This window comes from Coccinella septempunctata, chromosome 2, assembly GCF_907165205.1.
Source record: "Coccinella septempunctata chromosome 2, icCocSept1.1, whole genome shotgun sequence".
NCBI lineage: Eukaryota > Metazoa > Arthropoda > Insecta > Coleoptera > Coccinellidae > Coccinella > Coccinella septempunctata.
In genome coordinates, this window is record NC_058190.1 from 11,974,095 (window position 1) to 12,118,273 (window position 144,179).

At 37.8% G+C, this 144,179-nt stretch overlaps 6 protein-coding genes and 2 long non-coding RNA genes across 9 annotated transcripts; 1 reads left to right on the forward strand and 7 right to left on the reverse strand.

Annotated features, from left to right (window-relative positions):
• Positions 1 to 23,005: 23,005 nt before the first annotated feature.
• LOC123308403 lies at positions 23,006 to 23,537 on the reverse strand. The gene is made up of 2 exons (XM_044891031.1): positions 23,456 to 23,537; positions 23,006 to 23,425 (listed from the first exon to the last, which is right to left on the reverse strand). Exons 1-2 carry the CDS (start codon positions 23,471 to 23,473, stop codon positions 23,069 to 23,071), a joined length of 375 nt encoding a protein of 124 aa, XP_044746966.1. The 5' UTR covers positions 23,474 to 23,537; the 3' UTR covers positions 23,006 to 23,068.
• A 45,624-nt stretch (positions 23,538 to 69,161) lies between these two features.
• Positions 69,162 to 71,231, reverse strand: LOC123306980 (piggyBac transposable element-derived protein 4). The gene has a single exon (XM_044889180.1). The coding sequence runs from the start codon at positions 71,229 to 71,231 to the stop codon at positions 69,471 to 69,473; it is 1,761 nt and encodes a 586-aa protein (XP_044745115.1). The 3' UTR covers positions 69,162 to 69,470.
• Positions 71,232 to 75,676: 4,445 nt separating this feature from the next.
• LOC123306981 lies at positions 75,677 to 78,757 on the reverse strand. The gene has a single exon (XM_044889181.1). The coding sequence runs from the start codon at positions 78,755 to 78,757 to the stop codon at positions 75,677 to 75,679; it is 3,081 nt and encodes a 1,026-aa protein (XP_044745116.1).
• A 2-nt stretch (positions 78,758 to 78,759) lies between these two features.
• On the reverse strand, positions 78,760 to 79,533 carry LOC123306982 (vicilin-like seed storage protein At2g18540). Its single transcript, XM_044889183.1, has one exon. The coding sequence runs from the start codon at positions 79,531 to 79,533 to the stop codon at positions 78,760 to 78,762; it is 774 nt and encodes a 257-aa protein (XP_044745118.1).
• Positions 79,534 to 91,024: 11,491 nt separating this feature from the next.
• Positions 91,025 to 92,049, forward strand: LOC123308797. The gene is made up of 3 exons (XM_044891650.1): positions 91,025 to 91,125; positions 91,350 to 91,433; positions 91,643 to 92,049. The coding sequence occupies exons 1-3, from the start codon at positions 91,068 to 91,070 to the stop codon at positions 91,894 to 91,896; spliced, it is 396 nt and encodes a 131-aa protein (XP_044747585.1). The 5' UTR covers positions 91,025 to 91,067; the 3' UTR covers positions 91,897 to 92,049.
• An 8,026-nt stretch (positions 92,050 to 100,075) lies between these two features.
• On the reverse strand, positions 100,076 to 101,494 carry LOC123308305. 2 transcript variants are annotated; one of them, XR_006537085.1, is made up of 3 exons: positions 101,249 to 101,494; positions 100,910 to 101,183; positions 100,076 to 100,847 (listed from the first exon to the last, which is right to left on the reverse strand). It is a non-coding gene; the product is annotated as an uncharacterized LOC123308305 (long non-coding RNA). The 2 variants fall into 2 exon arrangements; XR_006537086.1 differs by having other exon boundaries at positions 101,298 to 101,493.
• Positions 101,495 to 103,330: 1,836 nt separating this feature from the next.
• On the reverse strand, positions 103,331 to 104,091 carry LOC123308306. Its single transcript, XR_006537087.1, has 3 exons — positions 103,782 to 104,091; positions 103,691 to 103,719; positions 103,331 to 103,647 (listed from the first exon to the last, which is right to left on the reverse strand). It is a non-coding gene; the product is annotated as an uncharacterized LOC123308306 (long non-coding RNA).
• Positions 104,092 to 128,727: 24,636 nt separating this feature from the next.
• LOC123308101 lies at positions 128,728 to 134,358 on the reverse strand. Its single transcript, XM_044890644.1, has 4 exons — positions 134,229 to 134,358; positions 133,109 to 133,357; positions 129,199 to 129,383; positions 128,728 to 129,015 (listed from the first exon to the last, which is right to left on the reverse strand). The coding sequence occupies exons 3-4, from the start codon at positions 129,341 to 129,343 to the stop codon at positions 128,729 to 128,731; spliced, it is 432 nt and encodes a 143-aa protein (XP_044746579.1). The 5' UTR covers positions 129,344 to 129,383; positions 133,109 to 133,357; positions 134,229 to 134,358; the 3' UTR covers position 128,728.
• Between the last annotated feature and the right edge of the window lie 9,821 nt (positions 134,359 to 144,179).

Below are 144,179 nucleotides of genomic sequence, written 5' to 3' on the forward strand. Positions count from 1 at the left end.
AATAAAATATGAAACAATAATTATATAGGGTGACTCTAAACAAATGCGAAAGACTTAGGGAGATTTGGATGATAGTTTAATGTCTGAATTATAATAATATGAAAATATCTTCAATTCCTGTCTGCATGCCGTTACATATTTCCATACGTAGAGATAATTCCTCGATGAAAATAAGCAGGGGTAGTTCCTCTAAATTTTTTCGAAATCGACCTCCCTTCCAAGATACAACCTTTGGAATGCAATGACGAGTTGACAGTTTTTAATTTTTTCACGGGTTTCAAAAATCACTGAGTCATAAAACAATACATAATATGAAGCACTAAGTAGAAGTTACTCACACAATCTTTGTATATCTCATAACTTTAATATTAGGGGTTGAAAATAACAACCGCTTATGATTTTCCTTCAAAAATTGTGTTCGTGGAGTAGATTTTCGGAAACTAAAATTCTCTTATGGTTTCCCATTCAATTCTGGAGGAAGAAAGTCCCTTGCAAAATTTCGATACAGTCGATATTTTTCTCGGAATAAATAAAAACTTACTGATCGCTGTTATTTCATTCCATTTCATCGTATAAGTATTCCCATATAATGACTACCTCCCGCTTAAATACATGCACAACTCTCTGCCTCATAGATCTTCGTATACTTCTTGTAAGTTTTATCTATTCCGAGAAGAGTATCGACTGTATCGAAATTCTGCAAGAGACTTTTTTTCTCCAGAATTGAATTTGAAACAATAAGAGAATTTTATTTTTCGAAAAATCCATTTCACGAAAACAATTTTTCAATGAAAATCATAGGGGGTTGTTATTTTCAACCCTTAATAATGAAGTTATAAAATCTAAAAAAATTGTGTGAGTAACATCTACTTAGTGCAGGGAAACTACCCCTGCTTATTTTCATTGAGGAATCATCTCCCTAAGTCCTTCGCATTTGTTTACAGACATCCTGAATAAATTACCATGTCAAAGCTTGAATATTCATTAATACATTTGCTTCTTCAACAAAACTCAAAGATTATTCAAATTTTCAAAAGGAGTGGAAAATAAAATTACCTATATTTTATGCTTGTCTTTTATTCAAAAACTCAAATATAACAGAACAATTAAAATTGATAAGGAAATAATTCTACACTTACTTTAGATATATACAATTATTTACAAGGATTTTCGTGAACACTTAAAATTGAGAAAGAAATAATTCTTCACTTACTTTGATATATACAATTATTCACAAGAATTTTCGTGAACACTTAAAAATTAAAAAGGAAATAATTCTACACTTACTCTAGATATATACAATTATTTACAAGGAATATCATGAATAATTGGAATTATTCATTTCTTTTTCTCTTGATTCCTTGGTGCAAATGTGTATTTGCGTGAACGGCAAGGGGTGATAGGGGTTGTTTGAATTTGCAATATCTGTTATTCTGTTTCAGTCTGTTAATTCCATATAACTTAGCTATTTCCATGTCTGCTGATTCTCTACTTTTGGTCCCCTGGGCGGTGTTTTCCAAAATTTGATTTATTCGTCTGGCCTCATTCAATTTTTGCATTAGAATCGCCAATTTTTCGTTTGAATCGATTATGTTTTTCGATTCACTACTCGCATAAAATCTTATGTCTTCTACACGTTTCTGAACATTCTCATTTTGTTTGATGAGGTTTTCCATGACCACCAATTATTGCAGGTTATCCTCTTGGCAATATTCAAGTTTTTCAACGGTGGAGAGTGCTATCTTCGTTGGTAGGATGAATGTTTCCCAGCACGACATTTTCGAAATTTTCAAAGACTGAAACAAACAAAGTGAAATTATTATTTTCCCATCATTCACATATTTGATAGACTGAAAATTCTAGAAATGAACGTTTGAAATTATAACGGAAAGAGTTGAGAGAAATGTATTTTTCTGTATTCCAAGAATGAAAAGATGAAATTAATCAAATGAATTCAACTCACCAAATTTGTTTTCACGGAACACAAAAGTTCAATTTCAGCTTCAACTTCAAGAAAAATATTTTCAACTTCACTCTTCGAACCATACAAATAGAATGAAATATGTACCTGAATTTTTCCCTTTAAGTACCTCTCTGTCATTTGGCAGTTTACGCACAATCTCCCACTCTCCTGCAATGTTGTAGTAAATGGCGGAGTTCATCATTTTTGTTACATTAAAAAATTTTTCCTAGAATTACAATGATAAATAGTTTCCAGAATTGCAAAAAGGATTCGAAATTTTAAAGGACTGATTGTATCACTCTAGAAGGAAATTATTCTGATGAATGACAAAAATAACTCCTTAGCCGATGTGTTAACTCTAATAAGACTCCACTATTTACTATAGTAAACTATATGTGCGATCATTTTGAAAGAAGCATACGGTGGAACAGATTGATGTATTTTGTTGTGATGAGTCGATTCCTGTGCAATCATTAATCCTTGATAAAGGTCCGATTTGAGACCGAAACGTCGATGTTCTTGATATAAAAAGGAATAAGTATATAGTTAATGACCTCTGTTGATTATTTGAATTGATGATGGGCTTAAAGGTCTAGAAGGGTTTGAAGAAAACCAACTCAATAAAATGCCGACAGTTTCGGTCTATATTTAGACCATCTTCAGGGCTCTGGAACGAACAATACAGAATATCACAAACATAGAGCGTGACTTAAAATTACGTGACATACAGACGTATATAAAACAACTTTCTAGAACTTACATTATTTTCTGGTTTTCCGTGTTTTCACTTTCAAATTCGAAGAAAAACACAGTGCGGTGGAATTGAACATACCAGCAGTAGGAGAGCATCGATCACGACTGAAAACATGTAAATAAACGGTCGGTGATAGGAATTCCCCATGTGTTGAGAATAAAAAGGTAAAATATTGGTGGCATGTCACAGTGTGGAAATAATATAAACTCCTCCGTAATGACTATGAAACCAACAAAGCTGTCTGAATTTCCATATTTCAATGTCCCAAATTTTGCATCTGGTCGATCAGGCCGAAGTAGCATGAATTGAGATTGTCGATGTCGGACCTTTTGTTGATGGAGTTTTCGTTTCCTTTGATGCATATCATCTAGTGTAGCAGTCTTTTCTTAAGGATTCTTTGATATCCTGTTATCGTGGGGTTTTCGAAATCGAACCGGTGGAGTTTTTCGAGTACGTGGTCGGCCAGGGCTGTGTTGTTCTCTTTTCGTTTTAGGGGATTCAAAATATTTTTTGCATCTCTCATGTGTTCGGAGATTCTCGTTTTAAGATATCTTCCTGTCTGGCCGATGTAAATGCCATTACAATCTAGACAAGATATCTTGTAAATTATATTGGACAATATCCACCCCCTGGGGGTGGACGACTTAAGCTTGGAAAAAACGCCTTATTTGTATTTTCCGGTCTCATTGCGATGGATATGTTATCTTTGTTCTTTTTCAGATCCTGACTTACTCTCTCGGAGAGAGAATTGATGTAGATGATCTTATAGTGTTTTATTTCTTCAGTGTTAGGTTTATTTTCCGTTGGTGGGCTTGCTTCGAAAATTCTCTTGATCATCGATTTTGGGTAGTTATTTTCCATTAGAATATTGTTGATCTTTTTTAGTACCTTGCTCTGGAAACTTTCGTGAGAGAGTTGAAGGGCTCTACTTTTCATATTGTTTATAATGTTCACTTTGTGGGAGAAAGGATGGTGAGAGTAAAAGTTAAGTACTCTTCCGGAGAAAGTTGGTTTGTTATACCATCGGGTTATAAGAGAGACCCCGTCCCTAATTAGACCACGTCCAGGGAAGCCAAGCTCCCATTAGATTCTATTTCCACGGTGAATTGCAATCTTGGATGGAAATTATTGAATACACCCAGGGTATCATTTATTTTGTCATGGGGTAAAATTGTAAATATATCATCGACATATCTTTTAAAGAGAGGGACACGGAAAGATAACCCACTTAGTGCTTGTTCCTGTAATTCGGACATAACGATATTGATGCCAGGCAGTTGCCCATGCCTAAACCAAAGATCTGCCTAAAATACTCATTATTAAAAACAAAATAGCTGTTGTCGACACAAAATTTGAAAAGCTCTATGTTGGAGAAAACACTTAGATTTCAGAATACGCGTTATTCCATGTGGTATCAGGAATCTAATTCGTTACTCCCACCTCATCAAAAAGACAATTAGTCAGTAATGAATGACATTCCGCACAATCGACATATATACTGCTGCTTAACCGCTTTTCGCTACGTTTTTAGTATTTCTTCGCTATTTTTCAAAACTACTTATTTTCACTGTGACTATAGTGAAAGTGCTGTGTACACTAAGAATTCAACAGTGCTGTATTGCTGACTTCAAGAAGAGCTCAATCGATCGTTGGCACTGGCAAAATTGGAGCTACAACATCCAGGTGAGGTTTCTGATACCGCCGCTTTTTCGTTAATACAGTCCATTTTATCTCAACAACTTAAGAGCTATCATTTTCGCCAACATTTTGATCCTTCTGTAGCCGGATATAAACCATGTTTTCATCTTAAAATTCAAAATTTTCATTGCAGTTTCAAATTGATCGCATGTGCGTGGAGATCGCCAATCGCTCGTGTTCGGAAGGGTTACCGCTTTCAATAGAAGCTCGTCAGATTTTCCAATTATTTGATGCGGTTATTATAGTTCTAAGGGATATATTATCAATTTTATTGATTTTTAAATACAAACTGTGTAATTGAAATCGAACACCTGTTCCGCCATTTTCATAAGTTCTTCAGCATTTTGAAAACGCAGTGACCTTGATCCTGAAAATTCATCTCGCGCATCAACGCATGTCTGTTGACATCATTTTCCGATCAGCTGATTTCACTGTATTTCGTCTGAATAACGGAGCGCGATGGATAAATTAAAAAAGTCCAAAACATTTCGAAACAATTCGATTTCCGATATGAAGTCGCTTCATGTTCTAGCCCAGAAGGTTAAAACCGATAGAACTCAACACGTCTCATTCAAGGTACGCTATCAAGATATACAGACGATTCACGACGCATTTTTTGAACATCACAACAAGGTAATTTCCACACTTTTGAATGATCCTGACTCCGATTTGGAACCGGAAAATTTGGTTCGAGAGAGTTTTCTTTCCGATTACTACGATGTGAAGACATGCTTCACCGAATTATTCGATGATTACGTAAGTTCGCCATCAGGACCAAGCCATAATAGTACTATGTTGGGTCCATCCACTAATCATGGAAATGTTCGATTACCTAAAATATCATTGATGAAATTTAGCGGTGATTACAAAGATTTCACATCGTTTCGAGATCAGTTTGATGCACTTGTGCACAACAATCCATTCTTAACTCCAATAGAAAAATTCACTTATTTGGTTAGTTCTGTTCAAGGCTCTGCACTTTCTTTAGTTAAAACGTTGCCTTTAACGTCGCCTAATTACGTCATCGCTTATAAAAGTATTGTTGATCGTTTTTCAAATCGCCGCTTACAATCTCAGAGTCTGTGGACCGAAATAGAGAACGCTCCTAAGATCACAAGTCCTTCTACGGAATCTTATAGAAAATTGATAGATACCTTCACCGAAAACATTGCTGCTTTAAAAACCCTCAAATTTCCCACCGATCATTGGGATTTTATTTTGGTCATGATGATTATAAAACGTCTTGACAAGAATACGCTTACACGCTTTGAAATGGAACATCAATCCACCGAAGTTCCAACATTCAGTGAAGTAGTTGATTTCATTAATAGACATTGTCTTGTGTTAGAAACGCTGGGATCTTCAACTTCGCAAACAATTAATGATAAACAAAATGCACTGCGAAAATCTGCTTCTTTTATACGTCCCATTTCATCTCGTACAACTGCATTGTTTGTCAACAAATCGCTCGCCGCTACTTGTATTTTTTGCCAAGCAAATCATTCGCTTTATACTTGTTCTGCATTTGCTAATAAGTCTGTTTCTGATCGCTATCACTTCTGTAAAGACAACAAACTATGTTTCAATTGTCTAAGTTCCTCTCATGATTTACGATCTTGCAGATCCTCGCATACATGTAAAGTATGTAAGTCAAAATTTCATCACACACTTCTCCATGACAACACTAAAATGCGCTCCGCTAATGCTTCAAGTTTTTCACCATCCGCACTATCCCCTATGTCAAATGGTCAAGAATCATTTCGACCGCAAAATAGTTCAAATCGCCCTGATAATGATTCGACTTTCGTTGGTGCTGGGGTCATGGCACATCCCAGTCATGTTCTTTTGGCTACTGCTTATGTTGATGTGTGTGATGGCCGCGGTGCTCATCAATCTCTTAGATGTCTAATAGATTCGGGTAGTATGACTTGCTTTATCACGGAAAAGGCAGTAAAACGTCTGAACTTGCATAAAGTTCCTAATTCTGTTGAAGTCAGAGGATTAGGATCCATGAATGCTAAATTGAGTAGTGGATCAGTATCACTATCATTGAAACCAGTAATGTCGAATAATCCGATTTTATTTACTGATGCTATAGTAATTGATAGAATTTGTGAAAATTTACCTGTACATCCAGTTTGTACTGATTCATTGAATCATATTCGTAATTTACCCTTAGCTGATCCATCATTTCATCGTCCCGGTGCCATAGATTTGCTTCTGGGAGCAGAGATTTTTTCTCGAATTATTTTATCTGACTGCATCACCGGTAACGATAATCAACCCGTGGCTATAAATACTGTATTCGGGTATATTTTACTTGGTAAAACCAATAACAGTTTTCCGCATCCTGTTTCTTCGTTTTTCATAAATTCAAGCGAAAATGTGCTCGACTGTGACATACAAAAATTTTGGGAAGCGGAAACTGTCCCCCAGGTCGAACATTTCAGTCAGGAAGAAGTTGATTGTGAAAAGCATTTTCTTGAAACGGTATCTCGCGCCGATGACGGAAAATTTGTCGTCTCCCTACCTTTTGTTGATAATTCAACGCCACAATTCATGAATATGCGTGAGTTCGCCTTATCTCGATTTTACTCACTTGAACGCCGTCTATTAAAGAATCCTCAGTTGGATACACAGTACAAAGAATTTATGATGGATTACCTTAAATCAAATCATATGGAAGTTATATCTTCCGATGAAATACAGTCGAATTCATATTATTTAGTTCATCATTGCGTACTAAAACCTGAAAGCATCTCAACCAAATTGCGAGTTGTTTTTAACGGATCATATAAATTTAACTCTCAAAAAACCCTTAACGATCATTTAATGACAGGTCCAAAATTGCAACCCGATATTTCCAAAATCATAACTAATTTTCGCTTTTTTCCATTTGTTATATGCTGTGATATACGCCAAATGTATCGGATGATTTGGGTGGACTCTGGTCATTGTGATTTTCAAAGAATTCTTTTTCGCTTTTCACCGAACGATAAAGTTCAAGATTTTCGCTTGAAAACCGTCACTTATGGACTACGATCGAGCCCATACTTAGCGCTTCGCGTCCTGCGTAAACTCGCCGAAGATGAAAAATCAAATCATCCACATGCAGCCGAAATTATTTCAAATAATTCCTATATCGACGATTTTATTTTTAGTGCACCCACCATTGAAGACGCTCGCACACTCCGCGATGATTTAATTTCCTTGTTAGAGAAAGCTGGTTTTCAACTGCGTAAGTTTTGCAGTAATGAGCCATCACTTCTGAGTGATTTGCCAGCATCGCATGTATCTGTTGACCCCCTATCATTTGACAATGGGTCACAACCGTTCTCATTAAAAGTTTTAGGACTGAATTGGAATCCCAGCAATGATTACTTTAGTTTTTTCTGTAAAGCAATTGACAATTCATTATGTACGAAAAGGATTATGCTCTCTGAATTAGCTAAAGAGTATGATCCCCTCGGTTTTGTTGCACCTACGATTTTTCTCGCTAAAAACTTAATCCAACAACTTTGGATATCGAAAACTGATTGGGATGAAACACCGCCTCCTGACATTACCCGTGTCTGGCAACAATATACTTCGGAACTACCGTTGCTCTCGGAGTTGAAAATTCCACGCCTTATTATTCCACCTGAGGTCTCTAGTTACGAGATCCATGGGTTCTGTGACGCCAGTGAGAGGGGATACGCATGTGTCATTTATTTAAGAGCGCTGAATAATTTTTCGATTTCTACTAATTTTTTATGTGCAAAATCCAAACTTGCGCCTTTGAAGAGGATAACTATTCCTCGCCTCGAACTGTGCGCTGCAGTCTTACTCAGCAAATTGATGAAATATACTGTCAAAATTTTGGAATCGACCATACATATAAAGCGAGTAGTCTCTTGGTCAGATTCGCAAATCGTACTTCACTGGCTGAACGGCGAATCTACTCGTTGGAAACCGTTCGTGGCCAATCGTGTCTCTTTCATACAAACTAATTTACCTCAAAATTCATGGTATTATATTAATACAGAAAATAATCCCGCAGACATCGCTTCTCGAGGCGTACTACCGTCTCATCTTCTCTCGGTAAGTTGGTGGTTCACCGGTCCACCACTGTTGCAAGAACGTGAGATATCAAGTTTCATTCCAACCTCTTCCTTTTCATATCCTACGGAGGAGCAACGTAAATTAGTTCTGTTGAATGTCCCCAATGGTGAAAATTTGGTTGACAGTTTACTGGACAGATTCTCGTCATTCAATACCTTGTTACGTGTTACAGCGTATGTTCTGCGATTTATAAATAATGTAAGGAATCGGTCCAACAAATTTACTGATCGTCTGTCTTCCAGTGAAATGTACTCCGCTCTTTTGTTGATTGTCAAGTTCACCCAACATAAATATTTTGCGCAGGAATATGAAAGCAGAAGGTTTTCGTTTCCTCTTCGAAAGTTGCCCGCATTCATTGATTCCGAGGGTGTTTTACGAGTAGGAGGACGCATCAAACACGCTCACCTGCCACATGATGCGAAGTTTCCGATGCTCTTGCCACGACAGAGCCACTTAACTTCTTTGATCATAGATCATTACCATAAAACCTATTTGCATGCGGGGTGCCGCACCACCCAATACTTAATTTCTCAAAAATTCTGGATTCTAGCTAGCAAACGCGCCATTAATTCAGTAATTTCAAAATGCTTTCGTTGCTGGAAAATAGCTCCTAAACCGTATCAACCCCCTATGGCTTCACTACCGAAAAGTCGAGTTACGCAAGCAAAAGCTTTTCTTAATTCTGCTGTTGACTTCGGAGGTCCTTATTACATAACTTTGACCCGTCATCGTGGTGTCAAAGCTTGCAAAGCTTACATATGTGTTTTTGTATGCCTTGTTACGAAAGCTGTGCATTTAGAGTTAGCTAGCGATTTATCATCTGAAACGTTTCTTTCTGCCTTGCAGCGTTTCATCGCAAGAAGAGGAAGAATTCAAACAATTTTTTGTGATAACGCCACAAACTTCGTTGGAGCAAGTAAACAATTAAAGCTGATGCAAACTGCAGCTCAACAAGAATCTATAAATTTTAAGTTTTCACCACCCTCTGGTCCCCATTTCAACGGACTAGCTGAAGCTGGTATCAAATCCGTGAAACTCCATCTAACGAAGGTAATTGGTGACCAAATTCTTTCGTACGAAGAGTTCAACACCATTTTGACGTTGATCGAATCCAGTTTGAATTCGCGTCCACTGACACCACTGTCCTCAGACATTGAAAGTGTTGATATTTTGACGCCTGGACACTTTCTCATGATGGAACCGCCATCTGCAGTTCCCACTCCAGAGTTTTCTGATTTACCCTTGAACCGTTTATCTAGATGGCAACTTCTACAACGCATTCATCATGATTTTTGGCGTCGTTGGCGCCAAGAGTATTTACATACGCTGCAGCAGCGTACCAAGTGGCTGGATCCACTATCACCTCCTAAAATTGGCACGGTGGTGTTGATAAAAGATAATAATGTTCCGCCGGGCAAATGGAATTTAGGTAGAATCCTTGATTTACACCCTGGTGACGATAAGGTTGCTCGCGTCGCCACCATTAAAACCTCTACAGGTTTACTAAAACGCCCACTTGTGAAACTTTGCCCACTTCCCAGTGAGCAATCCTAATTAGAAATGAATAATTGCATCAAATTTGGTATTTTATTTGTGAGTTATTTCTGCGTGAATTATTTCGTTTTTTTTTGTATAAAATGATTCGCTCTCTCCGCATCTGCGATCAACGATCATATTGTTTTTTTTTTTCAATGCGTATGTTTAAAATTCATTCTTCATTTTCCCGGGGCAGGATGTTGGAGAAAACCCTTAGATTTCAAAATACGCGTTATTCCATGTGGTATCAGGAATCTAATTCGTTACTCCCCCCTCATCAAAAAGACAATTAGTCAGTAATGAATGACATTCCGCACAATCGACATATATACTGCTGCTTAACCGCTTATCGCTACGTTTTTAGTATTTCTTCGCTATTTTTCAAAACTACTTATTTTCACTGTGACTATAGTGAAAGTGCTGTGTACACTAAGAATTCAACAGTTCTGTATTGCTGACTTCAAGAAGAGCTCAATCGATCGTTGGCACTGGCAAAATTGGAGCTACAACATCCAGGTGAGGTTTCTGATACCGCCGCTTTTTCGTTAATACAGTCCATTTTATCTCAACAACTTAAGAGCTATCATTTTCGCCAACACTCTAAGAAGTCCTTTTTCTTCATTTTTGTATGTGGTTGAATTATTTCCCAATGCTTGTTTATCAGTTGTATCGCTAATTCCAATGGAATGTTTGTGTATAAGGAATTAACGTCTAAAGAAACAAGTTGGTAGTCGTCTGGGACTTGTACATTTTCTAGTGTCTTAACGAATTCGAACGAGTTTTTGACATATCTTTCGTCTTTTATGAATACGTTTTCCAGAAACTGGGAGACAAATTTGGTGGTGTTATATAACGGGCTTCCGATGAAGCTAACAATGGGTCGTAAAGGAAAATTTGCTTTATGTATTTTCGGAAGGAAATATATCTTCGGGCAAGTGCCGTTGGTACACCTCAGATGTTTCAGTGTTGCCTCGTCGATCTGATTTTCTTTGTGGAGTTTTAATAATAGTTTGTTTAATTTGTTCTGAACTTTGACAGTCGGGTCGCACGCTATAAAAATAATTATAAAAAGGAATATCGATTAATATACAAACTATCCAAATACCTGAAGGAGTTTTCATCATTATTACATAATATGGATTATAACATAAACCGTAATTTATCATTACTACACTGATAAATCTTCACCAGAATTACAATGACAAATTGTTCCCGGAATTAAAATCACATTTATATACTCACTAAGTAGTGGTAACTTTTTATTCATATTTATTCTTGCTTATGAAAGATCGCTTCGGTGGATTAAACTACTACAGATGGTTTAAAATTATATCTATATATATAAATATTTCTGAGGTATGTTAATTTGAATATAACTGGAATAAAACTCGACCTGTTTATTTGCAACATACAATTATCAACTGCTTCACAGATATTGTCGTTAAAAAAAAATAGATAATCTTAAATAATATAACATAACGATGCATGACATTTAAACTAGAGATAGTAGATTTTGAAAAATTATAATTCAGCTAAGGAATCTAACGAAAAAACAAGCTGTTAAGTTTGCAAAATTGACTCTCATATGTTTTTATGTCTATACTTAAATTCAGTCAATTTCGCTATGAGAAGATTTTTTGTTTATAATTCGAATCACAATACACTATCCCAAATGAAAATGAAATAAAAAAATTTCAGTTTTCTGGTTTCTAAGAAAAAATTTGAAAATTGCTTTTTTTAATCATCTTTAGCTGTGTCAGTGTCCTAGGCATGGACTGCTCAAAATAAATATATGAAAAACCCACATTTTTTTTGACATGGAATCAGTCCTTGAATTTTCTAACAGCTGCTCATTTATACTCTGTGTTTTATTATATCAGTTCAGCGTTAAACGCTGTCACAAGAAAGCAGAGTAGTTGTGGGTGCTTTAAAGAAAGCAATGTGAGTGCTTTAAAATCTGAGTTTGCTCATCGGCTGAATTTTAAAGTACAAGGCTCTCTCGGGTCGAAAAATACTTCATTTGAATTTTAGTTTGGAATTTTTAACACTTTTATAAAAAACTAACCAATATCTATGAATGCGAATTCTGATTTGAATAATTCCGAATGTTCATATTTTCACATCAATTACACTTTATTCGAAAAACTCATTATACGTAATATATGTATCAACCTACATTTGTACCATACAAATATTACTGATAAATTTTTTATAGGAGAAGTAAGTCAGTCAACATCTTCAGAATTCGTTTTAAATTCCTTTCATTCATCTGGGTATTCATGTTGACTATGTCTGAATTTATTGAACAAAAAGTACCTAACCACCTTAAGGGTTGCATCATTCCCTTAATGGTGCTGATAACGCATTTGAATAGGTAACTTCCAATATTCACTAATACGTTTATTACTTCAGCTGGTACTCTGCTGCTAAGAAGGAACAATATTTGGTCCTTTGCGAAGCTAATCCCTAATCGGAATCATAAATCCGAATAATGAAAAACTTTCTGTCAGTTCAAAAGAAATTCCTAAATATCGTTACTGCATTCTTCAATGTATTTACACCTAGAAACATTTTGAATAGTTTCCATGAAGTGTCATTTTCAGTTTTTAGTATACAGAGCCATTATATATTTTCAGGGATAGGATAATCAAATATGACTTATTCAGAAAAGAATCCGCAAAGGTCAACATATTATATTTGGATGTTACGCTTCTAATTTTTTTTGTATAATCGAAATAAATGAGCAGTCCCTAAAGTTGAGAGAATGTATATTGAAAAAAAGCATTCAGTATCTTTTTTCGTACTGCTGAATAGTATATTTTTCTTTTCCAAATTCTACCTTACTAAACTGCAAGAGCATTTATTCTTTTACACATTCACATGCCTTCTCGAATTTATTTTATTATAATGTGTACCTACCTCAATGACTAATCTTTGGAATTTCGATTATATATATATGACGAATTAAATCGCAATTATTCATATCTTTTTGATGCATTTATATACAGGGTCCGGCAAAAAAACCTCCCTGATTTCAATAGGCATTTGCAAAAAGAATAAGAAACATACAGAACAATTACTTATATTTGTGAATAGCCTATATGATGCCATTTTACATCACTTAGTACACTTTACTTGGTTTTGAAAATTATGTCTGATAAATGATGTCCGCCATTGTTGCAATGCAACACGACTTGCAATGCAACCCGACTTATCACCTTGTGATTTCTTTCTGTGGGGGTACCTAAAGGCTGAAGTGTACAAACATCGTCCCAGAACTCTGCAAGAACTAAAAGATGCCATTAGGCAGGAAGTGGCAGCCATTCCAAGGGAAGTTACACGAAGAACTATGGACAACTTCAGGGAAAGACTTCGTGAATGTCTTAACAATGGGGGACATCATTTATCAGACATAATTTTCAAAACCAAGTAAAGTGTACTAAGTGATGTAAAATGGCATCATATAGGCTATTCACAAATATAAGTAATTGTTCTGTATGTTTCTTATTCTTTTTGCAAATGCCTATTGAAATCAGGGAGGTTTTTTTGCCGGACCCTGTATTTATTTCATGAGCTATAGGGTTGAATTTTTTTTGCGAAACTTATTTGATTTGCAAGAGAGAACAATGCTTTCGATACATATTTAAAATGACACCTTATGACTCAAGATTTCAAATAAGAATGATTCAATAAATTATATTTTCGTTTTCAGAGAAGCTACTCAGACTCGATGAATACCAAAAATAAAGCTTCAACTTCAATTTATTAATTTTGATATTATTTAATATTTTTTTTGTAGAATTCGTGAAAAAAAATCATTTTTCAAATGAGATTTATTTATGAAACTACGAATAACACAGAACAATATATGTACAATCAATTCAAATATATTATTTACATATTTACAATTCATTTCACAATCCACGAAAATCTCCCCTTGTCAGTTTATTTTTTTTCCACTATTTTTTCTCCGCTTCTTCTTTCCTTTTCTTCTGCGATTTGGGCTATTATGAGTACACGCAGCAAGGGGAGAAGTAGTAGATATAAAATTGTGATGCCTGAATTCAACTTTCTTCTTCCTTTCTTCACACAATTCTGCCAATTCCTTCTGCGCTTTTTTTGCATCCCCTTGCACAGCCTCTTCCAAAATATTCTTCATCTGTAATGCCTTCTCCAGTTTGTCTTTGAGAAGGCCTGATGACTTCTTCTTCGTGGCTGAACTCTTCGGTGGGCTCGATTGATTCTTCAGCTCTTTCAGCAGACTCGCTTTATTTTCAATAAAGTTTCCGACAACCACTACATTTCGCAAATTTTCTGCTTTTAAAGTTTCCAAAGTGGCAATGGCCACCTTTTTTAAATCAATGGAAATTTTCGGCTTACTGATCCCATTCTTCTTCGAAATTTTGGTCGTCTGAAACAAAAATATGAATTATAACATAACTATGAACAAAAAATTGATTTTTGAAGATCCATTACAAATTCCAACATCCAAATATTAACTATCTGCAGTTCCATATTATTCTCGGAATATTTCAATATAATTTAAATGTTCTGGAGATTACCAAACGAAACAAGAAAATTAGAATAAAGGACAATTTTCGAAATATTTCTGGAACGTATTTGTCACTATCAGATCAATAAGATCAATCAAATTTCTACATCTATTCCTAGGAATAAACAATCGCAGTAAAAAATCACTTTTGAGAAAATCTTCCGGAATATTTTGTCTGTAATAATTGGTTAGGTACCTACTTTCAAAGCAAAAAGTTTAGTCGAACTTTAGATATGGGCACAAAACACAACACGAAACTTCAAATTTGACAATGAGACAAGCACCTTACTTTTCAAAGTATCGATATAAAATGAGAAAGTCACCCATAACTTTCTTTTTTTTAACTGCCAGATTTTCGGAGTTACCCCTACTCTTTTATGATTGTTCTGTTAGTAAAGGAATCACTTGTCAGATGCGCTCGCGTATCTTAATTTTATTAGTTTAACTTTTCTGATAATTTCTTTCCATACTTTTTGTTTCTTCTTTAATTTTGATGAAGCGAAAATTCACTCGATAAAATTATCTTATTGTCAAATTAGCGAAAATATGATTGGTTTCTGTACATGACTTATTTTATTTTATTACTTTGGTTATATTCAATATGAGTCTCTGAAATAATAGAATATGATAATGTAATAAATAGGAATATTGACGAGATATATATGCTTATAGAATATTGGGCTAGGAAATTCTTTCTCGGGCTCTCAACGTCCAAGATAATTGAAAATAAAGGTTTTGATGACAAGCATATGAATGATAATTTTCCACTCGGAAGATAAGTGTCGAAGAAGTAGAGTTTCATGTCGGACATGAGGCCAATTTTAAGTTAAAAGGAAAACGGTTTAGTTTAGATAATAACTCGCCCATAAGAGCTTATATATCAATTCAATATTCGAAGATAATTGATTCGGTGTTGTAGGAATTAGCAGGCTCTTGAGTTTTAACCGGCTAATTCAATTAGTTCCGAAAAATGCAAGGTTAGCGCGTCGTGAAATAATCGGGGAAACACCCACGAGAGGTGGAGAGGAAATTTGGGTTTTTGGTCTAAGAAGGGGAATGATAAAAAGGAACCAAAAAAAAAGAAGGGAGTGAGTGGGGAGTTGTTAGTCGAAGAAAATATACGTCGGGAAGACGGAAGTAGAATCCGGGATTCTAATAGAGTAGATTTGGAAGTCCGAGAGTAGACTCGGCAGTTCCAGAAATTTAGAAGTATTTTTCGGAGTTAGGTCTCAAAAAGGGAGACGGGTACAAGCTATTCGGGGAATAGTGTGAGGGAATTAGTACCGTGGTTAAAGTCGGTTCAGGGTGTGACATTGTTTTTATTTGTGGTATAGATCGGACATAGGATTTTAGGAATTTCGTATAGAGTCGAAACGAAGAGCGTTAATCGTTGACGACGTAAAAGTGCGGGAAGTGCGGTTGAGTGTAAAGAATTCGCCGTACTGTGCGAGTAAAGTCTGGTGATCGAAAAGTTCACCAGCAACCCCAGGCGAACGACGGTCGCTGGTCGCAGAAAAAGGTAGAAGGTTTCAATTTTTGTCCAGAGTCCTGAAAGCTCCTCTGAAATTCATTTGATTTTTGATTATATTTTTATTGTTGTTGTGCAATTGGAGAATCTTGAATTTTTAATCCAAGATTTTGTTGATGAAATTTTAATGATTATTGCATTGCGCACTTTGCATGTGTGAAAGAAATTGAGATTTTATTGTGGACGTTATCGACCAAATACGTGCTTGTAATCAAATTTCTGCAATAGATTTATTCGTTAAGTTTAACAGATTTTCATTTAAATTTTCTCCCCAGAAAATATAGAAAAACATCAAAGATCTGTCCTTCGCGCGACGGGCCGAATCCACCATTTTTGCCCTTAAAGGGGCCTTCAATTTTGTGTAGTTAACATCTTAAAAAATAATCACCCCTATTCAGTGGAAAGCCGCTCTTCCATTGATTCCAGATAAGGGGTATTTTATTTCAATAACTTTTGAATCTTTTCCATTTCCATCAATTGGAAATATTGATTAATCATTAAAACCACACCTTCCATGTGTCTGTTTCACTAGTGTTTTCGTTTTTATATTTTTTACATGGGACTTTCTGTATTTCAATTACTGGATTCCATATTTGTCTGTTGAGTAATTATGGATTATGCTTTCTGAGTATTCATTTGATAATATGAATTCGTTCTTACTCAACATTAAAATGTTGATATTGAACAATATGACTAGGAAATGGATTTCACCCGTCGCAGGTTTTTTAGTGCGACTATAAGTGTTTTTTTTTATTTAAAACATAGATGAAAAGCAAATGTTGAGCAGTATTTCTAGAGATATTTCTTCAATTGTTTCACTATATAATTTTTCATATACTCGTGCAAATTAAAATCTACAGAAGTTTATGATGTATATACATTTTTTCGATAAAAATATGATGAAGCATCCCTGTTAGAATTGTTCCTTATAAGAACTGATACTTTTTTATGCTGAATTTGAATTAATACAGGGTGAATATGAAACTAGAAAACTAACAGAAATGAAATTGAGCAGATGACAGTGTTGTGGTTTCTGAGGAAAAACATGTAATGTTGCCACTTTTGAATTGGCCAACATTAAGTGTTCTGTCGCCAGATATTCATCTCATTTATTTCTAGGCTTACTGTTATTTATAAAATTTAATTGGTTGCATACCGAAACATTTATGTCCAAAAACCCGGAAACGGAGCCTTATCGGTCAAAAATTTTTTTTACATTTAATCAAGAATACCAGTCTTTATATGTCTATTAATTTTTCGCCTCGAGTTTCGAATCACCCTGTATATATGGAATCACCCCTTGAATTTTCTAACAGCTACTCATTTATACCCTGTGTTTTATTCTATCAGGTCAGAGTAGTTGTAAGTGCTCTCAAAGAAAGCAATGTAAGAAGTGCTTTTAAATGTGAGCGTGCTCATCGGCTGAATTTCAAAGTGCAAGGATCGCTTGGGTCGAAAAATAGCTCATTCTAATTTTTGTTTGGAAATTTTAACAGTTTCATAAAAAAACTAACCAATGTCTATGAATACGAATTCGGATTTGAATAATCCCGAATGTACATATTTTTACCTTATTTTTTTTCAATCCTTGAAGGTAATGGAAAAACTAATATAACCAAAAATTCATTTTATTCGAAAAACTCATTATACATAATATATAGGTACATTTACTTATAATAATATATTAAAATTTACGAATGTTCATTCAAAACATGTATCATTGCGAAATATAGGTATACTTATATACAAGGTGTATGTAAACAAATGCGAAGGACTCAGGGAGATGATTCCTCGATGAAAATAAGCAGGTGTTTTTTTCGAAATCTATCTTCTTTCCAAGATATTTATATATGAACTACCTTTGCATATTTTCAGCGCATTAGGCTTAAGCATGCTCTCTTCATGTCATGTCAAGTGTTAAAAAAAAATCGGCTTTACATTAACATTTCGATGGATGTCTTCCTGAAGTATTTCCAAGCAAACTTTTAAATATTACACTGCTACTTCTACGTATATATTTCTTCAGAAAATCAGTCATTTGTTTTTTTATTTCTTTTCATTCAGATGCTTCACCATTGACAAAAGATTCATTTCTAGAATATCTTACCTGTACCTGGTAGTAGGCATTGTTTCCTTAATGGCTTCTGCGATGATAAACCCTTGAAAAGTTCCTTGAAATGTATTCTGATACACACGAAAATTCTCAGAATTATTTAAAGATGCACACTTGAAAATCACAAATGCGAATAACCTTTTCAATATTTGAATTAACGATGACGATCTCTTTTTCATCTTAAAATAATGTTTTAAAGGTGCGCAGTGATCGTAATTCTTCTCGAAGAAAAATTCTTATTTCGATATAACTATTCATAAAGGAGCCTAAGTACCGTATAAATTTTCTCAAAGCTTTATCTATTCAATAAAATATGAAACAATAATTATATAGGGTGACTCTAAACAAATGCGAAAGACTTAGGGAGATTTGGATGATAGTTTAATGTCTGAATTATAATAATATGAAAATATCTTCAATTCCTGTCTGCATGCCGTTACATATTTCCATACTTAGAGATAATTCCTCGATGAAAATAAGCAGGGGTAGTTCCTCTAAATTTTTTTCGAAATCGACCTCCCTACCAAGATACAACCTTTGGAATGCAATGACGAGTTGACAGTTTTTAATTTTTTTCACGATTTTCAAAAATCACTGAGTCATAAAACTATACATAATATGAAGCACTAAGTAGAAGTTACTCACACAATTTTTGTATATCTCATAACTTTAATATTAGGGGTTGAAAATAACGACCGCTTATGATTTTCCTTCAAAAATTGTGATCGTGGGGTAGATATTCGAAAACTAAAATTCTCTTATGGTTTCCCATTCAATTCTGGAGGAAGAAAGTCCCTTGCAAAATTTCGATATAGTCGATATTTTTCTCGGAATAAATAAAAACTTACTGATCGCTGTTAGTTCATTCCATTTCATCGTATAAGTATTCCCATATAATGACTACCTCCCGCTAAAATACATGCACAACTCTCTGCCTCATAGATCTTCGTATACTTCTTGTAAGTTTTATCTATTCCGAGAAGAGTATCGACTGTATCGAAATTCTGCAAGAGACTTTTTTTCTCCAGAATTGAATTTGAAACCATAAGAGAATTTTATTTTTCGAAAAATCCATTTCACGAAAACAATTTTTTAATGAAAATCATAGTGGGTTGTTATTTTCAACCCTTAATAATGAAGTTATGAAATCTAAAAAAATTGTGTGAGTAACATCTTTTTAGTTCAGGGAAACTACCCCTGCTTATTTTCATTGAGGAATCATCTCCCTAGGTCCTTCGCATTTGTTTACAGACATCCTGAATAAATTACCATGTCAAAGCTTGAATATTCATTAATACATTTGCTTCTTCAACAAAACTCAAAGATTATTTAAATTTTCAAAAGGAGTGGAAAATAAAATTACCTATATTTTATGCTCGTCTTTTATTCAAAAACTAAAATATAACAGAACAATCAAAATTGATAAGGAAATAATTCTACACTTACTTCAGATATATACAATTATTTACAAGGATTTTCGTGAACACTTAAAATTGAGAAAAAAATAATTCTACACTTACTTTAGATATATACAATTATTCACAAGAATTTTCTTGAACACTTAAAAATTAATAAGGAAATAATTCTACACTACTTACTCTAGATATATATACACTTATTTACAAGGAATATCATGAATAATGGAATTATTCATTTCTTTTTCTCTTGATTCCTTGGTGCAAATTTGTATTTGCGTGAACGGCAAGGGGTGATAGGGGTTGTTTGAATTTGCAATATCTGTTATTCTGTTTCAGTCTGTTAATTCCACATAACTTAGCTATTTCCATGTCTGCTGATTCTCTACTTTTGGTCCCCTGGGCGGTGTTTTCCAAAATTTGATTTATTCGTCTGGCCTCATTCAATTTTTGCATTAGAATCGCCAATTTTTCGTTTGAATCGATTATGTTTTTCGATTCACTACTCGCATAAAATCTTATGTCTTCTACACGTTTCTGAACATTCTCATTTTGTTTGATGAGGTTTTCCATGACCACCAATTATTGCAGGTTATCCTCTTGGCAATATTCAAGTTTTTCAACGGTGGAGAGTGCTATCTTCGTTGGTAGGATGAATGTTTCCCAGCACGACATTTTCGAAATTTTCAAAGACTGAAACAAACAAAGTGAAATTATTATTTTCCCATCATTCACATATTTGATAGACTGAAAATTCTAGAAATAAACGTTTGAAATTATAACGGAAAGAGTTGAGAGAAATGTATTTTTCTGTATTCCAAGAATAAAAAGATGAAATTAATCAAATGAATTCAACTCACCAAATTTGTTTTCACGGAACACAAAAGTTCAATTTCAGCTTCAACTTCAAGAAAAATATTTTCAACTTCACTCTTCGAACCATACAAATAGAATGAAATATGTACCTGAATTTTTCCCTTTAAGTACCTCCCTGTCATTTGGCAGTTTACGCACAATCTCCCACTCTCCTGCAATGTCGTAGTAAATGGCGGAGTTCATCATTTTTGTTACATTAAAAATTTTTCCTAGAATTACAATGATAAATAGTTTCCAGAATTGCAAAAAGGATTCGAAATTTTAAAGGACTGATTGTATCACTCTAGAAGGAAATTACTCTGATGAATGACCAAAATAACTCCTTAGCCGATGTGTTAACTCTAATAAGACTCCACTATTTACTATAGTAAATAATAATAATATATAAGTGAAGAAATAAAACTATATGTGCGATCATTTTGAAACAAGCATAGGGTGGAACAGTTTGATGTATTTTGTTGTGATGAGTCGATTCCTCTACAATCATTAATCCTTGATAAAGGTCTGATTTGAGTCCGAAACGTGGATGTTCTTGATATAAAAAGGAATATCGATTAATATACAAACTATCCAAATACCTGAAGGAGTTTTCATCATTATTACATAATATGGATTATAATATAAACCGTAATTTATCATTACTACACTGATAAATCTTTACCAGAATTACAATGACAAATTGTTCCCGGAATTAAAATCACATTTATATACTCACTAAGTAGTGGTAACTTTTTATTAATATTTATTCTTGCTTATGAAAGATCGGTTCGGTGGATTAAACTACTACAGATGGTTCAAAATTATATCTATATATATAAATATTTCTGAGGTATGTCAATTTGAATATAACTGGAATAAAACTCGACCTGTTTATTTGCAACATACATTTCTCAACTGCTTCACAGATATTGTAGTTAAAAAAAACAGATAATCTTAAATAATATAACATAACGATGCATGACATTTAAACTAGAGATAGTAGATTTTGAAAAATTATAATTCAGCTAAGGAATCTAACGAAAAAACAAGTTGTTGAATTTGCAAAATTGACTCTCATATGTTTTTATGTCTATACTTTAATTCAGTCAATTTCACTATGAGAAGATTTTTTGTTCATAATTCGAATCACAATACACTATCCCAAATGAAAATGAAATAAAAAAATTTCAGTTTTCTGGTTTCTAAGAAAAAATTTGAAAATTGCTTTTTTTAATCATCTTTAGCTGTGTCAGTGTCCTAGGCATGGACTGCTCAAAATAAATATATAAAAAACCCACATTTTTTTCTGACATGGAATCAGTCCTTGAATTTTCTAACAGCTGCTCATTTATACTCTGTGTTTTATTATATCAGTTCAGCGTTAAACGCTGTCACAAGAAAGCAGAGTAGTTGTGGGTGCTTTAAAGAAAGCAATGTGAGTGCTTTAAAATCTGAGTTTGCTCATCGGCTGAATTTTAAAGTACAAGGCTCTCTCGGGTCGAAAAATACTTCATTTGAATTTTAGTTTGGAATTTTTAACACTTTTATAAAAAACTAACCAATATCTATGAATGCGAATTCGGATTTGAATAATCCCGAATGTTCATATTTTCACATCAATTACACTTTATTCGAAAAACTCATTATACGTAATATATGTATCAACCTACATTTATACCATACAAATATTACTGATAGATTTTTGTATAGGAGAAGTAAGTCAGTCAACATCTTCAGTATTCGTTTTAAATTCGTTTCATTCATCTGGGTATTCATGTTGATTATGTCTGACTTTATTGAACAAAAAGTACCTAACCACCTTAAGAGATGCATCATTCCCTTAATGGTGCTGATAACGCATTTGAATAACTTCCAATATTCACTAATACGTTTATTACTTCAGCAGGTACTCTGCTGCTAAGAAGGAACAATATTTGGTCCTTTGAGAAGCTAATCCCTAATCGGAATCATAAATCCGAATGATGAAAAACTTTCTGTCAGTTCAAAAAAAATTCCTAAATATCGTTACTGCATTCTTCAATGTATTTACATCTAGAAACATTTCGAATAGTTTCCATGAATTTTCATTTTCAGTTTTTAGTATACAGAGCCATTATATAGTTTCAGGGATAGGATAATCAAATATGACTTATTCAGAAAAGAATCCGCAAAGGTCAACATATTATATTTGGATGTTTCGCTTCTATTATTTTTTTTGTATAATCGAAATAAATGAGCAGTCCCTAAAGGTGAGAGAATGTATATTGAAAGAAAGCATTCAGTATCTTTTCTCGTACTGCTGAATAGTATATTTTTCTTTTCCAAATTCTACCTTACTTACCTGCAAGAGCATTTATTCTTTTACACATTCACATACCTTCTCGAATTTATTCTATTATAATGACTAATCTTTGGAATTTCGATTATATAAATATATACAGGGTGCGGCACGGAGGATGGATGGTTTTAAAAAAATAATAAAAGCGTTAATTTTTACTCAAAAACACATTTATTGACGGAATCAGATTCTCAAGGAAATAGCATTTGAGACAGTCAAGTGTGGAAAATCACATCAGGCATGTGGTGGCCGAAATCGGTGATGCAGTGCTGGAGGTGCTCTCGGAAGTTCGCGTAGACTCTCTCCAACATCGCTCTCTCAACTTGGGCAACTTCCACGCGAACAGCCCTTTTCAATTCGTCCAGAGTTCGGGGCTTGGTCTCGTATACTCTAGCCTTGAGGTGTCCCCATAAGAAAAAATCGCATATGGATAAATCTGGGGACCGGGGAGGCCAATGAACATCGCCAAACCCGGAAATAAGGCGACCAGGGAAGAGAGGGCGAATAACGTCCATTGATGCTCTGGCTGTGTGGGCGGTCGCCCCATCCTGTTGGAACCACACACGTCGGATTGGAATACGTTGCCGTCGTAATTCGGGGATAAAGAAGTTGTTGATCATTTCGACGTACCGCTCTGAGTTCACGGTAACAGCACGACCATTAACGTCTTCGAAGAAGTAAATATAAAAAAATAAATGCTAGGAACACACGAGTCTAACGGCACCTTCCCCACTCCTCTCGTCCTCAACGGGGGAAAGTTATGCCCATCTGAAAAACGTCCGCCCTCCGTGCCGCACCTTGTATATGACGAATTAAATCGCAATTATTCATATCTTTTTGATGCATTTATATATTTATTTCATGAGCTATAGGGTTGAATTTTTTTGCGAAAATTTAAATAAATTATTTGATTTGCAAGAGAGAACAATGCTTTCGATACATATTTAAAATGACACCTTATGACTCAAGATTTCAAATAAGAATGATTCAATGAATTATATTTTCGTTTTCAGAGAAGCTACTTAGACTCAATGAATACCAAGAATAAAGCTTCAACTTCAATTTATTAATTTTGATATTATTTAATATTTTTTTTGTAGAATTCGTGAAAAAAAATTCATTTTTCAAATGAAATTTATTTATGAAACTACGAATAACACAGAACAATATATGTACAATCAATTCAAATATATTATTTACAGATTTACAATTCATTTCACAATCCACGAAAATCTCCCCTTGTCAGTTTATTTTTTTTCCACTATTTTTTCTCCGCTTCTTCTTTCCTTTTCTTCTGCGATTTGGGCTATTATGAGTACACGCAGCAAGGGGAGAAGTAGTAGATATAAAATTGTGATGCCTGAATTCAACTTTCTTCTTCCTTTCTTCACACAATTCTGCCAATTCCTTCTGCGCTTTTTCTGCATCCCCTTGCACTGTAATGCCTTCTCCAGTTTGTCTTTGAGAAGGCCTGGAGACTTCTTCTTCGTGGCTGAACTCTTCGGTGGGCTCGATTGATTCTTCAGCTCTTTCAGCAGACTCGCTTTATTTTCAATAAAGTTTCCGACAACCACTACATTTCGCAAATTTTCTGCTTTTAAAGTTTCCAAAGTGGCAATGGCCACCTTTTTTAAATCAATGGAAATTTTCGGCTTACTGATCCCATTCTTCTTCGAAATTTTGGTCGTCTGAAACAAAAATATAAATTATAAGATAACTATGAACATAAAATTGATTTTTGAAGATCCATTACAAATTCCAACATCCAAATATTAACTATCTGCAGTTCCATATTATTCTCGGAATATTTCAATATAATTTAAATGTTCTGGAGATAACCAAACGGAACAAGAAAATTAGAATTAAGGACAATTTTCGAAATATTTCTGGAACGTATTTGTCACTATCAGATCAATAAGATCAGTCAAATTTCTACATCTATTCCTAGGAATAAACAATCGCAGTGAAGAATCACTTTTGAGAAAATCTTCCGGAATATTTTGTCTGTAATAATTGGTTAGGTACCTACTTTCAAAGCAAAAAGTTTAGTCGAACTTTAGATATGGGCACAAAACACAACACGAAACTTCAAATTTGACAATGAGACAAGCACCTTACTTTTCAAAGTATCGATATAAAATGAGAAAGACACCCATAACTTTCTTTTTTTTAACTGCCAGATTTTCGGAGTTACCCCTACTCTTTTATGATTGTTCTGTTAGTAAAGGAATCACTTGTCAGATGCGCTCGCGTATCTTAATTTTATTAGTTTAACTTTTCTGATAATTTCTTTCCATACTTTTTGTTTCTTCTTTAATTTTGATGAAGCGAAAATTCACTCGATAAAATTATCTTATTGTCAAATTAGCGAAAATATGATTGGTTTCTGTACATGACTTATTTTATTTTATTACTTTTGTTATATTCAATATGAGTCTCTGAAATAATAGAATATGATAACTTTTGAATCTTTTTCATTTCCATCAATTGGAAATATTGATTAATCATTAAAACCACACCTTCCATGTGTCTGTTTCACTAGTGTTTTCGTTTTTATATTTTTTACATGGGACTTATTGTATTTCAATTACTGGATTCCATATTTGTCTGTTGAGTTATTATGGATTATGCTTTCTGAGTATTCATTTGATAATATGAATTCGTTCTTACTCAACATTAAAATGTTGATATTGAACAATATGACTAGGAAATGGATTTCACCCGTCGCAGGTTTTTTAGTGCGACTATAAGTGTTTTTTTTTTATTTAAAACATAGATGAAAAGCAAATGTTGAGCAGTATTTCTAGAGATATTTCTTCAATTGTTTCACTATATAATTTTTCATATACTCGTGCAAATTAAAATCTACAGAAGTTTATGGTGTATATACATTTTTTCGATAAAAATATGATGAAGCATCCCTGTTAGAATTGTTCCTTATAAGAACTGATACTTTTTTATGCTGAATTTGAATTAATACAGGGTGAATATGAAACTAGAAAACTAACAGAAATGAAATTGAGCAGATGACAGTGTTGTGGTTTCTGAGGAAAAACATGTAATGTTGCCACTTTTGAATTGGCCAACATTAAGTGTTCTGTCGCCAGATATTCATCTCATTTATTTCTAGGCTTACTGTAATTTATAAAATTTAATTGGTTGCATACCGAAACATTTATGTCCAAAAACCCGGAAACGGAGCCTTATCGGCCAAAAATTTTTTTTACGTTTAATCAAGAATACCAGTCTTTATATGTCTATTAATTTTTCGCCTCGAGTTTCGAATCACCCTGTATATATGGAATCACCCCTTGAATTTTCTAACAGCTACTCATTTATACCCTGTGTTTTATTCTATCAGGTCAGAGTAGTTGTGAGTGCTCTCAAAGAAAGCAATGTAAGAAGTGCTTTTAAATATGAGCGTGCTCATCGGCTGAATTTCAAAGTGCAAGGATCGCTTGGGTCGAAAAATAGCTCATTCTAATTTTTGTTTGGAAATTTTAACAGTTTCATAAAAAAAACTAACCAATGTCTATGAATACGAATTCGGATTTGAATAATCCCGAATGTACATATTTTTACCTTATTTTTTTTCAATCCTTGAAGGTAATGGAAAAACTAATATAACCAAAAATTCATTTTATTCGAAAAACTCATTATACATTATATATAGGTACATTTACTTATAATAATATATTAAAATTTACGAATGTTCATTCAAAACATGTATCATTGAGAAATATAGGTATACTTATATACAAGGTGTATGTAAACAAATGCGAAGGACTCAGGGAGATGATTCCTCGATGAAAATAAGCAGGTGTTTTTCTCGAAATCTATCTTCTTTCCAAGATATTTATATATAAACTACCCCTGCATATTTTCAGCGCATTAGGCTTAAGCATGCTCTCTTCATGTCATGTCAAGTGTTAAAAAAATTCGGCTTTAAATTAACATTTCGATGGATGTCTTCCTGAAGTATTTCCAAGCAAACTTTTAAATATTACACCGCTACTTCTACGTATATATTTCTTCAGAAAATCAGTCATTTGGTTTTTCATTTCTTTTCATTCAGATGCTTCACCATTGACAAAAGATTCATTTCTAGAATATCTTACCTGTACCTGGTAGTAGGCATTGTTTCCTTAATGGCTTCTGCGATGATAAACCCTTGAATAGTTCCTTGAAATCTTTTCTGATACACACGAAAATTCTGAGAATTATTCAAGGATGCACACTTGAAAATCACAAATGCGAATAACCTTTTCAGTATTTGAATTAACGATGACGATCTATTTTTTCATCTTAAAATAATGCTTTAAAGGTGCACAGTGATCGTAATTCTTCTCGAAGAAAAATTTTTATTTCGATATAACTATTCATGAAGGAGCCTAAGTACCGTATAAATTTTCTCAAAGCTTTATCTACTCAATAAAATATGAAACAATAATTATATAGGGTGACTCTAAACAAATGCGAAAGACTTAGGGAGATTTGGATGATAGTTTAATGTCTGAATTATAATAATATGAAAAAATCTTCAATTCCTGTCTGCTTGCCGTTACATATTTCCATACTTAGAGATAGTTCCTCGATGTAAATAAGCAGGGGTAGTTCCTCTAAATTTTTTTCGAAATCGACCTCCCTTCCAAGATACAACCTTTGGAATGCAATGACGAGTTGACAGTTTTTAATTTTTTTCACGGGTTTCAAAAATCACTGAGTCATAAAACTATACATAATATGAAGCACTAAGTAGAAGTTACTCACACAATTTTTGTATATCTCATAACTTTAATATTAGGGGTTGAAAATAACAACCGCTTATGATTTTCCTTCAAAAATTGTGATCGTGGGGTAGATTTTCGAAAACTAAAATTCTCTTATGGTTTCCCATTCAATTCTGGAGGAAGAAACTCCCTTGCAAAATTTCGATATAGTCGATATTTTTCTCGGAATAAATAAAAACTTACTGATCGCTGTTAGTTCATTCCATTTCATCGTATAAGTATTCCCATATAATGACTACCTCCCGCTAAAATACATGCACAACTCTCTGCCTCATAGATCTTCGTATACTTCTTGTAAGTTTTATCTATTCCGAGAAGAGTATCGACTGTATCGAAATTCTGCAAGAGACTTTTTTTCTCCAGAATTGAATTTGAAACCATAAGAGAATTTTATTTTTCGAAAAATCTATTTCACGAAAACAATTTTCGAATGAAAATCATAAGGGGTTGTTATTTTGAACCCTTAATAATAAAGTTTTAGAATCTAAAAAAATTGTGTGAGTAACATCTACTTGGTGCTTCATTATGTATAGTTTTATTGGTCCATCGCATTTGTTTACAGACATCCTGAATAAATTTCCATGTCAAAGCTTGAATTTTCATGAATATATTTGCTTCTTCAAAAAAACTCAAAGATTATTTAAATTTTCAAAAGGAGTGGAAAATAAAATTACCTATATTTTATGCTTGTCTTTCATTCAAAAACTTCAATATAACAGAACAATTAAAATTGATGAGGAAATAATTCTACACTTACTCTAGATATATACTATTATTTACAAGGAATATCATGAATAATGGAATTATTCATTTCTTTTTCTCTTGATTCCTTGGTGCAAATGTGTATTTGCGTGAACGGCAAGGGGTGATAGGGGTTGTTTGAATTTGCAATATCTGTTATTCTGTTTCAGTCTGTTGATTCCACATAACTTAGCTATTTCCATGTCTGCTGATTCTTTACTTTTGGTCCCCCGGGCGGTTTTTTCCAAAATTTGATTTATACGTCGAGCATTATTCAATGTTTTTGTTAGAATAGCCAATTTTTTTTTTGAATCGATGATATTTTTCGATTCACTACTGGCATAATATCTGATGTCCTCTATCCGTCTCTGAACAGTTTCATTTTGTTTCATAAGGCTTTCTATAACCAACAATTTTTGAAGGTCAGTACTCAAGTTTTTCAACACTGGACAGTGCTATCTTCGTTGGTAGGATGAATGATTCCCAGCAAGACATTTTCGAAATTTCCAAAGACTGAAACAAACAAAGTAAAAATATTATTTTCCCATCATTCACATATTTGATAGACTGAAAATTCTAGAAATAAACGTTTGAAATTATAACGGAAAGAGTTGTGTAGAAATGTATTTTTCTGTATTCCAAGAATAAAAAGATGAAATTAATCAAATGAATTCAACTCACCAAATTTGTTTTCACGGAATACACAAGTTCAATTTCAACTTCAAGAAAAATACTTTCAACTTTACTCTTCGAACCATACGAATAAAATGAAATATGTACCTGAATTTTTCCCTTTAAGTACCTACCTGTCATTTGGCAGTTTACGCGCAATCCCTCACTCTCCTGCAATGTTGTAGTACACGGCGGAGTTCATCATTTTTGTTACATTACAAATTTTTCCTAGAATCACAATGATAAATTTTTTCCAGAATTGCAAAAAGGCATCGAAATTTTAAAGCGACGTTGGACTGATTGTATCACTCTAGAAGGAAATTATTTTGATGAATGACCAAAATAGCTTCTCAGCCGATGTGTTAAGTGGAACTCGACTATTTACCATAGTAAATTGTCGAGTTCCAGTTGGGGTGTAAGGGGGAAGGATGCGTTTTATAGCCTCACCTTCTCGCGGTGCACCCTGTTCTTACGAACGAGGCTCTGGCGACCGAACATGAGCGGTATATCTCTGTTTCCCACAATCACCTAGCCCAAAAATTGGCTTGAGCAGGAAATGGCTCTCTGCGTTGCTTAATTTACGTCTCAGACCTTGTCGTCCCAGTACCTGTGCCACAAGATAATCTAGTCGCAACTGCAACCAAAGTTACACTGACAGCGTTACCAGTGCAGCTTTAAAACACCTTCTAACGCAGCTCCTACAAAAAGATGGATCAGTCGAACAGGACAAAATTTGTTTCCGGAGGTAAAATATCCTCCCATTCGGATCTCCGGGGGAGGGTGCCTGAGCGAGTGAATCATCGTAAAGCAACCAATGAAAAGCACATAGCTTTTGCAGCATGGAACGTCAGAATCCCAAGGCCGACCGACCAGAGAGGCGTACTGCCCTCATCGATAAGGAACTGCAACGAACATTGCAATAGTTGCCTTAAGCGAGACACGCTTCTCGGGCGAAGGTAGCTTGGTAGAACATGCTCATACTTTTTTCTGGAAGGGCTTACCAGAAGGCCAAATCAGACAACATGGTGAAGGCTTTGCCATTAGAAATGACCTGGCTGCCAAACTAACCGAAAATCCAGTTGGAATCTCAGAACGTTTAATGACTCTACGCTTTCCTGCAGCGAACAACACGTTTGTGAACATCATTGCAGTATACGCACCCACTTTGAACTCCTCTGACAACTCAAAGGACACTTTCTACGAATCACTCGTTGCTACATTAAGTAAAATCCCAAAACGGGAACGAATTATCCTCCTTGGAGACTTCAACGCCAGAGTGGGCAGATGTCAAGACACAGAACTTTGGCCGGGAATAATAGGAAAACACGGCACATAAAGCATTAATTCGAACGGTGAACGTCTGCTGGCTCTTTGTGCAGAACACAATCTTTGTATAACGAACACCTTCTTTATTACGAGACCCAATTCAAGGGGGTGTTGGTCACTAAACCCAGAGCAGATCTGGAGTGCTGGACTGATCATAGGCTGGTAATCTCGAAAATGAAGATCTCAATGCTCCCAAAATACCAATGCAGGCTAAAGTTACTAAGAGAGCGCCTTCAAATCTCCAAACTACAAAACCCTTCTACAAAGGAAAGCTTCACAGCTGCCGTCAAAGATAGCCTAACACCACCGGATTATGACGACGACATTGGGAGTCATTGGCTTCGCTTCAAATCATCTCTTACAAATTCAGCGAAAGATATACTGGGCACAGAACGCTCCCGAAAATCCCCAGACTGGTTCGCCGACAGCGAAACTCATATCGCACCTCTTTTGGAGGCAAAACACAAAGCGATGAAAACGGCAATTAACAATCCTAGCGATGTTGCAGCCCAAAAATGTTTTAATAACATAAAACGCAAGGTCCGTCAAGAAATAAGAAAAATCAAGGACAGCTGGTGGAAAGAAAAAGCTAGGGAAATACGAGCTTACGCCGATAACCATGATTACAGGCGTTTTTTCGAAGCTATTAAAACTGTTTATGGTCCAAGCAGAAAAGCTAACTTTCCTTTAAGAGATACTAATGGAGCTATTCTAACTGATGATAGAAAAATTCTCGAAAGATGGAAGGAGCATTACTCACAGGTCTTGAATCAAAATAACGACTCGGATTTGTCCATTTTAGACCTGCTCCCCGCGTATAGTCCGATGACATCGCTTGATGACGAAATCTCAATGTCGGAAATCATAAGTGCGATTAAAAATATGAAAAATGATAATTCCAGCGGAGATATTCAAGGCCTTGGATGAAGACATTGTCAATAGTCTCCTAACACTATTCCGCAAGATCTGGGAACAGGGAGATGTGCCACAAGACTTCAGAGACGCTTTAGTTATCAACCTCTATAAGAACAAAGGCGATACGTCGAATTGCAACAACTACAGGGGCATATCGTTGCTAAGTGTGGCCGGTAAAATTCTCTCGAAGATTATGGCTAATCGTTTGGTTCCACTCTTGGTGAAGCTATTGCCTGAATCCTAGTGCGGCTTTAGACCAAATCGAGGTGGACCTAATTTTCACACTGCGACAGCTGCAAGAGAAGGCTCGTGAACAACAATCAAGGATCTATACAGCCTACATCGATCTAAGTAAAGCGTTCGATTCGGTGAATCGGAGAGCGATACGGAAAATCATGGCATTCATCTGGGTATTCATGTTGATTATGCCTGGATTCATTGAACAAATTCAATTTCAAATTTGACAATGAGACAAGCCCCTTACTCTTCAAGGTATCGGTATAGAATGAGAAAGACACCCCTAACTTTCTTTTTTCTAACTGCCGGATTTTCGGAGTTACCCCTTCTCTTCTATGACTGTTCTGTCAGTAAAGGAATCCCTTGTCAGATGCGCTAGCGTATCTTAATTTCATAATAATAATAATAACTGTTCTTTAATGGCCATCGACCGAAGTCCTTCAGCCTACTTAATTTCATTAGTTCAACTTTTCTGATTATTTGTTTCAATTTTTTCCATACTTCTTGTTTTTTTTTTAATTTTGATGAAGTGAAAATTCACTCAATAAAATTATTTTATTGTCAAATTAGCGAAAATTTTATTGGTTTCTGTACATGACATATTTTATTCTATTACTTTTGTTATATTCAATATAAGTCTCTGAAATAATAGAATATGATAACTTTTGAATCTTTTTTATTTCCATCAATTGGAAATATTGATTAATCATTAAAACAACACCTTCCATGTGTCTGTTTCACTAGTGTATTTGTTTTTATATTTTTTTTCAAAAGGACTTACTGTATTTCAATTACTGGATTCCATATTTGTCTGTTGAGTAATTATAGATTATGCTCTTGACAATATGAATTCGTTCTTGCTCAACATTAAAATGTTGATATTGAACAATATGACTAGGAAATGGATTTCACCGTCGCAGTTTTTTTTTTTTTAGTGCGACTATTAAGTGTATTATTTTATTTAAAACAAAGATGAAAGCAAAGATTGAGCAATATTTCTAGAGATATTTCTTTAGTTGTTTCACTATATATTTTTTTCATATTTTTACGTTCAATCAAGAATATCAGTCTTTATAATATAAAGACTGATATTCTTGATTGAACGTCAAAAAAAAAATTAAGAGACATATTATGTCTCTTAATTTTTCGCCTCGAGTTTCGAATCATCCTGTATATATCATATACCCCAATCACCTCTTGAATTTTTTAACAGCTACTCATCTATACTCTGTGTTTTATTATATCAGGTCAGAGTAGTTGTGAGTGCTCTCAAAGAAAGCAATGTAAGAAGTGCTTTTAAAACTGAGCGTGCTCATCGGCTGAATTTCAAAGTGCAAGGCTCGCTTGGGTCGAAAAATAGCTCATTCTAATTTGTGTTTGGGACTTTCAACAGTTTTATAAAAAACTAACCAATGTCTATGAATACGAATTCGGATTTGAATAATCCCAAATGTACATATTTCCACATTATTTTTTTTTTTTCAATCCTTGAAGGTGATGGAAAAACTAATATAACCAAAAATTCATTTTATTGGAAAAACTCATTATACATAATATATACATTTACTAATTATAATATATAATTATGATTTTCGATCCGCAAACTCTGTTTTTAAAAAGAATTTTATTCTTTCAATTATAAATCACAATTTTGAAAAACTAAATGACTTTATAATTGGACAGAGCGGAAAGGAGTTACAAACAGAATGAATTCTAAAATGGAACTAAACTAGAATGTGTCTCTTTTCACATGGAAACCTTGGATTCTGGAAGAATCCGAGTCATCACTTTCTTCTCGCACTAACACTTTCCGCGAAGACGAAGCTGGCGTCAGCGTTCCAGTACGAGGAGCATCTCGTAATACTTTCCCCCTTAAGAGATAACGTCTCTGTTATCTGCTGGGTGGCCTTGGGTGATGTCTTCCATTTCTACGTGTATGATTTTCCTTGGACTGTAGATTAACTCGGAGATCCTTGTTTTGTTCTTTATAACGAAGATGATTCCAAGAATTGTGAAACAGCACAATATCACACTTGTAGACTGGTGAATGACCTGAGTCATTGGATGTAGGTACATGGGCTGGTCTGAAAGTTTTTCTGCTTCTTGAGGGATTGAAGTTGGTTCTTTCAGATGCCTCAGGTGAAATTCAATTTTGTGGGTGGAGTTCAATGAAATTTTCGAAATGTTTTTGGCAGTTATTTCGAAAATCGGAACTGTGTCATCGTAGATGGATTCTTCAATAATAATTCGGCAGGTGGAACTTAGAAGGTTGATTCCCTGGATTGATTTCCTGAATAGAATTCCATGGCAGTCTTCTAGTACTGTTTTGTTCTTTTTGAAGAGGGTCAGGAGCTGGTGATTCTTCAGCGGGTGGATGATGTTGAAGTCGTTGTTCACTAGTGTTGTTTGGCATCGACCTGGGGTTGACAGAATGCATGCTTCCTTGGTAGGCTGTTGAAGGCAAAGCACCATCGAACTTCCCAATGTTGATTTGCATATTTCATTGTTCCAATATTCCTCGTTGTTGATTTTGATGGAATACGTCCTTGGCGGGATCACAGCAATATCTTGGGTATTGGGTACAGGGTAGATTCGGGAATATGAAGCAATTACTCGTTTGAGAATTGGGATTTTGAGAAGGAATGTGATAGTTTCCTCCGTTCCAATGACAGACATTTTTGCATATTCGATTATTTTGAAAAGATGAACATGATCAATTGGTGATAGTTGCTGTGTCTTATAAATTTTTTCAAGATATGTCCCGATGGAATAAAGTTCTTCAACTTTAATGACTTCTAAATTTGGAATTTCTCTCATTGTAAAACTTATAGTCCTTTCTAGCATTAAAAAAGTGTTCAAGAGTGCTTGGGACTGAAGCATTTGGTATTCTACAATGATTCGAAATCCTTCGGTAGATTCAATATTCTGGAATAATGCTTTAGTATGAATAATATTTTCGTTTAGCAGAGCCAAATCTTCTGAATATCTTTTTGACAAATGATTAGCAAAAGAAGTTAATTTATTTATCCTTTCGATTTCGGAAGATTTGCTGTTGTGAAGGCTTTCTAAATTTTCGTTAATAGTTTTCAGATCATCATCGTCTAGGTTACCTGTAATGAATTTAATACCTTTTCCGATGAAATTAGCCAAACCTCTTCTAACTTTTCTATTGACAAATTTTCGTAAGATTTGTTCGATTTGATCCAAATTCAAACTCAATTGGTGAAAAAGTCGACGGGGTAATTCATCGAATGTTTGGTCCTTCTGAAGGTCATTAAAATTATCGTTCAACTGATCGAAATTGTCTTGCAAATTGGTAATATTTATGAAGAAAAGAAAATTATGGTAATGATCAAGAATTTTGGCATGACTCAAAGGTTCTTCAAAGTATCCATTACTTTTTATTTCGTGGACCTGAAGGGCCTGGTTTGTTTGGGTCTGAATCAGGAGGATCAGCAGTATCCTGAAAAGAACAAACGTTTTTTCTTAGTTTTTTGACTTTTTGTATGTGCGCTGTTGTTTCTCTTGATTTTGTAGTTAGACCACTTATTTTGTTTTGTTGTTGCTGTTCAACAATGATTTTTTCGAAGGGTGGATCCGTTTTTCTCGGTCTGTTTCGTTCGACGTAAACTTCTGCTTGCTCTAAATTTGGAGGGTCATTTCGCTTTTCGTTCAGCTTGTTTAATGTTTTCTGAGCTTTGTTTTTATTTCGTTCGTGAATATGGTCAAAAAATGGCAAAATTTCCTGTTTTCGTTTTTCGTTATACTGCTCATAAATAGTCATATTCAAATCAAATTCTGGTAATTTGTCGTATGGACCATAAAGTAAATGAAAAGGTGAATAACCAGTCGCTGAATGTATCGATTGATTATAAATTAATGTTGCTGTAATCATGAGATTAGCTGGATTTTCATTTGGGTTTTTCAATTTGAGAATTCTGAGTTTTTCCAAAATTGTTGAATGGAATCGTTCAATTGGAGAATTTGAGCTCGGATTGTTTACTGTTGTAAAATGTAGATTGATTTTGTTCAATTTACAATACTCTGTGAAAGTCTTGTTCTGAAATTCTCGTCCTTCGTCACAAACAATCTTTTGTGGAATATTGTGATGTGAAAAATAATGACGTAATTTATTGAGAATTGTTAAAGCAGTGCCGTCTTTTAAAAAGTATGATTGCGCGTATTTTGAAAATAAATCAATTATGGTTAAAAACTTCGAATTTTGAAAAGAAAATGTATCAATGTGGATTACTTCGAAAGGTCGCTTAGCTAGGAGGGGACCTGAAAATTTCAATTTATAAGGGTTTCTCTCGTATTTTGATTTAAGGCATAATTCGCATTTATTTATGATTTCTGTGATTTTATTCCTCATTTTTGGCCAATAGTATTTTTTCGATAATTGATTAAATATTTCTGAAATACCATTATGGTTTTTATCATGATATTCTGAAATGATTTCGACTTGATTCTCTTCACAAGGTACATCTAATAAAAGGGTGTTGCTTATATAAAGTTTCACGGAGTAATTGAAGGATTCTTTGCAAAATCTGATGAAAGGGAGTCGTAATTTATTATCTCTGAAAAATATTCCGTAAGATTCATTCGGTCTAAAAATTTCTTTGAAAAAAGTTGAAAAATCATTTTCCATGAAATTTTGTCTTATTGTTATGTTGTAAGTATTTTTCTGAAAATTTTTTGTGAATTTTAAATTGTATTGTTCGCCAATATTTAGAATAATTCTATTCGGATATATATTCACAGAAGATTCCGTGATTGGAATAACTTTTCCATTGTCTTCTTGAGTTGAATGAATGGTGGCATTAGAATCATTATTATTTGCTTCATGTCGATGATTGGGATCATCGTTATTTTGACGACTGTCTGGGGGGTTCAAAATATTTTCAAGTTCTTCATCACTAAGTACCGGAAGATCATTAATATTAGGTAAGATTGAGGAAACTTCTATATTTAGGTCATTTTCTGATAATAAAGAGTCTTCATTTTCTCTGTTATTGATTTCAATTCGCGATAGGGCATCCGCAACTTTATTTTCTTTTCCTTTTTTATGAATTATGTTGAAATCAAATTCATCAAGTTTCAATTTCCATCTTATGAGCCTGGAATTAGGTTCTTTTATTTTATAAAGCCAAACAAGGGGATTATGATCAGTTTCTATTATGAAATTTTGTCCGTAGAGGTATGGTCGAAAATGTTTTGTTGAATCTAAAATTGAGAGGAGTTCTTTTTCTATGGTTGAATAATTTTTTTCGGCTGAATTTAGGGTTCTTGAATAATAGGCAACTGGGCGGTTGTCTTGTGATAATACACTTCCAATTGCAACATTTGAAGCATCTGTTGTTAATTTAAATGTTTTTTCAAAATCTGGATAAGATAATATCGGAGCATTTGTCAATAATTCTTTACATAATTGAAAAGCATTTACATAGTCGGGATCATGAATTTTAATTTTCGCTCCTTTCTTAAGGCATTTGGTCATGGGAGAAAGTATGTGAGCAAAATTTTGAATGAATCGTCTGTAATAACCTATTAATCCTAAAAATGATTTGATTTCCTTTACTGTGCGTGGAATAGGGTACTTTTCAACAGCTTTCAGTTTAGAGGGATTCGGAGATATTCCGTCAGGAGTTATTAAGTGTCCTAAGAATTCGACATTTTTACTCAAAAATTCACATTTGTCAAGTTCAATTTTGAGGTTGAATTCTCTAATTTTTTCAAAAATTGATTTCAAATGGCAAATATGTTCTTGTAACGATTTTGAAAATACGACAATGCCATCCATGTAAACGAAACAAAACTTATGAAGATATTCTTTAAGTACATTGTCCATTACGCGTTGAAATGTACTGGGTCCATTTTTCAATCCGTAGGGCATACGAAGATATTCGTAGTGACCATTATTCACGGTAAATGCAGTTTTTTCTATTGATTCCTCGTCCATTTCGATTTGGTGAAAGGCTTTTGCCATATCGAGTGTCGAAAAATAGCAACTTTTTCCTAAATTATCCAAAATTTTTTCTATTCGCGGGAGCGGATATTTATCCTCAATGGTTTTTTCATTTAAACGGCGATAATCAATGACTATACGATATTTCTTTTGGCCGGAAGCATCTTTCTTTTTGTCTACAATCCAAACTGGAGCACTGTAGGGTGAAATAGATGGACGAATGATATTATCATCTAAAAGTTTTTGAATTTGTTCTTGAATAATCTTTTTCATGCTGTGAGGGTGTCTGAAAGATTTAACGTGAACGGGTTCTTCATCTTTCGTTCTTATTTTATGCTTGACAGTATTGCTAAAAGAGAGATCGCAGTTTTCGTTATAGAAAATATTTTTGAATTTACTACAAAGTTTCAAAATTTCTCGTTTTTCTTCAGAATTCATGTGTTGCGTACGAATATTTTTTGAAAGTTTTAATTTAGAATTTTCAATTTGAGGAGCACATATTTCTGTTTCAGATATTGATTTCACGGGTATTCTTTCCGAAAAGTTAATCTCTAAATTCCCGTTAATTGATTCTGAAATAGGAATTAGGCAAATACCATTTTTTGCTCGTGCTATACATTCTGGTGTTGAGAATTTTTTAAAATTAATTTCGGGTAGTAAAACGTCACCATTTTCTAGGGATACTGGAATTTTTACAAATGTTCTTGCTATAGTTTTATTTGGTTTAAGTTTATTCGTGGAGTACTCGAGGTTAAAAGGTATTTTCAAATTTTTCATTTCCAAAATATGGTTTTGATAGTCAATCTTTGCACCTAATTTTTGCAAATCGGATGTTCCTAATAAAGCATCGAAATTTTTATGCCAGTCGACAACATGTAAATGAATATTGTCGAGGATTCCTAATTCGTAAAACAGTGGAATATTGATGTTATCATCAGCGTTAATTGTATTTCCTAATCCGGACACACTGAATTTTTCTTTGAACAAAAATTGGAAAAATTTCTCAAATGCTGGTTTTCTATTAATGACTGAATTTGTGGCACCCGAGTCTATTAAAATTTTCAAATTTATTTTTGGAAGATAAATGTAAGGAAGTTTTGATTTTATTTTCAAGGAATTGAGATCTAAGTTCCTGGGAATTCTGGAGGAGCTTCTTGAAAATTTTCATCCATTTCGTAATAATAATTCTCATCTTCTTCGGAAAAATTCATAACATTTTCTTCAGAATGTTCGGGTTCGTAAGATTCAGCTTCATGATCGATTACATCATCGGGTTTGAATTGTACGTTGAATAATTGTTTTTGTGGGAATTTTGAATTTCTGGTAGAAATCGACATAGGCGTCGGTTTTGTATTTCTGGTAGAAATTGACATTGGTGTCGGTTCTGGATTCGATTTATAGATACTTGACCCTGGTTTAGTACCAAAAACTTCTTGATTTGTGAAAAATTTCTGATTATTTTTCAAAGGTTGATTATTTGGAAAAACAATGTTTGGTAAGTTTTGATTAGAGTTGCTATTGGAAAATCTTGTTGGTAAATTTTGATTGAAACTGTTATTAGAAAATCTAGGTAAATGATCATTATAATTTTGATTCTGTTTGAAATGAGGTTGTGCCAAAGGCTTCTTGGTTTCTTGGGATTTACGAAGAAATTCGGAATATTCCCATTCTTGTTTCCTGTTGTCATAAAATTTACATTTATTGATGCATTCTTCTAAGCTCTTCAACTCGAAATTGCTTATATAGGATCTATAAGGTTCGAGTAATCCTGCTTGGAATGTTTTTAGTGACAATTTCTCTGCTTCGCATTTTTTATAAGTTAATAGATTTTGGTCTTGTATATTCAAAGAGAGGTGTTGTAAGAGATCACTCAGAGTTTTTGAAATTCGGCAATAATAATCTTCGTCTTTTTTGGACGCATTGTGAAACCGCAGCAATTAATAGTTCTTCGTTCCTTTGATCTCCGTATCTCTGAAGGAGAGCACGTCTGATCGAAGGCCAATCCGTCGCATTTTGGAAAGAGATGAAGTCTCGTGCTTCATTTAAGATTTTCGAACGGATCGAAAAATTCAAGCAAAATTCGAGATCGGTTGTTAGTCTGCCACGTAAATGTAAGACTAAATTATCTACCTCGTTTATGAAAATTGATAAATTTTTACCCGGTGAAAATTCTGGAATAGAATTAAGTAATAATTGGATGTCTTGTCTAGACATATGGTCGGCTACTGTTGGGAGTGTTGGGGTGTTAGAAGAGTTTTGATTCATCTCGTTATTGAAATTTCTAGTAGGATACGGCCGAAATCGATTATTCCTAAGTAAGCGTTCTTGAATATTATGAGAATTCAAAGATTCTAAAATTTCTGGCTCTTCAGCAATTATCTCTAATTGATGAGATGAGTCTGTCATCGAAATAAAGAATACTGGTGATATAGGAAATGTGGTGGAAAATAGGACTTACACCAAGATTTGCATCCTAGGGTGGAACGTCCTTCCTTCTGGTCGAAGTGGGTTGGTGAAGTTTGGAATTTCGCACTAAGAGTTAAAACTCAACGGGGTTCCTCGAACAGTTTGTGTTCACTAGTGGAAACTATTTTCAGTTAGTTCGTTTACTTGAAAAAACCGAAAACCGTTGCGAAATCCTGTTCGCAGCGCCAATTATGATTTTCGATCCGCAAACTCTGTTTTTAAAAAGAATTTTATTCTTTCAATTATAAATCACAATTTTGAAAAACTAAATGACTTTATAATTGGACAGAGCGGAAAGGAGTTACAAACAGAATGAATTCTAAAATGGAACTAAACTAGAATGTGTCTCTTTTCACATGGAAACCTTGGATTCTGGAAGAATCCGAGTCATCACTTTCTTCTCGCACTAACACTTTCCGCGAAGACGAAGCTGGCGTCAGCGTTCCAGTACGAGGAGCATCTCGTAATAATATTAATATTTACAAATGTTCATTCAAAACATGTATCATTGCTAAATATAGGTATATATACAAGGTGCATGTAAACAAATGCGATGGACTTAGGGAGATGATTACTCGATGAAAATAAGCAGGTGTTTTTTTCGAAATCGATCTTCTTTCCAAGATATTTATATATTAACCACCCCTGCATATTTTCATCGAGGAATCATCCCCCTAAGTCCTTCGCATTTGTATATTTAACATGTCATCAATTTTATTTTCATTCATCTCGTCCCCTCTTTATTCCACGATTTCGAAAATCATTTTTATGCACAGCAAGAGGGGACGTGGTTTGTACAAAATCCTAATGTCTTAAATTGACCTTTTTTCTTTGCTTCCTACACAAATCCGCTATTTCCATTCGTAATCGGTCTGTATCATGGGTTCCTTGAACCGTTTTCTCCAAAAGTTCCTTCATGTACAGTGCCTTTTCTAGTTTTTCTTTTAGAAATACCGATGAATTCTTAAGTTTTCCCGAGTCACTGGTCGCATAGAATCTCACTTATGCCAAACGCTCCTGGACAACTTCATTATTTCGGAGTAAATTGCCCACAGGCACCAAAATTTGTAATTGTCCTTTATTCAACTGTTTCAGTTTTTGATCTGTAGATAGTGCTATCTTTGACGATAAAATAAAATTGTCCCAATTAGACATAGTTGAGATTCTCACAGTCTGAAAAGCCAAAAAACGGTCATTAATTATTGATTCAATCCTCCTTATTACTTGGAACCGGATTAAGAACACTTCCATATTAAGAAAAAGTAAAAGATCTTCATGGCTTTTTAGAACCATCATCAAGCAATAAACCTCTGAAAAGTTGTACAAACCCATAAAAGCCATATAACTGAACTAAATCTCAGAATTAAGAGAAAAAATATACAGGGTGTTTCCAAATTAGACATGAACCTTGGATTAGGTGTTAGTATCACTCATTTGCTGTAGTTTGAGCCTTATTTATTGATAACCAAAAATCAACAGTTTCCGAGATATTTGAGTTCTTGTGTTTTTCAAAAAATGTCTCACCTACTTCCTACTTCATTTTTCGTCAATTTTTTTTACGTCGACCAAGTTTGATTATAATTTTCGATTATTTTCATCTGAAAAAGATATGATACGTCTGAAAAATAGCAAAACTATCCACAACTTGTTGAGAGAATAGACGAAGCAGCGAGAAGATTGAGAGTAAAGGACCCCGCACACTTACTTAGGAAAAGCGGGTTCAGTGAATTTTCCCCATTTTCACATATTATATTTATATCAACCTTAAGAACAATATATCAGATTTTCACGAAGGTCTTACATCCGGTTTGTTCTATAGGGCGTTCCAAAATTGCAGCTACGGAAAAATGAATCTTTAAATTTTGATGATAATTCTTCTAATTTTTAAAATTTCATCATGATGCCTTGGGTTCTGAATAACAAGATATCACAGATATCCAAACACCGCCCACCACGTTAAGTTTCGTTATACAGACTCTTTCATGAAGCTGTATAAGTAACTGAATGTAACTTTGTTAGTGACTTTGGGACCACCCTGCGTTTTTCAAAATATGATACCATGATGTATGTCCACCTCTGTAGGAAGTTTCATTAATGTACAAAGAACAGTTGCAAAATTATTCAGGTTCATATTCGGATTTCATACAATTTTTCTTCAAAACTTATCTGCAGTTGAGATTGCTGTCAAGAAATTTAGGTTTTCATTCATTATAATTATTATAATAGGTATTGATGGTCGGTCCAAAGGTTTTTTTATTCAGGAATGTACAGGACTGACATCCTGAGGTGTCACTAATTGTATTGAGTCTGTATTGAGTTGGGGAGGTGCTATTCGATGAAGAGGATCTGTTCCTTCCAGTTCGGAAAAGTATCTCCTCATCTCAGAGTCAACTTGTCGGTGGAGCTCTTCCCTATCGTCCTGGTGTTCTGCCTAACTTGGGTTGCAAGATTGACTTTCAGCGTCAATTTCTTCTAGCTGTTGTTGCCCAGGCATGTGGATCTCATCAGAGGTGTTGGTGTCGCTCTCTGTTACTGGTGGACGCTGAAGTTCTTGTTTAATTGCGTCGATTCTGGCCGTTGGTATTAGTTCATTTCTCAGAATTACGCGGTACTGGTCTGCCACTCGTTGTTCAGTGACATTGAGATTTGGGTAGGCGTTGCAGAATTCCTCATGGAGCCTTTTTCTATAGTTGTTCGTGTTCTGCCCTAGTCCCGTGATGGAGTTACATATGCGCACAATAGTTTCATTCATGGACGTTGTCCACTTCATGCGCTTTCTAACTAACCCCGCTTGGGTGAGCACTAGCTGAATATCCTGCGCAGTGTTACATTTTCAATAAGGAAGGTTGTGAATGATGCAAGATCTAGATGGGAACTGTCTATTCACAATCAAGTACAATATATATATGACAGACGACCTCCAGTGGCGGCTCGTCAACAATACAATACACCAGTAATGAACTATGATATGTGACATCTCCTTTTTTTTTTTTTTTTTAAAAGAATTTACCTAACTAAACAAAAGTTCCTATAATATATACAACAACTTATTTTTGCATAACACTGTAAAAGTCCCTTAAACAATATTATACAGTACAAATACCTTTAAGTGAATCCGAATCTTTCGGGCTTTCTTACAACCCTACCTGAAGATGTTGATGGTACTACATTGTAAACCTCTTCAGGCTCATATAATTTACTTAAATTAAAATCACTTATTTCCGCTTCTTCCGCTTTTACTAGTTCTGTTTCAGGTTCTGACAAACCTTCTATAAACCTCCTATTTCTAAATATTTGATTTCCATTTTCTTTTTCTATAACATAAGAACGTTCTCGAGGTTTATCAATTATTTTGCCAACTTTCCAATTAGAACCCGAATAATCTTGATATCTGACTCTATTATTCTTTTTTAATGGTTTTAAATTTTTATGACTACGGTTGTAATAATATTTCTCTCTAGTTTTTCTTGATGACAACGTTTTATTATAATTTTGAAAATTTACATTTTGGGGTCTAAGTGCCTCAGCAGTGGTAGGTAGTATATCTCTTAAATTTCTAGAAAACATAAGCTGTGCCGGAGAAAAACCACACTCCAAGGGCGTGTTTCTGTATAAAAGCAAAACTAACTCTATGTCTTTATCCTCCTCTCTGGCCTTTCTGAGTAATTTTTTGATGGTTTGTTTTGTTCTCTCGACCATTCCATTAGACTGTGGATATTGTGCACTAGTGAATATATGTTTAAAACCCCACTTTTTTGAAAAATTGTTAAAAGCTAAGGAAGAAAATTGAGGTCCCCCATCTGAAATTATAACTGCTGGAATGCCAAATCTGCCGAATAATGTTTTCAAAATATTTACAACACTAATAGAATGAGCATTATGCTCCAATTTTATCAACTCAACCCACTTTGTATAATAATCTACAACTAACAAGAACATTTGAGACCCTAAATACAATATGTCTATACCTAATTTATTCCATGGAATTTCAGGTATTTCATGATGTTTCAATTCCTCCTTTTGATTATTTACTCTATATTTATTGCATATTCCACAATTAGATACAGTTTTTTCCAGTTCTGAAATCATTCCTGGCCAGAAAAAAGATTGATTGGCTCTATTTTTGCATTTTACAATTCCAAAATGACCATAATGAATACTATCAATAATCTTAGACCTTAACCCTTTAGGCACAATAATTTTATTTCCTTTGAATAAAAGACCATTGCTTTCAACAATCTCATTCCTAAATCTATAATAATCCCTTAATATATCAGGAACTTTTTTAATAGTATTAGGCCAACCATTTTTAATATATTTACTCAATAAACACATTTCTGAATCTTCATTTGAAAGTTTCAACAATTCTCTAAACTTCTCATCGCTAAATTTACTATTATTTTCTATCACACATACTTCTAAACCATCATCAAGTGGTATTGAATTTTCATTATTCTTAATGTATGCTCTGGACAAAGCATCAGATAAGAATAAATCTTTACCTGGCTTATAAATCAATTCAAAATCAAATTTTTGTAACTGAAGTACCATACGCTGTAATCGTGCAGGACATTCTAATAAAGGTTTTTTAAAAATTCCTATCAAAGGACGGTGATCAGTTTCCACAGAAAAGGAGCGCCCATACACAAATTCATAAAATTTTTGACAGCCAAAAAGAACTGCTGCCAGTTCCTTTTCAATCTGTGCCCACCTTTTCTGGGTTTCAGTTAAAGCTTGCGAAGCATAAGCACAAGGTAGACCATTCTGTAGTAAACAAGCACCAATTCCATCTTTGGAGGCATCAACAGAAATAACAACTGGCTTGTTTAAGTCATAATATTGCAAAACCGGGGCTTCAGTTAATTTTCTTTTTAAATTTTGGAAGGATTCCGTATGCTGATCAGTCCAAACAAATAAATTATTCTTTTTTATGAGCTCCCTTAATGGTGAATTTAAATTTGACAAATTTGGTATAAAACGACCGACATACGTAATCATCCCCAAAAACCTTTGTAATTCTTTTTTGCTTGTAGGTATTGTCATATTTTTTATAGCTTCAATCTTATCTAACCCTGGATAATATCCTTCAGATGTTATTTTGTGACCCATAAAAGATATTTCCGACATTAAAATCTTACATTTATTTTTATTGAAAGTGACATTATTTCTTCTTGCTATGTCTAAAACCTTTCTCAATCGTAAATTATGTTCATCCAGTGTCTCACCCCATATAATAATATCATCTAAATATATCTCAACTCCATCCATGTTAAAAATATTTTTGAAATGTTTATGAAAAACCTCCGGAGCTGATTTTATACCAAAAGGCATTCTCAAAAAACAATATCGCCCATATGGCGTACCAAATGTGCATAATTTGGCACTAGCATCATCAAGTTTAATTTGCCAAAAACCACTTGTGGCATCTAATTTACTAAAATATTTAGCTCCTGTTAATTTTGATACAATTTGATCAAGAGTAGGTAATTGAAAATGTTCTCTTTTAATGGCCAAATTTAAATCACGTGGATCCAAACAAACACGAAGAGATCCATCATTTTTTCGTAATACAACCAATGAATTGACCCAATCTGTTGGCTCATTGATTTTTTTAATAATTTTCTTTTCTTCCAACTCAATCAAAGTTTTCTTAAAGTCATCTATCAATGGGATGGGTATTCTACGAGTAGGGCGAACCACTGGCTGAACATTGTTATTCAGTTCTATATGGTATTTTACATTTAAACATCCTAAGCCTGAAAATCTATCGCGAAATCTATCCATAATAGCAACACTGCTTTCTTTGAATGGGTATTCTATCATACCTCTTTCATTTTGATCGATTTTATCGTTTGAATCAATTAGTTTTATTAAATTTAACTTTTGGCAAGCTTCTAGACCAAGTATACACTCTAAACTGGAATCCACTACAAAAAATTCCAATAAGGCAGTAACATTTTTATATCTACAATTCAAAAAACATTTGCCAATAACAGGAAGAAAATCATTGGTATATGACAATTTTATGTCAGTTTGAATTATTAAATTATTTTCCCTTAAATTGTTCATTTTACTCATTGATATTAAATTCGCTTGGGCTCCCGTGTCCAATTTAAAACAGACAGTTACCTTGTTATTCAAGAGTAAAGACGTATACCATGAATTATTTCTTGAGTATGTTTGATCAACACTGTATACATAAACAGGCTTGTTGTCAATTTCCTCGCAATTCTTTTCCATATTAACACCATTCACTTTTCTTTTATTACACATTTTCGCAAAATGATTGTATAACCCACACACTTCACATTTTCGTCTATATGCCGGACAGCAATACTTCTCGTGTTTACTTCCGCACTTGTAACAACAATCTTGACCTTGAAAATTTGTTCGACGGTTCGATTTTGAATTGAAGTGGGCCGAAGTAGTTCCCTGTTGATTACTCGTCCCTTTTTGTGACTGCGCGTGACTCTGTTGATAGGCCATTTCTTTCTTCGAGAAGGAGCGTAAGGATTATTAAACTTGACTGCTTTCTTGAACTTTCAACAGATAAGCACAATTGGATAGCTTCTTCTAATGTTTTTTGATCGTCCTGCAGTAATCTCTCTCTTAAATTTTGACTTTGTAAGCCACATGTTAATATGTCTTTAATAAGACTTTCCTTCAAATCGCCGAATTCACAAGACTTAGCTTTATTTTTAAGATCAGTGGCAAACTGTTCAATCGTTTCTCCTTCTAATTGTTTTCGAGTAAAAATCTTTCATAGGACAAATTCTTTTTCGGCATGAAGTGAGCCTCGAACTGATTAATTACCGTGGATAATTTTTCACTTTCTTCTTCATTCGCAAAGGTGAATGTATTATATATTGACATACCTTCTTCACCAATGTAATGCAATAATTGAGCAATTTGAACTTTCGGGTCCTTTTTACTGACCTCTGAAGCAATCAAATAATTTTCAAATTTTTGACGCCATAACCTCCAATTTTCTGACAAATTGCCGGTGAAATTCATGGGTGATATTCCTCTATAGTCCCCCATTTATATTTTGGTTGTAGCACTTTTCTACTTTTAATTTTTCTATTATTCTCACTTTTATCTAGTTTTTATAACTAGTTTTTATATATCTAGGTTTTATACGACTGCGCCATGTTACATTTTCAATAAGGAAGGTTGTGAATGATGCAAGATCTAGATGGGAACTGTCTATTCACAATCAAGTACAATATATATATGACAGACGACCTCCAGTGGCGGCTCGTCAACAATACAATACACCAGTAATGAACTATGATATGTGACACGCAGCACCTTCAGCGGTTCGAGTCGGCATTTGAATTGGACTCGCTGGTTTCTGTTGTTGCTTTGAAGCTGTAGCTTCTTTTGCAGCAGGAGCCCGCTTCCTCAACATCCTGCCACCGACGTCCCGCATGCTGTCATTTCCAGCGCCGGCTCCAGACATGCCCTGACGATCCCCAGGCAGTGACTTGTTTCCGAGGCTTCTCGTTATCACCATTTCCATGGGTTTGTGCTCCCCTTTCTCGGTTTGGGTGAAGGGTAGAGAAACAGGAGCAGAAAGAGCACCCCAATAAAGGATGTGAAAGAGAGAGGATGAAGGAATGGGACTGCGGACAACAGGCGTAGCTGGCTGCACCGTCTACGTCGTTACGATGGCTACCCGGCAGGCCATCTACTAGATAGCTGCCAGGCAGGCCAGACATTACATTATGACTTTAGCCTCGCGGCTTTCACACTCCTCTCCAGAGGAAAATTCACTTATCCCAGATATCTCAGATATCAAAAGGATTAAGCTCTGTTGGAGCCCTTTCCAGGTTTTCGGGCTCGTGGTGGTGGTCGGGTCCGAGTCGCTCCTCGACTCCCCGCTGTAGGTTGGATTCCTGCTCCACCCGCACTTCCTGTCGGAGCAGACGGTGTTCCTCTGCATTCCCCATGTACTTGCGTACAGTTCTCGTCGTTCCGAGCAGTACCGCCTTCTGCATGACTTTATAAATATTTTCGTCCAACTGAAGTTTTCTCAAGTTCTCTAGTAGTTTCTTCGGTATCAGGCCTGTAGATGAAATGACAATAGGGATGGTCTTTATATCTTTCAGCTTTCACTGTCTTCTGGCTTGTTCCTCGAGATCTCTGTATTTTGAAATTTTTTCAGTGTGTCTATCTAGAAGATTGTTATTATTTGGAACTGCCATGTCGATGAATAGTGCTGTGTCCTCATCCTTTTTGAGCAATATGAGGTCTGGTCTATTGTGGGTTATTACCCGGTCTGTGAGAACAGTGCGATCCCAGTAGAGCTTGTGATGTTCGTTTTCCAGCACAGCATCTGGATGGTAATTGTAATAAGGAACCTTTTTCGAACTTAGAAGTTGGTGTTTTAGTGCCGATTCTTGGTGAAGAATCTTGGCAACAGCATCATGTCTATTTTTGAACTCCGTGCCCGCGAACTTCTGACATCCCTTGGTGATGTGCTGGATAGTTTCATGTGTCGCACAGCCATAACGACAGCTATCGTCCGCCACTGAGGCGTCCTTGGCGATGTATTTCATGTAATTTCTTGTTGAAATCACCTGATCCTGGATGGCGAGCATAAAGCCCCCTGTCTCGGGAAACAACCTTCCGGAAGTCAACCAGTAGTTCGACGCAGATATGTCGACGTAATCATGGTTGACCTCATTCTGGTGCCTCTCATGCAAAGGTTTGCCAATCAGTTTCTGCATTTTACTTTCTGCAGAGTGTTCGACGGTTTCCAAGTGATCCTGGTGTAGCTTTAACGGTGTAGAAGTAGGTATCAGCAACACAAACTACTCGATGGAGTTCTGACGAAGCTGCCTTGCTCAAGAAATATTTTCGAAGTCCTTCAATTTCCTGGGACATACGGTTGGACAAATCAACAATTCCTCTACCCCCAAGATGTCGTGGCAGCTCTGTCCGTTCTATTGAGCTCTTGGGGTGATGTTTATTGTGTTTAGTCAGCATAGTTTCAAATCGTCCATGTAAAGTAGATGATTCAGTTTCATCATAGTTCTACTGCCGCTCTTGATGGAAAATCCGTAGTCCGTAGAATTCAATCTATGAGACAAGGGATTCAGGGCCATGCAGAACCACAGAGGGCTCAGCGAGTCTCCTGGGAAAATTCCGCGTCTTATTGGAATAGGTCCTGTTGTAATGGAGCAATCTGCTGCTTTCATTTGAAGACTAGTAGGCCAGGTTGACATGGCGTTTTTCAGGAACTTAGCAATATTGGGATCCACCTTGTAAATCTTCAAGATCGTCAAGAGCCATTCGTGAGGTATAGAATCGAATGCTTTTTTGTAGTCTATGTACGCAGCGTAAAGATTCCTTTGCTTGGAGAACGCTTGATTGCAGATAACTGAATCTATTAGTAGTTGTTCTTTGCACCCTCGGCTGTCTTTAGTGCATCCTTTCTGTTGCATGGCGATTATGTTATGTCTTTCGCAATGGTTGTGAATTCGGTTTGAAATGCACGATATGATTAATTTGTACATCGTTGGAAGACATGTGATTGGTCGGTACTTGGATGGGTCTTCTGTATTCCTTTGGTCTTTAGGTAACAGGTATGTTGTGCCATGTGTAAGGAATACTGGCATTTTATATCTCTACAGGCGTTCTGCATACAGACTTAATTTTTGCTTCAGAGTGTCGAGGCAATGGTGAGCTGTAGCATTCTCTGTCTCTCGTTCTGTGTGTGTCCTGTTTCTATCCATGATCTCTTTGGCAGCTTTCACAACCTTTCTTCCTCGATTCCCGTTCAAGTACTTCAGTCGTCCAATGTCTCTTCTTAGCCTTTCTGTTTTGTGTAGAAACGTTTCTGTCATGCTGGCGCGTGTAATTTGTGTAATTTTGGACCATCGTTGTTCGTTCGGCGAATTTTTGCCCCCATGGTTTTCGCTGTCGTTAGCGCTGCACAGTGAAAATGAAAAACTAGATGCAGATATTCCAAAGAACTTCCGTTCTGTAGGTATTCAGGTTAAACGTCCTTATTCGAGATGTCGATTATAAGTGACAGCTTCTTGGATGTATTGAGTCGGGGAGGTGTTATTCGATGAAGAGGGTCTGTCCCTTCCTGTTCGGCGAAGTATCTCCTCATGTCAGAGTGAACTTGTCGGTGGAGCTCTTCCCTATCGTCCTGGAGTTCAGGCTCACTTGGGTTGCAAGATGGACTTTCAGTATCAATGTCTTCTAGGTGTTGTTGCCCAGGCATGTGAATTTCATCAGAGGTGTTGGTGTTATTCTCTATTGTAGTTTTAAATTTGGAAGTTTGACCCGGCGCCTCCGCCAGTTCAAAAATCGGAGGTCAAAAGGAATGAAAATGTTCCCCAGGCACCCCGCAACTTACGTACTCCGAAGCACTTGTAGATGTTCCAGCACTTCTTTACGCACATTTTAAGCCATTGGAGACTGCTCCAGGACTGCTCTGCTGGTTGGAATTGGCCTGGGACTGGAACCTCCTCGGAAAATACGAAAAAATGCGTGCAGAATAAGTTACGCGTCCTGGATATTGCATCTCGGTGGTGTTAGTATGCAGACTGGTAGCCGAGCTCCGCGGTGCATCGCAAAAGCTCCGGACGAAAGCTCAAAAGCTCAAAGCTCCCCAACTTTGAAATAGGTCGAAAGCCCAACCTTTGTGTGGATGAAAAAGCTCTGGGGAGCTTTTAGGGTCAGGGGGCTTAGTTGGTGGTAAAAGCTCACCCTGCCGCTCGGTGCACTTCTGTCTCATGGAGTGTCGGTCGTAGGGTCCTGTGTAGACGGAGAACACTTTTTCCATCTCATCGTCGGAACACATATAGAAACAAGTGGGGGGGGGGTCAGGAATTACTCTGCCCTCGGTGCCTGTTAGAAATCTACGTTCCATTTTCATACCTGAGATTTAGACACATTTCGTTCCGTTTGAATGATTGAAATTAAATGAGACGAAAACAACAACACGAGAGTCCGGGTTTTTTTGGACTTGTGGGGCGGTGATAAGACGTTCTCGCGCACCTTGAATGTCAAAACGCCGGTGTTTACTAGGCAAAGAATGGAAATTTATACATGTTCAACCTGCGATAATTTTTGAACCGCTGAACCGAATTTACTCAAACTTTGCAAATTGAATGACACAATTTTTAGACGTTCGTAGACACAAAGAACGCCATGGTAGGATACACAAAACCGGAGTAATTTTACTCAGACATCTGAGCGCTGATCACACGTCTGTCTCCACCGATGGTTCGGACCGACTCCATGTATGAATTCCACCATAGCTAGTCAGACTGCTACAGTAACTTTATTTCTATCTAATTAGATGTTTTTTCTTGGCAGTTCCTGTACACGAATTTAGGTTCACAGTAGCAATTTCATGTGAATTATTATTAGAGTAATGGAATTTTTGTGGGTGGACAGAGCCAAATCGAAGTTTATTTATTTTATTTGAATAGAGAATATTCAACGAAAACATGTGCAATTTTAGTTAGTTGGATTAGTTTGGAGCATAATTTCAAGTAATACATGGAAGTGTTTATTGCTAATGAAAAGGAAAACAACCCAAAATAAAAAACAAATTCAATAGAGGACAATCAGTCTAATGTTTCATTGAATTGCACAAAACATTGATAATAAATTTAAAAAAAACAAACAAAAATAAATTTAGAAAATACGACAAAATAAATCTGCATTTTGTACTGGACAAGCTTTTCTATATCATTAGTAAAATTATTAAACCCCATTAATTGCTAGACGTTGGGAGAAACGAAAATTCAATTTTACTTTAGATAATATTCCATCAAACAAATGTACATGATATTTACAATTTTTGTCGAGAGTCTTCAATTAAGTTCTACTTGCATAATTAAGATCTATTCATTTAAAAGGAATGAATAAGTTCACCAATAATCATCTCAGGAAATGAAGTTTATTTTGCGAATTTGTGAAATTGCTTTAAGTGTTGATAACAAAGTCAACTAAACAAGTAAATTGGTCCGAAAAATAATTGAAAATGATGTCTTGAATTTCGGTCCTAAGTGATTCATCATTTTCAATGGTTGTTTTTAGTGAAGTCACAATGGAATAGGAACTACACAGTTCATTTCGTAAGGCTTCCCTCGCATTCATGGATGAATTATGCGTGTTTTGAAGATAACCATCTTCCTCCATATCGGGGTCAGCATTATCAAAAGTCCCCATATTAAGAAGGTATATTTTATAACTTTCTTCAAAGGTTTCCTCTATTTTCTGCACTTTACTGAATGAGTCACTTTCTTCCGCTAAATTTTGGAGATTTTTTGCCTCTCTTACATAGGCATATCCCAATTCAGGATTCATCAAGATTTCTCATTCCCTAGATTACACTGAACTAGATGCAGAAGTTGGAATTTTAAATCTTTCCTTAGAAAATCGATTTTGAAGAAGTGCGTCAAGTTGGTGACCCACCTATTGAATTTTGGTATCAAAATTTGTTAGGAATTATGTGCTCATATTGTGCTAAGTTGTGCCGTATGTTATGAATTTTGTGTCCGTTCGGTTTTCTAGATATTTCAAGTTTTCCAAGTGTGTCACCAACTTGACGCTGTGACCCACATGTGCAATCTTGCACATGCACAGGAAATTTTCTTCTTTCGATGAATTATACTCATTTTGTGCCAATTTATGCCGTATGTTACGAATTTATTTAATCCATTAAGACACTAGGTACACAGTGTATAAGACATATCAGGCTAAAACTTAAGCAACTAAGGAGTCGCACAAAATATTCATCTATAGAGTAAAAACCTTTTTTTACAAGAAGGTTCTTAATTACATTCTTGAACAGTTTAGAATTTAATTTTTTACAGAGGCTGGTAGATGATTTTACAATTTCATGCTTGTATATGAAGGAACTGCATTCAAATATGTGTGTTCTATGCTTCGGAAATGAAAATGTCTCAGAATTCCTCGTCTCATACTTATGATGATCTGACAGGATCGCCTGTAACCTGAATTGAATTCTTCAAAAATTCTATAATAATTTGTTCAGAACAAAAGAAAAAATGGATAAATATTCAAAAATTTAACGGAAATTATAACTCCTACAAAAAAGACCTAGTTATCAATATTCCGAACATAAGGTGCATATACCAAATGTGTTCTGACATGAACCTGGATGCAAGTTCGAAACATTGACACACTTCACTTCACTTGAATGTAAAATATTTATTTATTTATTAATTCGGGACACAAACAGGACGAACCCAAAGCAGTGTGCACAGTTCAGTGTTACAGAAATAAAAATTAATCCACATATGAACATCAAGCCCCAAATTGAACACATAAATCGATGATCAAACAGAAAATGATATATTATTATACAAAACAGTGTGGTATAGATAAGAATTCATCTGAGCGACCACAACCAACCAGTACCACGAGTGAAGTTTCTAGGGCGAAAATAACTAACAAGAATGGACCGAAACCTAGAGGCAGAGTCTGAAAATACATCAAATGTTAGTGACTTTAGACAGCTCATTATGTGTTTTCATCAATCTGTGAATTGGAGAATTAAGAAAATAGGAAGTACTCGCAAAATCAGTAAAAAATGTATCCGTCTGTCGAGTGTTGTAAGAGGGAACGACCAACATCACATAGTGGGACAAATTAGTACAATCAATAATGATTGTAGCTATCTGCGCTCTGAGAGTTAGGAAATTGAATTGGGTTGGTTCCCGTTTCTCTGACAGATGTCGGTACGATGTCTTAATGCTCAGAGCAATGAGTTGTTTGTTAGTTCGATTTAGATCGTAACATTCGTTGATTTAATTATCTGCGGATGTTATGCATCTAAATTAATTTGTTAAGTACAATCAATGTTGTTGTTCACCAGTTTGTAAGTGAACATTGCATCAGCTATCCTTCTGCGATGCTCAAGGGGAATGAAGTTTGATTTCCGGAAAACTTCGGATGTATTATTCACGAAAGGGAAAAATCGTCTCTGGCAATGTCTCACGAACCTCCCCTGAACACCCTCCAGTCTAATGGTAATAGTGGAGTTATGTTAAATCAACCTCTTTTTCACAAAATAGACATTTCCCAGACATATAATCAGAAGACTTGTGAATTACAGGTTCCAGAGCACCTGTATTTACCTTTGGATATGGACTCTTGTCCTCGTGCAAAAATGTAATCCTAGATTTTATTGGGAACCTAATAATAATAATATAGCTTTATTAGCTTAGCCATTTCCAGGATAATATAGAACAAAATCCCCATAAAGGATGTGAAAGAGAGAGGATGAAGGAATGGGACTGCGGACAGCAGGCGTAGCTGGCTGCACCGTCTACGTCGTTACGATGGCTACCCGGCAGGCCATCTACTAGATAGCTGCCAGGCAGGCCAGACATTACATTATGACTTTAGCCTCGCGGCTTTCACACTCCTCTCCAGAGGAAAATTCACTTATCCCAGATATCTCAGATATCAAAAGGATTAAGCTCTGTTGGAGCCCTTTCCAGGTTTTCGGGCTCGTGGTGGTGGTCGGGTCCGAGTCGCTCCTCGACTCCCCGCTGTAGGTTGGATTCCTGCTCCACCCGCACTTCCTGTCGGAGCAGACGGTGTTCCTCTGCATTCCCCATGTACTTGCGTACAGTTCTCGTCGTTCCGAGCAGTACCGCCTTCTGCATGACTTTATAAATATTTTCGTCCAACTGAAGTTTTCTCAAGTTCTCTAGTAGTTTCTTCGGTATCAGGCCTGTAGATGAAATGACAATAGGGATGGTCTTTATATCTTTCAGCTTTCACTGTCTTCTGGCTTGTTCCTCGAGATCTCTGTATTTTGAAATTTTTTCAGTGTGTCTATCTAGAAGATTGTTATTATTTGGAACTGCCATGTCGATGAATAGTGCTGTGTCCTCATCCTTTTTGAGCAATATGAGGTCTGGTCTATTGTGGGTTATTACCCGGTCTGTGAGAACAGTGCGATCCCAGTAGAGCTTGTGATGTTCGTTTTCCAGCACAGCATCTGGATGGTAATTGTAATAAGGAACCTTTTTCGAACTTAGAAGTTGGTGTTTTAGTGCCGATTCTTGGTGAAGAATCTTGGCAACAGCATCATGTCTATTTTTGAACTCCGTGCCCGCGAACTTCTGACATCCCTTGGTGATGTGCTGGATAGTTTCATGTGTCGCACAGCCATAACGACAGCTATCGTCCGCCACTGAGGCGTCCTTGGCGATGTATTTCATGTAATTTCTTGTTGAAATCACCTGATCCTGGATGGCGAGCATAAAGCCCCCTGTCTCGGGAAACAACCTTCCGGAAGTCAACCAGTAGTTCGACGCAGATATGTCGACGTAATCATGGTTGACCTCATTCTGGTGCCTCTCATGCAAAGGTTTGCCAATCAGTTTCTGCATTTTACTTTCTGCAGAGTGTTCGACGGTTTCCAAGTGATCCTGGTGTAGCTTTAACGGTGTAGAAGTAGGTATCAGCAACACAAACTACTCGATGGAGTTCTGACGAAGCTGCCTTGCTCAAGAAATATTTTCGAAGTCCTTCAATTTCCTGGGACATACGGTTGGACAAATCAACAATTCCTCTACCCCCAAGATGTCGTGGCAGCTCTGTCCGTTCTATTGAGCTCTTGGGGTGATGTTTATTGTGTTTAGTCAGCATAGTTTCAAATCGTCCATGTAAAGTAGATGATTCAGTTTCATCATAGTTCTACTGCCGCTCTTGATGGAAAATCCGTAGTCCGTAGAATTCAATCTATGAGACAAGGGATTCAGGGCCATGCAGAACCACAGAGGGCTCAGCGAGTCTCCTGGGAAAATTCCGCGTCTTATTGGAATAGGTCCTGTTGTAATGGAGCAATCTGCTGCTTTCATTTGAAGACTAGTAGGCCAGGTTGACATGGCGTTTTTCAGGAACTTAGCAATATTGGGATCCACCTTGTGAATCTTCAAGATCGTCAAGAGCCATTCGTGAGGTATAGAATCGAATGCTTTTTTGTAGTCTATGTACGCAGCGTAAAGATTCCTTTGCTTGGAGAACGCTTGATTGCAGATAACTGAATCTATTAGTAGTTGTTCTTTGCACCCTCGGCTGTCTTTAGTGCATCCTTTCTGTTGCATGGCGATTATGTTATGTCTTTCGCAATGGTTGTGAATTCGGTTTGAAATGCACGATATGATTAATTTGTACATCGTTGGAAGACATGTGATTGGTCGGTACTTGGATGGGTCTTCTGTATTCCTTTGGTCTTTAGGTAACAGGTATGTTGTGCCATGTGTAAGGAATACTGGCATTTTATATCTCTACAGGCGTTCTGCATACAGACTTAATTTTTGCTTCAGAGTGTCGAGGCAATGGTGAGCTGTAGCATTCTCTGTCTCTCGTTCTGTGTGTGTCCTGTTTCTATCCATGATCTCTTTGGCAGCTTTCACAACCTTTCTTCCTCGATTCCCGTTCAAGTACTTCAGTCGTCCAATGTCTCTTCTTAGCCTTTCTGTTTTGTGTAGAAACGTTTCTGTCATGCTGGCGCGTGTAATTTGTGTAATTTTGGACCATCGTTGTTCGTTCGGCGAATTTTTGCCCCCATGGTTTTCGCTGTCGTTAGCGCTGCACAGTGAAAATGAAAAACTAGATGCAGATATTCCAAAGAACTTCCGTTCTGTAGGTATTCAGGTTAAACGTCCTTATTCGAGATGTCGATTATAAGTGACAGCTTCTTGGATGTATTGAGTCGGGGAGGTGTTATTCGATGAAGAGGGTCTGTCCCTTCCTGTTCGGCGAAGTATCTCCTCATGTCAGAGTGAACTTGTCGGTGGAGCTCTTCCCTATCGTCCTGGAGTTCAGGCTCACTTGGGTTGCAAGATGGACTTTCAGTATCAATGTCTTCTAGGTGTTGTTGCCCAGGCATGTGAATTTCATCAGAGGTGTTGGTGTTATTCTCTATTGTAGTTTTAAATTTGGAAGTTTGACCCGGCGCCTCCGCCAGTTCAAAAATCGGAGGTCAAAAGGAATGAAAATGTTCCCCAGGCACCCCGCAACTTACGTACTCCGAAGCACTTGTAGATGTTCCAGCACTTCTTTACGCACATTTTAAGCCATTGGAGACTGCTCCAGGACTGCTCTGCTGGTTGGAATTGGCCTGGGACTGGAACCTCCTCGGAAAATACGAAAAAATGCGTGCAGAATAAGTTACGCGTCCTGGATATTGCATCTCGGTGGTGTTAGTATGCAGACTGGTAGCCGAGCTCCGCGGTGCATCGCAAAAGCTCCGGACGAAAGCTCAAAAGCTCAAAGCTCCCCAACTTTGAAATAGGTCGAAAGCCCAACCTTTGTGTGGATGAAAAAGCTCTGGGGAGCTTTTAGGGTCAGGGGGCTTAGTTGGTGGTAAAAGCTCACCCTGCCGCTCGGTGCACTTCTGTCTCATGGAGTGTCGGTCGTAGGGTCCTGTGTAGACGGAGAACACTTTTTCCATCTCATCGTCGGAACACATATAGAAACAGGGGGGGGGGGGGGTCAGGAATTACTCTGCCCTCGGTGCCTGTTAGAAATCTACGTTCCATTTTCATACCTGAGATTTAGACACATTTCGTTCCGTTTGAATGATTGAAATTAAATGAGACGAAAACAACAACACGAGAGTCCGGGTTTTTTTGGACTTGTGGGGCGGTGATAAGACGTTCTCGCGCACCTTGAATGTCAAAACGCCGGTGTTTACTAGGCAAAGAATGGAAATTTATACATGTTCAACCTGCGATAATTTTTGAACCGCTGAACCGAATTTACTCAAACTTTGCAAATTGAATGACACAATTTTTAGACGTTCGTAGACACAAAGAACGCCATGGTAGGATACACAAAACCGGAGTAATTTTACTCAGACATCTGAGCGCTGATCACACGTCTGTCTCCACCGATGGTTCGGACCGACTCCATGTATGAATTCCACCATAGCTAGTCAGACTGCTACAGTAACTTTATTTCTATCTAATTAGATGTTTTTTCTTGGCAGTTCCTGTACACGAATTTAGGTTCACAGTAGCAATTTCATGTGAATTATTATTAGAGTAATGGAATTTTTGTGGGTGGACAGAGCCAAATCGAAGTTTATTTATTTTATTTGAATAGAGAATATTCAACGAAAACATGTGCAATTTTAGTTAGTTGGATTAGTTTGGAGCATAATTTCAAGTAATACATGGAAGTGTTTATTGCTAATGAAAAGGAAAACAACCCAAAATAAAAAACAAATTCAATAGAGGACAATCAGTCTAATGTTTCATTGAATTGCACAAAACATTGATAATAAATTTAAAAAAAACAAACAAAAATAAATTTAGAAAATACGACAAAATAAATCTGCATTTTGTACTGGACAAGCTTTTCTATATCATTAGTAAAATTATTAAACCCCATTAATTGCTAGACGTTGGGAGAAACGAAAATTTAATTTTACTTTAGATAATATTCCATCAAACAAATGTACATGATATTTACAATTTTTGTCGAGAGTCTTCAATTAAGTTCTACTTGCATAATTAAGATCTATTCATTTAAAAGGAATGAATAAGTTCACCAATAATCATCTCAGGAAATGAAGTTTATTTTGCGAATTTGTGAAATTGCTTTAAGTGTTGATAACAAAGTCAACTAAACAAGTAAATTGGTCCGAAAAATAATTGAAAATGATGTCTTGAATTTCGGTCCTAAGTGATTCATCATTTTCAATGGTTGTTTTTAGTGAAGTCACAATGGAATAGGAACTACACAGTTCATTTCGTAAGGCTTCCCTCGCATTCATGGATGAATTATGCGTGTTTTGAAGATAACCATCTTCCTCCATATCGGGGTCAGCATTATCAAAAGTCCCCATATTAAGAAGGTATATTTTATAACTTTCTTCAAAGGTTTCCTCTATTTTCTGCACTTTACTGAATGAGTCACTTTCTTCCGCTAAATTTTGGAGATTTTTTGCCTCTCTTACATAGGCATATCCCAATTCAGGATTCATCAAGATTTCTCATTCCCTAGATTACACTGAACTAGATGCAGAAGTTGGAATTTTAAATCTTTCCTTAGAAAATCGATTTTGAAGAAGTGCGTCAAGTTGGTGACCCACCTATTGAATTTTGGTATCAAAATTTGTTAGGAATTATGTGCTCATATTGTGCTAAGTTGTGCCGTATGTTATGAATTTTGTGTCCGTTCGGTTTTCTAGATATTTCAAGTTTTCCAAGTGTGTCACCAACTTGACGCTGTGACCCACATGTGCAATCTTGCACATGCACAGGAAATTTTCTTCTTTCGATGAATTATACTCATTTTGTGCCAATTTATGCCGTATGTTACGAATTTATTTAATCCATTAAGACACTAGGTACACAGTGTATAAGACATATCAGGCTAAAACTTAAGCAACTAAGGAGTCGCACAAAATATTCATCTATAGAGTAAAAACCTTTTTTTACAAGAAGGTTCTTAATTACATTCTTGAACAGTTTAGAATTTAATTTTTTACAGAGGCTGGTAGATGATTTTACAATTTCATGCTTGTATATGAAGGAACTGCATTCAAATATGTGTGTTCTATGCTTCGGAAATGAAAATGTCTCAGAATTCCTCGTCTCATACTTATGATGATCTGACAGGATCGCCTGTAACCTGAATTGAATTCTTCAAAAATTCTATAATAATTTGTTCAGAACAAAAGAAAAAATGGATAAATATTAAAAAATTTAACGGAAATTATAACTCCTACAAAAAAGACCTAGTTATCAATATTCCGAACATAAGGTGCATATACCAAATGTGTTCTGACATGAACCTGGATGCAAGTTCGAAACATTGACACACTTCACTTCACTTGAATGTAAAATATTTATTTATTTATTAATTCGGGACACAAACAGGACGAACCCAAAGCAGTGTGCACAGTTCAGTGTTACAGAAATAAAAATTAATCCACATATGAACATCAAGCCCCAAATTGAACACATAAATCGATGATCAAACAGAAAATGATATATTATTATACAAAACAGTGTGGTATAGATAAGAATTCATCTGAGCGACCACAACCAACCAGTACCACGAGTGAAGTTTCTAGGGCGAAAATAACTAACAAGAATGGACCGAAACCTAGAGGCAGAGTCTGAAAATACATCAAATGTTAGTGACTTTAGACAGCTCATTATGTGTTTTCATCAATCTGTGAATTGGAGAATTAAGAAAATAGGAAGTACTCGCAAAATCAGTAAAAAATGTATCCGTCTGTCGAGTGTTGTAAGAGGGAACGACCAACATCACATAGTGGGACAAATTAGTACAATCAATAATGATTGTAGCTATCTGCGCTCTGAGAGTTAGGAAATTGAATTGGGTTGGTTCCCGTTTCTCTGACAGATGTCGGTACGATGTCTTAATGCTCAGAGCAATGAGTTGTTTGTTAGTTCGATTTAGATCGTAACATTCGTTGATTTAATTATCTGCGGATGTTATGCATCTAAATTAATTTGTTAAGTACAATCAATGTTGTTGTTCACCAGTTTGTAAGTGAACATTGCATCAGCTATCCTTCTGCGATGCTCAAGGGGAATGAAGTTTGATTTCCGGAAAACTTCGGATGTATTATTCACAAAAGGGAAAAATCGTCTCTGGCAATGTCTCACGAACCTCCCCTGAACACCCTCCAGTCTAATGGTAATAGTGGAGTTATGTTAAATCAACCTCTTTTTCACAAAATAGACATTTCCCAGACATATAATCAGAAGACTTGTGAATTACAGGTTCCAGAGCACCTGTATTTACCTTTGGATATGGACTCTTGTCCTCGTGCAAAAATGTAATCCTAGATTTTATTGGGAACCTAATAATAATAATATAGCTTTATTAGCTTAGCCATTTCCAGGATAATATAGAACAAAATTATCATAAGAACAAAAAAAAAAAAGAATTCACAATTTATCAAATGCAATTTTTACAAGAGTCCTCTTCGAGCATGAATATTAATATGTAAGCCGATCCGGCACATCCCGTAAATGAAGAAGCACTGACCGCCAACTGCTGATCAGGCATAATTAATCTATTTAAGGATGTAAGGTGTTAGAATAAGACAGAGTTAGTAGATAAGATTCATTGTAAAGACTTCGAATAAATCACTTGTAAAAGTTCTTCCTGATTTTTTTTAAAAAACGTGTTGGCGTGTTGAGAAAATATATCTGGCGACGAGGATGGGATGTTGCTAGTATTCTAGAGAAAAATAGAAAACGTGAAAATTATTTCTTTGAGCAACATTCGAAACAAAAAGTTGTGAAAATTTGTGACGTCAATCCTAACCAGTGAAACCGATCAAAAAGTAGCAGCAAACCAAAGAGCGAGCAAGAGTCCAAGACGAAAGGCTGAATCCCTGAAAAGAAGTACAAGGTGAACCCTCTCAGGCCTGCTTGTGAGCTTATCAACATCGAGCAACACACCTGTGGATTGATCGAGTAGCGCCCTTCAAACCAGGACCGGAAGCAACGAAAGTGAGTTGATCTATTAACCTCCTAGTTTTTCTATTCCCTAGACCAAAGGAATACTTGATTTTTTTTCTTTTTCATAAATATTGTAAGAAACAAACTGACTAATTTCATTCAAGATAGACGATTTAATTGAAAAATTCAAAAATCTTAAAACAACAATGACGCAACCTTCAGCGAGTCAAGTTAATACGATGGATATCAATGATTTAAAATTATTTGGAGATTTATTACCAAAATTCAGTGGTAATTCACATGAACTCCAATCATTTATAGTAGAAATAGAAAATTACATCGCAAAATTCGGATTAACAGATAATGCCCGAATAAATCATTATTGTTTCGCCATGATAAAATCACGAATAATCGACGAAGCAAGAATAATTATAAATTCAGGACCAATTCCAAATAATTGGGTCGAACTGAAGCAAATTTTAATCGATAAATTTGGATTCAGAATTAATTTTGACGTATTACAAGATGAGTACCAAAATATGCGAAGAGCTTCCAAAGAACCTCTTCTAAATTTCTTAGAAAGAATAAAACAGACTAAATTGCAGTATGATTATCAATTACAAATGCAAGGTTTCAACAATAATGAACTTGTAATTTATAGGAACATTTCGGAAAAGATTGGTCAAAGAGTAATTTATAATAATGTTGATGAGAATGTAAGAAATCTATTAGATAATAATGAAAGAAACTTTGATGATACCTGCAAAATGTTGGAAAATCGAGAGATAAAAAGACAGCAGTTAAGTTTCAGTCCTAATTTCAATTCTTATTCACAGAATGCTCATAAGAGTAGAGAAAAGATTAACTATACCTCTTATCATTCCATTCCAAACCCCCATTTTTCTAGACAAAATACACGCCCTCATATTAGTCATAATCCGATTCAGAATTTCCCAAGTCAACCTGTAAGTATACAACCTGCTCAGAATTCAACGCAACCAAAATTCTTTAATAATGAACGAGTATTCGGTAAACCACCTAATGTTTTCAAACCTAACCCTCATTATAAACCTACTGATAAACCAGAACCGATGTCTATAAGAACGAGAATTTTGCCACAAAAACGATCGAATGAATCATCAAGTATAAGACAACCTAAACCAAACTATCAACCCAGAGAAAATTATTTCAGAGCAAGGGCACCACCAAACTTTGTATCGGAAGAATTAGCTAATACAAAAGAACAAAATGAATTTTTGCTAAATGAACAAACAGATGAAAATTGCGATCTAGATTATGAATACGTTCACTCCAGTAATTCGGAAGAGAATCAAGGTAGCGAAATAGAAGATGAAAATTTTCAGGAAACTGCTTATCAATCACACATGACCTAAATTTTAACGACGAAAGAATTGCAAGTCTTCCTTATATCCAGTTAGAAAATCCACCATGTAAGTTATTAGTAGATTCCGGTAGTTCGATTTCTATTATAGATCCAATGATTGCATACAACTATTTTCCCGATTCGATTTATAAAGAAAATACATATTTCACAACAGCTACAGGTAAAGAATCATGTAATAATAAAATGCTTTTTCCCATAAACATTTTCGGTTATGATACAACCTACCCATTTGTTGTCTATAAATTTCATCCCCAATACGATGGTGTGATAGGATATAATTTGATGAAAGACCTACAACTTAATTTAGATTTAAAAAACAGAATATTAACCAATGGAATTGTTTCCCACGAACTCCATTTACAACAAGTGAAACCCCGTGAAAATCTGCCTATAGACTTAAGTCATTTGAATGGAAATTTGAAAAATCAATTGACAAAAATTCTGCAAAGTAATAAATCCGTTTTACAGTTACCAGGACAACCTATAAATTTCACAAATAAAATCAAGCATAATATTCGAACTATTGATGATAATCCAGTGTATGTTAAACGATACAGATACCCAGAAGTCCATAAAGAAGAAGTGAAACGCCAAATTTCAGACCTCTTAGATCAAAATATAATTAGACCAAGTATATCTCCCTGGTCATTTCCTATTGTTGTTGTTCCCAAAAAAGCAGATAAATCCGGAAAACAAAAATGGCGCATTGCTATAGACTATCGTAAACTTAACGAAAAAACAGTTGATGATAAATCTCCTATTCCAAACATTGACGAAATCTTGGATCATCTCAAAGGCGCAAATTATTTCAGTACAATTGATCTAGCATCGGGATTCCATCAAATCGAGTTAGACGAAGAATCTATAGAAAAAACAGCTTTTGCCACAGATGAAGGACATTTCGAATTTTTAAGAATGCCCTTTGGATTGAAAAATGCCCCTTCAACTTTTCAGAGAGTAATGAATCGAATTCTGCAACCTATTCTCGGAATAATTTGTGTTGTCTACATGGACGATATTTTGATATTTTCTAAAGATCCAGATAAACACTTAGCAGATATCCAAACAGTCTTACAGTTATTAAAACAAGAAAATCTTAAAATACAGTTGGATAAGTCTCATTTTTTCAAAAGCGAAGTAATGTTTTTAGGCTTTAAGATCTCAAATAAAGGAGTAGAACCTAACCCAGAAAAAATTGAAGTTATTAAAAATTTTCCTATACCGAAAACCCCAAAGGAAATCAAATCATACCTAGGCATGATAGGCTATTATCGGAAATTCATTCCAAATTTTTCTAAACTTACCAAACCATTGACTCAATGCTTAAAGAAAAATTCTAAGATCAATGTCGAAAATCAAGAATATCAAGAAGCATTCAATATCAGTAAAAATATGTTAATAAATCATCCTATACTCCAATTTCCAGATTTCAATCAACCCTTTGTTCTTACTACGGATGCATCAAAATACGCCGTTGGTGCAATTTTATCACAAGGAAATCCACCTAATGATTTACCAATAGCCTTCGCGAGTAGAACTCTTAATACTGCCGAAATTAATTATTCAACTATCGAAAAAGAATTACTTTCTATAGTATGGGCAACGAAACATTTCCGACCATATTTATTTGGTAGAAAATTCACCATCTATACGGATCATAGACCTCTTACTTGGCTATTTTCACTAAAAGAAGCCTCTTCGAGATTAATGCGTTGGAGAATTAAACTAGAAGAATTCAATTTTGAGATCAAATATCGAAAAGGTGTCAATAATAACGCGGATGCTCTTTCCAGGATTAAAATCGATGAATTTAATATTACAGAAAAAGAACAACAATTGTTATCAGATTTAGAATCAATAATGCCTCAAATATCACATGAAGATCTTAACTTAAGAAAGGAAGATTTCGACGAATTAATCGCAATTAACCCAGATGAAAATTCAGATGCGGAAACAGTACATTCTAACGAAGAAGATCCAATTTTAGAAATTCCCTACACCGAACGAGCAATTAATGCATTCCAATACCAAATTATCATTAAAAGCGGCAATAACTTCAACGTCACCAAAGTAAAATTACATAATCAATCAAAATTTAGGCTCAATGTAACTATTTCAGAAGAAAGTCAATTCACGCAATTCCTAAAAGAATTCATAGTCCCCGATAAGACATATGGAATTTTCTTCCAAAATAAAAATATCGAAACATCATTTATTCAGTATTCACAAAAACTATTCAATTCAGGAAGTTTCAAGTTTAAAATTTCAAACACTTTGTTGGAAGACATAGAAAACGAAGAAGATCAAATGGAAAAAATCAAACTGTACCATGAAACCAAAACCACACATCGAGGTATTCAAGAAAATGTGGAAAGCCTCAAGAAAAAATTTTATTTTCCAAATATGTTTTTGAAAGTCCAACGTTATGTTAACAGCTGTGACATCTGTCAACGTCAAAAATATGAACGCCAACCAAATAAACTAATATTCAAACAAAATCCAATCGGTGAAAAGCCTTTCGAACACTTATACGCTGATACAATCAACATTGCGAAAACACCCTGTCTAACATTGATCGATTCATTTTCAAGGCATGGACAGTGTTTCATTCTGAAAAGCAAAACGGCAGCAGAAATCGTAGAATGTTGTATTCGCTATTTTTCTAATCACGGAACTCCTAGGAAAATTACGACAGACAACGGAACAGAATTCAAGAATGCTTTATTCCAAGAATTCGCATCTATTCATAATATCGAAATTCACTACGTGACCAACTATAATCCCACATCAAATTCCATTGTTGAGAGATTTCACTCAACATTAATTGAACAAATCAGGGTCATTGAAGATAAAAATTTGAGTTTAAGAGAAAAATTGAATAGAGCACTTTTAAGTTATAATAATTCCACCCATTCTACTCTCAAATATAGTCCCATACAAATTATAAAATCAGATTTAAATTATAGTCTGCCTGTTGAATACACAGAAAATGAAAAAGTTTCCAACTATATCGATCAATATAATCAAAATCTTAAAGAAATCTCTAAAGTTCTAGCAAATAACAACAAGAAAAATGATAATAGAAGGCAGAAAGTAAACGAAAATAGAGCTGAGGATGTTAGTTTAGACGAAGATCGAAAAGCGTTTCTCAAATTACCGGCAGATGCGAAATTAAAACCAAGATTTAAAGAAGCCAAAATCAAAATTTTAGACAATGTTCTTATTAAAGAAGCCAATAAAGGGCACATTTACCATAAAGGTAAAATCAAACAAAGAAAGAAATAATTACGTCTGTTTCAGGATGGTCTACCTTCATCTAGGGATAATCTTAATTTCTCTCACAACCACATTTTCCATGAAAACGAAAGAAATAAGGAATAATATAATCACCTTCAGTGGTCCCAAAACATATATTGTACAAAATTATCATATACTAATGTATCATTATAACCTTTCCCAAATTAATTCAATTCTGGACAAACACGAAGAAATTTTGAGTGACATAATTAATAAAAATGAAACAAGGGATACTGCGACGCAATACTTGTATGAGTTAACTTTAAATCAGCTTTTTGCAAATAAACATATCTTGCATGAATTAATCCCATCAAGGAATAAACGAGGTCTTGTTAATATAGGAGGAAAAATTTCCAAATTTCTTTTTGGCACTTTAGATGATGAAGATGAAACTCTTTATCAAGAATATTTTCGAACATTACAAGATAACGTAGGTACCATCAAAATAAATCAAAATAGGATTATAACAATAATTAATTCAATATCTGATAGATTTCATAATCAAACCAATGCCATGATAAATCAAGTAGATAAATTCCTAAAAATACAGCAGGTCCTTGATAAAATCGTACTTCTTCAATTTGAACAAATTAAAATATCTAAAATGCTTTCAGAAATAAATACAGCCGTCAGTTTTGCTAGACTTCATTTGCTACACGAGTCTATTTTACCTCTCAATTACTTCAGAAATTATATTCAAAATAATGATTTATTAAAACATCTAGTCTACTTGAAAGATATTTACTCAGTATGTTTTACGTCAGTGAATGTAGAGGAATCTCAGATTATATTTGTTATTAAAGTACCTTTGGTGAATTCCATCCCTTATAATTCCTTTGAATTGAAATTTGTTCCCTTCCTAAATACCCAACTGATAGATCAACCTAAGTATTTGCTCCTACAACAAGAAGAAATCATATGGTCCCTGTATGAAGAATGCCAGAAAGTGAAAAAATGGATGCTTTGTTCACAAGATAAACTAGTGAAACCACCTTCGTGTATGAGTGCATTTGTGCGTGAAAAACGTGAAAATTGTACGAGGAAAAGTACTCCAACTTTCAAAGACTTACAAGCCCTACCAAATGGACAATATTTATCCCTCTTCAATGATTTTTTGAAAGAAAACTGTTCAGGCCATTTATCATATGAACACGAACCAAAGAAAATTCTCCTAATAGAAAGTGATTGTATAATTTCTAATGGTTTTAAAACTTTCCAATCCTCCAAAATTGATCATTTTTACCATGAGTTTCAACTTGATAACTTGAATATTTCACAGATTAAAGATTTAACTTTAGATCCTCTGAATGTCACGCATTTTTCGGACTTAAAATTATACGAATGGAATTTGCATCCAAACCACATTTCAACCCTTTATTTTATTTTCCTAATGATATGTTTACTCATAATTGTTCTTGTAATGTATAAAATTTTCATGATGAAATTTCGTAAAATTGTTGATAAACAGAGTTCAAACATTCAGAATGAACTCAGTTCAATAAAAGGGGGAGATAATATGTAAGCCGATCCGGCACATCCCGTAAATGAAGAAGCACTGACCGCCAACTGCTGATCAGGCATAATTAATCTATTTAAGGATGTAAGGTGTTAGAATAAGACAGAGTTAGTAGATAAGATTCATTGTAAAGACTTCGAATAAATCACTTGTAAAAGTTCTTCCTGATTTTTTTTAAAAAACGTGTTGGCGTGTTGAGAAAATATATCTATATATATCACAATATGGGTGAATTTTTTTTACATTGCCACTCATATGATTAACTGGCGCTTTAAGGTAAGCGTCCACAGTTCCGCATCGTTCGCAACGCGCGGTTCGCATCGAAAGTATTTTAGAGTGCTTTGTATTGAAACTCATTTAAATGCATCCTCTGATACGTATCGTACCGCTCGGGTTCATCGCTCGATTATTTGAATGCGATCCGTGCGTTCTGTACAATGCGGAACTGTGGACGCTTACCTTTAAGGAGAATATTAGTTCGAGCCCGGTAACACCTGAACATGGGAACATATCTTTAATTGAAGCCGGGAACACTGAAATTAATCTTCTCGAGCAAATTACTGCAATCAATATTGTTCCTCAGAGGATTGAACAGGAACACTGCAGAGGCCACTTTTCTCCTTTCTTCCAAGTTTGCAATGCCGTTTCTTTGACACCTAACGGGGAGTTCTTGATGAGTGGACGAAGTGGAAAGTCCCTGTCGACAATTTCATCATCTCTTCATCCTCAGTTTGAGAAGAATTTCTTTGAGAATCATCATGTTCATCATCAGATTGCTCTGAAGATCTTATAAAATATAATTAAAAAGGTTTATGAACTTCATTGAATAACGGATATATGAATAGCATCAATAAAATATGGTAAGTTGATACAGCTAATACTAGATTGAATTTATTTTAATAAGGTTTCTATAAGGTGGTGAAAAAATTTTTATTCTGTGTGAAAGGAACGCCAGGTGAATTTCTTCCCAGGGAAATCGTTCGAAACAAAAAAAGAAACAACTCTGAAATTTACCCAACGAGTTTGTACTGATGAAGAAAATGGTTAATACAGGTAGCACAAGGAACGACTGCTGGTGGGTTTTAACAATAATTAAAAGTTAGTAGCAATTGAACGATGGAGAGATCGTTGCAAAAAAAATAAATATTGTAACGTGGATTCCTCGGAGAAAACTTATCTCGAGCGCCAGCTATTCTTTTCACTAGGAAGAATAGCAAATATACCAGAGTAGCTGCTAGTCGGAGACAGAGTTCGCTGTTATCTAGGGTGGTAGCGATAACGATGTAGTCAAAATCAAATTATGTACCAGTTTACTCACACCTTCGGAAACTGATTATATGTACAACGGAGATATGTGTAGGTATGAAATATGAGCGAATCGATCAGCAAACATATATTCGGGAAATTCTATCCGATCACGAGCACTTTGTAAAGTTTATACCGGGCACAGTGAAACAAATCAAAGGTTGCTCAATAAAATGCGCCAACCAGAACAGACGAAATGGACATTAACACATTGACGGACAGTACCTATTTGGCACTTGCTTGTGATATGACGCGCATGTATATTGATTGAATATGGTTCAAAATTGGAGTAATATATATCAAAATATTAGTAGTGATTTAGAGGATATGAATATGCAAAAAAAACAACAGACGGCTATAGACGTCATTGTCACAACATGAACATTTTTCTCCATTTTTTATGACATAGACGTCCAAAGACGTTCTCATTTTTTCAACAAAAAAAGAAGAATTTATCTTTATTAGATTTGGTAAGAAACTTAAAGTTCAACATATATATATACAATTATTGTACGAAATTAGCAATGCCACAATTTGAAACATGGTGCCGGACATAAAGGTGGATTGTCTTCACAATGCTCACACCTATATCTAGTTTCTCTCCTTCTACCTTCTTTGGTACATTGTCTGCATTTGAGAAAAGCATGTTTCCTCCTGGAATGCTCTGTTACAGGAATTTCTGCAGGAAAATGTTGTTCACCAGCAGGCAAGTTAGAAGTCGAAGCACGTTGCTTTGTGAAAATTCTGCCTGTTTCATTTATATCAATTTCTATAAGGGATAGAATTAAAGCTTCTCTGAATTCGACCATTTTAATTTTCTTCTGTAATCCTTTTCTATAAAGAAGGAATGAGTTCCATACCGATATATCCAATAACCGAAATAATACTTTCTTGTGCCAACGGATTGTCTTACGAGGGCAACTATAATAACTCAGCATTTGATCGCTTCTATCGATTCCAGACATATGTTGGTTATATTCGTGTATTTCACGAGGTTTATTTTTTTCTATACCATACCTATTCCCAACGGTAACCATCTCGGGATGAACTGCCGTAGTTATTGCAAGGACATCTCGCTTATCCTTCCATTTGCTTACATATACACTAGTGTTCTGTTTTTTACTCCAAATATGTTCCCCTTTCTTGAGTTTTTTCCTGACGATAGTTGCAGGATTACCGCGTCTATTAGCTCTAAGTGTTCCGGTAGAGTGAGTTCTAAGCTTGAGCAATTCCGAGGATAATGAAACGCTATTATAAAAATTATCCATAAATACATGATGTCCTTTGTTCAGGAAAGGTCCGAGTAACCGTAAAACAAGTTGTTCTGTTTTCGGTATGTTTCCTGGCAATGGATCAGCGCCATCACGACCCTGGTAGATTTCCAAATTCAGAATGAAACCCTCATGGGTTGTCAGTTCATAGAACTTGATTCCATACTTTGATTTTTTATTTTTTATGTACTGACGAAATACTAGACGCCCTCTGAATAGCAACATTGATTCGTCTAGAGAAAGTTTTTCACATGGTGAATACACAGAGTTGCTATTTTGTATTACCAAATCCATTATACTTCGAACTTTATGAAGGCGATCCTGTGTATCAAATACCTCCGGAACTGCGTTGAAACATCTGAGTATCTGTTCAAACCGTCGTCCGCTCAAAATATGTAGGAAAATCGGATGATAATATAATGGGTCGTAGGTGAACAACTTCCTTATAGCAGGTATTTTTACCATTCCTTGTAGAAGACAAAGTCCAATAAACCTCTTCATTTCTCTTTTCGTGACCGGAAGAAATTTCAGGGACCTACTATTCCTAGTTTTCGGACGATTTGTAACCACAAGTTTCGCACCATAATTGTTGGTGCTGGAAATCAACAAATTCATTACATCATCATTCCAAATTTTCTCGAAGATATCTATAGGAGACATATTCTCCATTTGGTCAATTTTGATACCACATTGAGACACATCAAAATTAAAATTGGGTATTTCCGAAGCTTCTTCGCACCACATGCCTTCATCCTCATTATTTTCAGTTACAGATTCGTTTTCAACTGAATTTGTCTCATGGCATTCCACACATTCGTCGTTTTCTGTATAATTCACTTGGCCACCCTCCGACTCAATTGCAGATTCATCTGAGGGCACATAATCCAAATCACTATCATCGCTGGATGGTTCAGGCTCTGATTCTATTTCGGACTCAATCAAAGCCAATTCTTCATCTTCAATTTCCTCAAACCACCGCAACAATTCCTCCTCTTTACGAGGATCCATTATTCTAGGAATAAAACTTTAAAAATTATAGTTGTATTGTGAAGGGAAATAAATGATAGTGTCACCTCACGATAAGTCAGCGGAAAAAACGTATTTTATTTATTTTTATATAGTAATTTTCGAGCGTAACACTCCAACATTTGAACAAATACGGAACAAGCGGAATAGCTGTGTCGCGGCTGAATACTCGGTATGTCGAAGCGAATGATTCGATTGAGATCGTTATCTTTCGAGTTCAAAAAATTGAAAATGTGTGAACGATGTGACGCTTTTTCATAATATCACACTTTTTCAACGTCCAGGAACGCCATGTGGATGTTAGACGAGTTTATAGGAAGACGGCTATAGACGTCTAAAAACTGTGCCGTCACATCATGCACAGTGACCTCGACGTCTATAGACGTCGTTGTCCGTCAATGTGTTAAGGATGACCTTGCGAAGTGAAATGACTCGCTATACAGTATCGGGATGTAATTAATTGTATTTCTCCAGAAATGAAAGGAACACAACCAGGGCGCATCTACTCGAGACTTTCATTCGCTACCCCATGGGCTACGCTCCATGACTGATATCGAAGAAAAGGTCTATTTTGAGCGCAACTACGGGATTTCACTGACGACAAGCGGTATCTCTTATTATCTACCCCAAGGGCTTACGCACCATGACTGATAAAAAAGAAGAGTTTTCTATTTCAACACTTGTGACGCGGGAACGCGAACAGGGGGGTTGACGGGACTTCCTCTTCACTATCCCAAGGGCTTACGCACCATGACTGATACCGAAGGGAAAAGTCAGACTCGCGAAACAGGGCAGAATACGGCAAAGATACCAGAAGCGAAACAGTACAGCAGTGTCAAAGAAGTAACCGGTGTAGGTCTAATAAAGAAACTGAACGGTATAGACGGGGACCTACCTCCTTCATTCAAGGCACTCGCGGAAAACGAAAAATAAAAATTAATTTCTAAGAGTACTACCTTAATAATACAAAATTTATTCTAAATTCGTTGAACGGCTCGTCGTGAATAGAATCAGAGACGAATCCCAGAGAAAAGAGCTAAGAGAGTAAGAAGACAAAAGAGCGTAAAAGAGATTCAAGAGACTCAAAGTCGCCATCGCGGGACTTTCCCTTCAGTACCCCAAAGGCTTACGCGCCATGACTGATAACAAAGGGAAAAGTCAGACTCGCGAAACAGGGTAAAGAACGATAAAATATAACAGAAAGCGATACAGTACAGCAGTGTCAAAGAAGTAACCAGTGTAGGTCTAATTAAGAAACTGAACGGTAAAGACGGGGACCTACCTCCTTTATTTCAGGCACTCGCGAAAATCAAACGAAAACTAAAAATCAATTTCGAATGGCACTAACTTCGTCATACAAAATTTATTCTACAAATTTGTTGAACGGTTTGTCGGGCACGCAATCGAAGTCGAATCGCAGAAAAGTACGGAGCGTAAACTAACTAAAGAGACTGAGAATCAAAAGTCAAAAGTTGAAGTGACCGTCGCGGGGGAAAATCTGCTTTTATAGGCACATCCCCCCACACGCTAAAAATCTGAAAATTCCAGAATGCGACAAGAATGAAAAACGTCGTCAGCTCCGGTTTATCGCATATCAACGTCAGAAAAACGTCGAAATCTTCAACAGCATGCAGGAAAAACAATATTAAACAAAGATAAACGGTTTTTTACATTTACTCTGCCTATCGGAATGAATGCACTGAATATTTGAGAATTAAATATTTTCAAAGGCGGAATGGTGAAAAAAAAGGAATGCACTAAAATGAACTCCAATTTTCTCAGAAAACTGGGATTCTTTACACCCCTCCAACCTCGGAAGAAATTAACTTACGATGAAATAGTGAGTTTAATTTCACGACACTATCTACCTCAAGAAATGATGACCTAACTCTCGCGCCGCCTATGGGCTCGGAATCGGATTTATAAGTGAAATAACCTCGTCGATGAAGTTCCTATTCCCCTCTATGGACGCAGAAACGTCAGCTGCCTTGGCGCCGGTGTCTCCGGCATTTCGTTCAAGGATGGTACGCCGGTACATGGTGTGGGTTGTGAGCTTTCGTCACACCAAAACGCAAGAAATACCCGAGCTGCCAAGCGAGGGTATCCACGGCTCACTCAGTGAAGATGGGGTGGGTTCAATGTTAGGAACCTACATAAGAGAAGTAGGGCGCCAGGTAGATTTCTTTCCCCACCCACCCTTAGGAACAGCAACAACCCCAAATCAACCAAACCAGTTGTACTGAAGAACGATTTATTCAGGCAGCAAAGAAAATACACGGGCCTACTTGTATGGCTATAGTTGTATTGAACGCCAAGGGGGGTGTGTGGTGTCTAATAATAATTGTAATACTTCAAAAGGGTGGCCTTTATATAATTAACCGAAATCGCGTCGCTTGAGCTCAGGCGCAGCGCGAAGTTCTTCAGAATTCCCAAATGTACGAACAGCACTAACATACGTTCAATTTAACTGCACATAATATTAACGTCACCAGAATGACGTACTCTAACTAAATTAATCTATATCTCATCCCACAAGCAATAGAGTATGATAATAATAGCAATACGTTAAGGTTTTACAATATAAACCGTTATCTTTAAGGAAAGTAACAATATAATACGATATGCAACTTCTATAATACACTTGCGTGTCCTGAGAGTTCTCTCTCTCCGCGCCTGAATGGGGGAGATGGCCTCTTCGTTATGAAATTCTACAAGGTTTCTGTTGTAACGGCTCCACTTGGACTGGATTTCACGAGTAGTTCTAGAAGGCTCGACTTGGACTGTGACTATACTAGGATTTATAGGACTTCCCCCCTACACGATGATTTCAAGGACTTCCTCCTTAAACTAGGATATGTCTCCCTACACTAGGATTTCAAGGACTTCCTCCCTATACTAGGATTTCAAGGACTTCCTTCCTATAATAGAACCCTGTCGATACGAAAGAACGTAAGAACTTAATCCTCACCATATAAGGAAGAATGAATGACAACATATTGTATCACAAAAGATGGTTTTATACATACCCAGTTCTTCGATGGGAACTATTAAAATCTAACGTGAATCCACCAAATATTTCCAAGCTCGAATATGCAATTAGACGACCAGAACCTCGGTTCTATCACAATCAACGTAGGATGCTCTCAACTAATTCTTCTAAGTCAACGAATTTCACGGCAATAGCTGGTAATGGAGAGAAAATAACACACAATGATGAATTTGCAGAACGACGTACGACGAACATACCTTTATGAAGAAAAACTTCACGTGCCACAGCGAAGAAAGTTCTCGATCAATCCTCCTTAAGGAGATACGCCAATATAGAATCCAATTAAACCAGTTCAGCAGGAGATCACACAGATATCCGAAGATTAATCCCACAAATGGACGATTTTAATTATCGAAAACTCCAGAAATTCCTGATGGATACCTCCGAACTTACAAAATGGCTAATTACACAGAAAACTCATCTAACGCTGTCTAACCTTCAAAATTCTGTGAGCACGGAAAACTAAACTAAAACGTCAAGATCTAACCCCACTTGACCGGTAGCGGTAAATGACAGTAGGCCGATCGCCCCACATCAACGTAACCTGCAAATTCAATTCGTACCGTATTTATTGATGGTATTTGAAACCGGTACAGGGTGTAAACTTATAACGGTGGAAAATCTTCTTTCTCTATGCGGAAATCTATCGCTGGTCGGAAACGTGCTATGCTCCATTTTCCCGATGAGAATCCAACTTGAATTGTTTTTGGCGGATGTTTGAATTTCATCATGGTTTTGTAGGTTGACCAGGATTCTCGGAAGCTGCAACAGGTGGAGAGCCTCCGACAACTCGACGTGGGGGCTCAATAGATTCCGACCCGGGTGTACCGACGTTGGGACTATCAGATCCGGCATGAGACTTGCAGGTGGGTAGTAAATTCTCCGATCTTCATCGTTCCTCGTGGTCCACTTCTCTTCTTGAAACGGTTTTCTCTGTTTCCTGTTTTCAGGTTTCAATTTTGTAACGGGTTTAGTTCGCAAAAGGGTTTAATCTCGAGCGTCAGCTATTCTTTCAATAGGGAGGAATAGCAAACCCACCCAGGTACCTTCTAGTCGGAGACAGAGTTCGGGGTTATCTAAGGTGGTAGCGATAACAAGTACATACTTCAAAACCGAATTTATTACAACAATCTAAATTACAATGAACCATACAGTTATTTCCGAGTCAAGAAATATATACAGCTGATGACCAAGTTCAAAAATAAGGAAAACAGAAATGCAATAATTAACTTGTCAAGGTGATCAGAATTTCACACTCAACACAGTGAAATTAATGAATTAATATATATATATATATAATCATTATCCCAAATTACCTTGCGGTGTATGGGTTATCCTTGCATTACAATTTCACAATCGGTATATGTAATTAAATTTTTCAATTATTGATTGAATAAACACTCTTAATAAAATCCTTCCATTGTTTTCTATCTACTGTTAGCACTTTGGCCTCTTCCACACTTTTTCTTCTCCGGTTCACCTCTTTTTTAACGCTATCCATCCATGTTAGATGTGGTCTTCCTCTTCTAGGTTTCGTCTCCACTTTTGCCTCCCAAATGCGTCTTACTTGTCTATTTGTTCCCATCCGTTGTAAATGTCCCCACCAACCCAACTGTCTCTCCCCGATATAATCATTCAGTGATTCCACCCTCAACTGACTTCTGACTTCTTCATTCCTCCACCTGTCTCTCCTGGTCACCCCCTTTATTCCTCTCAAAATTTTCATCTCCATAGCCTGCAATCGACTCTTCTCTCTCAGGGTTGTTGTCCAGGTTTCGCATCCATATGTTAGCACTGGTCTAATAACTGTCTTGTACACCATCATCTTAGTTTTCTCGGCTATTTCTCTCTTCCTGATGAAGTTCTTATTCATGGCGTGGTAAAGTTTGCTGGTCTTTTCTATTCTATCATTCAACTCTCCTTCCTGATTTCCCCTCCTATCAATACTGACCCCCAAGTAGATGAACTGTTCCACCTGCTGTATCACCTCTCCCTCTATTTCCACCCTCACTTCATCCTCCTCCTCTGAAACTCTTAGTATTTTTGTCTTCTTTCTATTGATTTCCATACCATACTTCTTCAATGTTTCATACCAGATATCCACATTTTTCTGTATTCCCCTCTTACTTCCCGACATCAGCACCACATCATCTGCAAACGCACATTCTGATATCTCTATCCTCTCCATCCTCCAGTGTCCTACAAACAATTTAGACATATTTTCCTTGCATTCTTTTATAATCTCATCCAAGAATATTATAAACAGCAGAGGGCTGAGTGTTCCCCCCTGCCTCAGTCCATCCCTTGTTTCAAATTCTGCTGATCTCATGTTTTGCCTTATGACAAAGTTAACATTTCTCTTGTAAATACTCTGGATCGACTGCAACATTCCCGAGTCAACACCACGCTTCTTTAGTATTCCCCACAGCTTCTTTCTTCTGACCTTATCGAAAGCCTTGACCAAATCTATAAACACAAAATAGGCAGTCCTTTTGTTTTTCCTTATTTTCTCAATTATCTGCTTAATTGTGAATATATGATCTTGAGTACTTCTTCCTTTAATGAACCCGCTTTGTGCCTCGTCTAGGGATTTCTCTTCATGTGCTCTCAGTCGCTGTTCGAGTATCGATTCATACACCTTCAACGCAGTATTCATTAATGTTATCCCTCTGTAATTACTACATTCTTTTTTATCTCCGCTCTTATAGATAGGAACAATCAAAGCCCTCCTCCAGTCCTCCGGTATTTCTTTCTCGTTCCACGCTTTCTGACAGATCACTCTGAAAATTTCTCTACCGATATTCCCCATATTTTTCATCATCTCTGGTGCTATCAGATCATATCCAGCTGATTTTCCACTTTTCAACTTATTTAGCGCTTCGTTTATTTCCTCTATACTTATATGGTCTTCATCGGTGTTTGTTCGAGCATCCTTTCCGACAGCTTCCTCCGGCATGACATATCCATCGTTTCCCTCCAAGAGTTCTATAAAATACTCTCTCCATCTTCCCATGATTTCCTTCTCACTTGTCAGTAATTCCTTTTGTTTGTTTCTTATGGTTATTTGTTCTAATCCCTTTTTCTTTCTCGTATTTTTTAACATTCTATAGAACAATTTTTTGTTCTCATTAGCATATTTTTCCATTTTATCCCCAAACTCAGTCCAGTTCTTTTCCTTGTTACTCTTGATCATTTCTTTAACTATTTTTCTTTTCTCCTTGTACCTCATATAACTGTCCTCAGTTCTTTCTCTTAAGTATTCTTTCCATCTGTTCTTCTTGCATTTTATCTCTTTTTTAATGTCCTCACTCCACCAAGAAGTATATTTCCTTTTTCCTTTGACTCTTACACTTCCACAAACCTCCTTAGCTGTTGCCAATACTTTTATCCTGAAGTCGACCCACAAATCTTCCAGCCTCCAGTTACAGTTGACTACATCTACCCTTGGAAGTTCTTCTTCTAATTTTGTTCTGTACTTCTCTGCATTCACACGTTCTCTTAGCTTATAATATTTAATCCGTTCATAACATCTTTCATTTTGTTTTTCGACCTTCCCTCCCTCATCCTCCTCTACCATTTTCGCAACCAACATGTAGTGATCGGTTCCTAATTCAGCTCCCCTGTATACTCTCACATCATTCACCTCTCTCCTACTATCCCTCTCCACGACTATGTAATCTATAATTGATCTATCTTCTGTTTTTGGTCCCTGTCTTGTGTACTTATGAATATCCTTATGTTCATAGAAAGTATTTGTCACTATTAAATCGTTCATTCTGCAGTATTCAATAAGTCTATTTCCATTATTTGTCTTCTTATCTTCACCATATTTGCCCACAACTCCATTATTATCCTGTGAAATACCAACTCTACCGTTGATATCTCCGCATATTATAATTTTTCCCTTACAGTTCTCCTTTGCCATATTCAATTCTTCCCAGAATTTATCTTTTTCTTCCGCTCTTGCATCCTCGTTCGGCCCATATACTACCAATATAGATATAATTCGGTTCGTACTCTTTTTTAGACGCAGTAAGAGAATCCTTTCAGAGTACACCTCCCAATGGTCCACAAATTGACTCCATCTCTTATTTATCAGACATCCCACTCCCGCTGCACCGTGTTTTTCATATTCCACTCCACCGTATACCATAATGTGCCCATTTTCCATCAATTGTTCTCCTTTCCCCTTCTTTTTTGTCTCTGTTATACCCAGAACATCAATGTTATACCTCTCAAACTCCCCTATTAAATCCAATTCTTTTCCCCTTATTCCTCTAACATTCCAGGTGGCCAATTTCCACTCTCTCCATTTAATCTTCGTTCCAACCAGAATATTATCCTCCATATTTCCCACTTTCTTTCCCCTAGTCATCTCTTTTCTCTGTGTGTTTCCATATTCATTTCCATTTTCCTGCTTAGTCGTCCTCTTTTCAGTACTTCTGTGGCCACTAATCATAATTAGTTTTTTGCTAAATTTCCTCTCTTCCGAGTTACATTTTGTTCCTTTACTCCTTGTTCCTTCTCATCCCAGACATATAGTATTCCATCTATCGTTATTTTCTGATATCCTATTTTCACATTTCTTTCTTTGTCTCTCTCCACTTTTCCTATTTCTAGGATCTGCTTCTGGATTTGTCTCTCCTTTGGGGTAAGGTCGTTTTCTATAATTGTTTTCTTTCCTTTCAAATTATGTTTCTTCTTCATTACCTGTTGTTTTTGCTCCCAACTACCTACTTCAGCGACAAACATTTCAATATTTGTACCTTGATTTATTCTGTATGCTCTTTTAATTTCAACTTTTGTCTTCAGTTCATTTTCTATGTACGTTTGAATTTCCTCCTTCTCTTTTCCAACCTCAATTGCAACATTCTTGACTACAATATTGTTTCTCCTCCTTCTTTTTTCCTCTCTTTCAGCCTTATCTTCCAGAACTTCAATTCTTTTCTCTAACATTTTCTTTTCCTCATTCCATTTTTTCTCTCTTTTCTGCATTTCTTCCCGCATATTCTTGATCTCTATCTTTAGTTCTTCTGTATTTTTCCTCATTTCCACCATCATTTGTTCCATCATCATCTTGAACATATGTTCTAGGTTTCCGGAATCCATTTCTTCCCCACCCTTTCTTAGTTTCAGGTTTGGTGATCTCAGTACTTTTTTATTCCTTCCAATAGACTCCTCTTCTATCTCTTCGAACTCGTCACTCCTATTGCGTTTCTTATCCGCTAGACTCATTAAGGATCACCTGTTGCCGTATCCTCGTCGATTTACGCGTATAACCGCCGTGCGTCAGCAGAGCGGTTGCGTCAGCCCCCTACTTAATTCAGGTGTTGACCCGCCTCTACCGCTGGCTCGTCAGTTACAGCTTTCCTTTACTATATCGGGTTTGTTGTTATTAACCTTTTTTCTTGAGTGTTTTATTTCCTTTTTCTCAATTTTTGTGAAACGGACAGACTCACCTAAAAATTCAATCACCCACCAATTGAACTTTGAAAAAACCTCTACCTCACGCTCTTATTTTCAATTTATCTTATCTTATTCACACTTTCCCAGACTATCGTAACACGCTCGACTATACCGAAGCAGCATCGACGATGTACGGGGTTTATACAAAATTTACAGTAACCGGATGTCTAAGAAAGATCCATGTCTCTGTAATCGGTTAATTTAGCAATGGGTTTAAGCACTTTCAGTGATTTTCAGTGTACAGGCCAATCAGAATTGAAACTATTCAATAAACGGGACGGGGTTGATGCAGGCGAAACACAATGCAACAATTTACAGGATAACGGGGTAGTTTATCGTGGTATCTCCGTGGCAACCTTGGGTGTACACGCCAAGCATTCCCAGCAGAAAAACTTCGAGACCTCTGCCGATTGGTTTCCGTCACCAGATAGGCAGGCGACAGAAGTCCGCGGTAAACGGGAGATCTAAACGGAACACAACAGGGGTATAACGGGATAGGTTACTGTGGTCATTGGTCTTTCAGTGGCAACCTTGGGTGCACACGCCAAGCATTACCAGTGGAACGACTTCGAGACTTCTGTCGATTGGTCTTGGTTCACCAGAGAACCAGGCGACAGAAGTCTGCGTTAAACAGGGGGATTAACAACAAGGATTAACACAATTAAACAAATAAAAGAATGCAACTTTGAATCACGAAGTATGCGGTATCAAGAAAAGACTCACACTTTCTTCCGGTACGGTCACACCACCACTTAGAGAACAGAAAAAGAAAAGAAAATAAAAACTCTAATAGGAAGAATATCAAATTAACCGGAGACGAATCGAATCAAATATGAACTAATCAATGCGGAATCAGGAATCTACTAACTACTGCCGAAGAATAATGAATTAAGCGCCGAACAGTGAATAATAAAGCAAGAAAAGTACTAAGAATGACTGAAGAATACCGAATCATGAATGACCGAATAAAGAATGAATGAACCACTGCGTCTGGTGGTGCGGCCCTATTCATCAACTCTCCAACATGTGGACGGTCATGTGATCAAAATTGCATCCAAGAATTCGGTGTTCTCGAATATTCTCCTCAGCAGAAATATTCTCGGTGGCGGTTATCTCTTTATCGGTAGAAGAAACTATCGTTATCAGCAATCCACGTTGTTTTATGCTGAATTCGGTGTGTTTTTGTGACGGCAAAACAACGCCGAATGCACGAAGACATTTTTTCTTTGCTACGGCGGATTACTGATGGATGTTTCAATTATATGGAATTTGAATTCAGGATTCTGAAAAATATTTCTGAAATGAAACGGAACAACTATAGTAAAACAGAAATCAGACGGTGTTGCATTGCTTCAACTGGAAAATTCAGGGAAACGGACATTTAAAACGAGGCTTGATTTTTATTTGAAACAATCAAGTATCGTTACAATATATAAGAAAAGGAGGAAAAGGTGAGAGCAAACCCAACCGACGCGTCGCTTGAGCTCAGGCGCAGGCGAGCAGTTCCGTAATAATGTGTGCGGAACTAAATTTTTAAACCGTTCAATAAGCACCTCACAAGGAAACGAACTGTCGCTCTATACGAGCAATATGTCAACAAATGACGAATTGCAATCTCTAACAATAATGATAATTTTCATTGTAATATTTGATTGAAATGAGGTATCGATAAAAATTAATTAGTGGCACTTCTCATAAATCAGAGATTTCCAATATTTTTCACTGTATTATTCGCCTGAAATGAGGTATCGATAGAAATTCACTAATACCAATTCTCACAAGTTAGATAAATCCAACGGTCAGAACTTGTGTGACAATCTCGATATTCTTCCTATGATCCTCAACCTTGGTCGAACTCCTCGTAGCAGCCTCTCCTTCTATTTTCACCTCGTTTTCCCGATTGCAAGTTGGCTGTCTCTTGAAATCGGTTACTTGCTATTACTCAACAAATATAAAGGGCCACTTAAACCTCAAATCCTCGACTTCAAGTTGGCTGTTCTTTGAAAATCGGATACTGATCTACAGCGTCCCACTGAATACCCAGTTCTTCGGGGCCAGACAAAAAAACTTCCTCCTCTAACGGAATTTTGTGATCACACCAAAATCAAGAAGGCGATAAACAGATCGACAGAAATTTCAAGTCTTTCACGTGCACTTAAGCAGAATATTCTCAAATAATCCTCCTTCGGGAAAAAATTATCATATATTTCTTCGGAATGCAAATGAGCTTGGATTGGCAATAATGCACAGTATTCGATTAATGAAATAAATCCCATAATGGATGACTTTCAGTACAAAATTCGAAAAAACGAAAAACCACCACGTTCAGCTCTTAACCAAGAAGCCTCGTTCAGAGACTATCTGACTTGTCAATCTCTCCCTCATTTGAATATCTATGATCAGCATGAGTAAGACACGGTAGTTGACCTATGTAGCACCTATGCACGGAGTTCTACAACATCAAGAATAACATTAACCTGCAAACGTTGGAAAATGTCACAACCAATTCTGAACATGTAACAGGCTACCGCGTTTCTGTTTCTGATGTGTTTTCACGCCAGCCAGAAACTCACTTCCAACACGGAGAAAGGAAATAGGATAAAGAGTTCACAACGGTTACCATGGTGGTTTCCATTTCTGACGTGTTTTCATGCCAGCCAGAAACTTACTCCCAACACGGAGAAAAGAAACGGAATAAAGATTACACAACGGGCTACCATGCTGGCTTTTGTTTCTGACGTGTTCTCATGTCAGCTAGAAACTAACTCCCAGCACGGAGGAAGAAAACTGGTGAAGGGTACACAACGGACTACCACGCTGGTTTCTATTTCTGACGTGTCTTCACGTGTCCCACCACGGAGAAAGGAAACCGATTAATGAGTTGACAAGAGTTTACCACGTTGGTTTCTGTTGGCGAAAATGATAGCTCTTAAGTTGTTGAGATAAAATGGACTGTATTAAAGAAAAAGCGGCGGTATCAGAAACCTCACCTGGATGTTGTAGCTCCAATTTTGCCAGTGCCAACGGTCGATTGAGCTCTTCTTGAAGTCAGCAATACAGCACTGTTGAATTCTTAGTGTACACAGCAACACAGCACTTTCACTATAGTCACAGTGAAAATAAGTAGTTTTGAAAAAATAGCGAAGAAATACTAAAAACGTAGCGATAAGCGGTTAAGCAGCAGTATGTATGTCGATTGTGCGAAATGTCATTCATTACTGACTGATTGTCTTTTTGATGAGGGGGGAGTAACGAATTAGATTCCTGATACCACATGGAATAACGCGTATTTTGAAATCTAAGGGTTTTCTCCAACATCCTGCCCCGGGAAAATGAAGAATGAATTTTAAATATACGCATTGAAAAAACCATTCAAACTTGAGTGAGAGAAAAAAAAAAACAATATGATCGTTGATCGCAGATGCGTAGAGAGCGAATCATTTTACACAAAAAAAAAACGAAATAATTCACGCAGAAATAACTTATAAATAAAATACCAAATTTGATGCAATTATTTTTTTTTTTTAATTAGGATTGCTCACTGGGAAGTGGGCAAAGTTTCACAAGTGGGCGTTTTAGTAAACCTGTAGAGGTTTTAATGGTGGCGACGCGAGCAACCTTATCGTCACCAGGGTGTAAATCAAGGATTCTACCTAAATTCCATTTGCCCGGCGGAACATTATTATCTTTTATCAACACCACCGTGCCAATTTTAGGAGGTGATAGTGGATCCAGCCACTTGGTACGCTGCTGCAGCGTATATAAATACTCTTGGCGCCAACGACGCCAAAAATCATGATGAATGCGTTGTAGAAGTTGCCATCTAGATAAACGGTTCAAGGGTAAATCAGAAAACTCTGGAGTGGGAACTGCAGATGGCGGTTCCATCATGAGAAAGTGTCCAGGCGTCAAAATATCAACACTTTCAATATCTGAGGACAGTGGTGTCAGTGGACGCGAATTCAAACTGGATTCGACCAACGTCAAAATGGTGTTGAACTCTTCGTACGAAAGAATTTGGTCACCAATTACTTTCGTTAGATGGAGTTTCACGGATTTGATACCAGCTTCAGCTAGTCCGTTGAAATGGGGACCAGAGGGTGGTGAAAGCTTAAAATTTATAGATTCTTGTTGAGCTGCAGTTTGCATCAGCTTTAATTGTTTACTTGCTCCAACGAAGTTTGTGGCGTTATCACAAAAAATTGTTTGAATTCTTCCTCTTCTTGCAATGAAACGCTGCAAGGCAGAAAGAAACGTTTCAGATGATAAATCGCTAGCTAACTCTAAATGCACAGCTTTCGTAACAAGGCATACAAAAACACATATGTAAGCTTTGCAAGCTTTGACACCACGATGACGGGTGAAAGTTATGTAATAAGGACCTCCGAAGTCAAGAGCAGAATTAAGAAAAGCTTTAGCTTGCGTAACTCGACTTTTCGGTAGTGAAGCCATAGGGGGTTGATACGGTTTAGGAGCTATTTTCCAGCAACGAAAGCATTTTGAAATTACTGAATTAATGGCGCGTTTGCTAGCTAGAATCCAGAATTTTTGAGAAATTAAGTATTGGGTGGTGCGGCACCCCGCATGCAAATAGGTTTTATGGTAATGATCTATGATCAAAGAAGTTAAGCGGCTCTGTCGTGGCAAGAGCATCGGAAACTTCGCATCATGTGGCAGGTGAGCGTGTTTGATGCGTCCTCCTACTCGTAAAACACCCTCGGAATCAATGAATGCGTGCAACTTTCGAAGAGGAAACGAAAACCTTCTGCTTTCATATTCCTGCGCAAAATATTTATGTTGGGTGAACTTGACAATCAACAAAAGAGCGGAGTACATCTCACTGGAAGACAGACGATCAGTAAATTTGTTGGACCGATTCCTTACATTATTTATAAATCGCAGAACATACGCTGTAACACGTAACAAAGTATTGAATGACGAGAATCTGTCCAGTAAACTGTCAACCAAATTTTCATCATTGGGGACATTCAACAGAACTAATTTACGTTGCTCCTCCGTAGGATATGAAAAGGAAGAGGTTGGAATGAATTTTGATATCTCACGTTCTTGCAACAGTGGTGGACCGGTGAACCACCAACTTACCGAGAGAAGATGAGACGGTAGTACGCCTCGAGAAGCGATGTCTGCGGGATTATTTTCTGTATTAATATAATACCATGAATTTTGAGGTAAATTAGTTTGTATGAAAGAGACACGATTGGCCACGAACGGTTTCCAACGAGTAGATTCGCCGTTCAGCCAGTGAAGTACGATTTGCGAATCTGACCAAGAGACTACTCGCTTTATATGTATGGTCGATTCCAAAATTTTGACAGTATATTTCATCAATTTGCTGAGTAAGACTGCAGCGCACAGTTCGAGGCGAGGAATAGTTATCCTCTTCAAAGGCGCAAGTTTGGATTTTGCACATAAAAAATTAGTAGAAATCGAAAAATTATTCAGCGCTCTTAAATAAATGACACATGCGTATCCCCTCTCACTGGCGTCACAGAACCCATGGATCTCGTAACTGGAGACCTCAGGTGGAATAATAAGGCGTGGAATTTTCAACTCCGAGAGTAACGGTAGTTCTGAAGTATATTGTTGCCAGACACGGGTAATGTCAGGAGGCGGCGTTTCATCCCAATCAGTTTTCGATATCCAAAGTTGTTGGATTAAGTTTTTAGCGAGAAAAATCGTAGGTGCAGCAAAACCGAGGGGATCATACACTTTCGCTAATTCAGAGAGCATAATCCTTTTCGTACATAATGAATTGTCAATTGCTTTACAGAAAAAACTAAAGTAATCATTGCTGGGATTCCAATTCAGTCCTAAAACTTTTAATGAGAACGGTTGTGACCCATTGTCAAATGATAGGGGGTCAACAGATACATGCGATGCTGGCAAATCACTCAGAAGTGTTGGCTCATTACTGCAAAACTTACGCAGTTGAAAACCAGCCTTCTCTAACAAGGAAATTAAATCATCGCGGAGTGTGCGAGCGTCTTCAATGGTGGGTGCACTAAAAATAAAATCGTCGATATAGGAATTATTTGAAATAATTTCGGCTGCATGTGGATGATTTGATTTTTCATCTTCGGCGAGTTTACGCAGGACGCGAAGCGCTAAGTATGGGCTCGATCGTAGTCCATAAGTGACGGTTTTCAAGCGAAAATCTTGAACTTTATCGTTCGGTGAAAAGCGAAAAAGAATTCTTTGAAAATCACAATGACCAGAGTCCACCCAAATCATCCGATACATTTGGCGTATATCACAGCATATAACAAATGGAAAAAGGCGAAAATTAGTTATGATTTTGGAAATATCGGGTTGCAATTTTGGACCTGTCATTAAATGATCGTTGAGGGTTTTTTGAGAGTTAAATTTATATGATCCGTTAAAAACAACTCGCAATTTGGTTGAGATGCTTTCAGGTTTTAGTACGCAATGATGAACTAAATAATATGAATTCGACTGTATTTCATCGGAAGGTATAACTTCCATATGATTTGATTTAAGGTAATCCATCATAAATTCTTTGTACTGTGTATCCAACTGAGGATTCTTTAATAGACGGCGTTCAAGTGAGTAAAATCGAGATAAGGCGAACTCACGCATATTCATGAATTGTGGCGTTGAATTATCAACAAAAGGTAGGGAGACGACAAATTTTCCGTCATCGGCGCGAGATACCGTTTCAAGAAAATGCTTTTCACAATCAACTTCTTCCTGACTAAAATGTTCGACCTGGGGGACAGTTTCCGCTTCCCAAAATTTTTGTATGTCACAGTCGAGCACATTTTCGCTTGAATTTATGAAAAACGAAGAAACAGGATGCGGAAAACTGTTATTGGTTTTACCAAGTAAAATATACCCGAATACAGTATTTATAGCCACGGGTTGATTATCGTTACCGGTGATGCAGTCAGATAAAATAATTCGAGAAAAAATCTCTGCTCCCAGAAGCAAATCTATGGCACCGGGACGATGAAATGATGGATCAGCTAAGGGTAAATTACGAGTATGATTCAATGAATCAGTACAAACTGGATGTACAGGTAAATTTTCACAAATTCTATCAATTACTATAGCATCAGTAAATAAAATCGGATTATTCGACATTACTGGTTTCAATGATAGCGATACTGATCCACTACTCAATTTAGCATTCATGGATCCTAATCCTCGGACTTCAACAGAATTAGGAACTTTATGCAAGTTCAGACGTTTTACTGCCTTTTCCGTGATAAAACAAGTCATACTACCCGAATCTATTAAACATCTAAGAGATTGATGAGCACCGCGGCCATCACACACATCAACATAAGCAGTAGCTAAAAGAACATGACTGGGATGTGCCATGACCCCAGCACCAACGAAAGTCGAATCATTATCAGGGCGATTTGAACTATTTTGCGGTTGAAATGATTCTTGACCATTTGACATAGGGGATATTGCGGATGGTGAAAAACTTGAAGCATTAGCGGAGCGCATTTTAGTGTTGTCATGGAGAAGTGTGTGATGAAATTTTGACTTACATACTTTACATGTATGCGAGGATCTGCAAGATCGTAAATCATGAGAGGAACTTAGACAATTGAAACATAGTTTGTTGTCTTTACAGAAGTGATAGCGATCAGAAACAGACTTATTAGCAAATGCAGAACAAGTATAAAGCGAATGATTTGCTTGGCAAAAAATACAAGTAGCGGCGAGCGATTTGTTGACAAACAATGCAGTTGTACGAGATGAAATGGGACGTATAAAAGAAGCAGATTTTCGCAGTGCATTTTGTTTATCATTAATTGTTTGCGAAGTTGAAGATCCCAGCGTTTCTAACACAAGACAATGTCTATTAATGAAATCAACTACTTCACTGAATGTTGGAACTTCGGTGGATTGATGTTCCATTTCAAAGCGTGTAAGCGTATTCTTGTCAAGACGTTTTATAATCATCATGACCAAAATAAAATCCCAATGATCGGTGGGAAATTTGAGGGTTTTTAAAGCAGCAATGTTTTCGGTGAAGGTATCTATCAATTTTCTATAAGATTCCGTAGAAGGACTTGTGATCTTAGGAGCGTTCTCTATTTCGGTCCACAGACTCTGAGATTGTAAGCGGCGATTTGAAAAACGATCAACAATACTTTTATAAGCGATGACGTAATTAGGCGACGTTAAAGGCAACGTTTTAACTAAAGAAAGTGCAGAGCCTTGAACAGAACTAACCAAATAAGTGAATTTTTCTATTGGAGTTAAGAATGGATTGTTGTGCACAAGTGCATCAAACTGATCTCGAAATGATGTGAAATCTTTGTAATCACCACTTAATTTCATCAATGATATTTTAGGTAATCGAACATTTCCATGATTAGTGGATGGACCCAACATAGTACTATTATGGCTTGGTCCTGATGGCGAACTTACGTAATCATCGAATAATTCGGTGAAGCATGTCTTCACATCGTAGTAATCGGAAAGAAAACTCTCTCGAACCAAATTTTCCGGTTCCAAATCGGAGTCAGGATCATTCAAAAGTGTGGAAATTACCTTATTGTGATGTTCAAAAAATGCGTCGTGAATCGTCTGTATATCTTGATAGCGTACCTTGAATGAGACGTGTTGAGTTCTATCGGTTTTAGCCTTCTGGGCTAGAACATGAAGCGACTTCATATCAGAAATCGAATTGTTTCGAAATGTTTTGGACTTTTTTAATTTATCCATCGCGCTCCGTTATTCAGACGAAATACAGTGAAATCAGCTGATCGGAAAATGATGTCAACAGACATGCGTTGATGCGCGAGATGAATTTTCAGGATCAAGGTCACTGCGTTTTCAAAATGCTGAAGAACTTATGAAAATGGCGGAACAGGTGTTCGATTTCAATTACAGAGTTTGTATTTAAAAATCAATAAAATTGATTATATATCCCTTAGAACTATAATAACTGCATCAAATAATTGGAAAATCTGACGAGCTTCTATTGAAAGCGGTAACCTTTCCGAACACGAGCGATTGGCGATCTCCACGCACATGCGATCAATTTGAAACTGCAATGAAAATTTTGAATTTTAAGATGAAAACATGGTTTATATCCGGCTACAGAAGGATCAAAATGTTGGCGAAAATGATAGCTCTTAAGTTGTTGAGATAAAATGTACTGTATTAAAGAAAAAGCGGTGGTATCAGAAACCTCACCTGGATGTTGTAGCTCCAATTTTGCCAGTGCCAACGGTCGATTGAGCTCTTCTTGAAGTCAGCAATACAGCACTGTTGAATTCTTAGTGTACACAGCAACACAGCACTTTCACTATAGTCACAGTGAAAATAAGTAGTTTTGAAAAAATAGCGAAGAAATACTAAAAACGTAGCGATAAGCGGTTAAGCAGCAGTATGTATGTCGACTGTGCGAAATGTCATTCATTACTGACTGATTGTCTTTTTGATGAGGGGGGAGTAACGAATTAGATTCCTGATACCACATGGAATAACGCGTATTTTGAAATCTAAGGGTTTTCTCCAACAGTTTCCATTTCTGACGTGTTTTCACGCCAGTCAGAAACTCACTGCCAACATGGAGAAAAGAAACGAGATATGGGGTACACAACGGGCTACCACGCTGTTTTTTGTTTCAGACGCGTTTTCACGCCAGCCAGAAACTTACCTCCAACACGGAGAAAGAAAATGGGATTAAAGGTACACAACGGGTTACCACGTTGGTTTCTTTTTCTGATGTGTTTTGACGCCAGCCAGAAACTAACTTTCATCACGGAGAAAGGAAATATGATGAAGGGTACATAACATTCACCATGTTGGTTTCCGTAACTGACTTGTTTTGATGTCAGCTAGAAACTCACTCCCAACACGAAGAAAGCAAACGGGATGAAGGGTACCCAACGGTGACCATGTTGGTTTCCGTTTCAGACGTGTTTTCATGCCAGCCAGAAACTTACTCCAAACACGGAGAAAGGTCTACAAGAGTTTATCACGTTGGTTCCCGTTTCTGACGTGTTTTCACGCCTGCCAGAAACTTACTGCCAACACAGAAAGGAAACAGGATAAAGGGTACACAACGGGCTACCACGCTGGTTTCTGTTTCAGACGTTTTTTCACGTCAGCCAGAAAATCACGAAGAAAGGAAACGGGATGATGGGTCTACAAGAGTTTACCACGTTGGTATCCGTTTCTGACGTGTTTTCACGCCAGCCAGAAACTCACTGCCAACACGGAGAATGAAAACGGGATAAAGGGAACACAACGGGCTACCTTGCTGGTTTCCGTTTCAGACGTATTTCTACGCCAGCTAGAAACTTACTCCCAACCCGGAGAAAGGAAATGGGTACACAACGAGTTACCACGTTGGTTTCTTTTTCTGACGTGTCTTGTTGCCAGCCAGAAACTCACTCCCAACACGGAGAAAGGAAACTTGATAAAGGGTAAAAACGGGTCACCACGTTGGTTTCTGTTTCTGACGTGTTTTTACGCCAGCCAGAATTCCACTCCCATCACGGAGAAAGGAAATGGCATGAAAGGTACATAACGGGTTACCACGTTGGTTTCTTTTTCTGGCATGTTTTCACGCCGGTCAGAAACTTGCTTACGGTTGAAACTAGGATTCCCTAGTAAAATACAGGAGGTTATCTTAACTCTGGGCTCGGTTGCCGTTTGGTTTGGCTAGTCGGGGGTTTTCATTGTAAATCGGCGTCTCCACGCACACCTCTTCAAGAACGTTTAGGCTTGAGGGTCAATTCAGCCTCGACACACTCAACTATAGAAAGACTCAAAAGGCACCTATTAACTTTGAGCGCGATAGAATCGAGTTCACAGCGGGGGTCATATGTTTTTATACATATAGGGGGGGTGTGGAAACTGAATGTGCCCCAGATGTAGAAAATCGGTTTTCTCTCAATCCAGGATGTTTTTCACGGTTCGACATGGTTTTTTGGAACTGAAAACGGGATGAAAACGGTGCTGGATGTTTATAGTTCTTAAAGATGTCGGAATACTGAATGAGAAACCGATATTCCTCTCAAAAATCAGAATTAAATATAAATCATACAAAACAAAAAATTCTTACAAAATGAGGTTACATTTTTGCGTAAAAAATTCAAACCACAATGAAATAGTGGGGTGAATTTTTCAGGTTAGAAACTACCAGGTTCGGTCCGGGATTCTAATAGTTGAGGTTCAACTATTAACGTCAAGGCGATTGAGATCGGATTCACATTAAATGATTAAAATAATTGAATAGAAAATTTAATTACTCATCTTTTAAAGGGGTCTCTACAGCTTTTGATGTTTCAATGGACCAACTGTCAACTTCCAAAGTAGATAATTATATGGAGTCAACAAATGAAGGAAGTAAGTATATAATATTAGTGATGTATTGATGAGAAATGATTTTCATGAACAGAACACAATTGATTCTTCGAACTCGTACAAGCTACAGAGCTTCTGAGGGGTACTTTGGTACCTATGGAGAATCAGGATAATACGAAATATGAGAGGATATTTTATTGAATATTTAATGATTATAGATGCTTCATGTCTCCTTGATAGAAAATTTAATAACATATCTCTTAAAGGGGTCTCTACAGCTTTTAATGATTCAATGAACCAACCGTCAACTTCCAAAGTAGATAGTTACTTGCAGTCTAGAAATGAAGAAAGTAAGTATATTATATTAGTGATGTATTAATTTGCAATTAATTTCTAGAATACCAATACTTATGGAAGGATTTTCTATTGCATTTGTAATACTAGTACAAATTTATTATATTTATTATATAATTATAATAATAATTCAACAACATGCTATTTAACAATTGGAAGTGTTTGAACGTTTTACATCAATTATTCTTCAAATTTTTTATTTCAGTTGATAATCGCTCAAATGATGATGGTATGCTAGAACCAGATGCAGTATTGAAGAAGTTGAAGGAAAGAAAAGTTCTTTCTCGTGAGCACTATAAGATTCAAAACACAGAGCAATTCAAATCAGTTGTTTATTTTTTATATGCATGTGTGATTAACAGAACTTTTGGGATAACTGCATGCACTTTCCAGAACATCTTTGAATTAATTTTAAATCATATTACTGTGATTATTACTGTACTATATTTCTTTCTTTAGGTAGAGGGTTTCCAATACTGAGTAAATTGAAGTGTACAGGGTGGGCAAATTTCGAGGTTTTAGCACTACAGTTTTCAAACTAGAGGAGATAGACACAATCTGATACCCCATTCTCGTTCTCTTTTTCTGAGAAACTTACAATAGTAGTAGTGATTTTTGGCCACTTTTTTTGTTTTCGAATTATGAGCAAAAATTGGAAAAATGACGATATCGAAATAAATTTATATCTCCGCTAATACTGATGATAGAGTTCTGAAATTGAAACATTATACAGGCACTTTTTTACGTAGAATCCAGTGGCGTGGTCGCCTTTTTAGCAGGATTTTTAATTACGAAGCTATGACCCAAAGTTATGTTTTTTTAAATGGGAACACTAGTTTTCTGTGCAATTTTTTGAAAGCTTAATTTTTACTTATTCGAAAAATATATAACATCATATGATTTGTATCAATATAAATAATAGAAAATGGTCAAAAACCTTTTTTCTCAATATTTCTATGGTTTCAACTTTTGACGAGCACAGAAAAATAGAGTTTCCTATTACAAAAACAGTCTTCTTCTGACAATGTCATTCTTTCTATGCTTTTTACCAATTTTCACAAAATTTGAATCAAGATATATTTCATAAATTTTCATAATAATGAAAGGACTCATAGAAGGAGACAGTCGTAATCATACGATGCTATATGTTTCTGTGTTCATCAAACGTTGAAACCATAGAAATATTGAGAAAAAATGTTTTTGACCATGTTCTATTATTTATATTGATACAAACCATATGATGTTATATATTTTTGAAATCAGTAAAAATTAAGCTTTCAAAAAATTGCACAGAAAACTAGTGTTCCCATTTAAAAAAAACATAACTTTGGGTCATAGCTTCGTAATTAAAAATCCTGCTAAAAAGGCGAGCACGTTACTGGATTCTATGTAAAAAAGTGCCTGTTTAATGTTTCAATTTCAGAGCTCTATCATCAGTATTAGCGGAGATATAAATTTATTTCAATATCGCCATTTTTCCAATTTTTGCTTTTAACTCGAAAACAAAAGAAGGTGGCCAAAAATGACTACTACTATTGTTAGTTTCTCAGAAAAAGAGAACGAGAATGGGGTATCAGATTTTGTGTATCTCCCCTGGTTTAAAAACTGTAGTGCTAAAACATCTAAATTTGCCCACCCTGTACAAGAAAAATGCAGCTTAGTGCAAGAGAAAAAATTTTGTACGACATGTTACGCAAATGTAGGGACCGACTGAACCAAAAGAAGCATAAAATGAAAGGTTTTAAGGAAAGGTTAGATGCTGCACAAAAATTTTTGCATGCAGAAGGGTTCAGCAACTCGCTCAGTAATGTCAATGAGGCAACATTTCATTTTATAAAATGCCAAATCACCAATCAAAAACTTCATCCAAAAGCCTGGAGATTCACATCAGATGAAAAAGTTCTTTCACTGGCTTTGTACAAAGCTAGTCCCAAGGCATATTGACTTCTTTGCAAATTATTTTGCCTACCTTCTACGAGAACATTGTCACGGCTGGTGGAAAAATTAATTTTCAATCCTGGTGTGAATGATCACATATTCCAGCAACTTAAGGAAAGTGTTTGTCAAATGAAATCTCGTAAAGATAGGTTTTGTGCCCTTATCTTTGACGAAATTTCATTGGTAACCCTGAGTTGCTGATAAAATTGTAATTCTACATGACGATGGGACAGAAAGGAAGGCAAGGTTGGTTGATCATGCAAATGTTTTTTTTTTAAGGGATTTTACAGACAGTACAAGCAACCCCTTGCCTTCACTTTTCGCCAGGGCCCTATAAAGTCTGTGGATTTGAAAAATATGGTGGTTTGATTGAAAAATGTCAAAGTATAGGTTTCTATTTTATAGTTACCATATGTGACCAAGGGACAAATAATCAGGCTGCCAAAAAATTATTATCAGAAGAAAGAAAAGAATTCTGCATTAGAAATGCCATAGAAGATAGATTTATTGGATTTCTTGTCGATAATGAGGAAATAGTTCCATTATTCGACACACCTCGTCTATTCAAAGGGTTGAGGAATAATTTATTAACTAAGGACGCCCATTTCGATATGAATGGACAAAAAAGTGGGAGCATGTCCAGAAATTTTATGATTTGAATGTTTCCGGCCGTTTTAATCAATTCAGTCCGCGGACACAAGAAAATAATGCACTCAGGAACGAAGAAATTTAGGTACAGTCTCGTTACAATTCCTCCACATTTCAGAGCGGAGGGGAATTTCACAACTTTTGAAAAACTAATCCACAAACTGCTGCTCAAGATAGAGCCATATAATATAAGAGAATTCATGGAATATATCATTATGGATTGCTAGATTTATTGTTGTGATACTTATTTTGAGTGTTATATTTTCTTGAAAGTGTATCACTCTACTTAACCCTTTCAGTAACACATCTGGCCAAACGGTCAGCAAATTCTAAAAATGCGATTCTATTTTATTTCATTTTTCGATATAACAAGTTTTACAGAAGTTACAACGTGTTTATCATAATGGACATTGTGACATAGGTGTAAAAATGAATAACTTACAAAATTTAAAAATATGAATTTTTGTATGAAAATCTTGCAATTAAACAGGTGTTCTTATTTTTTAGTATGAAAATCGAAAAAACAATTTCGATTCTTAACAAAGCAGAAATGTACCTCGAGATTTACCTTTACACTGCTCCATTTTGTATCGTGTGCTGTCTTTGTTTTCATCAAATAGGGAATACTCCGTCTGACGAAAATGATGTATTTTTCACGAAATATCTTTGAAACGTCACATTTTGAAATAACCATTTCAAGCTTTTCCCCAAAAAAAATATTTGAAGCACTTGAAAATGAAAAATTAAAATGGGTATTCAGAGTTTAAAGCGTTTTGTGAGAATTGCACAAGCTGGCAACATCGACTGAAATATGCCTTGATAATGAGGAACAACAAATGCATTATCTTGATGACAAAGACAAAGATGGCTGTCTATGAAGTCTGCGACGAACGAGGAAGGTCGTAAAATTTCATGGGATTTTTATGTCCGGTTGCAGTTGAAGCTCGCCAGTAAGTAGGCGCCTGTAGATCAACAGCTGTTATTTTATAAACAAGCTGATAGGATATTGTTCTTTTCATTGTCATGTATCGTAAACTCTGCACAAAGCGATTTAAATTTTAAAAACCATAGTTGAAGGATGATTTTGAATAGTTTCCGCGGTGAATTGGAAAAAATCATTTATGAAACTCATAATTATTCAGTTTAAACTTGCATATGTAGTGATAACCCAAATTGAGGAGAATTCTCCATTGATGTAAATGTTCATAGTTATTATACCTCATTTCGTTGACTGTCCTACATTCGGCTTTTAATTTAGGGGCAGTTTCACCATTTGAAACACTCGGTCTCTTTTTGGAACTACCTCGGCCTTTTTTTTTCAAATCTTTATCACTGACCAAGATTGGTCCGGCAAATCGGTTGACCCTTATTGTCCCTACGGCCCTTATATGTTTACTAGACAAATATTGGAATTGATTGTAGGTACTAAAAAATTATCAAAATATAGACCATGGTTTTCCTCTGTTAAACGCTCAGCTAACTGCATTACTATTGCTGCTCCTTGACCGAATTAGGAATATAAATTTCTTATCTCAGTCTCAGTACCTTAGTAGATGATGAAATCATTTCACTCTGCCCTGCTAATATAAAGAGTTTTATTCCCCATATTTTCGGTTTATTGGGAAGATACTGCTTTACATTCACTTGTCCCTTGAAAAATACAATTTGCTCATCGACACAAAGATTTGTCTCTAATTGCGCAGTTCTTTACACCGCTTTCTTATTACGTTGTACATGTCTCTAACTTTCCAGAGACGATGTCTATGACCCCCCCTTGCTGTGAGATCTACCAAATGAATGGCATTGCTCAAATCTATTGGAAAATCTATTAAAACTTATGTTCTGTTTTACGACTGGTACACCAACTCGTTGATCCCAATAAAATCTAGCTCTTGGAAGTTTCAAATTACCCATAATAATGAGGATGTCGAAAACTTTCTTCATTTCTTTCATGGTGGTTGATGGAAAACGAACAATATTATTTTGGATAGTATATTATTATTATTATTATTAATCAAATGAAATTCATAAACAAATAAAAACATCGATGCGGCTAAGTCTAAACCCCACCACATAATACCCCACAAATCACCAAAATACGTCCATGAATGCACCTAGATGTATAAACATCTATATGTGCAGACATTCACTTTCACACTTCAAAGTTTCCCCACATGTGATTGAAGAGTTCGAGGCAGTATATTTCAGCACAACCAAGAAAGTCCAGTCCCAACACACCACCAACAGTCCAAACTAAAAAACTTTCTCAAGTTGCCAACTGTTGTCATAAATAAATGTTCTGTACATTTTCATGAACTTGTTCTTCTTGCAAGCTCTTATTTCCGATGGCAATCTGTTGTACACCTTGGGTCCAATGTAATTGATGAACCTCAAGTTGAGACTGACATTACTCACAGGAATTCGTATGTCTCTATTGTCCTCGTAAACGGGTAGACGTTCCCAGTCAACACGAACTCTCCCATAATCCAAGAACTTCCTATACAAACTACCCGTACATTCGACATATATTGTAGAGTTGGGTTTATTTTTAGCACTTTTTACGAATGTAACTCTCAGATGCTCATTCTGATCTATCCATTCGTTCTGTTTTCGTATTATTTTTTCTGAAATATCCTCTTTCTCTGAACCACACAAGATTTCCTTTCCCAGTTTCTGTTATCTTTCTTATTCCTATGTTTATTTTTGCTGGATCAATGTTGGCCTGAATTTCTTTTCTACTTTTTTCAATTTTTTGTGGTATTTTAGGTTTAATAATCATTGTGTGTATATTTGTTCCTTCATTGTTTCTCCCGCTGTTTGATTCAATCTTCAGTACACTTGAGTATGAGTTGGTTAGCTTGCGATCAGATTTCAATGCTTCTATATCTTTTTTCATATGTTCCATTAGTTTCACCATATAGGGCATTCTTACAATCAGCTTTTTACATTCCATGCACATCAACAGTAGCACTCTTTTCCCCAGTGGCATACACCTTGATTCCGATGATGTTATCCCTGTACAATCTTTATGTATTTTCCGCAGACATTAGTCACATTTGTAACGGTCTTCCCCACATGTTTGTTTACATTCTACACAGACGTCAACCTCGTCATCATCTATTTCTTCTTATCTGAACATATGACAGTCAATTGAATAAAAACAAACAATGAAAACGAAGTTACATATTCTGTGGTACGATAAAAATATGTTGACACATCTCCGCATATTCAGTCTCAGCCAAATTAATTTGATTTAAGGAACTACACAGTGTGGAATAAAAATATAAAGGTTAATACATATACGATGACAAACACGAAACAACATGTGGAGAAAAACAATTCAGAATTGTTATCTATTAGGTGTTTTCATCCTCGATATCAAGTGATCATAAACAGTACTCAAATTATTTGTATCCTCCCTGTAAGTAACTGTATCATTTCTTCTTATATGTATCATTTCACTCAAAATTCGTCTGGAATAATGTTGTTCATAATCCAGAATAGATACATTTTCAAAATCAAATCTATGTCCCTCTCTGTGTGTGTGTTGTGTAAGGGCAGTTTTATTTTCGGCTTCTAATTGTCTGCCATCATTCTTATGTTGTCGTATTCTGTCCTTTAAATATTGTTTTGTTTGGCTCACGTATACTTTGTTACAATCTTGGCAAGGGATCTTATACACCAGATTGAACTGCATATTAGGAGGGGTTTTATTTTTTATGTTGGTGAAGAATTTTTTATTATTATCAAGGATGTTATAGAATGATGTCATGCAACCAAAATCTTTGAATATATTATGTAATTTGTAAGATAGTCCAGGAAAGAACGCGAGCTTGAAATATTTTAGTTTTACATTCATCTCAGGTTGTGAGCCAATGTGCATGTTGTTTGTTGCATTAACTACTGTATTCACGTTCCTATCATTATTGGTAAGACAAACTTGATCTTGTTTTTGTTTGTAGTTGTTAATCACTTTTTTGATATAGTAACGGGGGTAGTTGTTGCTTAAAAGTATGTTTGTTATCTTTATAATATTCTTCTTCTCAAACTTTTTGTGACTTAGTGAAAGAGCTCTATGAGTCAAATTGGTAGCTACATTTTTTTTTGTTGGAAGCTGTGATTAGAAAGAAAGTTAAGACATCTGCCAGAATTTGATGGTTTTGCATACCAATCTGTAATAATTTTGTTATTTTCTCTCATCACCATAACATCTAGGAAAGGTAGGCTGTTATTATTTTCTACTTCAATAGTGAATTTTAGTCGTTGGTTGTCCAGAACACTCACTCTGTTCAACTCATTTCACGAAAAACTAAAATTCACTATTGAAGTAGAAAATAACGAGAATAGCGAAATTCAAATTTTGACCCTGACGTTTCTTTAGTAGTGATAAGAGATGTCGAGGTTTCTTTTTCAGGAATGTTTACATTTTTTTCGAATGTTTGATTTTTTAACTTTTCCATTAAAAAGGCATTATTGATACTTAGGATTCCGTTTTTGTCCTTCATTTCTTCCATCAATAGCTTCAGATATTTCACCTCGAGTCTGAGCTGAGTAATTTCTCCATTTTCACCTTCCACTTCAGTGTCATTTTCTGGAATTCCGAGTTCACAACATTCGACGATTGTGTCACTGACAACTTTTATGTTTTTGCTTCTTTTCAAGCAACTATCGTGAAAAATTGAGAAACAATTTTTACAGACGTGTATTTTAGTTGTTTTGTAACAACATTTGAAAACTCTTGAACTCGCGTTATCACTTTGATTCAAAATTTCGTCGACATCTCGATCCGACACGTCCGTGCCGGCGCCATAATGTGTAATTATTTTCTCTGATAATAAATAGAAAATAATTTAATTTTGTGGAATGTCACTCGATTTTTAATAGACGTCAAAAATTTTCAAAATTCTTACGCTTTTTTAGGTAATATCGTTCGGGCTCCGGGAAAAAAAACAGGCCTATTTTAATTTCGGGTTCTTCGAGCTTAGTTCGACACCCATCCCGGCTCTCGAGCTACCGCGGATCTCTCAAGCTAATCAAATCGTTTTGGTATCTTTTCGCGAAAATCGTGAATTTCGCGATTTTCTCACGCAATTTTCGGACACTTCTAGACGGGGTAAAAATACGATCTAGGCATTTTCGGAAAGCTCGATTCTTACTCTTGCGTTCCATTTACCGCTCTACCCGGCCACGCGCCTTCGGCGCTCGCCATTTCAAATTTCCCATACCCTCCACCGACACTTCAACGTGGCAAAAAATTTGATACGATTCGGTGATCATTTTTTATCAACGTTATAGTATTACTAGTAAGCCCATAGATCTACCTTTATTGATAGATCTACTTTTTTTGGCAGATCAGTATAGCCAGGAGATCCACCTTGTAGGTAGATTCGCCTTCATGGACAGATTCGCCTTATGTCCGTAGCTCGGGCCTACGGCCCTCGTGATTCGCCTTCCGCCGTAGCTCGAGCCTACGGCCCACGCGATTCGCCTTTCGTCAGTAGCTCGGGCCTTCGGCCCTCGCCATTCACCTTCCGACCGTAGCTCGGGCCTACGGCCCTCGCTTTTAATGATACGCGAATACTATACAATACTGAGTATCACACATAACTCACAGCGTTCGATATATACAGGCATTGTCGCAAATTTCACGAAAAAATACAAATAATCTCATACACAGCTTAAAAATTGGCAAAAATCAGTTATATTCAGTTGGACAGAAGCCTTATAACGGAGATTCCATGCATTCAGTTCATCTTGAATAGAAACTTACAAAGTTCTTTCTTTACGATGAAACAAAAAACTAAGTTGAAATGAGAATAACTGGTCAAAAGTCTATAAAAGTAGAATTTTAACGCGAAAAAAACACCCTGCTATTGTATTCCAATAATCATTATATCATTCCACTCAAATAAGTTATTCGAAAACATTTTTCCTTCCATCTGGAATGATTAAATACAATAATCCTCGTAGAATAATCAAAAAGCTTAAAAATTGGCCGAAATATGTTATATGGAATGGGAAAGAAGCCTAATTATAAAAATTTCAAGCATCATAATATTTAATTCAGTTTATTTCGAACAAAATCTACAAAATCCTTTCATCTACGATAAGAAAAAAAAAACTAACCCCAAATGACAAAAACTTGGCGAAAGTCTATACATATATAGAATTTTTATGTTAAAACTTACTCATAGATTGTGTTTCAATATGCTTTTTATCATTCCAATAAGCATTTTATTATTCCACTTGAATAAGTTATTTGAAAACATTTCTCTTATTATCTAGAATGAGTAAATATAATAATCCTTGTATACTAATCAAAAAGCTTAAAAATTGGCCAAAATCTGTCATATGGAATTGAAAAGAAGCCTTATTATGAAGATTTCAAGTATTATAACATTTCATTCAGTTTATTTTGAACAAAAACCTACAGAGTCCCTCTCTCTACGATAAGAGTAACAATCTTACCTTAAATGAGAAAACTTGACAAATGTCTATAAATATAGAATTTTAACGCAAAAACTCACTCATAGATTGTGTTTCAATAATCATTATATCATTCCAAATGAATAACTTATCTCAAAACATTTTTCCATAGATCTAGACTAAGAAAATCATCTCCGTACACTACCCGATTGCATGGAAGTTGTCAGAAATCTGTTGTATTCAGTTGAAAAAAAGCGAAATAGATCATTTACTTCACATAGAAACTATCCTGAATGATATGCTTTATAAACTTACTCTGAACTACCTCTTTTTTTACCAAATAACACTGTCCGAGAAATGATATTATACATTTCTTGATCTGATAAATTTATATGTGCCTGAAAATAAATTTCCATTATGAAATATAGAATCTCCTGGTCGATTTTCTGTGCAGACTCACCCCCAAGAACCGTTTGTTATCTAGAAATTCTTATGTTCATACACCAAGATCAAAGATGTTTCTCATTCTGTGAGTTTGCATGTAATTTGATCTGAAGTACATTATGTAAACTTGACAAATGGATCATATATTTCAAATAGAAACTCTCCTGAACGAACTGCTTCAGGACTTTACCCCTGAAGAAGGATTTTCATTCCAAATACAGTCTCTCCGAGGGATGATAATTGCCATCCTAGGATTTTTTCATTTCTGTATCTGATAAATTGATATGTGCCTGAAAAAAATAAGTATTATTAGTGACAAAATATACTATCAGTTTTAATATCCGATCTCTCATACAGATTCACGTCCAAGAACTGTGTTTTATATCTCAGAATTCAATAATAACCTAACTTTCCGATTATGGAAAAAAGTTCAACTGTGATGAGAGCTTCGAAGTTTTATCGTACGGGGAGAAATGTAGTAAATATATTGAATATATCCTTTAATTTCAATAATAATTAAACCTTAAAAATTTGCATCAATTTTTTCACGGTCTGTCAACAGTCAAATGGAACTGGTCTAAGGATCCCTCAACAATTGACAGGAAAACACGTTTTAGGAATTGAAAAATTATGGAAATTTTAAAATTTTAAGTTATTTTTGGTTGAATAGTGACCTCGACTTTCCTAATATAAATTTATTTTGGCAATTTCAACGCTAAAAATCACGGAATGACTGAAAATATTCAGGGCCAAAACGCAGGTTATGAACGGTGCTTAACTGAGGTGGTTTCGTAATATCGAAAATTGCAAACTTACCTGTACATATTGAGCCGAAATATGGGTACCTGGAGATGCTACAGGCAATGGAGAATGATTCTCTAGCATTTATCTTCCCTATTTTGGCATTATTCATATAATAATCGACTCGAGTTTCCGAAAACTGCAAAAACCCCTTTCGAAACGTCAGAAGTGAAATTACCTCTATGCTCTATGCTCTTGGAAATTAATTTATCAAATTTTCGTAGACGTCCAAAATTTTCAAATTTCTTACGCTTTTTTGGGAAATTTCGTTCGGACTCCGGGAAAAAAAACAGGCCTATTTTAATTTCGGGTCCTTCGAGCTTAGTTCGACACCCATCCCGGCTCTCGAGCTACCGCGGATCTCTCAAGCTAATCAAATAACTTTGGCACCTTTTCGCGAAAATCGTGAATTTCGCGATTTTCTCACGCAATTTTCGGACACTTTTAGACGGGGTAAAAATACGATCTAGGCATTTTCGGAGAGCTCGATTCTTCTTCTAGCGTTCCATGTACCGCTCTACCCGGCCACGCGCCTTCGGCGCTCACCATCTCAAATTTCCCATACCCTCCCCCAACACTTCAACGTGGCAAAAAATTTGATACGATTCGGTGATCATTTTTTATCAACGTAATAGTATTAATAACTAGTAAGCCCATAGATCTACCTTAATTGATAGATCTACCTTTTTTGGCAGATCAGTATAGCCAGGAGATCCACCTTGTAGGTAGATTCGCCTTCATGGACAGATTCGCCTTTTGTCCGTAGCTCGGGCCTACGGCCCTCGCACTTAATGATACGCGAATACTATACAATACTGAGTATCACACATAACTCACACCGTTCGATATATACAGGCATTGTCGCAAATTTCACGAAAGAAAACAAATAATCTCATACACTGCTCAAAAATTGGCAAAAATCAGTTATAACGGAGATTCCATGCATTCAGTTCATCTTGAATTGAAACTCACAAAGTTCTTTCTCTACGATGAAACAAAAAACTAACCTGAAATGAGAATAACTGGCCAAAAGTCTATAAAAGTAGAATTTTAACGCAAAAAACACACCCTGCCATTGTATTCCAATAATCATTATATCATTCCACTCGAATAAGTTATTCGAAAACATTTTTCCTTTTATCTGGAATGATTAAATACAATAATCCTCGTACAATAATCAAAAAGCTTAAAAATTGGCCAAAATCTGTTATATGGAATGGGAAAGAAGCCTAATTAAAAAAATTTCAAGCATCATAATATTTAATTCAGTTCATTTTGAACAAAAATCTACAAAATCCCTTCATCTACGATAAGAAAAAAAACTAACCTCAAATGACAAAAACTTGGCGAAAGTCTATATAAATATAGAATTTTTACGTAAAACCTTACTCATAGATTGTGTTTCAATAATCTTTTTATCATCCCAATAATCATTTTATTATTCCACTTGAATGAGTTAATTGAAAACATTTCTCCTATTATCTGGAATGAGCGAATAGAATAATCCTTGTACACTAATCTAAAAGCTTGAAAATTGGCCAAAATCTGTTATATGGAATTGAAAAGAAGCCTAATTATGAAGATTTCAAGTATTATCACATTTAATTCAGTTTATTTCGAACAAAAACCTACAGAGTCCCTCTCTCTACGATAAGAGAAAAATCTTACCTTGAATGAGAAAACTCGACAAATGTCTATAAACATAGAATTTTAACGCAAAAGCTCACTCATAGATTGTGTTTCAATAATCATTATATAATTCCAACAGAATAACTTATCTCAAAACGTATTTTGCCATAAATCTAGACTAAGAAAATCATCTCCATACACTACCCAATTGCTTGAACGTTGTCAGAAATCTGATGTACTCAGTTGAAAAGAAGAGAAATAGATCATCTACTTCACATGGAAACTCTCCTGAACGAATTGCTTTATGAACTTACTCTGAAAAAACTTTTTTTTACCAAATAACACTGTCCGAGAGATGATATTATACATTTCTTGATCTGATAAATTTATATATGCCTGAAAATAAATTTCAATTATAAAATATAGAATCTCCTGGTCGATTTTCTGTGCAGACTCACCCCCAAGAACCGTTTGTTATCTAGAAATTCTTATGTTCATACACCAAGATTAAGGATGTTTCTCATTCTGTGAGTTTGCATGTAATTTAATCTGAAATCCATTATGTAAACTTGACAAATGGATCATATACTTCAAATACTAACTCTTCTGAAACAATTGCTCAGAAGCTTACCCCTGAAGAAGCTTTTTTTATATAAAATGAGACTTTCCGAGAGATGATATTTGACATTTGTGAATTTCATACATTTCTTGATATGATGAATTTATATGTGCCTGAAAAATAAGTATTGTTAGTGACAAAATAAACTATCAGTTATTGTTATTACATCTGATTTTGATACAGATTCACGTCCAAGAACTGTCTTTCATATCTGGAAATTCAATAATAACCTAACTTTCGGATTATGGGGAGAAATTCATCTGTGATGTGAGCTTCGAAGTGCTATCACTGCTATGCTATTGTACGGGGAGAAATGTAGTAAATATATCCTTTAATTTCAATAATAATTAAACCTTAAAAATTTACATCAATTTTTTCACGGTCTGTCAACAGTCAAATGAAACTGGCCTAAGGCTCACTCAACACTTCTACCTGAATGACAGGAAAACACGTTATACGAATTGAAAAATTATGGAAATTATAAAATTTTAAGTTAGTTTTGGCTGAATAGTGACCTCGACTTTCCTAATATAAATTTATCTTGGCAATTTCAACGCTAAAAATCACGAAATGACTGAAAATATTCAGGGCCAAAACGATGGTTCTGAACGGTGCTTAACCGAGGTGGTTTCGTAATATCGAAAATTGCAAACTTACCTGTACATATCGAGCCGAAATATGGGTACCTGGAGATGCTACAGGATATGGAGAATGATTCTCTAGCATTTATCTTCCCTATTTTGGCATTATTCATATAATAATCGACTCGAGTTTCCGAAAACTGCAAAAACCCCTTTCGAAACGTCAGACGTGATGGAAATTACCTCTATGCTCTTGGAAATTAATTTATCAAATTTTCGTAGACGTCAAAAATTTTCGAAATTCTTACGCTTTTTTAGGTAATATCGTTCGGGCTCCGGGAAAAAAAACAGGCCTATTTTAATTTCGGGTTCTTCGAGCTTAGTTCGACACCCATCCCGGCTCTCGAGCTACCGCGGATCTCTCAAGCTAATCAAATCATTTTGGTATCTTTTCGCGAAAATCGTGAATTTCGCGATTTTCTCACGCAATTTTCGGACACTTCTAGACGGGGTAAAAATACGATCTAGGCATTTTCGGAAAGCTCGATTCTTACTCTTGCGTACCATGTACCGCTCTTTCCGGCCACGCGCCTTCGGCGCTCACCATTTCAAATTTCCCACACCCTCCCCCGACACTTCAACATGGCAAAAAATTTGATACGATTCGGTGATCATTTTTTATCAACGTTATAGTATTAACTAGTATAGCCAGGAGATCCACCTTGTAGGTAGATTCACCTTTACTGGCAGATTCGCCTTTCGTACGTAGCTCGGGCCTACGGCCCTCGCGATACGCCTTTTGTTCGTAGCTCGGGCCTTCGGCCCTCGCTCGATTCCCCTTTTATAAATGTATAGGCCAAAAACGTTTTTTAAAAGCCCGATCGATTAAAGGCACCTCGTTCTGTGATCGCTGCCAAGCCGTCAAAACTGACGTTAACCTTTAAATCACACTCTGACATCGATTGTCAAAGTGCACTTTCACTTAATTTTCTCTGATAATCAATAGAAAATAATTTAATTTTGTGGAATGTCACTCGATTTTTAATAGACGTCAAAAATTTTCAAAATTCTTACGCTTTTTTGAGAAATTTCGTTCGGACTCCGGGAAAAAAAACAGGCCTATTTTAATTTCGGGTCCTTCGAGCTTAGTTCGACACCCATTCCGGCTCTCGAGCTACCGCGGATCTCTCAAGCTAATCAAATAACTTTGGCACCTTTTCGCGAAAATCGTGAATTTCGCGATTTTCTCACGCAATTTTCGGACACTTTTAGACGGGGTAAAAATACGATCTAGGCATTTTCGGAGAGCTCGATTCTTCTTCTAGCGTTCCATGTACCGCTCTACCCAGCCACGCGCCTTCGGCGCTCACCATTTCAAATTTCCCATACCCTCCCCCAACACTTCAACATGGCAAAAAATTTGATACGATTCGGTGATCATTTTTTATCAACGTTATAGTATTAATTAACTAGTATAGCCAGGAGATCCACCTTGTAGGTAGATTCACCTTTACTGGCAGATTCGCCTTTCGTCCGTAGCTCGGGCCTACGGCCCTCGCGATACGCCTATTGTTCGTAGCTCGGGCCTTCGGCCCTCGCTCGATTCCCCTTTTATAAATATCTAGGCCAAAAACGTTTTTTAAAAGCCCGATCGATTTAAGGCACCTCGTTCTGTGGTCGCTGCCAAGCCGTCAAAACTGACGTTAACCTTTAAATCACACTCTGACATCGATTGTCAAAGTGCACTTTCACTTAATTTTCTCTGATAATCAATAGAAAATAATTTAATTTTGTGGAATGTCACTCGATTTTTAATAGACGTCAAAAATTTTCAAAATTCTTACGCTTTTTTAGGTAATATCGTTCGGGCTCCGGGAAAAAAAACAGGCCTATTTTAATTTCGGGTTCTTCGAGCTTAGTTCGACACCCATCCCGGCTCTCGAGCTACCGCGGATCTCTCAAGCTAATCAAATAACTTTGGCACCTTTTCGCGAAAATCGTGAATTTCGCGATTTTCTCACGCAATTTTCGGACACTTCTAGACGGGGTAAAAATACGATCTAGGCATTTTCGGAAAGCTCGATTCTTACTCTTGCGTTTCATTTACCGCTCTACCCGGCCACGCGCCTTCGGCGCTCACCATTTCAAATTTCCCATACCCTCCACCGACACTTCAACGTGGCAAAAAATTTGATACGATTCGGTGATCATTTTTTATCAACGTTATAGTATTAACTAGTATAGCCAGGAGATCCACCTTGTAGGTAGATTCACCTTTACTGGCAGATTCGCCTTTCGTACGTAGCTCGGGCCTACGGCCCTCGCGATACGCCTTTTGTTCGTAGCTCGGGCCTTCGGCCCTCGCTCGATTCCCCTTTTATAAATATATAGGCCAAAAACGTTTTTTAAAAGCCCGATCGATTTAAGGCACCTCGTTCTGTGATCACTGCCAAGCCGTCAAAACTGACGTTAACCTTTAAATCACACTCTGACATCGATTGTCAAGGTGCACTTTCACTTAATTTTCTCTGATAATCAATAGAAAATAATTTAATTTTGTGGAATGTCACTCGATTTTTAATAGACGTCAAAAATTTTCAAAATTCTTACGCTTTTTTAGGTAATATCGTTCGGGCTCCGGGAAAAAAACAGGCCTATTTTAATTTCGGGTTCTTCGACCTTAGTTCGACACCCATCCCGGCTCTCGAGCTACCGCGGATCTCTCAAGCTAATCAAATCAAATTGGTACCTTTTCGCGAAAATCGTGAATTTCGCGATTTTCTCACGCAATTTTCGGACACTTCTAGACGGGGTAAAAATACGATCTAGGCATTTTCGGAAAGCTCGATTCTTCCTCTAGCGTTCCATGTACCGCTCTACCCGGCCACGCGCCTTCGACGCTCGCCATTTCAAATTTCCCATACCCTCCCCCGACACTTCAACATGGCAAAAAATTTGATACGATTCAGTGATCATTTTTTATCAACGTTATAGTATAAACTAGCATGGCCAGGAGATCCACCTTATAGGTAGATTCACCTTTACTGGCAGATTCGCCTTTCGTCTGTAGCTCGGGCCTACGGCCCCCGCAATTCGCCTTTTGTCCATAGCTCGATTCCCCTTTTATAAATATCTAGGCCAAAAACGTTTTTTCAAGAGTCCGATCGATTTAAGGCACCTCGTTCTGTGATCGCTGCCAAGATAATTCCGTCAAAACTGACGTTAACCTTTAAATCACACTCTGACATCGATTGTCAAAGTGCACTCACTTAATTTTCTCTGATAATCAATAGAAAATAATTTAATTTTGTGGAATGTCACTCGATTTTTAATAGACGTCAAAAATTTTCAAATTTCTTACGCTTTTTTGGGAAATTTCGTTCGGTCTCCGGGAAAAAAAACAGGCCTATTTTAATTTCGGGTCCTTCGAGCTTAGTTCGACACCCATACCGGCCGTCGAGCTACCGCGGATCTCTCAAGCTAATCAAATAACTTTGGCACCTTTTCGCGAAAATCGTGAATTTCGCGATTTTCTCCCGCAATTTTCGGACACTTCTAGACGGGGTAAAAATACGATCTAGGCATTTTCGGAAAGCTCGATTCTTACTCTTGCGTTCCATTTACCGCTCTACCCGGCCACGCGCCTGCGGCGCTCGCCATTTCAAATTTCCCATACCCTCCACCGACACTTCAACGTGGCAAAAAATTTGATACGATTCGGTGATCATTTTTTATCAACGTTATAGTATTAATTAATAACAGCCTACCTTTCCCACCCAGTATTTTAATAAGGAGATGCAAATATACTGTTCTATTTCACTCACCGTTCAGGCCAGTTTGTAATATCGGTGTAAGCGTGTCAGCCTTCTATTGCTTTTTTTTTCTATTCGGTTATTGTATTTAACAGTGACACAGGGGTGAAATAGAGACAGACAGGACGGGTGTATCTCACTTGTTATTATCGGTCCCACAATTAATACAGAAAAATTGAATTAACTGTAACGGTTCCTGTTTTTCCATTGAATTAACGGAATTTTCTGTTGTAGGTGTGTGGGATACCACTTACCCACTGGATGACAGTGAGACGGTCCTGTTTGGTGGCAATAAAGCTGCACAGAACAAACAAAACTGTACGGAACAGAATCTTCCAACACTGGCAGACCAGGTTAGATCTATCGGTTATGGTGGAATCGCGGAATTATAGGTATGTACATTTTGTCAGTTAATAAGGAGATACAAGTATAAGGCTCTATTTCACTCATCTGGGCACTTATTCAGTGAAAGCAGCGGTAGTACCCCATTACTAACCTATTTTCGGTGATGAATATTATTTTTAACGGTAATAGAGGAGTGAAATAGAGTCAGACAGAACGGATGTATCCCATTTATTATCAGTGATCAGTACAATATGACGGTACGATTTATTTTTATTTCAGGACCTCCAGTCGTTGTTCGGTGGGTACACAGAGCTTCCATGGTTGTCCGGATCCAACTTCAGTAAAGTCGGAAGAGTCCCAGAAGTGACGATACAGTTTCCCATCCTCAACGGCGAAGTCAGGGAAATCTTCTGGGTCTCTTTGTACCTCTTGGAGCTTTTTGTTGTACCAATTGCAGCGAACTTCGACGTCGGCCAGGCATACGGAATCTACCGACGGTAACGGGTTTCGGGACAGACTGTCGGCGACTTTGTTCAGGGCACCTTTCCGATATTGGACTTCAAAGTCGATTTGCTGAAGGAAAACGGCCCATCGAGCAATTCTTCCGGACGGTGACTTGATGGAATTCAGCCATTTCAGACTCATGTGGTCGGAAATTACGGTGAAATGAAATCCTTCCAGGTATGGTCGCAGTTTCTCTATCGAGAAAACAATGGCGAGACATTCCCTTTCGGACACGGAGTAATTTCTTTCGGCGGTGTTGAAGGTACGGCTGACATAGGCGATCACCCTTTCCTCTCCATCAAGAACTTGGGTCAGGGCTCCTCCAAGGCCTACGTCACTGGCGTCTGTTTGCAGGACGAACGGTTGATTGAAATCCGGACAGGCCAGTATCGGTGATTTGGTCAGTTTTTGTTTCAGGAGATCGAACGCTTTTTGTTGTTCCTCACCCCACTTCCAACGTGGTTTCTTCTTTAACAGGTGAGTCAACGGTGCAACGACATCGGAAAAGTTCTCTATAAAACGGCGGTACCAGCTAGCAACTCCCAGAAAACGGCGCAATTCACGGATAGTTTTCGGCGCTGGGAATGCTACGATAGAGGAAACTTTATCCGGGTCGGTACGGATTGCTTCGGAAGTAACGACATGTCCTAGGTATTTCAGGGATTTTCGCACAAAATCACACTTTTCGGGATTGAGACGAAGATTAGCTTCTCTCAACCGCCGGAATACTTCTCTTAAATTCTCTAGGTGTTCCTCGAAAGTTTCCCCCAGGACAACTATGTCGTCCAGGTAAGCGAACGCCTCCGGTTCCATTTCTGGGCCAATAACGGTGTCTAGGAATCTCTGAAATGTGGCTGGACTAGCGTGAAGACCAAACGGCATGACGGTGACCCTTCCTGGAACTGTGAAGGCAGTAATCGGACGGCTCTCCTTTGCTAACGGTATCTGCCAGTATCCTTGTTTCAGATCCAGTGTGGAGATGTATTTGGCCTTACGCAGTTTGTCCAAAATCCCAGAAATGTACGGCAACGGGTATGCATCTTTTACAGACACTTGGTTGACGGCACGGAAGTCGATGCAAAAACGGTACTTTCCGTCTTTCTTCCTGACCAACACTACCGGTGAACTCCACGGTGACTTGGAGGGTTCAATCACTCCCTCAGCCAGCATACGGTCTACTTCCTGATTGAAGATCTCCTGCATTTTCGGGTTCAGGGGTCGGTATCGTTGTTTGATCGGTTCGGTGCCCGGTTTCAGTTTGATCTGATGTTCAATCAGGTCGGTTGTACCATATAGGTCTTCAAACTTCTTTAATTCTTCTTTCAGAAATTCCTCCAGCTCCTGTTTCTGAGACTCCGTCAACTCCAACAGGTGTTCTGCGGCGGTGTGAACTTCTGCGGTGGTTTCGACAGGAGTCATCTGTTTCGAGATCAGTCGGCCTTCCAGAAAGCACTCGGCGGTACTGAGATTTACGGAAAACTTGAAAGTCGACAGAACATCCATCCCCAGAATAATGTCAACCGGTAAGTTTGGTACCAGTAAGAATTTCAAATCAGGCAGTGTGTAATCGGAAATTTGCACGGTGGTGGTCTACAGTTTCGGTGTGACGGTGGTTTGTCCGTTCGCTATTACTGCGAAACTGTTGTGTAATGTTTGTCCTGTGATTCCTTTACTTTCACACTGATCGGATACGGCCTGACTGCAGAAACTCCTGGTCGCTCCGGTATCTATCAGTGCTCGGAAGTGTTTGCCGGCTATTCCGACCTCTACTAACGGACGGTTATCATTACAGGTGGTCGGTGCCAGTGGAGTCAAGATTCCGGGAGATGTGGTCGACTCCGCCTCCAATCTCCCCTTCAGTTTCCCGAACACGGACAGTCTCGTGAGAGAATGTTTTCCCTCTGGCATCGAGAACAGAAGATTTTCGGTGGCCTGCGACATTCTCGACGCATGTGGCCATATCCACCACATCAGAAACACTGTGTCTGGAAGGACACTCTCCTCCCTGAAGGTGGTTCGGTCCGGTCAGCGGGGCTATTTTCGGCTGGACGGCGGGGTGGCGGTGTTGCAGGTCTGGATCGACCTTCGGACCTGTCTCCAGATGTCGGACGGTGTGATTCCTGTTGCTGGACTATTGATTCTCTGGACCTGGGTGGCTTTGGGCGGCTTTCCCCCGGCGGAGAAAGTCGTGTCTGGTTGGCTGGTGTCGGCGGGACTGGTTCCCTGTGATCAGTTGTTTGGCGAACCTGTTCTCCGGTATCCATAGAAAAGCTTGCTTGGTATCGGCTCAATTGACGGGGACTGTACGTCAGGTGAGGTTCTTCCACAAAACCTGGTTTGGAGGGTGGCCGGTTGTACTGGCTCATCTGCCACTGGACCAGTTGAAAAACTTTTTCCTTACGGAGAAGTTCATCATAAGTCTTGATCTCCTGGAAGGCCAAGGCCTGCTGTAAGGGCGGGATCAACCTCTGTCGGATAAGCCGGATCTGCTCCACCTCGGATGGTTTTGCATAGGTGAGTTTCTGGAATAAGTTCTGCATCCGGGTAACATATAGAAGCAACTTTTCTTCAGGGCCCTGTGTTCGCCTTTTTATTTCCTCCAACAGATGCTCCTCGTAATTAACTGGCAGAAATGCTTCTTTCAGCTGGTTGCTAAAATCCTCCCAGTCCTCAAAAGTACCTCTCCGGGGAATGAACCAATCCCTCGCATCCTTTCGTAGTAATTCATACACTGATTCGAAAACTTGTTCCAGGGATACCCTACGGGATTCAGCCAGTCTCTCCATTTCTTCAAGAAATCCGGTTACACTACCAGTGCCATCAAAGGAGATGTTCCATTTGTGTACCGGGACAGTTGGTACTGTTGATCGAGACTCCGGTTCCGATCTGGCAGGTGTTGTGATAATTGGCCGGTCAGAATTCATCCACGGAGCAGGTAAGTGTGGGAAAGACACCCTTCGTGTGGAATTAACCCATCTACTTTGTGTCGGACCCTCAGGTGTTGTTGTCCCACAGTCCTGTGACTGTGTGAGAGGTATCGCTGGTAATTGTTGCAGTAATGCTCTACATGTCTGCCTTGTCTCATTCATGACCCGTTCTAATGTTGGATTTCTTACAGGTGTACCGGTACGTGAGACATTAACCACTGCAGGAGGATCGACACCATCTCCTAAGTCGATAAGAGATGTCTCAACCTTTGATATCCTCTCCGGTTGGATCGGTGACATCCCAGGTGAACTGGGCACCTCCTTATCCAAAAGAGACCTCTGACCTCGGTTGGATGTCTGCGGCTGTTCAGGATTACTCTTCCTACGCAGCTCCTCCAGTGTCTCCAACGCCTTATCTGTAGTCGCCTTCATTTGTTCAATCAATTGTAACTGTGTTGTGTCTGCGTTGACAATAAAGTTCAGCCTGCCTTGAATGTGTATTAATCTGGTGTAAATTCGCGAAAATTCGTTAGCCGCATTATTATGATTGAAGTTCTGAAGGGATTCCACCAAATCGGTGAGTTTATTTTGACAGATCTCAATCTCGGAGGCGGGATTCAATGATGTTGGGGGTAGTAAAGGTTCATTAGTCTGAAGCACTTGTCGTAACAGACTCCGTTTAGTAATCACAGTACCGGGTATCGATTGTCCCCTCAGTTGTAATTCGAATGTAAGTTCATCACTGAGTAACCGGATCACATCCATGTTCGACATATTTTTTTCAAATGAGTCCTATTCAAAAAAATTTTTAAAGTCCAACGTTACTCGAGAAAAAAAATTCAATCAGTCCCACGAAAGTCCGAAAATATTCGCGAAATGCCGCACACAATCGCAAGTCACTTCGTATAGTCCGAAAAATTTCCTGAAATTCGAATAGCACCAAAACGCACAGGTTAAATTCCAAACAGTCTTTCAAGTTCAATAGCCAGAAAATAAATCACAATAATTGACTTTCAGTTTTCAGAAAAATCAGAAATAATCGGTAAGTTTCAACAGTACAGGTCAAAAGAAAATAGCAAACAGGTAGATAGGTTATCAATAGGTAATAGGTGATTCCCTATTGAACCGATAGGTAAATCACACCTTTTAAATTTTACCAATTGCGACAATAAATTTTCAATTTGTCAAAGTCCAGAAATTCACTCACCTTCAATGTGAAATTAAAACAGTTCAATTCAATAAATCAGAAATATGCAATTAGAAATCGGAAATAGTTTTCACTGTGTAACGTGGTTTACTCGGAGGAAAATCTCGAGCGCCAGCTGTTCTTTTCAATAGGAAGAATAGCAAACCTACCAGAGTAGCTGCTAGCCGGAGACAGAGCTCGGTGTTGTCTAGGGTGGTAGCGACAACGAAGAAGTCAAAATCGAATCATGTAAAAGTTTATTCACACCTTCGGAAACCAATTATATGTACAAGGGAGATATGTGTGATATAAAATATGAGTGATTCTATAAGTGAAAATACATTCGGGATATCTTATCCGGTCACGAGCACTTTATGAAATTTATACCGGGTGTAGTGAAAACTTAACGGCTCAATAAAATGCGCCAACCAGAACTGACGAATGCTAAGGACTTGCTATACGGTATCGGTATGTAGTTGTATTTCTCCGGAAATGAAACACAATAAGGGCGGATCTGTTCGAGACTTTTATTCGCTGCCCCAAGGGTTATAACACGCCATGACTGACAGCGAAGAAAATGTCTATTTTTAACGCAACTACGGGATTTCACTGACTACGTGCGGTATCTCTTATTCTCTGCCCAAAGGGTTATAGCACGCCATGACTGACAGAAAAGAAGAGTTTTCGGATTTAACACTTATGACGCGGAACGCGGACAGGGTGAAGAACGATAAAATACAACAGAAAACGATACAGTACAGCAGTGTCAAAGTTAAGGAAGTAACGGCGTAGGTCTAACAAAGAAACTGAACGGTACAGACGGGGACCTACCTTCTTTGTTTCAAGCACTCGAAACTCAAAGGATTTAAAAGAAAAACTAAAAAATTAACTCTAAGCACTGATGCAAACACAAAATGATTATTCTTCAACGGCGAAAGAAATACCGAAAATTAACTGAATCTATAAAAGAAGTCACCACGTTAGAAAGCGAAAAATCGAAAAATACTCAAGCGAAGGGAAAACACTGAAGTAAAAGTCAAAAGTCGAAAAGTGACCGTCGCGGGGAAAATTTGCTTTTATAGGCTAATCCCCTCTCACGGTAAAATTCTGAAAATTCCAGAATGCGACAAGAATGAAAAACGTCGTCAGCTCCGGTTTATCGCATATCAACAGATGAAAAACGTCGAAATCTTCAGCGGCATGTAAGAAAAACAACGTGAAATACAGATAAGCGGTTTTTTACATTTAATCTGCCTGTCGGAATGAACGTACGGAATATTCGAGAATTAAAATATTTTCAAAGACGGAAATTTAAAACGACAGAAATGCACTGAGATGAACTCCAATTTTCCTCAGAAAACTGGACTTCATCACACCCCCTTCATCTCGGAAGAAATTAACTTACGATGAAATAGTGAGTTTAATTTCACGACTCTATCTACCCCTAGAAATAATGACCTTACTTTCGCGCGCGCCACTGATATACTCGTGACCAGATTACAACTCAATCAAGTACTTATCCTCTCTATGGTTGGAATGGTAGTTCCAATGCGCACGCAGAAACGTCAGCGTCAGTCATTTCGGCGCAGGTCTCCGCCATCTTGTCAAAAAACTTTGTTCAGCGTTCCGTGGATAAATGGTGTATAACAGTGGAAAATCCTCCCTCTCTATGTGGAAATTCATCTTCATCGCTGGTCGGAAGCGTGCCATGCTTCATCCCTCCGGTGAGTACCTAATTTAACTGTGTTTGGCGGGTGTTTGAATTCCATCGTGGTTTTGTAGGTTACCCAGGAATCGTGGGAGCTGCAACAGGTGGAAATCCTCCAACAGCTCGACGTGGGGGCTCAATGGGCTGGTATGACCCGGCTGTACGGACGTTGAGACTCTCGGATCCGGTATGAGACTTGCAGGTGGGTAATTTCTAACAATAATTCTCCGATCTTCATCGTTCCTCGTGGTCCACTTTTCTTCCTGGAGCGGTTTTCCTCTGCTTTCTGTTTTCAGGTAGACGGTGTTTTCTTCAGGTAAACAGTGTTAAATTGACGGTACAATAATTTCGATTCGGTTCAGGACAGAAATTGGTTAGATCTATTGGATTAATAGACGGATATACTCAGTTGTAATGTGAAACAGTATCCTTTTTTGGTATTCCTTACATAAGTAACAGATTTTCGGACAGTTTTAACAGGTTTTGTTTATATTTAATTGCATGCTGAACGGATGAAAATCTGTAGATACAGTATTTCGGTCAACGGTGGTGCCTGTACGGAATTTGAACGGAATTGTTACGGTGTAATCGGTTATAACTAGGTTAGTGACAAGCTTCAGTTTCACGAGGTTTCTCCTTGCAGGTGCTCCCTGCATCTTGGACAGGCCCGGAGGGCTAACTCCCTACTGGTTTGCATGCGGAACTTGTTCAACCTCCTTCGGGGTGGTTCAGATTGGGTGGATGCACTAGGGATATCACACTGGACGGTAGCCTCTCTTTGACAGTGATGAGAATAACAAGGACAATCTCTAGTCAGTGTAACTACAGTTATTCGGATCAACAGGTAAACAGAAAATAATAATATAGTCGGTAACGGAAAAAATATATACATATATTCGGTAACGGAAAAATAATATATATTCGGTAACAAAAAAAAAAAAAAACTATAACGGGTTTCCTCCTTCAGATCCTTCAGAGGTTATTTCTATAGAACGGTTAACGGATCATGACAATAATATATATTATGCATGAAATGGTTTTAGATCTTTAATATGTATATTAGTGATTTTTCTACCCTCTGTATCTTTCAGGTCATAGACGACAGGTGAAACAACTTTAACGACGGTAAACGGTCCGGAAAACTTCGGAGCCAACTTGGCGGCGAAACTGTCAACGGCCGAGGATAAAGGACGGTCCCGGCGTAGAACTTTATCTCCCACATGGTATCGGATTTCTCTTCGTCGAAGATTGTAGTGGTGAGCCTGTTGCTGGAAGGCACGGTACAGTTTAGTACGAACGAACTCATAAGCCTCCTGGAGATGTTTGATCTGTTGAGTACGGTAAGTCATATCTCTATTTTCTTCTTCTGTACGGTTGGATTCTCCGTTCATTTCATTATTGTGGGGGTTTGTCGAATAAATCGCCCTCGGGACTTCTAGTTCCCTTCCATAATTTAAAAATGCCGGTGTAAATCCAGTAGACTCCTGTTTAGCGGTGTTGATGGCAAACGTTAACTCTCCTATCTTTTCATCCCAGGTTCTTTGATCGGCTTCACAAAACTGTGCTATCATGGTCTTTAGGGTACGGTTAGCTCTTTCTACAGGGTTGCACTGAGGAGTATACGGTGGTGTGAAACGGTGAGCGATGTTCAGCTCTCGGAGACTGTTCTTGAATAGTCTGCTGTCGAATTGTACTCCATTATCGGATATTACTAGTTTTGGGCAACCATATTTCAGGATGACTTGTTCGTAGAGGGCCGAATAAACAGTTTTGGCGGTGGCTTCCCGCAACGGACGACACTCTACCCACTTTGTGAACCGGTCTTGCATTACCACGATGTAGGAGTTTCCTTTTTTTGACCGTGGCAATGGTCCAACTATGTCCGTGGATACTTCTTTGAACGGCGCATCCGCCATTCGGTGTGGTTGCATCTTACCAGGGGTTTTCTGTTGCGAAACTTTGTACTTTTGGCACGATGTGCAGTTCCTCACGTATTTCGCAATGTCTCTAAACATCCCTGGCCAGTAATAATTTCTGGCTATCCGTGCAATCGTTTTGGCAATTCCCATGTGACCTGCTAGTTCTGAGTCGTGGTTTTCCTGCAGTACTTCTGTTCGCTGTTCGGTCGGTACACAGAGTTTCCGGTTGGCCGATTCCATCTTCTGTGAAGTCGGATGAGTCCCAGAAATGTCGTAACAGTTTTCCATTTTCAACGGCGTAGTCAGGAAAATTTGCTGGGTCTTTTTCCACCTCCTGTAACTTTTTGTTGTACCATTTGCACTGGGTTGTTTCTATCTCGGATAAACATACGGAATCCAGGGACGGCAACGGGTTTCGGGACAGGCTGTCGGCTAATTTGTTCATCGATCCTTTACGGTACTGGACTTCGAAGTCGAATTGCTGAAGGAAAACGGCCCATCGAGCAATTCTTCCGGACGGTGAAGTTTAGCCATTTCAGGCTCATGTGATCGGAAATTACTGTGAAATGGAATCCTTCTAGGTACGGTCGCAGTTTCTCTATGGAAAATACTATGGCGAGACATTCCTTTTCTGACACGGAGTAATTTTTCTCTGCGGGGTTTAGTGTTCGGCTCACATAGGCGATTACTCTCTCTTCTCCATCGATCACTTGTGTTAGGGCACCTCCAAGGCCCATGTCACTGGCGTCAGTTTGCAGAACGAACGGTTGGGTGAAGTCTGGACAAGCCAGTATCGGAGATTCTGTGAGTTTTTGTTTCAGAAGCTCGAAGGCCTTCTGCTGGTCTTCTCCCCATTTCCAACGGTGTTTCTTCTGCAGTAATCGAGTCAACGGAGAAACTAAATCGGAGAAGTTCTCTATGAAACGACGGTACCAGCTGGCAACTCCAAGAAATCGACGCAGTTCTCGGACGGTTTTCGGTATCGGCAAAGACACTATCGAAGAAACTTTGTCGGGATCGGTACAGATGCCATCGGAGGTGACGACATGTCCAAGGTATTTTAGGGATTTTCGCACGAAGTCACACTTGTCGGGGTTGAGACGAAGGTTGGCTTCTCTCAACCGTCGGAATACTTCTCTCAAGTTTTCCAGGTGCTCCTCGAAAGTTTCCCCCAGAACAACTATATCGTCCAGGTAAGCGAACGCTTCCGGTTCCATTTCTGGGCCAATGACGGTGTCTAGAAACCTCTGGAAGGTGGCTGGGCTTGCATGTAAACCGAACGGCATCACGGTGAATTGGAACAGACCTCTTCCGGGGACGGTAAATGCAGTAATCGGACGGCTCTCCTTTGCTAATGGTATCTGCCAGTATCCTTGTTTCAGGTCCAGTGTGGAGATGTACTTCGCTTTTCGGAGTTTGTCCAGAATCCCAGAAATGTACGGCAACGGGTATGCATCTTTCACAGACACTTGTTTAACAGCACGGAAGTCGATGCAGAAACGGTACTTTCCGTCTTTCTTCTTGACCAATACAACAGGTGAACTCCACGGTGACTTGGAGGGTTTAATCACTCCCTCAGCCAACATACGGTCCACTTCCTGATTGAAGATCTCCTGCATTTTCGGGTTTAGGGGTCGGTATCGTTGTTTGATCGGTTCGGTGTCCGGTTTCAGTTTGATCTTGTGTTCAATCAGGTCGGTTGTACCATACAGGTCTTCGAACTTCTTTAATTCCTCGGTCAGAAATGCCTCCAGTTCTTGTTTCTGAGATTCTGTCAGTTCCAATAGGTGTTCTTCGGCGGTGTGAACTTCTGCGGTGTGAACTTCTGCGGTGGTTTCGACGGGAGTCATCGGCTTCGAGATCAGTCGGCCATCCAGGAAGCACTCGGCGGTACTGAGATTTACGGAAAACTTGAAAGTCGACAGAACATCCATCCCCAGAATAATGTCTACCGGTAAGCTTGGCACTAGTAAGAATTTCAAATCAGGCAGTGTGTAGTCGGAAATTTGCACGGTGGTGGTGTACAGTTTCGGCGTGACGGTGGTTTTTCCGTTCGCTATTACTGCAAAACTGTTGTGCATTGTTTGTCCTGTGATTCCTTTACTTTCACACCGATCGGATACGGCCTGACTGCAAAAACTCCTGGTCGCTCCTGTATCTATCAGTGCTCGGAAGTGTTCGCCGGCTATTTTGACCTCTATCAACGGTCGGTTATCATTACAGGCAGTCGATGTCATGGGAGTCAGTGTGTCGGGAGATATGGTCGACTCCTTCTCCATACCTCCGTCTAGTTTTCCGGACGGCAGGGACAATCTCGTGAGAGAATGTTCTCCCTCTGGCATCGAGAACAGAATATTTTCGGTGGCCTGCGACATTCTCGACGCATGTGGCCTTATCCACCACATCGTAAACACTGTGTCTGGAAGGACACTCTCCTCCCTGATGATGATTGGGTCCGGTCAGCGCGGCTATTTTCGGCTCGGCGACGGGGTGGCGGTGTTGAATTTCCGGATCTACCTTCGGACCTGTCTCCAGAAGTTGGACGGTGTGATTCCTGTTGCTGGACTATTGATTCTCCGGATCTGAGTGGCTTTGGACGGCTTTCCCCCGGCGGAGAAAGTCGTGTCTGGCCGGCTGGTGTCGGCGGGATTGATTTCCTGTGATCAGTTGTTTGATGAACATGTTCTCCGGTATCCACAGAAAAACTCGCCTGATATCGGTTCAGTTGACGGGGAGTGTACGTCAGGTGAGGTTCCTCCACGAAACCTGGTTTTGAGGGTGGCCGGGTGTACTGGCTCATCTGCCATTGGACCAGTTCAAAAACTTTTCCTTTACGGAGAAGTTCATCATACGTCTTGGTCTCCTGGAAGGCCAAGGCCTGCTGTAAGGGCGGAATCAACCTCTGTCGGATGAGTCGGATCTGCTCCACCTCGGATGGTTTTGTATAGGTGAGTTTCTGGAATAAGTTCTGCATCCGGGTAACATACAGAAGCAGCTTTTCTTCAGGACCTTGTGTTCGTCTTTTTATTTCCTCCAACAGATTCTCCTCATAGTTAACAGGCAGAAACGCTTCTTTCAGTTGGTTGCTGAAATCCTCCCAGTCTTTGAAAGTACCTCTCCTGGGAATAAACCAATCTCTCGCATCCTTCCGTAGTAATTCATAAACTGATTCGAAAACTTGTTCCAGGGACACTTTACGGGATTCAGCCAGCCTCTCCACTTCCTCAAGGAATCCGGTCACACTTCCAGTGCCATCAAATGAAATGTTCCATTTGTGTACAGGGACAGTCGGTATTGTCGATCGAGACTCCGGTTCCGATCTGGCAGGTGTTGTGATAATTGGTCGGTCAGGACCCATCCAAGGTGCAGGTAAGTGTGGAAAAGACACCCTTCGTGTAGAGTTAATCCATCTACCCTGTGTCGGACCGTCAGGTGTTGTTGTCCCACAGTCCTGTGACTGTGTGAGAGGTATCGCTGGTAACTGTCGCAGTAATGCTCTACATGTCTGTCGTGTCTCATTCATGACCTCTTCTAATGTTGGATTCCTTACAGGTGTTCCCGTATGTGAGACATCGACCGCTACAGGAGGATCGACACCATCTCCCAAGTCGATAAGCGATGGCTCTCGGAGCCCTGAAATCCGTTCCGGTTGGATCGGTGACACACCAGGTGAACTGGGCACCTCCACATCTAAGAGAGACCTCTGATGTCGGTTAGATGGCTGCGGCTGTTCACGATTACTCTTCTGACGTAGCTCCTCTAGTGTTTCCAACGCCTTAGCTGTAGTTGCCTTCATTTGTCCAACTAGTTGTAACTGTGTTGTGTCTGCAGTGGCAATAAAGTCCAGCCTTCCTTGAATGTGTATTAATCGGGTGTAAATTCGCGGAAATTCGTTAGCCGCATTCTCATGATTGAAGTTCTGAAGGGATTCCACCAAATCGGTGAGTTTATTTTGGCAAATCTCAATCTCGGAGGCGGGATTCAATGATGTTGGGGGTAGTAGAGGTTCATTAGACTGAAGTACTTGTCGTAGTAGACTCCGTTTAGTCATCACAGTACCCGGTATCGATTGTCCTCTCAGTTGTAATTCGTATGTAAGTTCATCACTGAGTAACCGATTCACATCCATGTTCGACATATTATTTTCAACTAAGTCCGATTCAGAACGCACCAATCTTTCACACTCGGTATGTCTTTCACAATCTGTTTAAGTTCCGAGTCCAACCCGGTAGGTTAATCGTTAGCCAACCTATTCACTTAAGTTCGAAGTGGGTATCGGTGTAACCCCAAAAAAAAAATAAAGTCTAAATCCCGGTGTATCAAAAAAGAAAAAAAGTTCAAGTCCCGGCGCACCAAAAGCAATCTAAGTCCCGATGTATCACACTAAAAATTTTACAAGTCCGACGTTACTCGAAAAAAAAAATGTCAATCAGTCCCACTAAAGTTCGAAAATATTCGCGAAATACCGCACACACTCGCAAGTCGTTTCGTATAGTCCGGAAAATTTCCCGAAATCCGAATCGCACCAGAACGCACAGGTTAAATTCCAAACAGTTTTCCAAGTTCAATATCCAGAAAATAACTCGCAATAATCGAATTTCAGTTTTCAGAAAAATCAGCAATAATTGGTAAGTTTCAACAGTACAGGTCAAAAGAAAATAATAGCAGGTAGACAAGTTATCAACAGGGTAATAGGTGAGTCACTATTAAACTGATTGGTAAATCAAATCTATTAAATTTTTCCAATTGTGACAATAAATTTTCAATGTTCGGAAATTCACTCACCTTCAATACGAAATTGAAACAGTTCAATTCAATAAATAAGAAACAATAAGAAATCGGAAATAATTTCCACTGATATTAAGGCGCAACATTGTTCAGTTTTCAATAACTCAATAAAGTAACCGGCAAAAGGAACAATCACAAATTAATTAAATTATTTCCAATAGGTTTCAACAATAGGAAAATTCTCAGAATATAGTCCAATCCAATTCACAGCACAACAGCTCAACACAGAGTGGCAGGCAATAAAACACAGATCAAGTCTATCCTTCACAGTTCTCGGCTCAAGAAATAGTCACTCACTGTTCTCAGGTTTCACTCACTGCTTCGGGAATTCACTCACCGTCCGGTTAATGTTTCTCACCCCTGCTGCCTCCTACCAGACTTTGCACGGTCCTCGCTCGGGCGCCATTTTTGTAACGTGCGTTTCTCGGAGAAGCCTAATCTCGAGCGCCAGCTATTCTTTTCAATAGGAAGAATAGCAAACCTACCAGAGTAGCTGCTAGCCGGAGACAGAGCTCGGTGTTGTCTAGGGTGGTAGCGACAACGAAGAAGTCAAAATCGAATTATGTAAAAGTTTATTCACACCTTCGGAAACCAATTATATGTACAAGGGAGATATGTGTGATATAAAATATGAGTGATTCTATAAGTGAAAATACATTCGGGATATCTTATCCGGTCACGAGCACTTTATGAAATTTATACCGGGTGTAGTGAAAACTTAACGGCTCAATAAAATGCGCCAACCAGAACTGACGAATGCTAAGGACTTGCTATACGGTATCGGTATGTAGTTGTATTTCTCCGGAAATGAAACACAATAAGGGCGGATCTGTTCGAGACTTTTATTCGCTGCCCCAAGGGTTATAACACGCCATGACTGACAGCGAAGAAAATGTCTATTTTTAACGCAACTACGGGATTTCACTGACTACGTGCGGTATCTCTTTTTCTCTGCCCCAAGGGTTATAGCACGCCATGACTGACAGAAAAGAAGAGTTTTCGGATTTAACACTTATGACGCGGAACGCGGACAGGGTAAAGAACGATAAAATACAACAGAAAACGATACAGTACAGCAGTGTCAAAGTTAAGGAAGTAACGGCGTAGGTCTAACAAAGAAACTGAACAGTACAGACGGGGACCTACCTCCTTTGTTTCAAGCACTCGAAACTCAAAGGATTTAAAAGAAAAACTAAAAAATTAACTCTAAGCACTGATGCAAACACAAAATGATTATTCTTCAACGGCGAAAGAAATACCGAAAATTAACTGAATCTATAAAAGAAGTCACCACGTTAGAAAGCGAAAAATCGAAAAATACTCAAGCGAAGGGAAAACACTGAAGTAAAAGTCAAAAGTCGAAAAGTGACCGTCGCGGGGGAAAATTTGCTTTTATAGGCATATCCCCTCTCACGGTAAAAATCTGAAAATTCCAGAATGTGACAAGAATGAAAAACGTCGTCAGCTCCGGTTTATCGCATATCAACAGATGAAAAACGTCGAAATCTTCAGCGGCATGTAAGAAAAACAACGTGAAATACAGATAAGCGGTTTTTTACATTTAATCTGCCTGTCGGAATGAACGTACGGAATATTCGAGAATCAAAATATTTTCAAAGACGGAAATTTAAAACGACAGAAATGCACTAAGATGAACTCCAATTTTCCTCAGAAAACTGGACTTCATCACAACTGATATAACGGCGGAATAACAGTTCAGTGTTCAACAACTCAATACAGTAATCGGCAAAAAGAATAATCACAAATTATTTTCAACGGGGTTCAACAGTAGGAAAATTTTCAAAACATAGTCCAATTCAATTCACAGTATAACAGTTCAATACAGAGTGGCAGGTAATAAAACACAGATCAAGTTTATTTTTCACAGTTTTCCGTTCAAGAAATAGTTACTCACTGTTCTGAGGTTCAACTCGCTGATTCGGGAATTCACTCACTGTCCGGTTAATGTCTCGCACCTCTGTTGTTTCCTACTAGATTGTGCACAGTCCCTGCTCGGGTGCCAGTTTTGTAACGTGGTTAACTCGGAGAAACCTAATCTCGAGCGCCAGCTATTCTTTTCAATAGGAAGAATAGCAAACCTACCAGAGTAGCTGCTAGCCGGAGACAGAGCTCGCTGTTATCTAGGGTTAGGGTGGTAGCGATAACGAAGAAGTCAAAATCGAATTATGTACAAGTTTATTCACACCTTCGGAATCTAATTATATGTACAAGGGAGATATGTGTAGGTATGAACTATGAGCGATTCCATAAGCGAACACACATTCGGGAAATCCTATCCGGTCACGAGCACTTTATGAAATTTATACCGGGTGTAGTGGAAAATTAAAGGTTCAATAAAAATGCGCCAACCAGAACTGACGGAACGAACACTAAGGACTTGCTATACGGTATCGGGATGTAGTTGTATTTCTCCGGAAATGAAACACAACGAGGGCGGATCTGTTCGAGACTTTTATTCGCTACCCCAAGGGCTATAACGCACCATGACTGATAGCGAAGAAAAGGTCTATTTTTAGCGCAACTACTGGATTTCACTGACTACGAACGGTATCTCTTATTCTCTGCCCCAAGGGCTATAACGCGCCATGACTGACAGAAAAGAAGAGATTTCGGATTCAACACTTATGACGCGGAACGCGGACAGGGGGGTTGACGGGAATTTCCCTTCAGTACCCCAAGGGCTTACGCGCCATGACTGATAGAGAAGGGAAAAGTCAGATTCGCGAAACAGGGTAAAGAACGATAAAATACAACAGAAAGCGATACAGTACAGCAGTGTCAAAGTTAAAGAAGTAACGGCGTAGGTCTAACAAAGAAACTGGACGGTACAGACGGGGACCTACCTCCTTTGTTTCAAACACTCGCGGGAACTCAAAGGAAAGAAAAGAAAACTAAAAAATTAATTCTAAATAGCACTGATGCAACACAAAATAATTATTCTAAGTAACCGAGCAAAGTCAGAAAGTAAGTCGAAAAACTGAAGTAAAGTGGCCGTCGCGGGGGAAAAAGATATGTGTGATATAAAATATGAGTGATTCTATAAGTGAAAATACATTCGGGATATCTTATCCGGTCACGAGCACTTTATGAAATTTATACCGGGTGTAGTGAAAACTTAACGGCTCAATAAAATGCGCCAACCAGAACTGACGAATGCTAAGGACTTGCTATACGGTATCGGTATGTAGTTGTATTTCTCCGGAAATGAAACACAATAAGGGCGGATCTGTTCGAGACTTTTATTCGCTGCCCCAAGGGTTATAACACGCCATGACTGACAGCGAAGAAAATGTCTATTTTTAACGCAACTACGGGATTTCACTGACTACGTGCGGTATCTCTTATTCTCTGCCCCAAGGGTTATAGCACGCCATGACTGACAGAAAAGAAGAGTTTTCGGATTTAACACTTATGACGCGGAACGCGGACAGGGTAAAGAACGATAAAATACAACAGAAAACGATACAGTACAGCAGTGTCAAAGTTAAGGAAGTAACGGCGTAGGTCTAACAAAGAAACTGAACGGTACAGACGGGGACCTACCTTCTTTGTTTCAAGCACTCGAAACTCAAAGGATTTAAAAGAAAAACTAAAAAATTAACTCTAAGCACTGATGCAAACACAAAATGATTATTCTTCAACGGCGAAAGAAATACCGAAAATTAACTGAATCTATAAAAGAAGTTGTAACGATACTTGATTGTTCTTAATAAAAATCAAGCCTCGTTTTAAATATCCGTTTCCCTGAATTTTCCAGTTGAAACAATGCAACACCGTCTGATGGAGATTGCAGTTTCAATATAGTTATTCCGTTTCATTTCGGAAATATTTTTCAGAATCCTGATTATTAAATTCAAATTCCGTATAATTGAAATTTCCATCATTAATCCGCCGTAAGAATCCAAAATAAAGAAAAAGTGTCTTTCTGCATTCGGCGTTGTTTTTCCGTCCACAAAAACACACCGAATTCAGTATAAAACAACGTGGATTGCAGATAACGACAGTTTCTTTTACCGATAAAGAGATAACCGCCACCGAGAATATTTCTTCTGGGGAGAATATTCGAGAATTCCGAATTTGGAGTGCAATTTTGATCACGTGACCGTCCACATGTTGGAGAGTTAATAAATAGGACCGCACCACCAGACGAGGATGATTCATTATTCATAATTCATAATTCATTCTTATTCATTCGATAGTCATTCTGCGATTCTGTATTCTAGTAGTGATTCTGTAATTGATTCTTTAATTCATTTCCGCTTTAATTAAGTCTGTCTTCGTACTAAAGTTTTCCTTTGCTTTTCTTTATTTTTTTTCGCTAAGTGGTGGTGTGACCGTACCGGAACAAACTGTAAGTCTTTTCTTGATACCGCATACTTCGTGATTCAAAGTTGCATTCTTTTATTTGTTAAATTGTGTTAATCCTTGTTGTTAATCTTCCTGTTTAACGCAGACTTCTGTCGCCTGGTTCTCTGGTGAACCAAGACCAGTCGACGGAAATCTCGAAGTTTTTTCTACTGGTAATGCTTGGCGTGTGACACCCAAGGTTGCCACAGAAAGACCGCAGTAACTTATACCGTACTACCCCTGTTGTGTTCCGTGTAGATTTCCCGTTTACCGCAGACTTCTCTCGCCTGGCTATCTGGTGACAGAAACCAATCGGCAGAAGTCTCGAAGTTTTTCTACTGGTAATGCTTGGCGTGTGACACCCAAGGTTGCCACAGAAAGACCGCAGTAACTTATACCGTACTACCCCTGTTGTGTTCCGTGTAGATTTCCCGTTTACCGCAGACTTCTCTCGCCTGGCTATCTGGTGACAGAAACCAATCGGCAGAGGTCTCGAAGTTTTTCTACTGGTAATGCTTGGCGTGTACACCCAAGGTTGCCACGGAGAGACCACGATAAACTACCCCGTTATCCTGTAAATTGTTGCATTGTGTTTCACCTGTATCAGCCCCGTCCCGTTTATTAAATAGTTTCAAATTCTGATTGGCCTGTACACTGAAAATCACTGGAAGTGCTCGGGATCAAACCCATTGCTAAATTAACCGATTACTGAGACTTGGATCTTTCTGAGACACCCGGTCGCTGTAAATTTTGTGTAAACCCCGTACATCCGTTATTGTCTCAGAAGGAATCAAAGTAACCGCTACTAATTGTTTGCTTTCTTTAATACCTGATAGTTTGACTGAATATAATTGATTAGAATATTCTTTGATTAATTGATTTCACTTTCTGATCACCGTGACAAGTTATTATATTTCTGTTTTCCTTATTTTCGAACTTGGTCATCAGCTGAATATATTTCTTGACTTGGAAATAACTGTATAGTTCACTGTAATTTAGATTGTTGTAATAAATTCGGTTTTAAAGTACTTGTTATCGCTACCACCTTAGATAAACCCAACTCTGTCTCCGACTAGTAGGTACCTGGGTGGGTTTGCTATTTCTCCCTATTGAAAGAATAGCTGGCGCTCGAGATTAATCCTTTTTCCGAACCAAACCCGTTACAAAATTGACGCCCGAGCGTTGGGACTCTTAAAACCGGGTTCAGTTTTGGAATAACTTCTTTTTTTTCTAACCGAGGAGAATAGTTTTGAACGGTGAACTATACAAACCAATTTATTCAGCTGTTGACTTGCAAGAAATATTTTATCCGGCTTATATTTCTGAAATATAATTTATTTAGATCAGTTGAGTGACCGATTTGCTGATTGCGTTGAGTTAACCTATCTTGAGTTATAATAGAACATCACTGGTAACCTATAAACAGAACCGAACAGTTAACCAGCCATTTATGATAACCGCACAATATTGAATTGACTTATGACTTTCACCGCTTATGATTTTCACACGCTTATGATTTTCACTTGAATAATAAAACTGACTGTGTTTTCTTTTCCCTTTCCCCATTTGATTTATTTGCTGGTTGACAAGTGTTCATTATAACTCTGATAGTTTATTGTGATTATAACCGCATTGGACTTGTTGTTTCTCTGATTACTTTATTTTATTTGAAACCGTTGATACACTGTTGGTGAATTATTCCCTCTGAATTAGGTGAGCTTGAACCGAAAATAACTTCAGAAAGGTAAAACTGTAAGTGAACTTGAACCGAAATAATTTTCTTGGCTGTTAAAACCGATAGTGGACTTGGTCTGAAACATTTTGTTGACAGGTAACCTATTTCTTCGAGCAAGTGTTAGGTTAACAGTGAGCTGTCAAGTGACCGATAAATAGTGAGTGATAGAATAATAGGTGCTTCCTCAATTGGACATTGATTATTAATCCGGGTTTCAGTGAATCTTGTTGAGTTAATTATTCATCCGGGCCTCAGTGAATTTTATTGAATTAATTATCCATCCCGACTTTATTATTCATCCGGACTTCAGTGAATTTTATTGAGTTAATTATTCATCCGGGTCTCAGTGAATTTTATTGAATTAATTATCCATCCGGACTTAAGTAATTTTTTTTTTGAATTGATTATTCATCCGAGCTTAAGTGAATTTTATTGAGTTAGTTGTTCATCCGAGCTTTAGTGATAGTGCTATTTAATCGGACTTAGTGATACTGAAACATTATAACCAGTGTTGAATTATTCCGTGTGTTAGCTTTGAACTTTAACTTTACATTATTTCATACCGGGCATCGAACTTATTGAGAGTGGGTTACTGGATCGTGAGTCGGGTGGCAAGATAGTTGAACTATATGTCATTGAACATGGATGTGAACAGGCTGCTCAGTGATGAATTGACTTATGAACTGGAACTGAGAGGACAGTCAATACCAAGCACTGTGATGACAAAGCGGAGTCTACTACGACAAGTGTTACAGTCAGACATACCGCTACAGCCTTGCACATCAATGAACCCCACACTGGATATCGACATTTGCCAAAATAAACTCACCGATCTAGTGGAAGCACTTCAAAATTTCAATCACGCTAATGCGACTAACGAATTCTCGCGAATATTCACAAGATTAACACACATTCAGGGAAGACTGAACTTTATTGTCACTTCCAATGAAGCACAGTTACAACTGATCGAACAACTGAAGGCGACTACAACTAAGACCTTGGAGACACTGGAGCAACTGAGTAGTAGTAACACCCGTGGACAGCCATCCAGACAGCAGGAACGGTCCCTCTTGGATGTGGAGGTTCCCAGTTCACCTGGGATGTCCCCGATCCAACCGGAAAGAGCTGAAACATCCCTGATTGATCTTGGAGATGGGATCAACCTTCCGACAGCTGCTGATGTCTCACATACTGGTACACCTGTAAGGAATAAAACATTAGAACATGTCATGAACGAGACAAGGCGGACATGTACAGCGTTGCTGCGACAATTGCCGGCATTACCTGTCACACAGTCACAGGACTGTGGGACAGCATCACCTGAGGATCCGACACCGAGAAGATGGATTAATTCTACCCGCAGAGTGTCTTTTCCACACTTACCTGCGTCTCGTGTGAGCTCTGGCAGGACCATGACCAGAGAGAGAGTACCATTGGAACCGGAACCCCGACCGTCACCGGTGCCAACCATTCCTGTCCACAAATGGAATATTTCATTTGGTGGCACAGGTAGTGTGAGCGGCTGCATCGAGGAGGTGGAGAGATTGGCCGAATCTCGTAAGGTGCCCCTAGAACAAGTGTTCTAGTCAGTTTATGAACTACTGCGGAAGGATGCCAGGGATTGGTTCATCCCCAGGAGGGGTACATTCAGGAACTGGCAGGATTTCAAGGAGCAACTTAAGGAAGCATTTTTACCGGTGAACTATGAGGAGAACCTGTTGGAAGAAATAAAAAGGAGAACGCAGGGCCCTGATGAAAAACTGCTGATGTACGTCACTCGAATGCAGAATTTGTTCCAGAAGCTTACATACAGTAGACCAACCGAATCGGAACAAATCCGAATCATCAGGCAGAGGCTGTTACCGACCCTACAACAGGCCTTAGCATTCCAGGAGACAAACACCTACGATGAGCTCCTGCGAAAAGGAAAGGTTTTCGAGTTAGTACAGTGGCAAATGAGCCAGTACACCAGGCCACCGTCGAAACCAGGTCTTCTTGACGAGCCCCACCTGACGTATCGTCCATCCCAACAAAACCGGCAACAGGCCAGTTTCTCCTTGGACACCGAAAACATATCAGGAAACTCAGAACCACCAGTACCAGTAGGTCACAACAGACCACAAACACCGCCGTCACCGCCTAGAAACATCCAGCCAAGACCGGATCGACCAACGGCACGAGTCGACAAGCAAAATACAGGTCCACCTAACCGAACTCCATCACCTATACCAACACGACGATCAAACCAACAAGGAGACCGACAAGAAACACAGGGAAACCGGACTGATCCACCGACAAGGAAAGTATGTTTCCAAACACAGTGCTTCCGATGTGGTGAATACGGCCACATGCGACGGGAATGTCGAGGACGACCGAGGTTGTTCTGTTCTCGTTGCCAGAGGAAAAACATTCGCTCAAGCGATTGTCCATGCCGCCCGGAAAACTAAAGGGAGGTATGGAGAAGGGGTCGACCATATCTCCGGGGACGCTGACTCCTATGGTATCGACCGTGTGTAACGACAACCGTCCGCTGGTGGAAGTAAAAGTAGCCGGGAAGCGCTACAATGCACTGATTGACACCGGAGCAACGAGGAGTTTCATCAGTCAGAAAGTGGCAGACCAATGTGAACGCAAAGGAATCACCGGAGAACCCGTTGAGGATGGTTTTGTGGTAGTTGCCAATGGTCAGTATACCGCGACGCCGAAACTCTATACTACCGCCATACACATCGCTGACTATTCTTTGACCGACATAAAGTTTTTGTTGGTGTCTGATGTACCGGTAGACCTCATACTAGGAATGGACGTACTGGGAGTGTACAATTTTTCCCTTAACCTTAGCACCGCCGAGTGCTATCTGGAAGGCCGACTAATCTCCAAACCAACACCTAAAGTGGGAAAAACTGTGGAGGTACACGCCGCTGGCGAGCACTTGCTGGAACTGACCAAGGCGCAGAAAAAGAAGTTGGATGCTTTTCTCGCCAGAGAAATGAAGGAGTTCGAGAAGCTGTCCGGCACCACGAAACTGATAGAACACAAAATCAAACTCAAACCTGGGACAGAACCGATTAAACAGCGATACCGGCCACAGAATCCGAAGATGCAGGAAATCTTCAACCAGGAAGTAGACCGAATGCTGGCTGAGGGAGTCATTGAGCCTTCTAAGTCGCCGTGGAGTTCACCTGTTGTGTTAGTCAAAAAGAAGGACGGTAAATACCGGTTTTGTATCGATTTTCGAGCAGTCAACGAAGTGTCCGTTAAAGATGCGTATCCGTTGCCGTATATTTCGGGAATCTTGGACAAATTACGCAGAGCCAAATACATTTCGACGATTGACTTGAAACAGGGATACTGGCAAATACCGTTAGAAAAGGATAGCCGGCCTATTACAGCATTCACGGTCCCAGGAAGAGGACTATTTCAGTTCACCGTCATGCCATTCGGCTTACATGCAAGCCCAGCCACGTTCCAGAGATTCCTGGATACCGTAATCGGTCCCGAAATGGAGCCCAAAGCGTTTGCCTATCTAGACGATATAGTCGTTCTAGGGGAAACCTTTGAAGAACACATGGAGAACTTAAGGGAAGTATTCAGACGACTAAGGGAAGCCAACTTACGTCTCAATCCCGACAAATGTGAGTTCGTCCGGAAGTCTCTGAAGTACCTGGGACATGTCGTCACTTCCGAAGGCATCTGTACGGATCCGGATAAAGTGGCATCCATAGTGTCATTTCCTGCTCCCAAGACCGTCCGAGAGTTACGCCGATTCCTGGGTGTTGCGAGCTGGTACCGGCGATTCATCGGGAATTTCTCCAATGTAGTTTCTCCGCTAACCCTGCTGCTCAAGAAGAAACAGCGGTGGAAATGGGGAGAAGACCAGCAGAAGGCTTTCGATATCCTGAAACACAAGTTGACTGAGTCACCGATATTGGCTTGTCCGGATTTCACCAAACCGTTTGTGGTACAAACAGACGCCAGTGATACAGGCCTAGGTGGAGCTCTAACACAAGTGATAGATGGAGAAGAAAGGGTAATTGCCTATGTTAGTCGCACATTAAACCCAGCCGAGAAAAACTATTCAGTATCCGAGAAAGAATGCCTCGCCATCGTATTTTCCATAGAGAAACTACGTCCGTACCTAGAGGGATTCCATTTCACGGTCATTTCCGATCATATGAGTTTAAAATGGTTAAATTCTATAAAATCACCGTCGGGAAGAATTGCTCGATGGTCCGTTTTTCTTCAACAGTTTGATTTTGAAGTACAGTACCGTAAGGGATCCCTGAATAAACTTGCTGACAGTCTGTCCCGGAATCCCTTACCGTCCGTAGATTCCGTATACCTGGCCGAAGTGGAAATTCACTGCCGATGGTACAACAGGAAACTACAGGAGGTTCAGAAGGACCCAGGAAATTTCCCAGATTATGCCATAATCGATGGGAAACTGTTCCGACATTTTTGGGATGCATCAGACTTCACGGAAATTGGAACTGGACAACCCTGGAAATTATGCGTACCCACCGAACAGCGTTCCGAAGTACTGAAGGAGAATCATGATTCGGAACTAGCCGGACATATGGGGATCGCCAAGACAAGTTCCAGGATTGCCCGGAATTACTACTGGCCTGGTATGTTCCGAGACATTGCGAAATATGTTAGAAACTGCACTTAGTGCCAACGTTACAAAGTTTCGCAACAGAAAACTGCTGGGAAGATGCAACCACACAGGATGGCAGATGCACCATTCAGGGAAGTATCTACAGATATCGTCGGACCGTTACCCCGAAGTAAAAAAGGTAATTCTTACATTGTGGTCATGCAAGATCGCTTCACGAAGTGGATCGAGTGCCGCCCGTTGCGAAAAGCTACAGCCAAAACCGTTTATTCTGCGTTATACGAACAAATCATCCTGAAATATGGATGTCCGTCCGTTGTTATCTCCGATAATGGAGTACAGTATGATAGCAAGTTATTTAAAAACAGCCTTCAGGAACTGAATATAGCTCACAGATTTACCCCACCGTACTCGCCACAGTGTAATCCGGTAGAAAGGGCAAATCGAACCCTAAAAACTATGATTGCACAATTTTGCGAAACCGATCAGAGAAACTGGGATGAAAAGTTAGGGGAATTAGTTTTTGCTATTAACACCGCTGAACAAGAGTCTACCGGGTTTACTCCGGCTTTTCTGAATTTTGGTAGGGAACTAAATGTCCCTAGGGCGATTTATTCGACAAAACCCCAAAATGAGGAAAACAGTAACCCAACCGAAGTAAATAGAGACATGACTCACCGTACAGAACAAATCCGGCACCTGCAGGAAACACATGAGTTTGTGCAAACTCGGTTGTACAGGGCTTTTGAACAGCAGGCTCATCATTACAACCTACGCCGTAGAGAAGTTCGCTTCCATGTAGGTGACAAAGTTCTCCGTCGCACAAATCCGTTATCATCCGCTATCGACAGTTTCGCAGCTAAACTGGCTGCAAAATTCGCCGGACCGTATACCGTTATTAAGGTAGTCTCTCCTGTAGTGTATGATCTGAAAGATGAACAGGGTAAGAAGGTTACCAACATCCATATTAAAGATTTAAAACCGTTTCACTCAGGATAGAGATATTTTTACTGTTCACCCGTTAATTAAACATGATCCCCAGTCATGTTGAATTACTGTTCCGTTAACCATCCCACCGTTGATTTGACAAACCCTTTGTCAATATCCTTACAGCAACCGTCACCGTAGAAGATTTCATATCCTATTCGGTTCACCGAACAAATCAGTATCTACAATGTCATCTAACTAAAAACAATACTTTCTTTCTACAATTTGTTCGGTGAATTAAATGGATTCATGATACCGTTCAAGCTTTGCAATTACAATTGGAAAACATTATCAAATGGTTAAATTCATTTGGATATAGCCAATCCGTTCAGCAACACCGACATGTCAAAACGATATAAATTGTCATCTGTCTGTGTTTCTGAAAGGTACATCCTGTAGACAGAGCGAAGCACAGCTTGAAATCCGTTACATTAATTATTCTGTGAATTCACAAGGTTCCGAGACAAACCATTGCTTTAAATATTGTATTCAGAGTAGATAAGATGAATAACGATTAACAAATACTAACCGTACTACATTAAAAACTGGTGAGATAATCTAAGATAGTCTGAATTGTATCTAGTTCTCTACTACTGTTCTCCTGTGTAACTTTTTCTATGAAATTGTAACACCGATACAGGTGAAAGTGCATATCCGTGATCTGTTCAATTAATTCTCCCAAGAAAACTGGAAAAGCTCTGTATACTGTCAATGTTCTACTGTTAAAACATAACCTATGTGGCAATTAAGTCTGTTCTAGGATATCAATTACTCCAACAAGTTTTAAATGAAAGTTCAGCTGTTAACCTACCTAGCGGAGACTGTCGGATCAGAGAGCCTCCACCATTCCTCCGTCAGGGATTACGTTCCAACTCCGAATAATATTCTGACACACAGTGAATGTCCACATCCACCTCCAGTGTTGTGAGAGGGTCCAATTCGCTTCAACAACGAGTGATGTCAAGCTTGGGTACATTTCCAACTACAACGAGAACACAAGTTAGTGAATGGTTCTTCCCACTTGAAGTACTAATCGAAAGGACTGGTTTGATGAAGGGGATATTCGAAACTCACCTGCCTGACCCATCTTCGTAGTCAAATGATACACCGAACCAACATCCAAGAAGGAAACAGTGCCAACAAGTGGTCAACATCAAAGATGCCTCATCAGCCCATTTCATCGTGAATGATAGTTCCCTAAAATCCAACCGTTAATATGAAATGGGACAATCGATATGGAGTACTCACCGTTTTATGTTGCCATCGATTTCATTTCCCAATTCTGGAGTAATTTCATTTCACTAAAAGCACGTTGTTTCTGACAGATGCCACCGAACCAACGACAGTCATAGAGTGCCACGGAATAGGTTATGTCAAACGTCTACCGACAATCGGATCAAAGATCACACGCACTTCGGTCCATAGCTAGGGACGACACCGATCACGGAGCGTAACGCAGAGCGCAGAATATGGATCATGGATCGTGGATCGGAGAGAAGCACTTCATGGAGGGAGCGCACACCGGACGATTACTGAACAACGCCTGTGAGCAGATCCGGATATCACTTCTATTGTACTGTTTAGATTAGGATGAGAACTCTGTAAGGGTAAGATAACGAGCACTTAACCGATTTGAATTTCCTATTATTTTTTTTTTTTTTTTTTGATGGGCCAGTTACCCCTTATTAAATTGAACTTGTGTCTTCAACGCAACTTCAATTTTTCCCAGGGGAGGGGGATGTAACGATACTTGATTGTTCTTAATAAAAATCAAGCCTCGTTTTAAATATCCGTTTCCCTGAATTTTCCAGTTGAAACAATGCAACACCGTCTGATGGAGATTTCAGTTTCAATATAGTTATTCCGTTTCATTTCGGAAATATTTTTCAGAATCCTGATTATTAAATTCAAATTCCGTATAATTGAAATTTCCATCATTAATCCGCCGTAAGAATCCAAAATAAAGAAAAAGTGTCTTTCTGCATTCGGCGTTGTTTTTCCGTCCACAAAAACACACCGAATTCAGTATAAAACAACGTGGATTGCAGATAACGACAGTTTCTTTTACCGATAAAGAGATAACCGCCACCGAGAATATTTCTTCTGGGGAGAATATTCGAGAATTCCGAATTTGGAGTGCAATTTTGATCACGTGACCGTCCACATGTTGGAGAGTTAATAAATAGGACCGCACCACCAGACGAGGATGATTCATTATTCATAATTCATAATTCATTCTTATTCATTCGATAGTCATTCTGCGATTCTGTATTCTAGTAGTGATTCTGTAATTGATTCTTTAATTCATTTCCGCTTTAATTAAGTCTGTCTTCGTACTAAAGTTTTCCTTTGCTTTTCTTTATTTTTTTTCGCTAAGTGGTGGTGTGACCGTACCGGAACAAACTGTAAGTCTTTTCTTGATACCGCATACTTCGTGATTCAAAGTTGCATTCTTTTATTTGTTAAATTGTGTTAATCCTTGTTGTTAATCTTCCTGTTTAACGCAGACTTCTGTCGCCTGGTTCTCTGGTGAACCAAGACCAGTCGACGGAAATCTCGAAGTTTTTCTACTGGTAATGCTTGGCGTGTGACACCCAAGGTTGCCACAGAAAGACCGCAGTAACTTATACCGTACTACCCCTGTTGTGTTCCGTGTAGATTTCCCGTTTACCGCAGACTTCTCTCGCCTGGCTATCTGGTGACAGAAACCAATCGGCAGAAGTCTCGAAGTTTTTCTACTGGTAATGCTTGGCGTGTGACACCCAAGGTTGCCACAGAAAGACCGCAGTAACTTATACCGTACTACCCCTGTTGTGTTCCGTGTAGATTTCCCGTTTACCGCAGACTTCTCTCGCCTGGCTATCTGGTGACAGAAACCAATCGGCAGAGGTCTCGAAGTTTTTCTACTGGTAATGCTTGGCGTGTACACCCAAGGTTGCCACGGAGAGACCACGATAAACTACCCCGTTATCCTGTAAATTGTTTCATTGTGTTTCACCTGTATCAGCCCCGTCCCGTTTATTAAATAGTTTCAAATTCTGATTGGCCTGTACACTGAAAATCACTGGAAGTGCTCGGGATCAAACCCATTGCTAAATTAACCGATTACTGAGACTTGGATCTTTCTGAGACACCCGGTCGCTGTAAATTTTGTGTAAACCCCGTACATCCGTTATTGTCTCAGAAGGAATCAAAGTAACCGCTACTAATTGTTTGCTTTCTTTAATACCTGATAGTTTGACTGAATATAATTGATTAGAATATTCTTTGATTAATTGATTTCACTTTCTGATCACCGTGACAAGTTATTATATTTCTGTTTTCCTTATTTTCGAACTTGGTCATCAGCTGAATATATTTCTTGACTTGGAAATAACTGTATAGTTCACTGTAATTTAGATTGTTGTAATAAATTCGGTTTTAAAGTACTTGTTATCGCTACCACCTTAGATAAACCCAACTCTGTCTCCGACTAGTAGGTACCTGGGTGGGTTTGCTATTTCTCCCTATTGAAAGAATAGCTGGCGCTCGAGATTAATCCTTTTTCCGAACCAAACCCGTTACAAAGTCACCACGTTAGAAAGCGAAAAATCGAAAAATACTCAAGCGAAGGGAAAACACTGAAGTAAAAGTCAAAAGTCGAAAAGTGACCGTCGCGGGGAAAATTTGCTTTTATAGGCATATCCCCTCTCACGGTAAAAATCTGAAAATTACAGAATGCGACAAGAATGAAAAACGTCGTCAGCTCCGGTTTATCGCATATCAACAGATGAAAAACGTCGAAATCTTCAGCGGCATGTAAGAAAAACAACGTGAAACACAGATAAGCGGTTTTTTACATTTACTCTGCCTTTCGGAATGAACGTACTGAATATTCGAGAATTAAAGTATTTTCAAAGACGGAAATTTAAAACGAAAGAAATGCATTAAAATTAATTCCAATTTTCCTCACAAAACTGGATTTCATTACAATCTAACCAATTTCTATTCTGAACCGAATCGAAATTATAGTACCGTCAATTTAACACTGTCTACCTGAAGAAAACACCGTCTACCTGAAAACAGAATACAGGGAAAAACCGTTCCCTGAAGAAAAGTGGACCACGAGGAACGATGAAGATCGGAGAATTTATTGTTAGAAATTACCCACCTGCGAGTCTCATACCGGCCCCGAGAGTCCCAACGTCCGTGCAACCAGGTCGGAAGGGGTGAACCGGTCCATTGAGCCCCCACGTCGAACTGTCGGAGGCTCTCCACCTGTTGCAGCTCCCACGAATCCTGGTTAACCTACAAAACCATGATGGAATTCCAACATCCGCCAAACACAATTAAATTGGGTACTCACCGGAGGGATGGAACATGGTACATTTCCGACCAGCGATGAGGATGGATTTCCACATAGAGAAAAAAGATTTTCCACTATTATACACCCACACCATGTGTTAACGGAACGCTGAGCAAAACTCTTTGACCAAATGGCGGAGACCTGCGCCGAAATGAGTGACGCTGACGTTTCTGCGTGCGCATTGGAACTACCACTGCCAACCATAGAGAGGAATAGGTACTTCATTGATAAGGTGACTTCACTTGTAAGTCTGGTCACGTGCACATATAGGTGGCGCGCGCGAAAGTAAGGTCATTATTTCTAGGGGTAGATAGAGTCGTGAAATTAAACTCACTATTTCATCGTAAGTTAATTTCTTCCGAACTACGGGGGGTGTATTGAATCCCAGTCTTCTGAGGAAAATTGGAATTCATTTAAGTGCATTCCTTTCGTTTTATATTTCCGTCTTTGAAAATATTTTAATTCTCGAATATTCAGTACGTTCATTCCGATAGGCAGAGTGAATGTAAAAAACCGTTTATCTGTGTTTAACATTGTTTTTCTTACATGCCGTTGAAGATTTCGACGTTTTTCTGATGTTGATATGCGATAAACCGGAGCTGACGACGTTTTTCCTTCTTGTCGCATTCTGGAATTTTCAGATTTTTACCGTGAGGGGGTATTTGCCTATAAAAGCAAATTTTCCCCCGCGACGGTCACTTTTGCTCGTTTACTTCAGTACTTCTACTTTTGACTTTCGGCTCTAAGATTTCAGTTTTGACGTGGTGACTTCAGCTTTTGATTCGGTTCTTTTACTTCAGTTAGTTTATGCTCCGTTTTTTTGAGTTTCGCCGTTTAAGAATAATTTTGTGTTGCATCAGTGCTATTAAGAATTAATTTTCAGTTTTTTTTCTTTCCTTTGATTTTCCGCGAGTGCCTGAAACAAAGGAGGTAGGTCCCCGTTTTTACCGTTCAGTTTCTTTGTTAGACCTACACCGGTTACTTCTTTGACTTTGACTTTGCTGTACTGTATCCTTTTCTGCTATATTTTATTGTTCTTTACCCTGTTTCGCGAGTCTGACTTTTCCCTTCGCTACCAGTCATGGTGCGCAAGCCATGGTGTACTGAAGGGAAGATCCCGTCAACCTCCCTGTCCGCGTCACAAGCGTTGAATCCGAAATCTCTTCTTTTCTATCAGTCATGGCGCGTTATAGCCCTTGGGGTAGAGAATAAGAGATACCGCTCGTTGACATTGAAATCCCGTAATTGCGCTAACAATAGACCTTTTCTTCGCTATCAGTCATGGTGCGTTATAGCCCTTGGAGTAGCGAATAAACATCTCGAATAGACCCGCCCTGGTTGTGTTTCATTTCCGGAGGAATACAATCACGTCCCGATACCGTATAGCAAGTCCTTAGTATTCATTCCGTCAGTTCTGGTTGGCGCATTTTATTGAACCTTTGATTTTTCACTGCACCCGGTATAAACTTTGTAAAGTGCTCGTGACCGGATAGAATTTCCCGAATGTATATTCGCTTATAGATTCGCTCAGAAAGGCAGGGAATAAAACACAGTTCAAGTTTATTTTTCACAGTTTTCCGTTCAAGGAATAGTTACTCACTGTTCTGCGGTTTTACTCACTGTTTCGGGAATTCACTCACTGTCCGGTTGATGTCTCTCACCTCAGTTGTTTCCTGGTAGATTCTGAACGGTCCCTGCTCGGGCGCCATTTTTGTAACGGGGTTTTCCTCGGCGGACTCGAGCGCTTCGGGAGAATAGCAAACCTACCCTGGCAGCTACTAGCCGGAGACAGGGCTCCCTGGTGTCTAGGGTGTTAGCGACGCACAATGATAGGCAGAATCAACGTATACAACTTTTATTTTCGTAAAAGGTGAACACAAATGGCACTACTACAAAATTTTCACAGTGACTCGAAATCGGTGAGATTTACAGGGGCAAGACGGACGGAATAGCACGGGATCCGATCTCAAACGTTATACGGGGTTTAACGGACTAGTTCGCCAGCCAGAACCTGAGACGTACACTTGACGGACAGATATCGGACTACAGCCAGGTTAGGGGATGAAAGACGGCACAGATTCACAACAGCTCACCCCTAGTTGCGCTCTTCGCCTCCTGAGTATCCACGCCAGCGGGGTTCTTCGATAGCAACTGAAGTGAGAGTCGAAACAACGGGGAAGGAAAGAGGGTTAGCCACTCCAAAGTGCCTCCGCACCCCCTGAGTATCCACGCCAGCGGGGTGCTTTAGCAATAGGGGTGGAACTTAACCCGGGGTAGGAAGGGACAGAGGAAGGTTTTCTGCCACTCCAAAGTGTCTCCGCACCCCCTGAGTATCCACGCCAGCGGGGTGCTTTAACAGTAGGAGTGGAGCTCAAACTAGGGGTAGGAAGGGACAAAGGAAGGTTTTCCGCCACTCCAAAGTGCCGCCGCACCCCCTGAGTATCCACGCCAGCGGGGTGCTTTAACAGTAGGAGTGGAACTTAACCTAGGGTAGGAAGGGATAAAGGGAGGCTGAATTTCCAATATTGTAAGAAAATAACGGCGTGTCGTCTTACCTATGGCTTGACCACTTGCACTCGTAAATTTGAACGAATCGGAAAGAGAAGAAAAGAAAACTGGAATTTTATTCGTAAGGCAAAAAAAAATTGAAACTAAAAGAACTCTTCTAACTATTAGCGGTAAGCAAACAACTATCTGACAGCAGGCTGAGAACACGGGAACAACGTAAGTGAAAATCGTAAGTGAAGTGGCCTGCGGGGGAACATCTGATTTTATACCCACAGGGGGGATCCGGAAATCAGATGTGCCCGACAGTCGAAATTCGGTAAATTTGCGTCGATGAAAACGTCTTAATTTCGACTTATCTGTGCTAGCGAACAAAAAAACTCGGTTATCTTCCAATTCAGGATGTTTTATACGGTGCGACATCGTTTTTAGGAAATGAAAACGGTGCGGTATGTTTACAATTCCGAACGATGTCGGAATCCTGAATTGGAAATTCGAAAAGATTTCTCGGAGAATTAATTCAAAATAAAATTATTTAAAAATGAAAACTAAAATAATTACTCTAAAATGAGGGAATAGGTTTGAAAACCTATTTTCTCATTACAAATCATATCCATCTCATTAAAATTTGAAGAATATAGTCAATTATATACATATTTATTTGATTGAATCTGCTGTAGCAAATGGCTCTTTTCATTGTTCTTCTATCAATAAAATAAATTCGAATCAAGATTCGCAAGCAATTATGGTGGTTTGTAATAAAAAAGGTTTAATCAGTAAGGAGAGGAATAGAACAAAATTGAAAAGAAATATTTATTTACTCACAAAACCAACATTCATACACATTCAAGTCAGCAATTTTGCATTTTTTCTATGCTTCATCATTTTTGCTACTGGCTTCATGGTTTATATTACCGACCTGGCCAAAAACCTGGCACGCATAACTATATAAAAATCTATTATATAATTTTTTTGTCAGCTCTCCAATTTTCTCTATGAGATCAATATTGAGGGTCATTTCAGCCACAGTTTTTAAAATACAGTTTTCTAACTGCTTTGTTAGCAGAAATAAATCCAAACTGGAATAAAACAACCTACTCCGTATTTTTCCATTTTTCCAATAATTTCATTCCTGCCATCATCCTCATCCTTGATGCCCTCCACAGACGCCAAGACAGCCTTCGCATTTTAATAATTCCTTCATTTTTCTGCCAATATACCCAGAGAAATGTATGCCTGTGCTGCATCACTTGTATTCGATCACCGGTGTGAACTTAGCAGCCACTTTCCAGCAGCCACTTCAGATCTAGCGGCCGTTTGACCAGTGGCGTCGGGTACTTTTTTTTTCGCGTACTGTGCTCACTGAAATCAGTATTAGGTCTCGGAAATGAATGAATTCTTTCAAACCCAGAGTGTTTATTCATTAGAAGATGATAAAAACTATTTGAAAGATTTTTTATTCCAAGAATGTTGAAGTGTCAGTACCAGCCATAAAATGGATATTCGAAATATAATCAAAAATACTTCTAAAAAATGAATAAAGGGTTTGAAATTCGGTGTATGTATTTATAAACCCTCAAGGAACGATATTCCAAGAGCTTTTTCATTTGCAGGACTTGGAAGGGTGAATTTCACCCCCTCTCCTCAGAGTCCACAAAATAATTCGAAAATAGATCTTAAAAATGAATAAAGGGTTTGAAATTCGGTGTATGTATTTATAAACCCTCAACGAACGATATTCCAAGAGCTTTTTCATTTGCAGGACTTGGAAGGGTGAATTTCACCCCCTCTCCTCAGAGTCCACAAAATAATTCGAAAAGAGGACTCAAAAATGAATAAAGGGTTTGAAATTCGGTGTATGTATTTATAAACCCTCAAGGAACGATATTCCAAGAGCTTTTTCATTTGCAGGACTTGGAAGGGTGAATTTCACCCCCTCTCCACAGAGTCCACAGAATGAATCGAAAATAGGTCTTAAAAATGAATAAAGGGTTTGAAATTCGGTGTATGTATTTATAAACCCTCAAGGAACGATATTCCAAGAGCTTTTTCATTTGCAGGACTTGGAAGGGTGAATTTCAATCTTCCAAGTCCTGCAAATGAAAAAGCTCTTGGAATATCGTTCGTTGAGGGTTTATAAATACATACACCGAATTTCAAACCCTTTATTAATTTTTAAGACCTATTTTCGAATTATTTTGTGGACTCTGAGGAGAGGGGGTGAAATTCACCCTTCCAAGTCCTGCAAATGAAAAAGCTTTTGGAATATCCTTCCTTGAGGGTTTATAAATACATACACCCAATTTCAAACCCTTTATTCATTTTTAAGACCTATTTTCGATTTATTCTGTGGACTCTGAAGAGAGGGGGTGAAATTCACCCTTCCAAGTCCTGCAAATGAAAAAGCTCTTGGAATATCGTTCCTTGAGGGTTTATAAACACATACACCGAATTTCAAACCCTTTATTCATTTTTGAGACCTATTTTCGATGTTTTTTTTATTATTAGAATAGGGGTGAAATCCACCCTTCCAAGTCCTGCAAATGAAAAAGCTCTTGGAATATCGTTCGTTGAGGGTTTATAAATACATACACCGAATTTCAAACCCTTTATTCATTTTTAAGACCTATTTTCGATTCATTCTGACTCTGTGGAGAGGGGGTGAAATTCACCCTTCCAAGTCCTGCAAATGAAAAAGCTCTTGGAATATCGTTCCTTGAGGGTTTATAAATACATACACCGAATTTCAAACCCTTTATTCATTTTTGAGACCTATTTCCGATGTTTTTTTTATTATTAGAAATAGGGCTGAAATTCACCCTTTCAAGTCCTGCAAATGAAAAAGCTCTTGGAATATCGTTCGTTGAGGGTTTATAAATACATACACCGAATTTCAAACCCTTTATTCATTTTTGAGACCTATTTTCGATGTTTTTTTTATTATTAGAAATAGGGGTGAAATTCACCCTTCCAAGTCCTGCAAATGAAAAAGCTCTTGGAATATCGTTCGTTGAGGGTTTATAAATACATACACCGAATTTCAAACCCTTTATTCATTTTTAAGACCTATTTTCGATTCATTCTGTGGACTCTGTGGAGAGGGGGTGAAATTCACCCTTCCAAGTCCTGCAAATGAAAAAGCTCTTGGAATATCGTTCCTTGAGGGTTTATAAATACATACACCGAATTTCAAACCCTTTTTTCATTTTTAAGACCTATTTTCGAATTATTTTGTGGACTCTGAGGAGAGGGGGTGAAATTCACCCTTCCAAGTCCTGCAAATGAAAAAGCTCTCGGAATATCGTTTCTTGAGGGTTTATAAATACATACACCGAAATTTCAAACCCTTTATTCATTTTTAAGACCTATTTTCGAATTATTTTGTGGACTCTGAGAAGAGGGGGTGAAATTCACCCTTCCAAGTCCTGCAAATGAAAAAGCTTTTGGAATATCTTTCCTTGAGGGTTTATAAATACATACACCCAATTTCAAACCCTTTATTCATTTTTAAGACCTATTTTCGATTTATTCTGTGGACTCTGAAGAGAGGGGGTGAAATTCACCCTTCCAAGTCCTGCAAATGAAAAAGCTCTTGGAATATCGTTCCTTGAGGGTTTATAAACACATACACCGAATTTCAAACCCTTTATTCATTTTTGAGACCTATTTTCGATGTTTTTTTTATTATTAGAATAGGGGTGAAATCCACCCTTCCAAGTCCTGCAAATGAAAAAGCTCTTGGAATATGGTTCCTTGAGGGTTTATAAATACATACACCGAATTTCAAACCCTTTATTCATTTTTAAGACCCTTTTTCGATTTATTCTGTGGACTCTGAAGAGAGGGGGTGAAATTCACCCTTTCAAGTCCTGCAAATAAAAAAGCTTCTGGAATATCCTTCCTTGAGGGTTT

Bases quoted from the DNA above. Each gene is read 5' to 3' on its own strand.
- LOC123306980 (XM_044889180.1), bottom strand. From the start codon at position 71,231: ATGGATCCTCGTAAAGAGGAGGAATTGTTGCGGTGGTTTGAGGAAATT.
- LOC123306981 (XM_044889181.1), bottom strand. From the start codon at position 78,757: ATGATTAGTGGCCACAGAAGTACTGAAAAGAGGACGACTAAGCAGGAA.
- LOC123306982 (XM_044889183.1), bottom strand. From the start codon at position 79,533: ATGAGTCTAGCGGATAAGAAACGCAATAGGAGTGACGAGTTCGAAGAG.
- LOC123308797 (XM_044891650.1), top strand. From the start codon at position 91,068: ATGGACCAACTGTCAACTTCCAAAGTAGATAATTATATGGAGTCAACA. The intron at 91,126-91,349 runs GTAAGTATATAA...TATCTCTTAAAG, and splicing joins GGAGTCAACAAATGAAGGAA to GGGTCTCTACAGCTTTTAAT. The intron at 91,434-91,642 runs GTAAGTATATTA...TTTTTATTTCAG, and splicing joins GCAGTCTAGAAATGAAGAAA to TTGATAATCGCTCAAATGAT.
- LOC123308101 (XM_044890644.1), bottom strand. From the start codon at position 129,343: ATGCAGCCGCTCACACTACCTGTGCCACCAAATGAAATATTCCATTTG. The intron at 129,016-129,198 runs GTAAGTGTGGAA...TATTCCTTACAG, and splicing joins AGAGCTCACACGAGACGCAG to GTGTACCAGTATGTGAGACA.